The sequence below is a fragment of the Chenopodium album genome, chromosome 17 (genome assembly GCF_948465745.1).
Source record: "Chenopodium album chromosome 17, dcCheAlbu1.1, whole genome shotgun sequence".
Taxonomy (NCBI): Eukaryota; Viridiplantae; Streptophyta; class Magnoliopsida; order Caryophyllales; family Amaranthaceae; genus Chenopodium; species Chenopodium album.
This window is the reverse complement of record NC_137850.1, coordinates 38,105,250-38,224,029: the sequence shown is the minus strand read 5'-3', so window position 1 is coordinate 38,224,029 and position 118,780 is coordinate 38,105,250. Positions and strand designations below refer to the sequence as shown.

General features: G+C 35.7%; 2 protein-coding genes and 2 long non-coding RNA genes across 4 annotated transcripts; 2 read left to right on the top strand and 2 right to left on the bottom strand.

Moving 5' to 3' along the window:
* Window positions 1-3,540: 3,540 nt before the first annotated feature.
* Window positions 3,541-8,525, top strand: LOC145587913 (uncharacterized). Its single transcript, XR_014101489.1, has 2 exons — window positions 3,541-3,743; window positions 8,277-8,525. It is a non-coding gene; the product is annotated as an uncharacterized LOC145587913 (long non-coding RNA).
* Window positions 8,526-19,080: 10,555 nt separating this feature from the next.
* LOC145588929 (putative LRR receptor-like serine/threonine-protein kinase At1g05700) lies at window positions 19,081-42,969 on the bottom strand. The gene is made up of 14 exons (XM_081645515.1): window positions 42,710-42,969; window positions 26,794-27,355; window positions 25,777-26,253; window positions 25,672-25,703; window positions 25,492-25,630; window positions 24,912-24,983; window positions 24,318-24,389; window positions 24,150-24,230; window positions 23,342-23,490; window positions 22,352-22,569; window positions 21,011-21,137; window positions 20,219-20,281; window positions 19,884-20,076; window positions 19,081-19,745 (listed from the first exon to the last, which is right to left on the bottom strand). Exons 1-14 carry the CDS (start codon window positions 42,834-42,836, stop codon window positions 19,310-19,312), a joined length of 2,748 nt encoding a protein of 915 aa, XP_081501641.1. The 5' UTR covers window positions 42,837-42,969; the 3' UTR covers window positions 19,081-19,309.
* A 1,924-nt stretch (window positions 42,970-44,893) lies between these two features.
* Window positions 44,894-52,683, bottom strand: LOC145588928 (putative LRR receptor-like serine/threonine-protein kinase At1g07560). Its single transcript, XM_081645513.1, has 13 exons — window positions 52,539-52,683; window positions 51,841-52,399; window positions 48,183-48,676; window positions 47,920-48,055; window positions 47,758-47,829; window positions 47,555-47,626; window positions 47,392-47,472; window positions 47,138-47,289; window positions 46,413-46,618; window positions 46,188-46,314; window positions 46,004-46,066; window positions 45,680-45,872; window positions 44,894-45,487 (listed from the first exon to the last, which is right to left on the bottom strand). Exons 1-13 carry the CDS (start codon window positions 52,681-52,683, stop codon window positions 45,061-45,063), a joined length of 2,727 nt encoding a protein of 908 aa, XP_081501639.1. The 3' UTR covers window positions 44,894-45,060.
* Window positions 52,684-64,937: 12,254 nt separating this feature from the next.
* LOC145587912 (uncharacterized) lies at window positions 64,938-67,235 on the top strand. The gene is made up of 3 exons (XR_014101488.1): window positions 64,938-64,990; window positions 65,776-66,343; window positions 66,765-67,235. It is a non-coding gene; the product is annotated as an uncharacterized LOC145587912 (long non-coding RNA).
* The last annotated feature ends 51,545 nt before the right edge of the window (window positions 67,236-118,780 follow it).

Genomic DNA, 118,780 nt, shown 5'->3' with positions numbered 1-118,780 from the left:
TTTACAAAGCCAAGGAATCTAAGAAGAGGGGTCCTTTCAACATTGTGGTTTTTTTATCATGTCACTTGCCTCAACTGGGTTCCTTATCTTTGCAATGTCCCGAACACTCATATTGTTTGTTGGAATGTTCAGGGAATTGCTAGGAACTCGTTCTCTGAGAATTTCGAGTTGATGCATGCTGCTTACAACCCATCCGTGGTTGTTCTTTTGGAGACAAGGCATCTTGATGAAAATGTCAATAAGGTGGTGAGTAATTTTCCATGGCGATTCATAGTCAGGACCTCGTTAATTAACTCATGCTCTGGTGGTACCGCAATACTTTACAAGGAGGAGCTAATCAAGTTGGTTGGAAATCTCATTTACTCAACATGTGCTATACAAGATGTTGTTATTCAGGTAATGTTTTATTTATGCATACAGTGTTATACTTAAAAGATAAATACAATTAAAATTCTAATCATTTATATATTTTTAAACATATGTAGGGTAGGAAGGCAAGTCCGGGTAAGCTAATGTCCTTTGCTTGCAAGAAATTCAAGGGTGAGTGCTCCAAGTAGGTTTTCGGAGACATGTGGGCATGTGGATGGTGTTGGATATGACTACACCTAAAATGCATATTTGAAATTGGCGGATATGGTTATGTGATAGTCTATCGTAGTTTATGTTGTTAGTATTTAAATCATATTTCTCAAATTAAGGAATCTATTTTGCTAAACTGTGACATCTTTTGTAGCCTTTGAATTGAAGTGTTAATCAGATCGGATATTATTCTGTGATGTAGTTGGGATTATTGTCATTATGTAGTACTAATTTAAATAGTGGAAATTGACATGGTGTTGATTAGCAGTGTAATTCCAAGTAATTTTAATTTTATAATTATTAAGACAATTAATTGGTTCCTTCAAAAGAATGCCAATTGTCACAAATTTATTTGATTATTCCTTCGTCGTTGGTGTAATTGTTCTCTTGGAGGAGCTGATTATTTATTTAATAATTATAAACTTATTGGTAAAATTTTAATGGATATTAAAGAATAATAATAAAGAATATTCCAAATAAATGTTGGTATGTAGTAGAAAAATGATTAGTTTATTAACAAATGAAAAATAAATTGTTTTTAATAAATATGCTATAATGTTTTTGTTGACTTAGAAATTTGTGTACATTATATAAATCTGTATTTCAGGGAAAATTTGATCATCATTTGAAAATAAATTACCAAGGTTTTTATACAAACAGTAATTAAAGTTGTATACTCCGGAACGTTTCTTTTGTTATTGTTCGAAAACAGAAAAATAATAGATTGTGATTCCGAATTTATAAAACTTTACAATTAAAATTTATACTTTGTTTCAGTAGCTACCATGTAACAAAATTGTTTGCTATATCTTTATGTTTTAATTTTATTAAATTTGGTTTCACTACAGAAATATTGTGGAAGGTTCATAAACCCTAACCCTAAAAACCATTGGTCTAAAGGGGGCAAAGTTTTAGGTGTTATTTCATGTGTAGATGATGTACTTCCTTTTTGGATTTGGCTCCCTTTTATGGCGCCCAAAGTATCAGCCCCTGCCTTTTTTCATTTGGGATATATATATGTGTGTGTGTGTGTGTGTGTGTGTGTGTGTGTGTGTGTGTTTGATTTGTGTAATTTTTCATACCTCAAAAAGATATTCATTGTTTTAATACCTCAATCAATACCAACATGAGCCCCCCCATTCAATCTTACCAAAAGAATAAAAAAAAAGCAAATATCCAATAAAAAAAGGAATATGGAATTTGCCTTACCAGCCATGCTGATAACACCTCATGTTCTAAAATCTATACAAAGAACATCCCCATAAAATAAACCGTCTAAAGGAATTATGGCCTTTGTGAAGACTTCTGTTTTAAATAGTAAAGGAGAAGTGACAATAAAAGTTGTGCATGCTGATTTAGCAGCAAAGACTATAGCTAGGGGTTCGAAGTTGGGTGGTGATGTAGTAGTTATTCATGCGAACAATAAGGTCACACCGGGGCATTTGCCCGATTTATCTAATCTTGCTATTTGGCCAAAAGCTTATAAGGTGGCTGTACAATGGATTCTCCTCAACCATGGAGGTGCAGGTGGTGCTGGCAGTGAAACATTATCCCAGATTCACTAGCATGCTTACTAGGAGGGTCAGCCACTCCAAGGTCTCCAATTGTACTTTTGACTATTCTTTGTCATGAAGAACATAAGATAAACATAAACAGTTTTAGCGATTATCTTCATATGTTTGTAACTACTGGGCCTTTAGCAATACATGAAATTACATGTGAGTCCGAATTTCATTCTAGCAACTTGTTAGATGGAAAAGCAATTCGCCTCACCTTCAAAATTGGTAAGGTCACGCCAGTAAAAAGTCAACAAAAACACATGTTCTGGAACTGTAAAAGCATGTGTAGGAAAAACTTCTTAGTTGAATTATGACAACTATTTGAATTAAACATGCTAGATGTGATCATCCTAACAGAAAATAGGGTGTCTATACACATGGCACGGTTGATTTGCCACTATATTCACCCATATGCAGTGTACGGATCTTCATGCACTACCTGTGATGGGGGCATGGCTATCCTAGTCTTCGACAAAAATAACTCTTACGGGTTAATTGAAAGTCTTAGAAACTCAAAGAAGTGGATTCTAGTAAACTAAAAATAATATGCAATCTATTGGGTTTCATTTTATGTTGTGCAATGATAGTAAGTGTACTGATTCATGAAAAAAATTGGTTAATGGACCTTATGAATGTATAGCTATGGTGGGTTCAGTGTGTAGTGTTTGGTATGGGCTTAAATGTAAGCAAATGTGTTACTGAAGCTGGGCCTGTAATGAATAAGTACTAGTATGCCTCTTTGGGTAGTGGTGGAGCCTTTTAATAGTATGCACTGAAGTTAATACTGTTGATGTAATTGGGCCATTTAGGAATATGAATGTTAGGCATTTTAAAAAAATGGGCTAAGATATCAAATTATTACTAAATTTGGGCCTTTAATTTATCACCCCAGGTTTTATATCTGAACTTGGATTTTGTTCTTGTTTTTAGGTATGAAGAATCTAATGTAATTGTACATGACCAATCAAATAACTGTGTTACAAACGACATATGGCGGGTGGGCTGGCCTTATTGTATGGACCTGGGCCGACAAGTAATTCAGTTATAATCAAGAAACCTCAATGACAATTCGTGTCCACTAACATCATGTTCCTCGAAAGTTTGCAATCACACAGACCCTTGAGGCAGTATTGGAAAATGTCATCTTGAACTTGTTCCGAAGTCATAAGTTGCAGGATAACAATACCTATTACCAAATGATAAAATTGTATATTGTGGGGGGGGGGGATTTGTATTTGCAAGGGGGGATTTGTACTCATACTTAATTTTCATTTAATTAATTTTTTTACAAGCGTTTAATTTTTATTGAAGGTAGTGTCGGAAACATAAGTATGTGTTTTCCCCTTAACTTCAAGTAGTTTGCTAAAAAAAAAAACACTTCAAGTAGTTATTGCTGAAACTAAACAAAAAAACAAAAAAAAAAAAAAAAACTCAAACTTTTTATTGTTTTTGCACTTTCGCTCCAACTGCTCGCGAGAGGTGAGATTCCTTCTTCCTCCTATGGTTTCTCCTTCACGTACTACTCTTCATTCTCCTTCACTGCAACTCACTTCACTGCTCCTCCAACTACGGTTTTTCGAGTTTTGAAAATATCAAGGTTTTGAGGTATGTAATTTTTCGAATTAGGGTTCTACTTTCGAATTAGTGATTTTGCATGTAAATTCAAATTGAATGTTGTTGTTGTCAAATACTTGATTAATTTTAAATCAAATTGATTTATTAAAAACCAAGAAAATTAGGTTTTGATGAATAATTTCGATTTATTAAAAACCAAGAAAATTAGGTTTTGATGAATAATTTCGATTTAATATAATCGGAGATGTGTTCGTTGGGTGAATTGTCGACCTTGTAAAGTGTTGTAATTGTTAAAGTTTGCTCTTCCAGCTTTCCCTTTTTTTTAGGCTGCATTCAATGAAGTTTCCTGTTGCTAAGTTATATTAAATGTACCAATTTGTTTGTTCATTCTCAACTAACTTCTTTGGGCAGGATGTATCATTAATTAGACCAACTTGTTTTTATTAAGCTCAAAATTAGCATGATTTTGGTGGTTTTGCTTCTTTAATTTTTTTTTGTTCAGCAATTTTTGTAACATTTAATATCACCTCAATTATTAAATATTGCAGAGTATGATTTCTGTTGTTAGCACGTGTGTATTTTTGGAGCTAGTGTTGTTGTATTAAGAATAGGTTGGGTAGAGTTGCATTTTTTTCTTTTGTATATTTTCATGTTGTTCCTAACTGGAGAATGTTAGAAGCAGTTTGAGTGCATGGCAAGTGCTAGGGGATCTCAAAATATGTTGTTCCCGTCCTAGATCTTCTTAAAGCACTTGGATTTAGGTGGTGGTGTGTACAATTTCTTTCCCCCCTCTCTTATGTTAAGGGGATTAATTCTTATTGTAGACCTCACTTAGATGTGTTATTTTACAACAACAACAATACTTTCAATAATATTTTACATAAACTTATTTGAAGTTTGCCTGGAGTATAATAGTGATCATAATCAACTCTAAACTCCCAAAATAGAAGCCCCTGTACTATCAATACCTCATCTCTAGTGATCATAATCAACTCTCAACTCCCAAAATAGAAGCCCCTGTACTATCAATACCTCATCTCTAGTGATCATAATCAACTCTCAACTCCCAAAATAGAAGCCCCTGTACTATCAATACCTCATCTCTAGTGATCATAATCAACTCTCAACTCCCAAAATAGAAGCCCCTGTACTATCAATACCTCATCTCTAGTGATCATAATCAACTCTCAACTCCCAAAATAGAAGCCCCTGTACTATCAATACCTCATCTCTAGTGATCATAATCAACTCTCAACTCCCAAAATAGAAGCCCCTGTACTATCAATACCTCATCTCTAGTGATCATAATCAACTCTCAACTCCCAAAATAGAAGCCCCTGTACTATCAATACCTCATCTCTAGTGATCATAATCAACTCTCAACTCCCAAAATAGAAGCCCCTGTACTATCAGATGTTGTCCCTTATTGTTCAATTCTCTGTAATGCAAATAGCATTTGCATTGTCCCTAAAAGCAATATGTCAAATAATCAATACTAGCATAATTGATTAAGTAAAGCTCAAAAGGTTAATAAAGAGGAGAGGGAATGAGAGCTTAAATACAGAACTGAAATCAGAGCTGAATTTTAGAACTGATTTCAAAGCTGAATTCAGAACTCAAAATCAGAACTGAAATTATAGCTGAATTTCAGCACTAATTTCAGAGCTGAATTTCAGAACTAAATTCAGAATTGAAATTATAGCTGAATTTCAGAACTAATTTCAGAGCTGAATTTCAAAACTGAATTCAAAGCTGAATTTCAAAACTGAATTCAAAGCTGAATTTCAGAACTGAATTTAGAGCTAAAAATCATATCTGAAGTTTAGAACTGAAAATCAGAAATGAAATCAGAGCTGAAATTCAAGACTGAAACTCAGAACATTATGACAAAGCCTAAACTTCAAAATTCGTTCTATATCGTTGTTCAAAGGTATGTAATTTTTCAAATTAGGGTTAATCTAATTTTCCCTTTCTTAATTCTAAAATTACGTCCTAATATTGGAATTGAATTTTGTTTTTCATTAAAGTCGAATACCCTAAGATTTTGTATGAATTTGATATACTCTAGAATTGTATTTGCTGCTAGGTCTGCTATTTCTTTATTTGATCTGATTTCAGTTTCAAGGAAGGACTTATGTCTTCTGGTGTGATTTTATTTTGATTGAGGTTTAATAGATAAAGGTTCTAATTGGGGTACATTAGCCAAGTATGTCAGGCTGCTGTTTTTCTCTTTGAAGCGTGTGTAAATTTGTGTGTGCAAGCTAAGTTAATTGAGATGTATATATCGATTGTGAATAACAATTTTCAACATAGTGCTATAGATGTTTCCGGGAATTCACCTAGGAACTTAGAGGTTTATGTGCTCTTGGAATCGCTTATTTTTTTATAGCTTACACATTTCTTTCTTGTAATGCTGGTGTTGTCTATTTACAGGACCACATCAATTAATTCATTATTTTACTTGCCTATTTGTATATGATAGACTGAACATTCATTTGACTCATCCTTACCTTTCTTGGTTCTTTTGATACATTATGGTAAATGACTTCTATATTTTAATGTACGCGAGGAGCTGGAAGATCGGTCTTCGGTGTCTGAGTTATCTGATTCTGAATTCCTTGCTGATCTTTTGAGCTCAGGGAATTTTATCGATTCTTGATGTATAAAATTATATATTGAGTATTCATAAAGCTATTGTGTATTACGGAATTGAATGAAGCTATCATACTAAACAAACAAGCGACTGATTCTAACTATTATTAGTATAAGTTTTATAGCTAGTTGCTGACATGCTAAAGCTGTTGCTGACACTAATACCTTGCTATTGCTGAATTTGTTACACCTGCTGCTACCTATAAGTACTAAGACTTGTAACAAACTAACAACCATCACTAGATCACTATCCTTGGGAAGATGTGCCTATAGTTCGTATCCGGGTACCGGTTAGCACGGTTTATTTAGCATCAAAGCTACTATTAGTGCTTACTGCTCACAATTTAGGTATTAATATGTGTATTATGGTGATAAATCTTTTCCTCGTTTATTAGAAGTAAACCTTCATTTGACTGAGATTGAACTCTTAATTATTATCACATGAGATGAATGCAAAATTGATAATCAAACTGAATTCAAAGCCGAATTTCAGAACTGGATGCAAAATTGATAATCAAAACTGAATTCAAAGCCGAAAATTAGAACTGAAATCAAAACTTAAAATCAGAACTGAATTCAGAGCCGACTTTCAGGATTGAAAATCAGACCTGAATTCAGAACAGAAAATCAGACCTGAATTCAGAACAGAAAATCAGACCTGAATTCAGAACTGAAAATCATAATTGAATTCAGAACTGAAAATCAGACCTGAATTCAGAGATGATTTTTAGAACTGAATATCAGAACTGGCTGAATTCAGAACTGAGTTAGGCTAGATAGTTTGTTCAGCGTTGTTTAGTCTTCTTAGTTTTAAGTTTGCGGAGTTGGTTGATATTGTTTGTAGAATTTGCTGTTGGAGTGGTAATATACAAGTAGATAAATTAAACAATTTGCAATTAGTTTATTATCATACAAAAAGTCAAAGAACAATTGTGTTAGAATTCTCTCATAAATGGAATTGTTGTGTATTTGTTTGGTAAAGTCTCAATCACATATCAGAAGATCTCTTCTTGAGATAAGAATTAAGGTAGGATATTGAGGGCTCAATCTATTAACCTTAGTCAGCATTGTAGCAAAGCTGACCAGATATACGGTGCTTGATTAGCATTGAAGATTGGTTATTTTTCCTTGTAGAATAGTTTGCAAAGGTGTTGTATGTAGTTTATGAACCTTGCTTGGCTGAAGGCTTGATCTAGGTGCTGGAAAGTAGCTCGAGCTTTGCTATACTATTATGAGTTTTGCTATTTAACACCTTTTGTTGGCAATCATTATTTCTTGAAAGAAGCTGCTGGATCATGTTTGTGGTCATTGGCTAGAAGCGAAGCATTTTATGCATCCATGTTGAACTTATAAGGTTATAGCTGAACCCTAGTTGTGATTTGTGGGAAGACTTGTAGTTTATTGATCTATGATTGGTTTTAGACAGTTGTAGTTGACTTGTAACTTTCCATAAATTTTTTAACTTTCCATGATACTTTTTGGGTGCTGGTGGACCTTTAGACTACAGGCCCAGCAAGTTGACAAGTTATGGCTACTTGGATGCCCAAATTTAGTTGAAAAATTCTAAATAGTAGGTGTTGGACCTAAAAGTCTCATTTACCTTGGGCCTATGCTGATTTTCTTTCACTGGCTGCGGCACTTTAATAATCAAATTCACTCCTTTTCATTTCTACATGTGACACCTATATAGAATCTTACCTGCTTTTGCTCTACGAATCTTACCTGTCAGTGCTCAACAATGTGGTGGTACCGAATGTGCTTATTATGTGATGAGATATATGTATGCGATATTATCTTTCCATAGAGATTGCAAGTGTAATTTGAAAGAGGTTAGTGTTGAGATATATTACGAGTTTTGGTTGATGTTTTATTTTTATAAAGTATAATATATATACACGTATTTTTTTTCAGGAGTATTTGGCAAGACTTGCAGCCTACAGCGATGTAGAATTGGATGAGATTCGAGAACAATGGGATAAGGTTTTTAGGCTTAATTTTTTGTTGAAAGACTAGCTATCTTATTAATCGATGATATGATTAATCACATTTAGCTTAATAAAATAATATAATACATTTTTATATATCTACTTTAATTTTATTTAGCCTATTGGTTATTGTTATTACATTTCTAAATTATAAATCAATGCCTTTTTAATTCAAGTTTTAACTGTTTTTTGGAAATTTAAGTATAATTAATTTTTTTGTATTGTATGGTTGTGGATGAATAATTCGAGTTATGTGGAACTATTTAGAGTGTTTGTATTGTATGTTGTGGGTGAATTTAAGTTATATGGAAGTGTTCATAGTACGTGTTTTGTTGGTTGACTTGTAACAGTTTATAACCCATTTGACGATGGGTCGTTTGGTAGGGTATACTAACATTTTTGTATTCAAATAAAATATTAAAAAAAAGGTTATTTATTAGTAACTGGCATAATCTAGTGCTAGTTACTAATATTATTTTTTTTTTAAAAAAAAATATATTCGTAACCGGCATTATGATTTGCCAGTTACTAATAATACCCTATTGTAATCGACGTAACTTAATGCCAGTTACAAATAGTGTGATTCTTTATTTGGAAAATAGACTTTTTGTAACTGGCATTAGGTTATGCCAGTTACGAATAATACCCTTATTGTAACCGACGTAACTTAATGCCAGTTACAAATAGTGTGATTTATTACTTGGAAAATAGACTTTTTGTAACTGGCGTTGGGTTATGCCAGTTACAACTAATACATTATTTGTAACTAACATTAGCCAGTTACGAATAATTTTCACTAGTTGTAACGGTGGCATTTGCAACCAACAATGCCATTTACAAAAAGTCAATTTCGCCAGTTATAAATAGCACTTTTCCTACTAGTGAGTATTATCATAAGCGCGAATCCCTTGAGTAGAGGGAGTCAGTTCTTCATTCTTTACGCCCAACTTCTTTGCAGTGCGGAGTGGGTATACATTGATTGCAGAGCCATTATCAACCAGGCTCATAGGAACATTCATCTGCCTACTCACCACAGTGAGGTGTAAGGCCTTGTTATGTTGGTCCCCTTCCGGGGGCAGATCCATGTCAGAAAAAGAAATCAAATTGCTAGTACTTGGCAATTCAGTTGTGAGAAAATTGACCAGTCCTTGAGGAGACATATCATCATCAACTCCTATTTTCACCAAAGCATTCATCACAACCTTTCGATGCTCGTGAGAGGTGGCCAAAAGCTTCCATACATTCATTTCCACCTTGGTTTTTTGTAATTGTTTGACCACATCATTGTTCACAAGGTCGATGGGATCAACTACCGGTTGTGATTAAGGTGGAGGTGGAGGTGGACTAGGCTTTTGCAACCGTCCACTTCTGGTGAGAACTTTGACCTCAAGGTTTCCCCAAATATCTTCACTTGTGCTAAGAGATGAACATGTTATATCCTTGAGATAGACGTCTTCATCGTCACTATCCCAAATTCCATTCACTTCTTCATAGCTCGAGACAAATACAACTTCCGGCAAAGGTTCATTCACAGGTTGAATGAGTATTGACGGATCAAAGGAGACTTCATCTCCCATGATAGCCAAAGCATCAGAAAGAGAACTTGTTTGAATGTTAGGCTTCTTGCCCCCTGGAGGGACAGGAATTTGATTAGCATCAATTAGGTCTTGGATCGCATTCTTCAACCTCCAACACTTCTCAGTATTATGACCCTTGCCTTGATGAAACTTGCAATAAGCATTGGGGTCATAGCTAGCGGTTCTATTCTCTAGTCGAGGTTCTGGAAACGGTCCAATTGGCATAATCAGTCCTTGACCATGCAAACGGTCAAAAGTAGCATCATAAGTCATTTCTAAAGACGTGTAGACCCTCCTTTGCCTTTGGAATCTTTAAGGAGGAGCATTAAGGGCCAGCACATCATTGATATTGATATTGTTGGTAGCATTATTGGGCTTGGAATACGAAGAAGAAGGAGTGTCGTTCTTCTTGTTTTTCCAAGTGTTGCTATTATTGTTCCTACCAGCAGTCTTCATCAGTTCATCCTCGATATTGATTCCAATATCGTATACAGCTTCGAAGGTACTTAGAGGCAGAAACTTCAAGTGTTGCTTGTACTTATGAGTCAAATTGGCAATGAACAAGCGGACCATCTCTTTTTCCTTGGGGGGATCCAACAAGAGCGTAGCTGTTTCCCTCCACCTGCTTAAGTAAGTGGTGAAGCCTTCATTCTCTTTCTGTTTGAGAATGGAGAGTTCACGTTCAGAAGTCTTGGCCTGAATGTTACACTTGTAACGATTCATGAAACTTTCAGCAACATCCTCCCAGGTCGCAACATGTTTGGATTCCAGAGAGTAGAACCATTGTTGATAGGCGTGCTCTAAGGAAAGAGGGAACACCGTAGGGAAGAGTGTCACATCTACTCCCTTAAGAGCCATGGTCGTAGAAAAGGCCTTCAAATGGAAAAGTGGATTATCAGTAGGGGCTTGAACTTGGGAATGTTAGCAGTGGAAAACTTCTCAGGAAGCTTGTCAATTATGGATGAAGAGACGACAGGTTGCTCCACATAATTGAATTCTTCAGATTTCTTACTCATCTGTTCCTTAATCTTGTCCATTGTAGCAGCAGTGACATTGTTATGATTGTCTTGCTCTACCGTGTTGACTCTAGTGGTGAGTGTTTGCATCATGTTAGAAAACATTTCAATTGTCCTACTGATGTTCTTGATATCTTCCTTAGTAGCCATTGGTTGAAAGTAGACTGGAGATGGATCTTGTGGAGATGATTGTGGTGGTTTCATTGTACGCCTCTTTGGTATAAGAGGTTGTTGAGGTATTGACTCGAACCTTAACAATCTACCCCTGCTTCTTGACCAAGTGATGTGACACCGAAACAAACACACCTTTAATGACCAAATTTAACCTTAACCAATCCGGAAAAAATAATAAAAAATTTTGAATTTTGAAATTCTATAATTTTGAAATTCAATTTATTTTTTGTTAAAAAACATATGGGAGGATACCGTCCGACTTACTCCGAAAAAAAACGACACAAAAAAAACGACAAAAGTCTACCCTAAAATACGGTCATGAAATGGTGCACGACTAACGAAATAAAGTGTGTGAACACAACATGTGAATGATTAAGTGAGGTTATGGACACGTGTTATGATCGTACAGCTAGACATGACACCAAACTGGACACATAAACCACATCGTACGCACAAAAACCAAAAAAGACTGACGGGACACTTCTCCTGAGCACCGTGTCACGGTGCTGACTGTCATGACATGATGCAGTCTACCGTCAGAGGGTAGAAAGCGCCGTGTCACGGCACTGTTCACCGTGGCGCGGCAGGACCTTCCGTGACACGGTGCCCAGTTCCAAGTCTTTTTTGTGAGTTTTTCCATATTTTAGTCGATTTTAGGTCTGTACTAATTACTATGTGGAAATAAAAACCCTCGGTCACGAGTTACAAAAAAAAAAAGCAAACACATGAGGGTTAGCACCAAAAAAACCATGTAGCATTTAGTCACGATGATGTAAAAAAAGTTCGCAGCCTAGGGTCAAGATCTATGTTCAACTATTGGTCAAGCTTTGGGTGTCAAAAGGGTACCATGGTTAAGAGTTTGGACGCGTTAGCAAGGCAGCCTCCCTTGGGGTGTATGCCAACGGGCGGCTCCGCGAGTTCGTGATGAAATCGAACTTGACTCCATGGTTTGGGTCGATTTAATAACTCGGATGAACCCTTATTGCCATGAGCGTTTTTGGGTCGATAGAGCTTAAATCCCCCGGGGCTAAGACGCATGTAGAACACACACGTTTTTTTCAGAAAAATCGAAGGAAGTTGACTGTGAGAAGAGAAAACAAGCCACCAGACTAATTTTAGGACTACCAAGACATGACAGAGATTCCCGTGCCACGGTACTGCACACCGTCAGACGGTGTACTGCACCGTGACACGGCAGATTCTGCCGTGGCACGACAGTCAGAAAGTCTGACTGGTGCCCTGTTTTCCTTCGTACTTAATCAAGTTATTCAATTTTTCCTACGGGACAGACCTAAATGAAACGTCTATGCTTATGCAAAAATGCCAAATTAATCACAGGAATATTTTTCAAGAATCTTTCAAGTCTCATCCACTCATCTTAATTAAATACCGATCACTCAAATAGATAAATAACCAAGAATCCTCCCCAGTGAGTCGCCAAATTGTAGGCGTCGCTCGAAGTGCGCCTACGTTAAAGCATGTGTGAATATGCTTGGCACTCATAGGAAGTGGGAATTGACATATACGATTAGGGACAAGGAAAGTAGGGAGCCGCTAACAAGTTTTTAAGGAACTTGTAAACCGTTCACGGATCATAAAAAGGCAACCACGATAAGGGACAACGATAGGCCCAACGATTGACCCGTGAAGGTTACACCCCATTCATAATCCATGAGATTACTAACTCCATATGGTTCGCAACCACGAAAGGAGGATCGGGGATGATGGTACGAAATGAGTCATGGAGTCACATTCACCCGTATTGGCCTCTACTCGATTCTTATAGTGAAAAGTGATTCCTGCGATCTCAAAGGCATACAAACAAAATATTCAATTCACTCCAAATTTGATTCTATTTGCTTGCAACTTTCACGCCTTGGCTTAAGGATAGAACCACGAGTAAAGTATGGACTCCTTGGAGTGCTTGAAGAAGGAATTTTGAAAGAAGAAGGGTAGACTAGTGTTTAGGCTAGAGCATAGAAGAGAGAAAAATAGAGAATTAATTGATGCCCCGTACATTAGAAATGAAGGGGGTATTTATAGAAAAAATGTGCTAAGGGAACACACGGAACCCTAAAATGATAAAAACCCTAAAAAAGTATACCACGACACGGCAAAGTGTACCGTGACACGAGAAATCCCACCGTCTGACGGGAAACATTCCCGTGACACGGTGTACTTTTGTGTGACGCGGGAAATATTTAGTGAACGGGGGAGAAAACGCGTTAAGGGTTTACGCGGAAAGGACACGGAAACCCCCGTGTCACAGCAGGTGTCCCGTGACACGGGGAACCCCACCGTCAGACGGGACAGTTTCCCGTGACACGGTGGACTGTTGCCGTGACGCGAGAGTTTTCAGTCCGCTTTTCCGTCTAAATTCATTTTTAGCCCTAATTTCGTTCAGCATTTTAAGTGCCGATTGATAATTTTGGGCCATTTCTAATATATTATGGGCTAAAATAAGAAAATAAGTAAATAAAATAAATAAAAAGTTTGGGCCAAAATAAATAATAAAACAATAAAATAAAAAAGGTTTGGGCTAAAATTAAATAATAAAACAATAAAAAAGGTTTGGGCTGAAATTAAAAAAAAAAACCTATGCTTTGACCAAACATCCATCAAGACTGATCTATGGACTATTCAAAAATTGAATTTAATTAACTACGATTTTTTTAAGCACTCTCGGGATTAAATACTGAACCCGACCAATAGAGACGGTGAAAGATGGTTCATCATCGGGTTTGGTTTTGGGGAGACATTTTTAGGTGTCTACACCTATCAAGTTTCTTAGCCCGAGAATGCCAATGCCGAATCTTCCCAACATGAATACACTAGTGTTTCATGGCCCGAGACATATGATAAACTACCTATTAGCAATCTTCCTGAGGTATTATAACTATCATTTACTACTACTACTACTACTACTACTACTACTACTACTACTACTACTACATAATAATTACATCATTTTATAAAGTTGTCTAAATTGCCGATGCATTAAACTAACCTGAGATGTGTTTCATACTTGCATTATCCTGCAATAAATTAGAAGAAACAAGTTTGTATTGGTTTTTTAAATTGCACCCAAAGTAATAGACAATATTTACATTAAATGAAATTTATTTTGTTTCTTGGCGATACCTTTGACATAGCTAACATATCTCTATACTAAATGATATACATGTATGTAAATAACAAGGGTATGCATGATTGCTGCTTGGCGATTGATGAAAACAAAGGAATCCAGATTGTTGCAATTGGGCAAGTGTACATACCAGGGTCAACATTAGTGGTTCGTTAAAATTCATTTTTTTGATTTGACCACTGGTAATCATCGAGTCTCTATACTAGAAGATCTTGTGCCAACTGCATTACTTCCTTATCCTATTTAGGATTTCAGGTTTGTATGTCAAGCAAAGGAATCATTTGTTCCGTGGCCAAATCGATTAATTTTCCCAAAGAAAAAGGTATTCTTATTTAGTTTTTGCCAGTGAAGTCATTTTTTTTACTTACTAAAAACACAACAAGTGTGTTTGCATATGATTGTAAAAATCTAATTTATAACATTTCATCTAATTTACTTGTTTACTTTGTTGCACAAAACTCTTAAGGTTGATAGTCAGGTTAAAGATATGGAAAAAACCCCTATCTTTGAATTTCCATCCACACAAGTATCATCCAAAAAAAATATAACATCACTAATGAAGATTGTGCCATGGTGACCTCTGGTTTATTATTAGAAGTTTTCAAGAAGGAAGCTATGGGAATGAGACATAGAAATGAGACCATATTTTTAACAATCCCATTTAGTGTGTTTCACAACGAGATTGTAGTTCATCTTGATTACAAAGAGATGTTTGATTGGTGCTTCCAAAGAGAGGTTGGAGCATGTCATATGTCGATTTTCATGAGGTATGTGCCTAGATAATTAACATTAGTTTTTCTTTCATATTTATTTTTATGAGGTATGTGCCTGTATAATTGAAATCTATACATTTTATATGCAAGGTACTTGAGCGAAGGGTGTAAAAAAGAGAGTATATCAAGGGTGTATGGTTGTTGCGACGTTAATTTTATTTCTCCGCTAACCCCGACAGAAGAAGGAGCTCGATCTGAATATCTATGTAATATTTTTGGGTGCAATGGTGGCAAGAATATTAACCAACTTTTTTTGCTCCGTACCATGATCAGTGAGTGATGTTTAACCCCTTTTTTCTTATACTTTTTTGTATATCAATCTTTGGATAAACTAATGAGCTATATATATATATATAGTCGACATTGGAGGTTAGCTATCATAAGTATATGGCGTGGAACTGTATTCTGGCTTGATCCAGCCGGAGCTGAAAATGACATTCCCGAATTCGCTCGTCAAACCATTAACGAGTATGTATATTTCGTTTACAAATATATCTTATGTATAGTATCATCTGTCATCTAATATTTTTGTGAAAATTGTGTAGCGGACTTGTGAAATTTAGCATTATTCATCGAAAGGAAATTAAGAAAATGAAAAAAAAAACCCGGTAACTTTGTGGCTTCAACCAAAAGTATGTGATCTACACTTCACAATTTTTTAAGCACACTATGATCAATATGCTCCGAACAATCAGATTTTATAACTCAATATTTTTTTTATGTTTCACTATGATATAGTGTCCACAACTAACAATATCAAGACACTAAAGATTGTGGATATTATTTATGCCGCTATATGCAAGAGATAATATCAAGGAGACAACAAGTGGTTCCAGAAAAGGTATCTTTTATTATTCACATTAATTTTGTGTATACGCCTAATTTAGTACGGCTAAAATATGGAATTTCTTTTATTTTGCACAATCTTTGATTAGTTTATCAATTAAAAGATGTAAAAGCACTAACTACAAGTGGAAAATGATTGACCTAATAGAAGTTCAATGCCTCAATTAATGTTTTCTTATTACCATATACCAAGCACTTAAATATCAGAAGCAAAACTTCTAAGTAGTCACTTTACAAGACTTTCTGCTGAATTTTGTATTAGAGATATATATAAGCTTTTATTTCAATAATTATTTTTGTTGCATGAAATCCAGCTTAAGTAAAAGCAAGAACACACAACTTGAGCTTCTTTTCATGCCCTTGTGAAGTTGTGGGTTTCAGTTTTGCATGTTTTATCCTAGTTGTATGTTGTTGTGAATGTAGGTGCAGCTTTATTTAATTATTTAGAAGACTAATGCTTATAGCAAGAATATAATACATTGCCTTATATTTTAATCATGCACACATGGAGTTGTACCAAGATTAATGATAATATGACCATCCAACTAAGCATGTACTTTATACTTGTATATGTTTTAATGACATGTACTGCATAGCATAATCTCTAAAAATATTTAAATATTCTTGATATGTTTCTAATTTCATTTATATGACTAATCTAAAAATAATTCATGTTTTGCAGTACTTTCCCCTAGTTCCCGCTACTTACAATCAAGAAATGATTGATGAGATACGCGATATGTTGGTTACCTACGTTTTAAAGCATAAACAAGTCAACATTGATGGTATGGCTGCTGATCGTCAGTCATTATAATACATATTGGACCATCATATATTTTGGGAATCCTGCTTATATCTCATATATGGAGGTGGTAAAATGGGATAGAGCTCAAACTTCGGAGTATTGTGAAGCTTTTTTTTTTTTTTTTTTTTTGCATTGAAAAAACAGATAGCTAGTAAGTTTAGTGAATATTTTTCTTTTTTGAACTTGCTTATAGTAAGTTAGTAAAAACAAATTTGTATATAAAGTTTGTTATTAATTATATTTGTTGGAATATTAAATTTGTGAGCCAAATTTTGGATAATTTTACATTAAATTTGATTTCATGTTGTATCAAGTACATAAACAAGTTGGCAGGTTGCAACAATTGTAACGTAAATTATTATGGGCATTTGTATAGCAGGTACAATCCGCATTTGTATATTTTAATTTTTTTATATTAAAGAAAATTAACCAAAGAAACCGGATTTCTTACAGTTGCGGTTCCCTACATTGCTATCTAAGAAACCATATTTAACACTTATACGGTGCCTTAACAATAACTAAGAAACCGGTTACCTAAAATATACAGTTCCTTATCACTAATATGAAGCAGTTTATGGATCAACATAGGAAACCGGTTGTATGTAGTAACAGGTTCCTTTGACTCATCTAAGAAACCGGAAATATATTGCAGTCTCTTAGGCTAAGAGACCTATTACCTAGGGACCATGACTTTTCCGGTTTCTTAGGCCAATTTTGCCCGGTCTCCTAGCCTATTTTTGTAGTAGTGAACAAAGATCTAAAATTTGCAAATATAATTAACATTAAAAGATGGGTACTTGAAGAAACTCATACCCAAGAAAAAAAACCAAAACCCAAAAAATCAAAGCAAAAACGAGATAAGAGGCGACACCAACGAAGCCAAAGAACGGAACAATTTCTTCGCCATTAAGACAACAATAAACATGGTAGATTGATCGAATTAACAGAGAAAGGTGATTAGAACTGAGATATAAAGGTATAACAATGGCAATAAACCCTAGAAAATGATTGATAGGGTAAACGGCGGCTAGAGGAGAGAGAACGAAAAGAAAAGGAGAGATAAAATTTGTGAGTGGCGATGGTTGTAGATGAAGTTGTGGCTGCGGCGGTGCTTGCCTTCATGTTTGAGGAGAGTTTGAGAGGAGAGAGAACAGAGGAGAGTGAACGATATTATTATTATTACTAAAAAAACAAACATAATGGGTTTTCAAAAAAAAAAAAAAAACAAACATAATGGGAATAAAAAAAAATTGAACTTCCCTAAAATTTTAATGTACCGCCAAGTTGCTAATCCTGAAATTTTATTGTACCGCCAAATCTGAAATGTGCTAATTGGCTTTAGTATCAGAAAGATATGCTACAAAAAGTGTCTATTTGTAACAAAATTATACTCGATAGTAATAGGATTATTAGTATCGGAATGTATCTGATACTAATATTTCATTTGTATCGGATAATAAAATTTTCGGCACTATAGTTAAGTCTAATACTTAGTTTGTATAAACAACTAGAAAGTAGTGTCAGAAAAAAATTACCCGATACTATTTGACTTTTACAGTATCAGAAATATTTTCTGATACTAAAACCCCGATTTCTAGTAGTGCAGAAAAGAGGAGGAAGAAGAAACAATTTTGGGTGGGCCCCACATCTTAACCCAAGGTACTCAATTGTTTGGGCTGATTTAATTTTTTTGCCGGAAAATGGGTTTGAGTACCCAAACGGTGAAGAAAAAAAAATTCAGTACCAAACGGTGAAATTTTGTAGAATTAAGGGCCCAAATTTGATCTTAACTCAAAGTATGTTGTGTTAATTGATGAGGGAGAAAAATGATGCCATGGTTTCAAGGTCTGCAAGAAACAGCTAGTGTTGCCTAAGCCATCTGCTATACTAGACAAGAGGGTGGTTAAGAGCGATAATTTTACCGATGATTTTAACGGACAGTCAGAAATTTCTACATATTTTGTCTAGTTGTTGAGTTACAGCCTTGGATAATTGGCCTAACTTGTCTCAAAATTCTCAATATTCCATTTACCTATCCACTACGAGTAGTAAATTTATATTAAAGAAAAAAAAACATGCAACACCCTAAGTTTTTTTTAAAAAAAACTGAGATGTCATATTAATGGAAACTCATACTTCTTTTGTTCTATTAATATTGCAACAAGGATGAAATTACGTATCCTAAAGCACATTTTATATGCTAATTATTTATAATTGTGTAAGAGTAAAAATTATAAAAAGTTGATAGTGTGAAAGTATTTTATGAGATGAATCCAATAAGATCACACATGACTATATTTTGCTTAACGTATAAATCATATTATATGGTCAAACAAGAATAATAAAAGTGTAAAAAGTCCATTGTTACAATATTAATAGAACAAAGGAAGTATATTTTTGACAAGAAAATAAAGAGATTTCATTAAAAAAATATAGACAAACGGTACAAAAATAATACATAGGGTTGAGATTCAACGAGGATGAGAAGATGAAACATAGTACTACAAAAATATACGAGTATATAGTAGTACAACTGTACAAGGATAATGATAGTATGTTTCAATACAAGAATAACTATTCCATTCTAAAGAGCAAAGTGATATTCCAGCGTCATTTTTGGTAATTACCTTGCAGTTGGACCCATTTCAATAGATGTATCAGCAATGGCATTGTCAAGGTCGGTGTCAATACTAGGGTAGCCATGTCCATGGTTATCTATCTCTCTAGTTCTTCCTTGGGATATTTCGATGGCTAAACAATCATTCAGATCAACCAACACTTGGTTCATGGTTGGCCTTTGAATTGCAGTAGATGGTACACACATCATAGCGATCTCTAAGGCTTTCCATGCAGAGTTTGTAGTGAAATGTCCTTCCAATTTCTTATCGACAATTTCATGAATATCTCCACTCTCAAGCTTAGGAACAGTCCAAGCTATTATGTGAATAGGTTGGGCACTATATTTTATTATTGAAGGTTTGCCTGTGATGAGCTCCAATAAAACAACCCCAAAACTAAACACATCGCTCTTCTTATTTGGCCTTCTTGTACTATAATATCTGCAAAACAAATTTAATGTAAAAATAGATAAATAAATAAATTAAAACAAAGATCTATCTTATATCCCTACTCTTAAACTAACAAGTCAACCATGAGTACTTGTTGAAATTTGGAACTGAGGAACTATTAGAACTTACTCTGGATCAACGTAACCATGTGTGCCTACTACATCAGTAGACAAACCACTCTCAGTATTCTCAGTAGAAAACGTCCGAGATATGCCAAAATCTGAAATCTTGGCGTTCAAATTTTCGTCTAAGAGAATATTAGAAGTTTTCATGTCTCTGTGGACTATAGGAGGTTTACAACCATTGTGCAAATACTCCAATCCTACAATAAAATTTACGTTCAACATCATATTGTGTGTAGTGTTTTGAAGTACATTATAAGGATAATTTGAATAGATCTCATTGAATTGAGACATTACAAATTAAAAGTAAACAAATTATAAACAATTGGCCACATGACAGACCTTGTGCAGCATCTATAGCAATTTGTAGTCTCTGTTTCCAGGATAAGACCTTGCCATTTTTCTCTGCATGTAAATAGAATTAATTAATCCATTGAAAATATACTCACTACATGCAAACTAGAAATTAAAGTAATTAAAATAACTAGCAGCAACTGGATCAATCTTTGTTGGCTGGCTTGCTTTGTCCGCTATCCTTCATCCCATCCGTCTTGTCCAGGCTGGTAAGGAGAGAAAGGGGTGCCCGGGGGGGGATGAAGTAGAATCAATTGAAGTGGATGTTTCAGGAGTTCATTCAAGCATAGGGGTAGGGCTTCGCGTACGGACTTTATTCGACTTTTGTTTAGTGAGTCGATTCTGTTGTGGATGAATGCGCTTAAGCAATAATAGTGGTAGGACTTAGCCTAGCTCTGTTCTTGATCGGTCGAATCGATTCGATCGCCATGTTTCCCTCCTCCCCGTATTATTGTCACATTATCCCAACATCTTACTATTACTCTTGGGGCTTTAATGAGAATTTACTACAAAATATTTTATAATTAATATATAATTTAATAGTTGTTTAAAATTTGGAAATCTAACCTTAACTCAATTATTCAATGAAAGAAATGTGTCAATGGTTTTGTTATCTGAGCATCCCAGATTAGTATCTATGCGACTATGCATGTGTATTTTTTCCAAACAAAGAAGTAAAAAATAAAAGTTCATAGCGGATGTACCACATGTAAAACCATCATTATTGTGAATTTATAAACCCAAACACAAGTTATACAACAATAAACTAATAGCATTTACCTGATAAATGTTGTTGTAGGTTACCATTAATTACATGTTCGTAAATGAGTGCCATGGTTGTCCCTTCCTCATAATAACCTATGAGTGAAACAAGGTTTCTGTGATGAACTCTTGTTAAGAGTTGAGCCTGTAACTCAAAAACCAAAGTTGAATGTTACTACAGGATAGTGGACACAACCAATGAAAATAATATAGTGCACCCGGGTGCACCATGCGCATGGTGCACCCGAAAAGAACATTAGGCTTATTTTAAAGAACATGAGAAAAAAAAAAGAACATACGAGTGTTTGAAAAAGAACATGCTAGTATTTGAAAAAGAACATGCATAATAGTGTTCAACACAAGAACATGTTTGTGTTTGACAAAGAACATGGCCTCCGAAAAGAACATTAGGCATATTTTAAAGAACATGGAATAAAAAGAACATGTTAGTGTTTGAAAAAGAACAAGCCAGTGTTTGAAAAAGAACATGCTAGTATTTGAAAAAGAACATGCATAATAGTGTTCATTAAAAGAACATGTTTGTGTTTGACAAAGAACATGACCTCCGAAAAGAACATTAGGCATATTTTAAAGAACATGGAATAAAAAGAACATGTTAGTGTTTGAAAAAGAACAAGCTAGTGTTTGAAAAATTAACCTTGCTTGGTTATCTTCCAGTTGGCTTCAATTCATTACTATTCTTCTTTCTCCTCTAATTGTTCTTTTTTGAACAACTTGTACTTTATAGCTTTAATTAATTTTTTTTAAAAAAAAACCCCAAATTCACAAAATTAAACACTTTAACTTTAAAATTATTGAAGAAAAACAATTTGCACGTACAAAATTTATACTTACATTTTACTTGAATCCACCATTTGTTTAAGTTTGAAGGTTGAATTGTTGAAATAAGTTCAATTTTTTTCTTGGGTTTCACTTTGAAGATGAACAATTTTGCTATTTTGAATTTTTTTTGAAAAATAGAAAAAGATAGAGAGAAAAGTTATGGAGAGAGAAAATGAGTACTTTGGAAATGATTTTTACCCAAATTCATTGAAATTCTTAAATGAAAACGATGGTGTAAAGGAGAGTAAAAATTGGCAGCAAGAAAGAGAGTGATAGGAAGGGAAAGAGGAGTGAGAAATTGCAGGAGAAGAGAGTGATGGATTTGCAGTTGCAAGAAAATAAAAACATGTTCATTTTTTACCCATGTTCTTTTAAATATACTAAATGTTCTTTTGGGTGCACCATGCGCATGGTGCACCCGGGTGCACCAACCACAAATTACACAACCAAAAGTATTTTTTACAAATTACAAAAACTAATAATAATAATGAATGAATTCCAAATATCTTATATTACCTCAGTGCGAAACAACTTCAAACTAAGTTTTGAGGACGGGGTTAACATTTTAACAGCCACGGGAGTACCATCCTGTAAGCAGCCATGATAAACTATTCCAGATCCTCCTTTGCCAATGACTTTTTGGAAATTATTGGTCATTTTTAGCACTTCAAAGTATGAAAAAGCCCGACTCTCATACTGTATTGATGAACTTACAACATTTTTAGCTGTAACACCTACCTAGTGGAAAGGCACAATGTTAATTTCTTACACATCATTCTGTCAGTTGATTACACGCACTTCAGTAATTTTGATTAATCTATCATAGCATGACATATTAGAGCCTTAGAGGTCAAGTCACCACACAACACCTAATGTGGACTACGACTAGCTGAGAACCCAAGAAGGATTCGGGGCTCAATAAACAACCTTACCTCACCCAAATACTTTACAACATTGTCTCATATTCAATTTTAGGATATTCAATTGAGTGTGACTCATACCGTAAATGGAGTAAGGGATGACCATACTTTACCTTCACATACAATACATTGATCCCACTAATTTTATATCTCTCATCAATTTTACTTAGTTAAAACCTAAAAAAGTAACAATTTAACTATTGGGCAAATCCAATGGGGTTGATCAGAGGGGGTACATCTTTAAACAACCGACAATCAGTATTTCATTGTTAAATTTTTTTATTTTTTATTTTTTTTTACGGGAAAAGAACGGAACTTATATAGGCATTAGTAATCTTAATTTAAGACAGTCCAAGCTTCGTAGTCATGTTGTTTAGTATGGTTCTAGCTAGTGAATATAAATTGCTTGTACTACTACAAAATTTGAGGATATAGGTGTTAAGCTCAGGCTATAAGAACCAACAAGTTAATGTGATGTCTACGTTGGAAACACGTCATCCTCTATAAAGTTCAAAATACAATAAAGTTACAATATCGAGGGTACGTACAAAAATAAAATAAAATAAAAAAATAATTGGATATATACCTTGTTTCTTTTGTTTATATTTGTAGAATACTCCTATAGCAACGAAGATGAAAATAAGAGATACTGCAACTAATAAAATAACGACGATCTTCTTTGAATTTTTCTTCTTGCATGAGTTCGATGAACAAAGACCTGGATTTCCCTCCAAACTAGAAATGAAGATTTGGAAGGGGGAACAGTAGTTAGGTACTTTTGAAAAGTTGTGCCTCAAGGGTTTGTGCACTACACGCTTTTACAATTAAAGGATTTTTTTGTAAAAAAATACCCAATAAAACCCAATATTTGTGAGAAACTACCTAATATAAAAAATGTTGTAAGAAATTACCTAATAAAAGGTAAAATGTTGTAAAGGATTACCTCTAGTGTGAATTCCACTACTGTTAACCAATTTTCTCAGCGTTGACTCACCACAAAACACCTCCTAAACTGCCTACTTTAGGGTTGGTGCGAGGGTGGTTTCGGCTTGGTGGAGAAAACTTCAAGTGGGTTGGGTTGGTTTTGGGTATGAAAGCGGGTGGTTTTGGCCTTTGGGAGTGATTTGTGGTGGGTCAACATTGAAAATTAGGTCAACGATGGAAATCCAGCCAAAAATAGTCTTTTACAACATTTTACCTTATAATAGGTAGTTTCTTGCATCATTTGATAGGTAGTTTCTCACAAATTATGGGTTATGTAGTTTTTGACCCAAAAAAAATCCAAAATTAAATTGATATTAGAAATCTCTCAAACTACTGTATGTCAAGAGTTACGATTTATAGATCAGATTAATACATTACAAATTTACATGTAGCTTAGAAATACACCTAACCTCAAATTTAATGAGCCATCCTCTATCTTTTTGCTGAGTGCTTTTGGAACTCGGCCAACAAGATTGTTACTTGTTAAATCTCTGATATAATTGGAGTAAACAGGTTAACTACATATCTTACATTCACAGAGCAACTTCAATTTGATATTCAACTTTTCAAGAACTTACATTGTGCGCAGAGATGGAAACTCAGCCAGAAAATCAGGTATGACCCCTGTCAAGCCATTATGTGAAAGATTCCTGAATGAACCGCAAACACAATGACCAAGAGTTTACCATAGAATATGAGTACTAAGAAAGTAAACAATGAGTTATACTACCTCCGTTAATATTTACTTGCAACTTTGGAATATTTTATGTCTCTCAAATAATACCCCAAAGTTGCAATGGTGCACAAGAATGACCACTAGAATAACTGAATAAGCTTTCGAGGATATCAATGGTGCACAAGAATTATATATCACATCAGTATCTTAAGTAATGTGTTCCAAATATTATTCACACTTACATGGCCTGATCACAAGCTAATGTTCCCTCAATTCCATGTAGAAAATTCTAGTAGTTAGTTTGACTTAACATTTGGCAGCCAAAAAGAAATCATGTTTTGACAACAAGAGATTGGAGGAAAGTGAAGGATCTCTAAAAAATATGCAACTTGGTTTAATTCGTTACATAACATATCAATTATCAAATCTTATATTATGCAGTATTTATTTTCTACTTCTAATAATCTCAAGTGTGAAAAAGGTAGTATATACTCACAAGTAGACTAAAGATGTTAGTGCTGACAATGAATGAGGTATATCTCCAGTCAAACCGCTGAGAGCCAAATTCCTGTAATTTATTTGTGTCAACTTAATAAGGAAAACTTCTATGCTATCAAATTTATATTGATTCAAAAACAATATTTTCTCTATTTCATAATAATCGCAACATTTTGACTACTAACACATATGTCGTCTAGGGAAATTCCCTGTTTCTCATGGTGAGAAACAAATTTGTTTCTCATAATGGCATTTTCGTGAATAAACAAACAACTTTTTCATCATTGTGGGTTCCACAATTGAATAAAGTTGTTGGTTTATTTACGAAAATGTCATGTACCATGAGAAACTGGGACATCCTCGTGTTGTCTATGCACAAATTTTCCCTTTAATATGTGTAATTACATATTACTATTTAGAAGTACTCCGTATAAAAGAGTAACTATAATGAATACATTTACAGGCCTACTTATGTTTTAGATATTGGTAAAAAGTATATTCAAAGTAAGCATATAAATAATACTAAAGTCTAATTGTTGCAATTATTATGAAACAAATGTAGTAAAATTTAGACTCACAAAGAAACTATTCGTGGGGGGTGATTGTCAACACTGTTGCTGCAATTTAAACCATCCCAGGGAGCAATAGGAAGACAAGGATCTCCTTGCCAGTCTTTTGGCAAAGTGTAATTCATCTTCATATTCAGAATAGCATCCACTGGTATAACAGAAGAAGAAAATATCCGGTTAGGGATTAACACATGCAGAGATCAGATAACATAAATATCATACTAGGGTTTTTTCATATGTATGTTATTTATGAAAAGATCAACGTAATAAACTAATAATAAATTGTAAATGTACCATCCTTTGGGTATGTCGCCGTCGTAGGGAGGTACACCATATATTTCTAGAGCATTGAGAATCGGAGGGAGTGTAGACTTTGAAGTCTTCCTAATAGTAAAATGTAGATGAGATTCATTAAACTTTGTAAGCGGAGAAACAACAGTTATGGGTCGTCCATAATCAGGGCTAATCTTTCCTGATTCAAAATTTCCAGTCATGGATATTGTAAATTCTCTTGAATCATTGATTGCCAGCTTTTGAATTTCAGCAAAGTGCCAGTAAACTTGGAATGATCCAGTTAATGTATAATTGTAATCAAACATTAGGGAACCACCACCATGCTTAGGTATGGCTGCTTTCTTTAAAATTGAAGGTGGCAATTCATAAGCGTCCGTGAATGAGAAATTCATGGATGCATTAGAGCTCAAAGAGTCCCAAGATGTTATCGACTTTTTAACCGGTACCCATTGGCGATCATACGGATCATCTTTGAAACTGAATTTCCACAGAGAGAGATTATAAGTTATTAGAATGATTAAAAAAAAAGAAAAAAAAAAGATGACTATCAAACTAGGACAGTCAAAACTTCGTAATATTAAAGGCTATGCATAATTAATGAGGATGCCCCATTTTCTCATGGTGAAAAACAAATTTTGTTTCTCATATGACATTTTCGTAAATAAACCAATAACTTTATTCAACAGCGGAGCCCACAATAATGAAAAAGTTGTAGATTTTTTCACAAAAAATGCCCCCATGAGAAACAGGAAATTTTCATAATTATGGTAAAGAGCACCATGATACCGTGAATTAATTATAAACTGTCATAATCCAAGTGAAATTCCATTCTTGAAATAATTGGCAATAGGAGGAGTAGCTCACTTAGATTTTAAACAAGAAAAATTTTAGCTTGTTTTTAGGACATATGCCACTTGTATCATACCAATAATTTATTACCTAAATTCCAATCTTGCCATATATTACGGAGTACTACATAATGTGTATAGTTTAGCATGAAATGATTCAAGAAAATACCTGTAATAATGAATATCTGCATCTGTAGTGACTAAAAAGCCAGCACTCAAGTGTGTAGAAAGCCATAGTGCCCCTGTAGCGGATTTGTATATTGAGTTGTTCAGAGGCCTCAACTCCAACCCTGAAATAAAAGGTGTCCCTGATCCAGTGTTCACTAAACATACATATATCAGATCTTCTGGGGGGGCATATATAATCTCATAAAAGAACTTCTTATTAACACTGGTAGGTTGTACTGTCACCCAATGATTAACTCCAATATACAAATCAAACTGCGGGATTCTATTCAGGCCATCGTAATTTCCATATTGGAAAAGAGCTCTTATCAAGTAATGAGATTTCTTTCCCTGTGAAGGTCTTGATCTCAAAGTGTAACAATTTCTACTACCATCTGGAAAACTCCTAACCGCATTATACATTGACCAATGACTAAACTGGTACTCCATTTGTACATCCATGCTTTTTCCAGTGTTTATGAATCCTATATCTGAACTATAATATAAGCCATTGTCTTTGTAGTATTGTGGACCTCCCACCATTCCACAACCAATGTTGATGAAACCTTCATAATTAAATTCGAATAAAACCCGTTAGCATATGTATAACTTAGTTAAATAGAGAAAATTTGAAAAATACCACCAACTATTATTCACGTTTTAGTTATTACCAGCTTAAGTATTTTATTTTTTATGTTACCACCCACTTTTCTTAAAAATAGGAAAAAAAAACTTCCACGCACTTTTCACAAACCCCCATAAATGACGTTACTATTGTGAGCCCCATTACCAATCGTACCTCTCTTTTCCAACGATTCTTACCTCTGTTCTTCCTTCTTCTTCCTAGGGAAACCTTTTGTCTGATTTTAAAATCAATTAGACGTTATTTAGGGTAAAATTGTTCTTCAAGCCAAACGACAATGCAAAGTTGAGGGCAAAATCATGTTATAGAGAGTTTTGTTTAATTAGGGTTTATAAAATCAATTTGGGGGGTTTTTCAATTGAAATTAGGGTTTATAAACTAAACTTAGAGAGTTCATTCTAGGGTTAATTAGTTGCAAAATTGGTTAAATAGGAAGAAGACGGAAGAAAAAACGTGAAAATAGAAGGAAGAGAGAAGAAAATTGGCAGTGAGGCCTATTACGTTGTAATTTAGGAGGGTTCGAGAAAAGAGGTGTGAGATTTTTTTTATGTTTTTTAAAAAAGTAGGTGGTAATTTACAAAATAAAAACTTGAGGTGATAGTTACTAAGTTGATGGTATTTTTCAAATTTTCAAATAGATAAACTTTAATTACACTAGCTTAGATCCCGTGCCACGCACGGTTCTGACAAAAATTTTATATGGATTACAACTTTTAGTTAGTTTTTTTTTTTTTTTTTACTGAAGTTGTGTATATGGAAAAATTTTCCTTATCACCAGTGATTTTTTTAAAAAGAAACTGCATCACATATACATAAATTATAATATCTTTGATAGATTAGTTAAAATTATATATTGCATTATATTTACAAAAAGAAATGCAGTCATAATAAGGTAAGATAACTGCAATCTCATGTATTTATTTCGTATTGAAATTTTTGATGGGTTTGTTATAAAAAAAAAACATATGCATATTAGATGAAAAAGAATAATTTTAAAAAAGAAATATATATATATATATATATATATATATATATATATATATATATATATATATATTAGTCTTAATTTTTTAAATACAAAATAAATTGATGAAAAATTTGTGCACTAAATTTCGACACATTAATGCTAATTATTTTGACTTTAAATTGTTGGAATATACATCTTTTATCTTTCCTCTTGTCCTTACTTTTCTCTCTTCTCTTTCCTCAACTGATTTCTTGTCACCGGCATGGGGTTGGGGTATTGATATGGACTTTTTTATCGCCGGCGTGGAGGTGCGGTGTTCTCTATGGTTATTTAGGTAAAGTTCGCCTATGAAAACTCTAGATTTAGGGTTTTCATGGTTGAATTTGGCCATATTAAACCAATTTGAAGTGACATTCAAAGCAAAATTCGATTTTAAAATATATGTTTTCTTGTTTTTAATTTTTTTTAAAATTGTTTTGTTTATTTTTGGATTGAAGGTCTGATTATGGGCGGTCATGGTGGGTGGTTTTTGGTGGGTAGTTGGTCGGAATATGTATGATTAGGGTGGTAGATCTGGGTTTTGTTTGGGTGGATTTAGGGTTGTAAATTTGGGTTTTGTTTGGGTGGGTTTAGGTGATAGATATGGGTTAGTTGGGTGGTTTAAGGTGGGTGGGTTCGGATTAGGTGGGTTTATGAGATAGATCTAGGTTAGTTGGATGATTTTAGGTGGGTTAAGGTTAGGTTGGTTAAGGTGGTCGGTCTGGTGGTTGGGTTTGGGTTAGGGTGGTATTTGTAGTTTGATGGTTTGTTTTGCTTACTATTTTCCGGATAATAGTGTTATTTTTTTAAGTCGTAATACCCGTTTAAAAAACTTTATTGCACTCCCTAAGTCCATAAGTTTCTCTAGTAAGGTTTTCAAAGAATGCTTAGGTCAATTTAAATAGAGGACAAAGTTTTTGAATGTGTTAGTTGGTTTGCATAAATGAATAGGAGTTTGTGATAACATATTTATAAGCCTCCAAGTCTCTCTATTGCTAAAATCTTTCTATTCTAGAAACTTTCTAACATCCTCTAATGGAGAGTTCTACACACTTATTCTTCCTTTTTTTTAATTGCACCACTTTCTTTTTGAAAAGTTGCATATTAATTGCATCATTGTCTTGTATGTCCCCCCCCCCCCCCAACCCCACCCCACCCCACCCCACCCCACCCCTACTTTTTAGTTTTTTTTTACAAACAAAATTGGATCATTGGTTTGGTTGAGTATTAGATTAGGCCCCGTGCCATGCACGATAATTTAACTATTAAAATACTATTAGTATATTTTACAATAAGTAGTAGATGTCATCTTTTAAAAAAAAACAATTAGAGGAAAAAACAGTTGCAGGAAGTGACACAAGTCATTTATAGAATCTGTTAGTTCTTCCTAGTGTATGGTTTAATATTACGATATAGATGCAAAAGTATAGATATAAAATAAAAAAAGATATGGAAAATACATGATTCACAATATATTTTTTTTTTTTAGGAAAGTGAATCACAATTTAATGATTTAAAGAATATATATAAAGTATAAATTAAAATAAAAAGTAAAAAAAAAAAAGGATTTTTTAAAATAAGAAGTAAAAAAAAAGAGATTTTGGAGAGAAAAAACCGAACCAGGAAGTGACACGAGTCATAGTATTACTAGGTTAGATCCCATGCCATGCATGGTTTTTCAATCTTTGTCACAAAGTATCAATTTAAGTATTTTTTTTAATCTCAAATTAAGCTACTTAAAATATTTTATATCTTTTTTGAATACAAATTATACTGCTTTCTTCCATTTTGAACATTTTTTTATTTCAAATATGATAATTTTTAATTCACCAACTATGTTAAGTTGAAAAATATATATTCATAATTTTCTTTACTATAAATAATCATTATACATCAAAGAGTAATTACTAATATAGGAGTTTATTTATACAAAGATATAATAAAATATTTAAGTTTATAAATATATTATTCTACGTACGACTATTTTCCATGGAAGTAAATATTTTGCATATATTTTCTATCAATTTTTTAATAGTTTTACTTTAATATATATAACTATATATATATATATATATATATATTAAAGACACACCAGAAGATGACATGTGTCATTGTTGGTGTGTCTTTTAGTATATTGTTATTGATAGCAATTTTTTAATCATACAATTTATCGCGCTTAATGCAAACAAAAGCTAAGAACACCAGAAATTCTACTGTTAGCTACAAAACATATACTCCCTCCGTTTCATAATGTTGGTCTCATATACTATTTTGGGCGTTTCAAAAAAATCTATCCGTATTGAATATATTTCTTTTATAACTTGATTTTTTTTAATTAATTAGTTGTGAATTGATGACATGACTCTAAATAAGGAAATATTTACCTTAAATTATGCAATACTAACTTGTGCTTTCCTAATTATAAAAATTAAAAAAAAGTTAAATAAGGTAAACTAATTATGAATTATGTTGTAATTTAATGTTAGATTCCAAATATATTTCTTTTTTTATTTTATGTGATTGATTCCATATGGGACTAACAATATGAAACGGATGAAGTATTATCATGAGGAATATTCTTAGCTGTCAGGGAATGAAGTACTACAAGTCTACTACATAATTTTAATTTCTTTGCGAATTCCGAAACAAGAGAACAATAACTTTCCACATAGCAAGCAATCAACCAAACTATTATGAACTCGGTAACATCATTACATCTCTCCGTTATCTATTATGGAAATTTTGTATATTATCGATTTATCGATAGGGGTGTCAATCGGGACATCGAGTGTACGGTTCGATTTTGGGTTCGGTTAATCAGTTTTTAGTTTGTAACAGGTTGGTTTATAACGGGGAATAATTATTGGGTTAGTTTGGGTCGGTTTTAAATAATTACGGGTTGGTTCAGTTTGGTATTTTTTATTACAGTTTTTTTTCAGGTCGGATTCTAATCAGGTTGGGTTGTAACTGGTTCGGTTAATAATCGGTTCGGGTTTAACTCGGTTGGTTTTAAAACAGGTTTTGTCAGTTTAAGGCGGGTTTTGGGTCAAAACATATCGGATCCTAATCGGGTCGGGTTGTAATCGGTTCAGGCCATAATCGGTTCGAGGTGAGCTCGGTCGATTTGAAAACGGGTTTTAGTAGTTTAAAATGGGTTTCGGGTTAAAATCAATAGGATCCTTATAGGGTTGGGTTGTAATCGGTTCATATCATTATCGATTCGGATATAACTCGATTGATTTAAATATGAGTTTGACTCAAAACAAATCGGGTAAAATCGGTTCATGTCAGAAATAATTAATAAAGACTTAAACAAGTTATATTGATCAAGTAATGAATTAGAACGAACCAAATTGTTAACTTGTAATTGGTCGGGTCATAAACACATTAGAGACTTATAGTAATAATTATCACTTTATTAGTTCGTTGTATGCTTATATTTACATTTTGTTATAACAAGCAAGTTACTAATAACAGTAAGCAAGTTACTTAGTTATAATTTCTTTATTATTACTTGTAGTTTATAAATTAAAATGTAACTATAAATTATAAACTATTAAGTTATAAGTTTTAGTAGTCGCTCAATAAAAACACATGTCACAATCCAAACCCCTCAACAAAATACCCTCACAACCAGGATTGATTAAACCTATCTTTAATTCAATGCCTCTCATAAATCTCCCCAAAATCACTAAAACCTAATTAAAATCGGACCAAGCCAAATTCAAACCCTAAAATCCCCATCTCTCATTCCTCACGCTAACCCGTACTGCTTTAGGCAACACAGTTTATCTCTTTGAATTTTCCTTGATAACGGGTTATGGACTTACAGGTTATAAACGGTTCGTTCATTACCTGTTACGGGTTGTAAACGGTTCGGTCATAACTAAGTACGGGATATAAACGGTTAGATGCTAATTAACCAGTTACGGGTTGTAAACGATTTGGGTTTATCGGGTTCTTTTCGGGTTTAAACGGTTTTTTTACAATGGATCGGGTTTCTATCCAGTTCGGAAGTACTCGGTTTGGGTTGTTCTCGGTTTCGGGTTGTATCGGTTCGACTTGATAACAGGTACGATTCATTAATGGTTCTGAAACATTCGGATTGGTTCAGTTTCAAGTTTTAAAAAACGAGTTAGATTAGTTTACGGTTATAAAATAACAGGTTTTTAGCGGTTCAGTTCCTTTTCGGAACGGTTCGGATTCCCCAGTTTGGGTTGGTTTTTGACAGCTCTAATTATCGTACCTTAAAACACTAAATTTAGATTGAGAAGGTATTGGGTGTGGACGGACGCACGACTTGTTTGGTGCGGGAGACTTGACTGTTATATTTTACGTGTTGGCTGATATGTTTCATTTGTCAGCTGATATGGTTTATTGAGTTGGCTAAAATATTCCTTTTGTTGGCTGATATGTTTTTTTTTTCCTTTTGTTGGCTGATATCAGACATCATTTAGCTTATACGTTTCTTTAGTTGGCTGATATATTTATTTTGTTGGTTGATATGTATATTTTAATTGTTGGCTTATATGTTTCATTTTGTTGGCTGATAAATGTTTATTTTGTTGGCTTACATGTTACTTTTGTTTGCTGATTTCATCCTTTTATTGGCTAATATGCATCCTTTGTTGGCTGATATGTTCCTTTTGTTGGCATGATAAGTACCTGTTTTTTTACTGATATACTCATCTTGTTGGATGATATGCATCTTTTGTTGGATGATATATTTCTTATGTTGACTGATACGTTTTTATTAATGTTAGATATATCTCCAATGTTAACTAATATCATCAATTGACTGATATATATATTCATTTTAATGACTGATATGCGTCATTTGTTGGCTAATATAATTAACAACATAGAATATATTTTAATTTCCTTCTCTCCCCTCTTGGCTGATGTGCTCTTTAACAACAAAAAATAAAGTACAAAGTATAAGCTATCACAGAAACATATTAGTCATTCACTTCAGCACTTTCTCTCTCCTCCCCTTTAATGGAGGGTTCACCAAAACCCCCCTCACCAATCCTCACGCCACTTTCTCTCTCCTTCCCTTCAATGGAGGGTTCACCAAAACCTCAATTGTATACTCACACACTCCCTCACTCTTCATCACCCCCAAACTCACACCATCGCACTTCGCAGCAACCAATCACCAACCCACCGACCACCTCCAAACTCACACCACCGCAGCCAACCACCAACCCACCGATCCCAGCACGACCCCTCCTCTGCTGCTGCCCTGCTACGAGCCATGCCCAACCACACAAACTGGCACTCGGAGTTGCTTCAAATCTAGGGTTTGAATCGTCATCATCGTCATCGTCATCGTCGTCTTCGAAAATCGGGCGCACAAACACTTGGGTGCAGGTGCCCGCACCCAATAGTTTGTGATTTAGATTTAGCCACCCATTCTTTCGTTTATTATATTTAACCTCCTATAACAGCACAAGAAAATTAATTTCACCACCCCTAAACATTGATTTTCATGCGTAAAACTTACTATTAAAGTTTCAACTATTTCACCAAATGTCACTTAGCACTTTAATTATTCACCAAATGCCATCAAGGTTTTTGAATTTCACCAAATGCCACTAACTTTTTAAAAAATTCACCGAGTTCCATTAATAATGGGTTTAAGCATGACACTTGTCACAATATGATTGGTTCATTTTAATCATTTCTTTAAATTAATAAAATAACATTTTTTTCTCAATTTTCTTGACGAAAATTGTTCGAGTAAAGTTTTGGTGGTTATTTTAACCCTTTACGAATCCAAATTAAGTTCAGAATTGGCAAAAAAATAGCATAAATGCCCCGTTTTGTGTGTCAAAAATATCTCGATTATCGAGTCATTTTTTTACTATAAAAATTAATCGGGTAAGGTTTTGGAGGTTATTTTGACCCTTTTATGGGTTTAAATTATGCTTGGAATTGGCAAAAAAACGTAAATGCTTCGTTTTGTGTGTCAAGAAATATCTCGATTAGCGTTTCGTTCTTTTTAACCGTGTAAATTGTCAAGGTAAGTTTTTTGCGGTCATTTTGGGCCTTTTATGTGTCCAAAAATAAGCTCGGAATCGGCAAAAAATATTGTAAATGTCTTGTTTTGTGTGTTAAGATCATAATATTTTTACCTTAAAAATTGCAAAATGGGGCATTTACGTTAATTTTTTTGCAAAATATGAGCTTAAATTAGATCCTTAAAGGATCAAAATGACCTCTAAAACCTTAACCGGTCAATTTAATTGTTAAAAAAATACCACGCTAATCGTGATATTTCTTGACATACAAAATAGGGAAATTACGTTTTTTTTTTTGTTAATTCCGAACTTAATTTGAAACCATTAAGGGTCAAAAAAATTTCAAAATAACGTAAATGCTCCGTTTTGTGTGTCAAAAAATAACATAAATGACTCTCGCTAATTGAGATATGTTTTGACACACAAAACAGGCCATTTACGTTATTTTATTTTTGCCAATTCTTAGCTTAATTTGAACCCATAAAAGATCAAAATAACCCCAAAAACATTGCCTGAACAATTTTTGTCACATAAATCGAGGAATTTTTTATTTTTATTAATTAAAACAAATAATTAAAATGAAGTAATCATATCATGACATATGTCATGATTAAACTCTAATAACTGACGGAGTTAACAGCTGTTAGTAATTAATGGCACTCGGTGAATTTTTGTTTAAAACTCGGTGGCATTTGGTGAATTTTGAAAAACTTAATGGCATTTGGTGAATTATTAAAGAGCTTATGGCATTTGGTGAAATAGCCGATTAAAGTTTTTGGGGGTAACTTTGGCTCTTTGAGATCCAATTTTAGGTCAATATTGAAGAAAAAAAAGTAATTGAAAATGTCTTGTTTTGTGTGCTAAGAAAAATCGTGGTTTGTAGACACACACAAAATAAGGCATTTTTAATACTTTTTTCGTTGTTCTGACCTTAATTCGGATGTTGAAGGACCCAAATAACCTTCCAAAGCTTGAAAATTTTATCGCAGCCTTTGAGAAGTGAATAACACAGGTAGAGGTGGCCAGTTGGCCACCATGTGGGCCGTGCGAGCTGAATTAGTGTTAGGTGGGTTGCAGGTTAAGGTTTCATTACACACACATGACGACCTGTGTTGGGTAGGGTAAAAAGCCAAATCATGGGCTTGTTTAGAGAAAGTAGGGTTGAGTTCGTGGGTTAGACGGGTCATATATGGGCGGGTCAAGCAAGGTTTATTGTGGGTTTGACAGGTCGTATTTAGGTCGAACTGGGTTTGTGGGTTGGAGGGTGGGTCAAGCTGGGTTCGCTAGTTAGGAATAGGGCTGTGCAAAACTATCCGAAAGTTCGATCCGTGACTTGAAAATCGGGGTACCCAATCCGATAACCATAACGGTTCAAGTACTAGATCCAATAATTTGTTATCATGTATGGTTATTAGTTATCATTTAAAAATTAACGGTCACCCAATCCAATCAAATCCAATCCAATCCCATAAACAATTTTTGTTATTTTTAATACTTAAATCTATTTATCAAAAATCTAAACTCTTATTTTACTTCATAATCACTCTATAATATGAATGCATGATTAGTAATATTATTAATAATTTGGTCAAGATCATGTGGTATTGTTGTTAATTAGTGTTGAATGATATCATAATAACTACTCCATCTGTCCATTTATTTATGCCCCATTGTCATTTTTGGGGTCAAACTTTGAAAGCTTTGGTCATAGATTATTGTTAGAATATTTTAAATTTTAACACCACAAAAAAAAAAAAAAATGGTTTTTAACAATACAAAAAAAAAAAAAAAAAAAAAAAAAACTTTTAGTTTAACACCACCAAAAACCTTAAAAATTTTCTTTTACCGCCACTTAACGAATTTTAGGATGAAATCCGTTAAGTGGGGCTACAATGCCACGTGCCTTCATATAGTTGGCTAAAAAAAAGAAGAAAAATAGAAAAAAAGAAAAAAAATATATTAAAATTTTTTAAAACCCCAGCCACCCAACCACCACCACCATAGACACCCTTTCCCCCACATGACCAGCCCACGGTCCCACCTCTGGCGAAACCCCTCCCTAGGTCGACACCAAAAACCTCCCCCCGACCCTATTTCGCAACCCCTAGCCTCACCAACACACCTACAACCCACCCAAAACGGCCGGCTTTTCACTGAAAGAGGCCACAAAGTTGGCCACTAATGGCCAAAATCGCTCGGTTTAGGGTCAAATCCGACCACTTAGCCCTAAAACCAGCCCTTTTCGACCGTTGGTGGCTGATTTCATGACCGTTTTGGGGTAGGGCTACCTTTTTGGGGTTACACTGGGTGTCGGTCTAGCTGCGGGAGGTGGTTCCCGATGTGCGTAGGTAATAAGGGGGCGGAGGCTGCACAAGTGGCGTAGGAAGAGATTTTTGGTGGTTGTGGGTGATATGAAATAACCAAGAAAACCAAGAAAAAGGGGGAGGAATCAAGTAACAACAATTTCAAATCAACAAAACAAGATAAACCTATCTCAATAATCACCAAGATATATGAAATAGGGGTTCTTAATCAAAGCTAACACAAAGTAAAGATAGGATTAAGGTGTAGCCACAAAGATTACAAAGTAGCAATCACAAAGAAAGCAAATAATCACAAAGATTATGGGTAGAGAGACAAAATCTCATTGGTTTCAAAATTAAGCAAAGTTGATCCTAAAAGAAAGCTTAGCCCTATTTAAAGACTTTATAAATAAACCCTAAAGTTCTTAATTTACACCCCTTGGATTACAAATGAAAGGCCAAGATTAAAAGATAGTTAAAAGAAGCACAAAAGAAAAGAAGTTGTTCGCTCAAAACAAGGTTTCGGGAGCAGCCGCTCTAAAGGGTAGGAGCGGGCGCTCCTTGCGACTGTCTGGACAACTCAACTTCAAACATTCATAACTTCTTCGTTTCTTGCTCAAATTTGGCATGTGACATGTCGTTGGAAATCTCTTGAACACTAATTTCACCTCCAACTTGAATCACCTCAAAATTCCTTGTAACGAAGGAGATATGGCTGAATGAAGTAGATGCATCATACATTGATAAGTTTCTTTCTTGGCTAACACAAGGAATCCTTGGAGCTTTATTCTAAGAAAACAGAACTTACTCAAGTTTGATGATAGTCAACCCGAGGGGTGACCATCAAGGAGTTTAGCTCGACTACGTGTCACAACACGTAGCACGTTTTCAACTTCCTCCACCAAGTTCCATGCACCCGCGTCAGTGGGTGTCGGTGGTGGTTTATTGTTGGTGGTGGTCAGGTTTTGGTGGTGGTGGTGGTGGTTGGGTGGTTGTCAGGGGCGAAGCCAGGAATTTAGGAACCGGGGGGCCGATTCTTATATAGATTTTTTTTAAGAAAAAAAAATATTAAAAGCTATTAGGAAAAAAATGCAATTATTAGAAATTTTAAATACCAATGTCAAATCTTGATCATCTTATATGTATATAGATTTTTTAAGAAAAAAAAATACTAAAAAAAATGATATTATAATAAAAGTTAGTTAGAAAAATAGGAAAGAAATGGCTTTGAGAAGAAGTAGAAGAGATCACATTATTTTCACATGTGTATAATTTTATTTTATTTTTTTTAAAAAAAACCTTAAAATCAAAATATATACATTTAAAATGATAGAAAGTAAAAAAAGTCAAAAATAAAACTATAGATGAAGGATTGATCATGCCAACAAAACATTATCATACCCTCATCAAACCAACTAAGCAGCCCAACTTTTCTTTTATTTTGAGCTAACATTTACATTTATCATAAAACTTATGGGTGCCAACAATTAAAAAAACTAGGCTGCCAATATGGATCGGGGAGGCCGGACCTCCACCGGCCCCTCCCGTACCTCCGCCCATGGTGGTTGTATTAGTTTTAGGGTTTTTTTTAATAGAAAATTCTTTTTTTTTTCATCCAACAAAGTCATGACACGTGTACTTTATAGGGCCCACTTAACGGATTTCATCCAAAGATCTGTTAAGTGGTGGTAATATCCAATTTGTGTTTTTTTTGTGGTGTTTAAATACATTTTTTTTTCTTTTTTTTGTACTGTTAAAAACCATTTTTATGATTTTTTAATTTGTGGTGGTACACAAAAGTTCCTTACTGTTAATATATGAAAGATAATTTAGTCATGAGTGGTCTTGTTAGATTTGTCTCGTTGTATTTTTTTTTTTATTATTAATATCATGTTTTTATAATTTTTACTTGTATGGAAATAAAGATATATACATTTTAATACACGTTTTGGAGACCGTGCACAGACAAATGGAGAAAATAATGGGGATGCCACAGTTTCTCATAGTGAGAAACAAAATTTGTTTCTCACGTGGCATTTTCATAAATAAACCAACAACTTTATTCAACTTTATTCAATTGTGGAGCTCATAATAATGAAAAAGTTGTTGATTTATTCACGAAAATGCCCCCATGAGAAACAAATTTCGTTTCTTAATATGAGAAACATGGAATTTTCGAAAAATAAATTAGGGACAAAGGGAGTACAATGTTAGGTTTAATTGTCATTATTGGATATCTTATTGGATACCGATAATCGATCCGAAAATCAAGTTATCGGCAGTCCGAGTACCCGAACTTATCGTTTAAGTTTATGGATAGGTTATCGGTTACCGAACAGTTAGTGTTAACGGTACAGGTACCCGACCCATGCTCACCCATAATTAGGAGTTGGTGGGTGGGTCAAGCTGGGTTCGTGGGTTAGGGTCGGGTGTGTCAAATAGGTATATGGGTTGTGTGGGTCATATATCCAAGTTTTTTTAAAAAAAATAGTTTTAAACATTGAATTAGTTATTTTAAGGTCAAATATATAAGAAAAAAGTGATTTAGTGAGTTTGAAATAATTTTCTACAAAAAAAAAAGTAAGTTTGAAATAATATTACTCCTTCCGTTTTTTTTAAGTGTTACAGTTTGACTTTTTTTACTATTCACATAATGGTTCAAATGTTAGGCCCTGTTCACTTCACCTTAAAAAATTAATATTAAGTAAAAATAATTTCACTTCAGTAAAAATAAGTTCAATTCAGTAAAATTAATTTCAGTTTGGTAAAAATAATTTCAGTTAAGTAAAAATAAGTTCAGCAAAATTCAGTTTTCTTAAAGAAGAATTATAATTTATTTATTTTCTTTTATTCTTACTATAAAATTATAAAAATGACTCGGTAACATGATTAAATCTCTCCATTATATATTATGGAAATTTTGTATATTATCGCTAGGGGTGTCAATCGGGAGTACGGTTCGATTTTGGGTTCGGTTAAAAAACTTGCTATTAAAGTTTCGGCTATTATTTCACCAAATGCCATTTAGCACTTTAATTATTCACCAAATGCCATCAAGGTTTTTAAAATTCACCAAATGCCATTGACTTTTTAAAAAATTCACCAAATGGGTTTAAGCATGACACTTGTCACGATATGATTGGTTCATTTTAATCATTTATTTAAATTAATAAAATAACATTTTTTTCGATTTTCTTGACGAAATTTGTTCGAGTAATGTTTTGGTGGTTATTTTAACCTTTTACGAATCCAAATCAAGTTCGGAATTGGCAAAAAAATAGCGTAAATGCCCCGTTTTGTGTGTCAAAAAATATCTCTATTAACGAGTCAATTTTTTACTTTAAAAATCAGTAAAAATAATTTCATTTCAGCAAAATCAATTTAAATTCAGTAAAAGTACGTAATTTAAGTTCAGTAAAAATAATTTAAGTTCAGCAAATATAATTTTGTTTCAGCTAAAATAATTTTAGTTCAGTAAAAATAAGGTGAAGTGAATGGGGCCTTATTGTATAATACGTTATTGGATTCGTCATAATGTATACTTTCATTATATAAAATTCGCTATAATTTTACTAACATATAATTAAATAAATTAGTGGTCAAAATTGTGTCTCAACATGCGTATTTGGTCAAACTATAACACTTACAAAAACACAGAGGGAGTATGTACATATTTATTTTTTAAAAAAATAAATATAAATAAGGTTGTTTTAATTTTTACAAAATTCATAATTTTATGGCTTGCTTTCAATTATGATGCATATCCTTATATCACAAATAAGGAATCAAGAATAGGAGTGATCTATAAATGATTAGAAATTTACTAAAATAAGTGTGCCATTTACGTTTCATGCTATACAAAACAGGATGAAGTTTATCAGTGAGCTTGTGAATTATATATATATATATATATATATATATATATATATATATATATATATATATATATATATATATATATATATATATATATTACTTCCATAAATTATTATGTACAACAAAGGGGTATTATTTGTAAAAAATAAAATATTCCTTTATTGCACATAATAATTAACAAAAGTAGTATATAAGAAAAAATATGACTGAAATGATCAAAAGATTTCAAAACATCATGAACAAAAGAGGCATTAGTCCAATGACTTTCGGTAGTTAACTCACTTAGATTAACACGAGTTTCATTGTTAAGTTGGGTTAAAATGTCACCATACTTTATAGCATCATTCAACCAATCGTAAGTAGAATTGATAAGAATAGGGGTATCAATAGACCATTGTTTTTATCTTAAGACCTCTTTCTTTGCACATAGCTATGTACTTCCTTCTACTGACACAATGAATATATCTTGTCTCACAACACAAAAGAGCCTTTTTTTTTTAAAAACAAAATATTACGTCAAGCACAACGCTATTTAATTTCTTCATCTCCAAAGATGTGTTATAGTGGAGGAAGTCCACTCACATACTCCCCAAAAAAATTCACATACACATATATAATACGTAGTGTACCAACCCCAAAAAAATAAAAAAAAATTAAAGAGTATTCATATTGCATAGCGGAAGCAAAATTTTGAATCCCACCGGTGGGTTTAACTTTTTAACCCACTGGCAGGGGGGGGGGAATTATGTGAGCGGTCCAAAGATTTAATCTGCTCTTGATACCATGCTAAATTAGAGAGAATATTTTAAATTGAACAATCTCAATTGCTTGATTATTATTCATCAATAGGTTGAGTATTTATACAATACCTATGCTAATAAGATAGGAAACAATCTTCCCAAACGATATACCATATATCCTAATGATATATTCACTAAATAATATCTTAACATAAAATAAACCTAAATATATTATTCTCTTAAATGATATCTACGGAAAATATATCACACATATATTTTTCGATATTTCATATGTCTAACACTTATTTATTCTATAACAGTTCTTTGCACACATAGCCGTGTTGCTTATTACTTTTTTTATTGGCTCAAAATGAGTACTAAATAAATAATGTCATGTTATGCTACTAGTTGGGAATCATATCCAAGGTTAAAATGCAATATTTGAACTTTTACAGTATTTAGATACTTTAGGTTAACTAGCTTTAATTTGTTATTTAATAGTTAAGAAAAAATATAGTCCTGTGCGTAAGATCTAGTTGAATTCGTCTCGATTTATGGTTTATTGATATCAAATTTTTATAATTTTTCCATATTAGCAATAAAAGATAATAGTGATTGAAATCATGCATTGAAAACAGCATTTAAAAGAGAATAGATGAATTAAAATATATATGTAAGCATACAAAAACCTAATCCTTCTCATCATCTCTTTGATGGTGGTAAGCCCTAAATTTGTCATTAATTTTTTAGTTTTATTGCTTTAGTCAATAATAATCCTACTCTCTCTTTATGAGAGTTTTCTACCCAATGTTTGGGTTCTTTCTCTCCTTTGATGGGAGTTTGGGGTCTTGTCTTCTTCTCTTTCCTCCTGGGAGATTAGATATTTGTAACTATAGCTTGGTTGAAAGGATTCAATTCGTTGGTGATTCATCATATTACTTTACAATCGCTGTTAAATTTCTAGATGCGATCCACCAGGTTATATACTATTTTTTTATTTCAAAACTATGTATAGACTATCTCACACAAGGCTGCATGATCCAGCGAACACACATGATATGAGATGGGTTGCATTATTAGATTTGGTTCACCGTCAACATAGTATTTTTGCCAAAGAATGTTATTTGATTTGGTTGGATTGTATTTCAAATTTTCTTAAATACCTATTGTAGATGCTGTATGGTGTTTAATGAAGTTATATTTCCCCTAAAAAAAAAAAAAAATTTGAAACATACGAAGTACAAATTTAGATAGTATTTGCAATAATTAAAGCTTCATAGTAACTAATTGAATGTATAAGCAAGTTAGTAATTAGGAGATTAATTATACCTGCAGTATCTCTTTTGAAGGCTAGGGAAGTCAAATTTGCAGCATCATCAGCAGCCAAGGAGAAAATTAATCCATGATTGTAAATCAACAAGTATGATATAAGTATATTGATGGTGTTAAAGGCCATTACCCAAACGGCCAAACCCACTGTTGTTTTTTTTTGTTTTTTTTTTCTTTTTTAAATAACAATTTTTGGGACTGAAGAATTTCTTATGAATATTCAGGCACGCATTGAGCTACATATATACTCAATACTCTTAAACAAGTGTTATACGTTGATAGGCATATGATACATAACAAGCTTATAATCTCTATCAGCATGGTCCGTAGACTTGTATGTATGTGTTGACTTTAAACTTTCATTCACCACTCGATCCTAGGATTTTATCTTGTTAATTTGTCTGAGAATTTGGTAATCTCTGTCTTTTCTTGCAATTTCGAGTTACCTTATAATACACGGTATATTTGTTGATTTACAACCACATTTTACAATTCAGTTGTATTTTTCTCGTTTGGGGCGTCAAGTCGTGAGAACTATGCATTGACTCGTACAATTTGGGTTTCGAAATGTAAATTTGTACAACAAAGACACAAATGCCCACATGCAAGACTGCAAGAGTACGTGCACTTACAATAAGAGCTTTCAAGCTTTACTCGTGTGGGCTCTACTCTAAGGGTGCAGAAACAGTGTTTATATCTAACCCCTATTAAACGCCCGAAAGTCAGTGAGTAACTCTTGTCGCATAGTATCTATTCAAATAGAATGGCTAAGTCGTAAATATTAACATGAATATTTATGGCGGTACCATCAAATAGGTAAATAGTACCAATAAATGTTCTAGTGATGTACGGAGTAACATATAAATATTCTTTTTAATGATACAATTAAGTGTGTAAATTGTACATCAAATATTATACTACTGTGAGATATAGTAGTATTTAAGACAATCTATAATCTAATAATATAGTTTACATGCATAATAATAGTACACAAAAAATATAATCATAGAAAATACCTTTATAAATGTCAAATTATATTTTACCCTTCTATTTGGAAAGAGAAAATATAGGCATTATGCCCCTGGATGGACTCAAAGCCAATACTTTGTTATTGGTAAATAAGACCGTGTTAAATGGGCACATCTGAGTTAAAGTTATTTATGCATAAAGTGTTTGATTATTAGAAATAGACAGAGTATCTGAGTATTAAATAAAATGATATTGTACTTCCTGCTTTATTTTTCCACATTGCAAAGTTTATGCTTTAGCACTATAATAAATTATAATTAGAGTAAAGAGAGAAAAAGGCGTGATGTTTGATCGAATTGTCGCTCTCTAGCTAGCTTGATCAGTATACTCCACGGGTAAGTTGTGGCCTATCACGTTTGCCCACAGATGAGTTGTAGAGTAGACTTTTTGCATGTTAAGATTCATTCAATGAGCGTATTGACTTTATCCTCTTCCTCTTCCTTAGTAACTCCAATCTTAGTTGTTTATGGTGATCAAGTCTCCCTCTTTATTCTGATTTAATCACGTATTGAGGGTTACAATTACCCTATAATCTTTCTTATGTGGAGTAACATATTAGTTAGATTTTATTTATTAAATCAATAATAATAATAATAATAAGTGTAGATAAGTTCAATTCAGATAAATTATGGTCTATTAAGGTGAAGAGAACATAACCTATTTTTCACCCGGACCCGAATATAACCTGACCTTTTACTAACCCGACCTAAACTCGACCCAAACCCGATAAGATGTATGACCCGACTCAAGCATGACCCGACCCGAACCCGACTCGCATATGTTATGACATTAACCCGTATTGACCCGACCCGACCCGAGATGACCCGACTTTCACTAACCCGACTCAAACCTAACCCGTTTACCCGAATTGACAGCTTTACCTATATGAATTATGGATGAGTAAACGAAAAAATGAGATTATATTGTAGTATATATATAAGTTCAATTAAAAATTTAGAATTTATGAACATAAATTTTTTTGTGAGGAAACATTGATGTCTGTTTTAATATGACATAACCCTACATCATTTATCAAGTTATGAGTCATGACGACACGTGGCAAAACTTATGACACGTGGCATGATTACTATTCTTCCCATGACTGTATTATTATCTTAAGTCTCAACATAAATTTTGACAATTCAACTATTGAAGTAAAACTTAAACGAAGTATCACAATACTGGGAACTTATTTAGGAAATTATACACAACAATTTAAATTACATAAAAACATAGTTGTATATGGATACTGATAATATGTTTCAATAGAAAGTTCTCCTCTTTTACAGATCAAAGTGATTTTCCGGCATCATTTCAGATAATTACCTTGCTGTTGGACCCATTTCAACTGATATATCGGCAATGGCAATGTCAACAGTAGGACAACCATATTCATGGTTGTCCATGTCTCTATTCCTTCCTTGGGACATCTCGATCGCTAAACAATCATTCAAATCACTCAACACTTGATTCATGGTTGGCCTTTGGATTGAAGTAGATGATACACACATCATAGCAATCTCCAAGGCTTTCCATGCAGAGTTGGTGGTGAAATGTCCTTCCAATCTGTTATCGACAATGAGTTCTATATCCCCACTCTCAAGCTTAGGAGTAGTCCATGCAATTATGTGTATGGGTTCAGCATTATTGCTTCTCACAATTGGTGATTTCCCTGTGATGAGCTCCAATAAAACAACCCCGAAACTAAACACATCGCTCTTCTTATTAAGTCTTTGAGTGCTATAGTATCTGTAACACAAGACATTATGATAATCACTTGTCAGACTAAGAAATATAATTCAATAGTCTAGTATTTCTTTTACAGGCTTATAAATTAAACTGCATAATATGAAAGCATCATAACTCTTTTAATTAGAAAGAAGATAGCATTCAAATGATCCATTGAACAATTAAAATCAAGTATGAGAATTGTAAACTTACTCTGGATCAACATAGCCATGTGTTCCCATAACGTTAGTATTCAGACCACTCTCAGTACTTTCAATAGAGAAACTTTTGGAGATGCCGAAATCTGAAATCTTGGCATGCATGTTCTCGTCTAATAGAATGTTGGAACTTTTCATGTCTCTGTGTACTATAGGAGGTTTACACCCACTGTGCATATACTCCAAACCTATAGTTACAATATTGTTATCATTAGTGCAAGTTAACCTTGTACAACATATAATTAAACAATATCAAACAATGCAACATTTTCTCATATGAAATTGTAGTGTTGCATAGAATATAATACAATCAACTGACCTTGTGCAGCGTCTATGGCAATTTGTAGTCTCTCTTTCCAACATAAAACCTTAACATTTTTATCTACAACAAGAAAATCAATATAAAACCAATTATACATATTTAGTACTAAATAATTTAATGTCATGGTCACAATACAACTTTATACTTCTTACACCTTTAAGTATTTTAGTAGTTTGTTTACCTGAAATATGTTGTTGCAGGTTACCCTTAGTTACATGTTCATAGATGAGTGCCATGGTTGTGCCTTCCTCGCAATAACCTATGAGCGAAACAAGGCTTCTATGATGAACTCTTGTTAACAACTCAGCCTGTAAAAGAAAACAGAATAGAGTTGTCATATATTTTGTCACAGTATAGATATCAAATTTCAGATAGTGTATGTATACTAGAATGAAGAATATTATACCTCAGTACGAAACAACTTTAAACTCAAAGTGGATGGGTTTAACATTTTAACTGCCACAGGAGTATTATCTTCTAAGGAGCCATGATAAACTGCTGCAGATCCTCCTTTGCCAATTATTGTTTGGAAATTATTGGTCATATTCATCACTTCAACGTATGTGAAACTCCGACTCTCCAGCTTTAATGATGCATTTTTTATGTATCTTGCTAAAAAAAATGATAAAACATAGCGTAAGCTACCACTACAACTATAAACAAACCAAAGAAAAAGCATAGTACTAAAACTAGACCTTTCTTATTAATTTTCACATAAAAATCCAAAATAGGATTTTGCAGTCTTTCCTTCAAATTTGATATATAAGCAGCATGCATTTTCTACTGCTCAAGAGTCAAGAATGAAATCAATTTTGAGAAAACTATAGAATTGATATATAACTTGAATGTCACATTGTATAAGTTTTTTTAAGGCTAATCATTATATCTTTCTAAGCCTCCATCTTGCAGTGCAATTTCAATATTACTAGACTTAAATGTTGTTATATATTAGCTAGATCACTACTTCGATCTAGAGCTACTCATGATTTCAAGGCTTTAATTGTGAATGATTTCAAGCCACATTATTTAAGGTGAATCTCTAATAATTTAGGAAATTCAATTTGTATGGTATGATGTCTTTAATTTTAATAATTTATACCCTTAGAATAAGTACCGAAAACTTTAATATACCTGCTTTCTTCCTTTTAAGTACACAAATACATATTGCTATCGAAATAATGATGAATGCTATAGAAGTTGTTGATGACAATATAGCCACCATCTTCTTTGAATTCTTTTTCTTACACGGATTTGACATACACACGTCTGGATTGCCTTCCAATCTGGGATTGAAAAGGATGCAAAGGAGGGAGGTGGAATAATGTTAAAACTTCAAATATGAGATATAACTACACGTGATTAGCATGGGATATAACTTAACCTACCTCAAAATTATAGAGCCATCTTCCACCTTCTTGCTAAGTGCTATCGGAATTGGACCTATGAGCATATTACTTCTCAAATCTCTGTTATAAGAGGATTAGACAAGGTCAACGTCATGCACATCTCAAGTCTTAAGAAGTTGGTTAAAGCAACTAATAAACTTACATAGTATGCAGAGATGGCATCTTAGCTAGAAAATCAGGTATTACCCCTGTAAGATCATTATATGAAAGATTCCTAAAGCAACATGTAAAAGGTCAAGATTTTCATATAACAAACATATACATATTAAATTAAATTTCACAGATCTAACACATCTCGTCAAACTTGATCGAATAACATACTTAATGTATATAATATCAACTTACAAGTAGGTTAAAGATGTAAGAGCAGACAATGAAAGGGGTATATCTCCGGCCAATCCACTGAAAGTCAAATTCCTGGCATTCAATTCATTTTGATTATAGATACTAATATATTTATCAAGTCAAATCATTGCGTTACTTTAAAAAAGATATGTATAGACTTACAAAGAAGTTATTCTTGGGGGATTATGATCATTGTTGCTGCATTCTAAACCATCCCAAGGAACATAAGGCAGACAAGGATCCCCTTGCCAACTCCCCGGCACTGTGTAGTTCATTTTGATCTTCATAATGGCATTTACTGATAATAATAACAAGAGCAATAGTATTATTATTTATTTTAATTGAAAAAAATACTCATTTATGAAATGGAAATTCGCTATTACAAGAATTGTCTCTCTTCCTTTTTTCTATAAGCCTTAGCTTACCATCATTCTGGTCTGTTGGTAATGCTGAGAGGTCCACTACTTCGTATATCTCAAAAGCGTTGAGAATGGGAGGGAGTTGCGAATTATTTGTCTTCGTAATGTGAAACTCAACGACAGATCCATTAATCTTTGTTATGGCAGGAGAAACAATAGTTAACGGTTGCAAATATTTGGGACTTATCATTTCTGACTGATATTTTGTAGGTATTGAAATAGTAAACTCTCTTGACTTATTGCTTTCCAAATTCTGAATTTCTGCAAAGTGCCAGTAAACACATACTAATCCAGTATTAAAGGATTCGATATTCCATGATAAATTTAAGGAGATATTGCCAGGCACAGGAACGGCAACTGTCTTCAAAATTGAAGGTGGTAACTCATAGCGATCGATGAACGTGGAATCCATTGATTGGTTAGTTTTTAAAGATCCCCAATACTGCTTAAAATTAGCTGGATCTCCGCTCCATAGTCGATCATATGGATCATCAGGTACACTAAAAATTAAACATAGTAGTGTGTATAAGATTCAAACATTATGTTAGCCATGATGATCACAATAGAGACACTAATAGAACCTGGAACGCAAAAGTATGTATTTCTAGAAGGAAAATGTGTTGAAAACCAGCTTATAAAAACCAAAATTTGTTTAAAAAGCATCTTATAGTTTTTTTTTTTTTCAAAAGTTTGTCAAAGCACACCTGTTTTATCTTTTTTTTTGTTAAGTCCAACTATTTCCTCGGGTTCCGACTAATTACTTATATTTTCGGCGTAAACTAATATGTGCAATTCACGTGACCCACTTAACTCAACTTTTATTTTATTTTTCCGCCCTTTCCCTCATTCATTTCCCTCTTCATCATAATTGGTTTTTATAGTCTTTTATACAATTGCACTGAAATGTAAGTGATCACCAAGGGTAAATGAATGGAGGGAAAAAGGGGAAAAATAATAGAAAAGTGGAGTTAAGTAAGTCACGTGAGGTGCACATGCTAATTAACGCTGGAAATGTCAATCAAAAGTCGAAACCCAAAAAGTGGTGGGATTCAACATAAAAAATTTTAAAACAGGTGTGCTTTGACAAAATAAAATTTATAAGATGGTTTTAAACAAAATTTGGTTTTTATAAGATGGTTTTTAACAAATTTTCCTTTCTAGAATCTTAATAAAATTGTAGTACAATCTTTTTTTTTATCAAATTTTTTTTATGCTTTGATTTAGAATACGGAATACAAGGGAATCTTTCGAATTTTTTCGAACTTTTCACCAAAACAAATCTTCCAAGTCATTAATCCTCAATTTTCTTCCTTTCAGGTTTTCCCGTAACTTCTAAGTTCTAATGGATATTTCTTTTATCTAATTTTTTCTACCGTCAAGAAAATTGTTAAATCTATCGGTTTTAATGCGCAAAATTTTTTTTTTTTATAAGTTTTAAAACAATACTAAATAAACATTATGCATATTTGATTTATAAACATTATGCATATTCAAAGTTAAATTCAGTCAAGAAAATATGCACATAGTCAAAAAATATTATTAACCTAACATTTCTAGACTAGTATATTTGTTAGACACTGGATTGCATTGGATTAAGAATTATATGGTATATACATGATATTCTAGAAAAACAAATATTATGCACATCGAATTCGAGTTTTTTTTTTCACATATTCTTCAAAATATATGCACGTTTAGTACAAAGTATATGCACATAAAATCCTTATCATCATTCGCATTATAAGAAGCTTCTCATTATAAGAACATCTATGTGAGTAATAATTTAGAACATCTTATTTAAGAATTAGAACATGTGAGTAAAAATTTAGAACATCATACTTATTTTTTTGTAGCATAGCGTTTATAACAAAATGCCTAGAAATTTAGAACCTAGACTCAATGATTCTTCACATATGTAATAGTTTTTAGAGGAATAAACTTAGCATTTCAAAATATAGTTTTAATTGGAACATGATACTCAAATTTTAAGACCTTGAACTCAAAAAAAACTGAACATATATGCAATATTTCTTAGAACATATGCAATATTTTTAGAACATATGCAACATATTTTAGAACATATGTAACAGTTTTAAAAACATATTTAAATGTTTTAGAACATAATTCGTTAATATAGAACACGAATTGAAATTTGATTTTTATAACGAATTGATTTGAAATTAGTTTATTCTTGATTTACAAGGTAACAAAAACATATGAATTGTTGTTTAGTTTCTTATATTCAATTAAAATTCCTTGAAATTTCAAACTCTATAATTTGCCCAATTTGATTGATTTGGATGAAAAAAAATTTTGATTTCACATATTAAATTGTCGATTAAGCTTGGTTTACCTTTGATTAAGCTTCACAACTTGAATTCTTGACTACAATTGTTCAAAAGTTGATACAAAACACATGAAAATCTTGAGCATGGTGGTGATGGTGGTCGTCGTGGAGAGGAGAGAGGGTATAGTCCATGATGTCGGGGAGAAGAGAAAGAGTGATGGTGGTGGAGGTGACGGCATAAAGGATATGGAACAGGCGGTGGTGGTGATAGAGGAACTGGCTAGAGATTGGATATTGTTGGTGAGGATAGAAGAGAAAATGTTGAGGTTGAAGATGATGGGTTAAATTTATTTTCAGAACATCTACCTTAACATATTAGAACATAGATGTGTTCTCACATGAGTATATATATATATATATATATATATATATATATATATATATATAATAGGAACTAAGAACCAATCTCAGCCATTGATCGCACTCAATCTGATGGCTCACGTTTCACCCGCATTCATTAATGGCATTTTCGTAATTATTCGGTTTTTGCAACTTTTTTCCAGTTTTTAAACTTTTAAGGCAATTTCGTTTACTTTATGTCTGATTTCATTTACATATACTAACTTTTTATTTACTTTTTAGAAATAAAACTGGAAAGAAAAACACTTTACAAATTGAAATATTACGAAAATGCCATTAATGACACGAGAATCATGTGAGCCATCCGATTAACAGGATTTAAAGGCCTAGATTAGTTCCTAGTTCTTATTATAGCTTTAGTTCTCATTATATATATATATATATATATATATATATATATATATATATACACGAAGTATATACTTCCTCTGTTTTTTTATTGCACCATGAAAGATTTCACGCTTGCCAATACATTACTTTAGCTATTAATATCTTCAATTATACTTTTGTAAAAATTATAAAAAATTGATAAAAGTAGATTTTGAGACGAATCTAAACTAGATCTCACATGACTATGTTTTTCCTAATTGATAAATCACCAATGATGGTCAAAGAAGAATAAGTGAATAGTGTAAAAGTCCTAATGGTGCAATAAAATAAAAACGGAGGAAGTATATATATATATATATATATATATATATATATATATATATATATATATAATTTGACAATAACTTTTTGGCTAACACCTTAGGTTGCGAATTTTGTACAATCCAACACATAAAATGAAAGACTTGAATGAGTAGAGTGTCACATGCACCTAAAATTGTTTTAAAATGCCCTTTAACATAATATATATATATATTTAATATAAGCATTAGACATAAATTTATATCTTCATAAGTTGTGGTGTACGTAATTTGATTGAAGTAGAAATAAAGAAACAAACACAAATACCTCGTATAGCCGTTAAAATAGAAGCCAGGATCCATGCCAGCGTCCATGCGCTTAAGTAGCCTTAGTGCACCATCACTGGAATTGTATATAGAGTCGTTTAACGCCCTCAACTCTAATGTAGTAATAAAAGGTGTGGTTGAACCAGTTTTCACCAAACATACGTTTATCAAATTTTCTGGGGGAGTGTAAATAAGTTCCAAAAACTTATTGTCGTTTACGCCTTTTAAATAAATTGTTGACCAAAAATGAACTCCAATGTATACATCAAATTCTGGTATGATATCGAGGCCATCATAATTTCCATAGTAGAACATAGCTCTGATTAAATAGTATCGATTTTTGCCTTGTAAAGGTTTCAAGGTGTAACAATTTCTAATTCCATCTGGGAAACTTCTAAGTGTGTTGTATATTTTCCCACCATCATCATAATATGTGTAGTTGCTGTCGACTTCCATGTTTATTCCAGTGTTGATGAATTCGGAATCTGAAACATAATATAACCCTCTCGTATTGTCATATCGTGATTGTGTCGTCATTCCACAGTCAATGCTGATGAAGCCTTCAAATTTTATTGTGAGGAAACCACCAAAAATAAAAACAACCACATCCATTAGCAATGATCATGAAGCAATTATTTAAAGCTTCATATTAACTAATTGAATGTACGTATAAGCAAGTTACTAGAAGAATAATTATACCTGCAGCAACTCTTTTATTGGCTAATGAAGTCAAATTTGCAGCATCATCAGCAGCCAATGAGAAAATTAATCCATAATTGTAAAACAACAAGCATGGTATTAGTATATTGATGGTCTTCAAGGCCATAACCCAAATCCACGGCATTTTATTTTTTTTAATCAATAAATTTTTTGGACTAAAGAATTTCTTATGTATATGCAGGCAATCAGATACATATACTGATATACTTATATACTAGGATTAACATGGACTTGTAAGAGTCGACTCCAGGCCACTACTTTTCTATAGACTTGACTTTGAAGTTTGAACAATGAACCTTCTTTCTCACCACTCAATCCTATCTAGGATTTTTATCTGGTTAATTTGCTATTTAGTAATCTTTGTCTGATCTTTAAATTTTGAGTTATACCTCACAAGCTAAGGGGTACACGCATAAAAAAAAATAATAATAACCAAAAAAAAAAAAAAAGAAAAAATCAAGAGTAGTTTTACTTTTTATAGGGAGTAAGAACATTTAAAGATATACTTTGTATACATTTATGTGAAAGAAGTTGAACAATTATTATAGGGTAGTTATGACAGGTTTTTTTTTTTTTTTTTTTTTTTTTGGTTTATGTTTATGGGAATGGTAATTATGATAACTTGATAAGATAGTTTTTTTTTTTAAAAAAAAAATAATTTTTAATTGTGAGTAAATAATGTAATTTTTAAAAAGTAGAGGGATATTTTAAGAAAAGCAAAATTTATCGACGAAGAAATCCTTTCGCTTTATATAGAACTATAGATAATACACGCTATATTTTTTTAAGGAAACTAGAGTGTACCCGTGCAAAATGCACGGGATATATTTTATATTAGAAAAGAAATAAATATATAATATAAGAAAAAATTATATCAAATAAGGAAATTGATTTGATGTAGTAACTTAGGCCATGCTTTTTTTTTAGAGTTGTTGTATTTTGATTTGCTTTACAATGCTCTGTTCAAATCTGCTTTATTAAGTATTTTTAGTAATCTGCCGACACCTATTATGCTCTGCTGAAATATGATATTCAATGTTTTGCCCAGAAATTCAAAAAAAAAAAAAAAAAACAGGGTCGACTCTTATACGTGGTTGGCCACAAAATGTGCCCAACTATTATGAGGGCTAATTTGTTAAATCTATAGAGGTTACTCATTCTGTGTTATAGGGGATACTTAGTTAGTAGCTTTTCGGTGAGGTCAGTCATACAAATAGCGTGTTGTACATTTTATTATTATTATTATTATTATTATTATTATTATTATTATTATTATTATTATTATTATTAGTTATTGGTTTGTAAAAAAATAAAATTAAAAAAAAAAAAGAACTCAAATGCATGAGATTTGAGTTTTGGAGATTTGGAGGGCTGTGGTGAATTGGCTTTGCAATTATATTATAGATTATTTTTTTATTTTTATTTTATTTAGAAGATTTGTGTCAGTTAATCCATGTTAAATGTGTATTTGTAATTAATGTCATTGTGTTTATTTGGAATACTTAATGATTATATGTTTATGTTTTGTCTTAAGTTAATTTAATTTTTATTTTTAATTACAGAGAGATTGCGTTCATGCCCCGCTAACTTTGTACAATTTCTTCCAAAATTAATTGAAAGAAAGGTTTACGCCATTGGATACTTTTCAATCCTTACAAATAAAAAGCAATATCGCACACATTGTTAGTGACACCAAAATAATGATTTAAATTTTCAAAATACTATTGTTAGGGCGATTGGGGACGATGAAAAATTCCAATGTATAGATTTGATAGATTTTGTACAATTAAAATTTTTAGATCAATTTCACAACAATTATTCACTTCTCGGTAAATATATATATGGATTTAATTTATACGACTATAAAGATTAATTTTATATAAACTAGATGAAGCCCGTGCAATGCACGGTTTGTTAGTATTTTTTTAAAAAAAATATTTTTCATATTTATGTGATTTTTGTTACTACGTATTATATTAGCTTTAAAATATTAGATAAAATTTCTAATCTCAAAAGATAATATTTTATATTTAATTAATTTAAACTTTAAAATTTCATTCGTCAATTTTGCTAACGTGGCATTTGAATTATTTAATTGTAAAATAAATTAATAATCTCTTATTTAATTGGCTACAACTTAAATTCATAATCCAACATAGCGCGCTAAGAAAAATAAATCCTACGTGGCTCTCTAAAAACTCGGGGAAAAACTCCCTTATATATATATATATATATATATATATATATATATATATATATATATATATATATATATATATATATATATATATATATATATATATATATTAGATTTAATTTTTGCTAACATGTTTTATTTATCCATTTTGATTAGTTGGAAGAGATATGGGTGTGAACGAAGTTAGTGATTATCGAAATAGAAGATAAATAGTATACATGTTTTTATTATTTTTTATATTTTTATTTTTTAAAAAACAACGAATAATGATTTAGGATTTAAATCATTAAATCATTAAAAAAAATATATATATCTTTTCACATTAAAGATTTTATCATAAAATATCATATTTACAATTTTTTTGGAAGATATCATATTAATTAACAATCACAATGTGTTTTTTGTAATAGGCAATAGCACTTTAATTAAAATAACAATAATAAATAAAGTCACATTATAAATTACATTAAAAAAATATACTTTTTGTAATAGGCAATAGCACTTTAATTAAAATAAAATGTATGTATTTTTTGTCTGAAATTATTAAATATTAAAATAAATCAAATAATTTTAAAAAATAACTTAGAATCTCTATGAAAATATATTTTCTTGAGATTTTTATATGAATAAACCGTGCATCGTACGGGGTTTCATCTAGTAAATAATATATTAGGAATGTGGGATGGGTAGTTATTGGTGTTGTAACGGATGTGAGAAAGAACAAATTAATGAATGCAAAACAAATAAATAGCACACACACATTTACGTGGTTCACCAACAATGTGTTGGCTACGTCCACGGACAGGCGAGAGAAAAGCTTTATTGATCTTGAGGAAATTCCATATTACAGATTGATAATTTCAATTATCAATAATAGACTAAGCTATGAATAAACCCTAACTAGGAATATATATAGCTTCCCCAAATAAGATAGATAAGTGCATAAAAACGGCCCATGAAACCCTAATAAATCGTGTGGGTTCCACCGTGCACAAACGGAGAGCTCTCGCTCACCATCGAGCGAGCTATCGCTCGGACCCCAGTCGAGCTATCGCTCATGGTCGAGCAAGCTATCGCTCGGCCCCTATCTCACCTTCGACCTTCGCGAGCTACCGAGCGAGCTATCGCTCGGCCTAGTCGAACCAATATGTCTTCGTGAGCTATAGCTCACTCGCATAGGAGCTCTAGCTCCAATTTCGTCGCAACTCCATATGCTTCCGAAACTACCGAGCTACCTCTCGAGCTATAGCTCGCTGCTCCTAAACCCAAATTCAAGGCATATTTCAACAATCTCCACCTTGACTTGAATCCTCTCACAAAAACAGATAACCAGACGCATTGATCACAATGCCCAGACTCTCCCTGCAACCAGACTTGTCCCGAAAGACAACCAGACCAGATCAGCCCCGTAGGACTCCAGATTAGCCCCGTAGAGCTCCAGATTAGCCCCGTAGGGCTACTAACAGCTTCAAATAATTTGTAAGTCCAAGCAACCTTGGGACTTACTCTGCGGAACTAGATTTGAACAAACGGCTTGACAATGCTTCTTCCTAGCACGAGCAACACCTCCCTTGGGCGGCTCAGATATATCCACTTCTCCAACAGATAGTGCAAAAGCCACCTTGTCTTCCTGACCTTTCCTTTGGGGAGAGTTCCCAAATATTACTTGCCGACCAAGAGCCAAACTAGACTGACCCGATTTCAACGGCGAAGACTGTGATGCTTCAAATTCAGACTCAGACTCAGATTGTGAGTGTTGACTGATCTTTCCCGGACGTGGACCACCACCCCCACCTAGAGTGACTCTATGCTCCACCTGTTTCTCAACACTAACAGATGATGTGATAACACCAGACTCAAAAACAGATAACGTAGACCCTTGCAAAACATACAATGTCTCCCGTTTAACACCTTTCAGAACTACCTTTGAACCCTTGTAGACATACAATCCTCCACCTTCACCTTTGAAACTGAACCCTTTTCTGTCTAGAAGACTAAGTGAAATCAAATTCCTCATGATCTGTGGAACATGCCTAACATTGTTCAACATACATAATTTACCATCATGTGTTCGAATTCTAATGGACCCTATACCAACTATTTTGCAGACTTTGTTGTTGGCCATAGTAACACCTCCATCAACCTGTTCGTAGTTCGTAAACCACTCCCTACGTGAACACATATGATAAGACGCCCCCGAATCTAGAATCCACACATCAGATTGATGCGCACGCTCATAAGCAATCAAGATATAATCCTCTTCTGAACGGGTGTCTCCATCTGCAATATCTGCAGAATCTGAATTTTCCTGTTGTCTCATCTTCTTGGGACATTCAGATTTCCAATGCCCCTTCTCCTTACAATAATTACAGATATCATTAGGTTTAGGACCCCTAGAATACAGTTTCCTCGATTTTCTCCCCGAATTCCCCTGCCCATTACCTTCACTGGCTACTAATCCGGCAGCCTGATCATCTGTACCTGTACCAGACGCCTTATAGCGCAACTCTCTAGTATGGAGAGCAGATCTAACCTCCTCTAAAGACACTGTCTCTTTACCAATAATACAAGACTGCACAAAATTCTCATATGACACTGGTAAAGACACTAACAAAATTAAGGCAGCATCCTTATCCTCAACCTTAACATCAATATTACGCAATTCTAACAAAATCGTATTCAATTGATCTAAGTGTTCTCTAAGGGATGTACCTTCAAACATTCGCAGACCGAACAGACGTTGCTTCAATAGCAACTTGTTGGTTAAAGACTTTGTCATGTATAGACTCTCCAGTTTCAACCATAGACCCGATGCGGTTTCCTCCTCCGCAACCTCAGTGATAACATCGTCTGCCAGACACAACATGATTGTTGAATGTGCCTTCTCCTCCAGAATGGCCATCTCAGCGGTATCCGGACCCGGTGACTTCTTTGTCGATGGTGTCTCAGCGTCATCTAGACTCGATGACTTCTTTGCCAACGGCGCCCATAGCCCTTGCTGCTTCAACAAAGCCCGCATCTTGATCTGCCACAGACTAAAACTATTCTTCCCCGTGAATTTATCAATTGTAACATTCATCCCAGACATCTCTCCCACTCAAATCGAACCTAAGCTCTGATACCAATTGTTGTAACGGATGTGAGAAAGAACAAATTAATGAATGCAAAACAAATAAATAGCACACACAGTTTTACGTGGTTCACCAACAATGTGTTGGCTACGTCCACGGATAGGCGAGAGAAAAACTTTATTGATCTTGAGGAAATTCCAGATTACAGATTGATAATTTCAATTATCAATAATAGACTAAGCTATGAATAAACCCTAACTAGGAATATATATAGCTTCCCCAAATAAGATAGATAAGTGCATAAAAACGGCCCATGACACCCTAATAAATCGTGTGGGTTCCACCGTGCACAAACGGAGAGCTCTCGCTCACCATCGAGCGAGCTATCGCTCGGACCCCAGTCGAGCTATCGCTCGACCCCTATTTCACCTTCGACCTTCGCGAGCTACCACGCGAGCTATCGAGCGAGCTATCGCTCGACCTAATCGAACCAATATGTCTTCGTGAGCTATAGCTCACTCGCATAGGAGCTCTAGCTCCAATTTCGTCGCAACTCCATATGCTTCCAAAACTACCGAGCTACCTCTCGAGCTATAGCTCGCTGCTCCAAAACCCAAATTCAAGGCATATTTCAACAATTGGTTTGAAAAAAAATATATAAAATAAAATAAAAATGAAAAAAAAAAAAAAAAAAACTCAAATACATGAGATTTGAGTTTTGGGGATTTGGAGGGTTGTGGTGAATTGACTCTGCAATTATATTATAGATTTTGTGAAAAACTACCTATTATAGTCTAGAATTTGCGAGAAACTATCTATTAAAAAAATATTGTAATTGACTACCTAGCTTTTGAAAAATGTTGTAATTTACTACCTTACGCCGGATTATGAAGTTTGACCAAAATTTTCCGGCGTTGACTTGGTCACGTGATACTTAGTGACCATCAAGTGGGAAAATTGTGAGAAAATTTTGGGAAAGAAAAGGTTATTAAGTGTCACGTGATCAAGTCAACGGCGGAGAATTTTGGTCAAACTCCTTCATAATCCGGCGTAAGGTAGTAAATTACAATATTTTTCAAAAATTAGATAGTCAATTACAACTTTTTTTTAATAGGTAGTTTCTCGCAAATTCTGGAATATAATAGGTACTTTTTCACAAAATTTCCATTTTTTTATTTACAACCTCAGTTTACAATTCAGTTATATTCATTCTTGTTTTTGTGCGTCAAGTCATGAGAACTATGCGTTGACTCGTACAATGACGACTTGTTAATGTTAATACGTACAACAAAGACACTAAATGTATGCCCACATGCAAGAGTACGTACTCTTACCATAAGAGCTTTCAGTCTTTAGTTTTTAGTTTTTAGTTTTTAGCGTGGGATCTACTCTAAGGGTGCAGAAACCGTGTATATATCAAACCCCAAGTAAACGCCCAAAAGCGTACTTTTTTCTTGGTAAACAAGACCGTGTTAAATGGGCACCTCTCAGGCTCCAACATGTTAGACCCAGAAAGCAAGAGCAAGAGATTATACAAGGTTTTTTATCACTCTAAAACTTAAATAAATCAATAACTTTTTATTAAATTTGAATTTCACAAATATCGATATAATTACGAAAATGTCATACTGACTAGTCATTTTCGTTAATTTATTATGATTTTGTCAATTGATAAACAAAATCAGTTTATAAAGGTAATAAAGTGGGGCTCCCTCCAAGAATAATGAAGCCAGCGGGAATTAAGACTCCAGGGGGGCAAAACTTATAAATCCTTTTGTTTTATAACAATTGCAACACTTTGAGTACTTTTGCAATATTCATAAGCTTACTTTAACTAAAAATTTTACTAATAAATAAAAGTATATGCATACCATATAAATTATTTTTGGATTAGTCTTAAGGTATATTTTCACTATATTAACCTTTTATATTTCATAATAACCTTTTATAGTTTTTCTCACGGGTGAGTTGTAGAGTAGACTTTTTTCGTATCTAGATTTATTCAACAACATGTCGATCTATTGACTTTCCCATCTTCCTCTTCCTCTTCCTCTTCCTTTGTAACCTCTTTTAAACTCTCTTCAACTATGTAGTTGTTAATGGTGATTAAGTCTCCCTCTTTATTAGGATTTAATCATGTGTTGAGGGTTGCAGTCAGTGTCGAGCTAAACTTGCAAATTATTTTTGGGCCCTGTTCAACTTTTCAAAATGGGGTCTTCTTCATAAATTTAATACCTAATTTTTACTTTAAAATGAGGATTTCTTTTATATATATAAAATTGAAAAACCGAGTAAAATGCATATATAGAAAATTTTGGGGGATTAACAATTGTTTAATAATTAACTAGTGTATATCCCGGGTGTAAGGAGGGTGATCCCATCGTAAGGGGTACTCTCCTTAAATGCCCTTAGCCACTTAAAAGCCTAGGACTTTACACTTGTTAAGGTGTAGTAGGATTTGAATTCCTGATTGTTTGGGGGACCTTGAATTAGGATTGATTCTATCATCACGCTTATTTGTAAGAAACAAGTAAGAGTCGCCCATGACTTTTAGGAAAAACTCATAAACCTCGTTCATGCCTTTCTTCCATGTGGAGTTCATGGAATAATTAGCACAAATCATAAGTTTACCCATTCCCAAATTGGTCTATAAGCCAGAAATGAGTTCGGGAGCAAGGGTACTAAGATAACGTTTCTTTTAGAGGGGGATCGTCATCCTATCCCTAGTACGACCTCTACAAGCTCTTCCTTTTTCACAATTTCATCACCAAACAATATATGCAACGCGATACCTAAAACTATGTTAGTTGATTTTATGTACAAGCATTAATTAACGTAAGAATTACATCGCAAAGTCGTTATTCTTATTTAATAATATTCGTGAAAGAACAATAAATAAACAAGATTCGCCTTGGCTTAGGTGATCAACCTACAATTATTTAATTCAATTCTAGTCTTTATTTAACGCAAGATGCTATGTGGAATTGATTAATTAATTATTTTAAAAGTGGTCAAACAACACTAATTAATTAATTAATTAAAATCCTTTTAATCAAGAAAATAATGGTGGTTTAACTAAGTGCTCGAGAATTTACCACTTCTCTTTGCTAGATCTCCGTTTAGAACAGTTATGGACACCTTCTTGTTGGGGAGCCTCCACCGTAGTAACAAAGTATCGAAAGGGTGAGTGTTTAGGACAAGAGGGCTAGGTTGCACAAGTTCACAAGTTATTTCGCCAGAGTTTTTATATTAATTTCTGTCTGTTGAAGCCTCAGTTTAAGCTCGTATTTATAGAGAAGGATTAGGTTTAGGGTTTCGAGCAATCTGCAGCAGCAGGTGTCGCGCGCAATAGATGAAGTTACGCGCGGCAACCCAGCGCAAGTTATAGAGTTGCGCTGCTATGTGCAGCGCAACTCTTGGTCTTGCGCCCAGCTTTTATGGTAAGATTCGATTTTATATTTTCCGTATAATTTCCGAATAATTACAAATCTTCTGCGGAAGTTGCGCTGGGTGTCGCACGCAACTGAAATAGTTTCGCGCGGCAGCCCAGCGCGACTTTCTGAGATGCACGCGGCTTTTTCTGCGGCAGCACTAAGTTTTAACCTAGGCGCTCCTAAATCCGTTATTATTAGGGTTTAAGCACGGGCTTAAGCTTAATTATGATCGGGTTTAGTTAATTGGACCTTTGTTTTGGCTTTTCTTTAATTTGGGCTAGTCTTTTGTGTTTTGTGGCTTAACCAGTTATCCATAAGTTTTCTTCACTTTGATCCAACACGAAGATGGCTTTATTTATCGTCATTGCACTTCCTGTAGGGACAGAAGTCCAAAAGTAGATGTCTATAGTTAACCCCCACTTTGATCGAGTCTAGAATAGACGATGATCAAAGTAGTCAAGGAAATAAATGCGAGACTCATTCTGCGAAGTTCTCTAAGGATAGAGAATCTTTCAGTAATGTTTAAGGATGTCGAAACGATCCTTGGTTCGTTAAGTGTTTAAAACAAGTAGTTATTAAGGCTAGAAAAATTCCTTCCTAGTCTTAACGCGCTAAAGAATCTAGATTGATCCTTTACAATTGTAGAATGCTCTTACAAGTAAAAGTATTCCGGGTGATGTCAGGTCATGAAAAGAAATCGGTTTTAAAAGAATAAAAGAGGAGGATTTCCTCTCAATCGTGTCATCGTTGGTATAAAGTCCCTCGATATGTCATTAAAACTTTAGCCTGACTTTAACAAAGTAAAGGATGAAAAAGGGGGTTTTCAGTATTCGAGCCGAAATGGTCCGGCATTCGAGCCGGATGTCCACAAGATAGAAATACATGTCTCAAGACTGGAGGCATACATCCAAATTTAGTGAGAGGGAAGAAAGTCAGCAACTCTCTCATCAGTTTTGTCCATAAGATGAGTACACGTGTCTCAGGTGTGGGGGCACGTGACTACATAGGCGCGACAGGGGCGGATTTGACACCCTAACTGTCCGATAAGTTAGTAGGCACACTAACTACCGTATTTGCTCCCATTCGAGAAGTGCTTGTTCCTGAAGGTTCGGCGCACCTGTCGACTAGTTAAGCTGACGCCTACTGTAATTCTCTACCTATTAGTTCCGAGAGGTAGATCTCGCAAAGCTTAGGCTGAGTGAAATTTTACGCATCACCTACGCCGTATAATTTTGCGCCGTACGATACGCAATTTGCATTTTTACGCTGCATGAAAACGCCTTCCTTTTTGCTTCGGACGTGAAAAAAGAAGAAAACCCGAACATTTATCACGTCAGTATAGTAAAATGACAAACCTTTCTATGGATGCTTTTACGTAAAGCACCACCACGGAACGTCTTAAGGCACTCTTACGAAAAACGTTCAAAACGTATGCTTGGGGAAGGCACAAAGCACGGTGTGCATGCAATATGATGCAAAAAACTAACAAAAAAAACTGCAATATGCAAAGCAATTAAAAAGATTTTGATGATTTGCGCGCCATTACGTCTAATAACGAGCAAAAACCGTTCACAAAATGATCAAACGGATCAAAATCAAACATCCGGTCTTTTAGTGACCAGTATCCGCGCGCAACTCAAAAGGTCGCGCTGGCCAAGCGCGCGCACATCTGTCTGAGTTGCGCTGGTATATATGTCACGCGCAACATCTTAAGTTGCACTCGACATTTATCTCAGTAAAATGAAAATCGCAAGCGCGAATTTTCATTTCGCCATTTTTCCCTTCCTTCGCCATTTTTCGACTCTTTATTTCTCTAAAAAGCTTGGTTTTTTGCAATTTTTGAGGCTAAAGGAAGCTAATCTCGTTCTCAATTCATATTTTTCGTAATCCGATGTAAGTTTTTTGCTAAAACTTGCTCTTTTTTTGGCTGAATTCGAACGATTTTTGAGTCGTTAAACCCCAAATTTCATATTTGGGGGTTTTCGATTCGGCTTATTTTTCTTGAAATTGTTTGCTCTATGTTGTTAAATTATGCTATGTTTAAGGAGTGTTTTGCGACAAATTTCATGAAAATAGTTAAGTATTGAACCTTGTATGAGCATTTCTTGTTTCGAGTTCGTTCTTGCTTCTTTTTTCGAATTTTTGCTTGATTTTCTGTTATTTTGTTTGCTCATTTCGGTTATACTTGTTAATTATGCAACAATTGTAGTATTGGAACTAGTTTTTCTTCCATAATTAACATTTTGAAAATTTTAAATCCAAAAAAATGGCTCGAAGTGTATACTTAGCCTATTTTCACCATATTCGAACTTCAAATTTGTTTGGTAGACAATAATCATGTTTATATTACTGTTATTCGTCTAGAATTAGTTGATTCTCTAAGATTTTAGAAGATAATCTCTTGAATGCTTAGTTGAAACTGGTATAGGATGGCTTTTGTGGGTGTTAAAAGCCCCCATTTACTGAGTTTAATTGCAGGTATCGTAGCCCCCAAGTATGGGTGGCTTTCGATTTTCGTGTTTTGCCCTATTGGTAGTCGTTATGCTGCCGAAATGGGTCTGGAATACGTATATTAGTTTAGTTTAGGAAATAAAATAAACTAATTAAGGAAGTTTTATCCGTCATAGCATGGACTCGCCTCCGTTTGTCGATGCCGAGGAGGTTCTTGTTGGTCTGGACGAGGCGGTTCGTCCTCGGAAGAGGGTAACCCGTCCTCGAGAGGAGGTTCGAGAGCGACGCGTCGCAGCCGATCGACGTCGCCAAGAGGAGGTGGTTTGGGAGGCTCCTCCAAACTGGGACTCTAGGGTCCTTAACTGGGACCTAGACCACCACATTTCGATCCGAGGGTGGCGCGGCATCGTGAGGTTTCCGCGCCTTTGTCTCTTTATTTTTTTTCCTTTGTTTCTTTTCCTTTTTAAACCATAATCGTTTTTTTTATTTTTAGAGTGAGCCTGGCATGCGTTTGTACGGCTCTGGTGACCTGCGAGCCCGTTTTGAGCGTTTGCCCGAGGTGGCAAAGGAGATTGTAGCACTTTCTGGGATTGACACTAGTACAAAGTTGACTTTATGTAACACATTTTGGTAACACTTTTTATAATAAAAAGTTACTAGATTTATAAGTAACACTTTGGTAACATTCTTTTAGTATGTAACACTCGAAGTTACACTTTTACCATAGGTAACATTTTAAGGTAACAATTTTAACATAGGTAACATTTTGTGGTAACACTAAGAGGTGTTACTTATTTCTTTAAGATATCTATATTATCTATGAATCTATCTATCCGTATAATTCCTTCCTAATAACCTATAAAAGTCAGATAAATGAAAATAAGGATTTCCATTAACAAGTAATCCTTATATGCCTTTTCCACAAAAATAAATAAATAAATAAATAAATAAAACTCTTATTTACAATGTTTGGACTAATTTGCCCCTATAAAAAGATCCATTTATTTTTTGCCCCTTCCTTCTATTTTTCTAGATTGGTTTTTTTAAACCATTTTTCTAGATTGGTTTGATTTGACTATTGTTGTATCCTCCCCAAATTATCATATAAACCCTAAAGTACTAAGATCGATTTTTGAATCTAGATGGTCGTTGAGGTTTCCTTTTCTTCAACCATTCCGGTTGCATCAATTCGCCGACGGCTGACTAAAGTGTCCCCTGAACCGCGCGAACTTCACCTCGTAATGGATGAGCGAATTATTAGGTTCGGATTGAAAGTAGGTCTGTTTTCTTTTACATTTAGGCTTATAAATTTGAAATTTGTGAAACTATCTTTTAATTTCATCTATTAATTATTTTAGCTTGAAACTGTAAGTGGGTTATTTGATTTTAAATTGAGCTTAAATAATTTGATAAGAATGTCTTATCTTCACCAGTTTTATGAATTAGGTTCTGTTTACGGTATCTTGCATTACTTATAGGCTGAAATCAATCATGAATATTAGTGTATATTGTTGTATTGTTGCAAAATTCGATGACATTTGTTGAATAATGACTTGATCAAGAAATTGAAATGAAAAGATCGTGGGTTGGAATTTAACTGTTGATTGGCTGAGTTTTGAACTGAATTTTCTAATTATGGATATTAGCTTATTTGATTGTAGTGAAATTATGTATACTCTATTTAAGGATGGATTTGAGTGAGAAATTGAACTATATCTCTCATGTGGGTGTTTTTATCAATGTGAGTTACAAATCATGTCAAATTGAATATATCTCCTTAATTTTTGCAATTTTTCCTAACTAATTGGTGATATGTGGACTTTATTTTCGGAATGTATATTAAGGTAGTATTTTTAAGTGAAATGTGAGAGTTTTCAGAATGTTATACGGAGTATGATATTTGGTTGACTTTAAATTGAAATACAATGAAAAGATGAGGCTAACATGTAAAATATGAGTATTGAAGAAATAAAAAGGAATAGGCTAGCTGTGCCATGTCGTTGATGATATTTCATTGTATGTATATTTGTATCTATCTTTAATGGTTTGAAGGTTGTAACCAGGCTGGAAAAGGTTGATGATATTAATGCATGACGACTCCTATATCTGAGACATTGGCATTCAATCTATTTCAAGTTTAACAAGAACTAATTTTGCCAAGAAAAAAATGCTCTGCTAGCCCGGGTAAGTTAATTGTTTTAGGTGTTTTCACAATTTTTTCTCTTGTGTGCAAAGTAGTTGACTTTGAGATTTTCTAATCTAATTAGAACTTTGTTAAAATAGAAGGTGGGTAAATTAATTGAGCATTATTATTGAAGAATGTGCTTAGTATATTTGTAAAAATTGGAATCGAATAGAACTGATGGTTTGTGAGAAATCAATGATCTGTATTTGATACATGTCTAAATGATGCCACCTTGCTCCAAATTTTTTTTCATTTATATTTACAGCTAAATAACTTTAAATTATGAGTTATAGTCCTTACATTATATATTATGATCAATTTCATTTTTAGCGAAGTGGGTTACATATGCTACGAGGAAAGATACCAAGAACTTAGTTTCTTTTTCAGATCTCATGGACAAAGTGGAAGGCACATGTTCAAGATTGGAACTTAAAGCTGGTCTTAAGGTAAGAATTATTGATTTTGCCCTGGGAATTACTTTCAAAAGATGTTAGGCATCTAAGTAAACGTTATTCATGTTCTTTTCAAGATTAGAAGCTCATTTGAATTGTGTGATTTACTGACTTCTTTTATGTAATTTGGTAATTTATTGCCTTTTCTTTATAGTGAGACATGTTATGATGGTTATTGAAATTACTTTTGTGGACCTAATGGCATTTGTAAATAAAGGAATATTGGTAAAATATCCTTGGATCAGACCTAATTTGGCCGGGTCTTGAGTATGTTTACCCCTTTCTAATTGAGACTGGTTCTAATAAATCTGAAAAAGGCACAGGGGAAACTATGACATGATTTGCTCTTTCATGTTTACAAAACAATGAATAATGGGTAGATAGATTATTGATTTTCTTTTGGTTATGTGTGCAGGAACTTAACATGGCCAAAAATAGGGTAAATAAAGAACATATGTAACTCGCTTATATGAGATTGCATTGGTGGATGAAATTGTGTCTTCTTTCCATGACGCCTCGTCTAAAGCAAGGAGCTGTCTGCTGCCATTATTGATGTTGTTGACGTCAAGTTATTGATGACTGCTGCTATTGTTATTGCTGTTGTAGCTGATGTCTACTGCTTCTGCTGAGCTGCACGCTGCTGCTGTCTTCGCTTACTACTGATGTTTGTTTGCAACTATGCTGATTGTGATTAAACTTATTCTGTTTGGAATTTGGTGGTCTAAGAGATCGAAATTGACTTTTTTTTTATTTATTATTATTAGATTATTTAGCGAAATAAAAAAAAATTTGGTGTTTATGGTTTTTTTGTTGTAAGGATATATGAAGTTTTATCAGTTCAAATTAATGTTTATCGTATATGTTGATTTCACATTCGTGTAGTGGTTGTACATTTTAAATAGTATTTTTATATTTTTAATTATTTTTTTGCATATACATAATAATCACAGTATTAATAGGAGTAGTAGATGTAAATTTCCTCAATAATAAATGCTACCTACTAATTAATAAAGTGTTACAATAGTTTGGAAAAAGTGATACATAATGTCGAATAAAGTACTACAATATGTCAAAAGATGATTGAAAAATGTTACCTAATAATCAACAAGGTGCTACATTATATTGAAAAAGTGATACATAAGGCCGGATAAAGTGTTACTATATAATTGAAAATGTTACTAAAGATAATTAAGTGTTACCCAAGAAATAATAGGTAACACTTTAAAAATGATACTAACAATATAAAAAAGTGTTACATAAGAGGGTTTAAAGTAACACTTTTAAAAGTGTTACCATACATTATCCAAATTGTTACATAAGACCTTAGGTAACATGGGCGGAAGTATCACCCACTAAAGTGTTACCTATTGTCTATAATAACACATTTACCACATTATGTAACATTTTTTGGGTGTTACTTAAGGTTAGTTTTGTACTAGTGTGACTCCCAGCTGGCGACTCTTCGGGATTTATCGAGCCAGTCTGCATCGTCAGCTTTCTTCCGTGGATTGTTGGAGTTTTGGTGGGATTCCACCAACACTTTCCACTTTCCATGGGGAGAGATGACGGTTACCCCTTTTGATTTCTCTATGATTACGGGTTTTCCTTTCGGAGGCGAGCCTGTAGCTACAGAGCTCGTAATGGGGTCAGACGAGAGATTGCGCGACCTTGTGGGGGACCGTCTTGCGTCGGCCCTTCACGTGTACGCGCAATATTATCCGTACTCGGTTCTTGCCGACGAGTTGTTGGCTGATGAGCTTGATCGACAGTGTACACCTGAGCAACTGGCTCGAATAAACATTGCCCACGTTCTTTCCGTCACCATCTTGAGTGATCGAGGAGAGTGTTTCGCTATTAGGTTACTTATTTGACTCAGCGATTTGGGGCAAGTAGGTAACCTGAGTTGGGCGGAGGTGTCGTATGCCCGTATGCTTACGGTTATGGGCAAGGCGACCTGGGTCATGGATTCCGCGGCAGCTACTGAAGTGCCTCGGATCTCGCTTACATGGCATGGTCGTATCCTTGAGGTACGTGTTTTAAGCTTTTCCGGTTATTTATTTTCGTTTTTTCCTTTAGGCTTATCTTTTCTCGATTTCAGGCTTAGGGATACTCGTACCTGCCTTTCTTAGCCCAGGGTGCTTGGGGCTACTCGTTTCCCTATCCGCCATTGATTGGTCGAGATTAAGAGGAGACGAGTTACTTCTGCCGGCGACTTTTGCCATAGGATTCTTTCGGCGACTCGTGCGTCGGTGAGTTTTCCAAACTACATGTTCTCTCTTCGTTTTTTTTATTTTACTCATTTTCTAACGATTTTTCATGTGGTTGTGTTTTATAGATCGATCTCCGTCCTTGGAGTTTGATCGTCGGAGTCCCTGAGGCTATCCGGTCTGGCATGGTTCGTTGCTGTTTCCGGGCCCTCTATACGGGACTCTCAATGTTCCAGAGGACTGACGCTTGGTTTTTAGGCGAGCATGTTCTCTGGCAGCTTTCAACCGAGGAGCCTTTGGTTCCTGCGGATCCCTCGATCCGGATGCTGCGTCCGGACCTGCTGTCTACCGAGGACCAAGCTCAAGCGATCCTTGGTTATCCAGCGGAGCAGCTGGTGCTGCCAGATGCTTCTTATCCGGCTTTTATAGCATCCAGGCTGACTCCTTTTCCGGCCTTTGTTCCGGTTAGTTTCCTAACTCTTTTTTTTCGTGTTTCTATTTATTTTTCGGAATTTTTACCCTTTTTATCGTTTTTTTTGTCTCATGTATTTTTAGTGGGTCGAGCTAGGTGGTTGGGTGCCTCCTACAGTGGAGATCACGTATACTGATGCTGTCGGATCGGTAATTCGTGAGACCCTTCCAGCGGGCAAGGATGATGAGGGGATACCGTTCGTACATGAGACGGTTGAGTCGGTATGCCTTTTATGTATATGTAATTAAATATTTTTATTTTTTTGTTTCATATACATTTGTTTACTAATTGTCCTTGTATTCTTGGAACAGGTTCCGCGAGAGACCGTGAACGGCATGGTGAGGAATTTACGCGCTTTCCGAGATGCTTATCGAAGAGCCCTCGTGACTTTGTCATGCCGTGATCATCGGATGATCGCGGTAAGTTTTATTATTTTAATTTATTTTTTCTCTTTGCAACGAAGTTATTACATTCCATGTATTAATCTTTGTTTTGGATTTTGCAGGATGTGCAGCAACCGTCTAGTAGTCGCCGATCACCCTGATTCCTCTTGTACACATTTATATATTTTTTAGGAAACTTATGTATATATATTTTTTGTATTATTTTTTTTCTTTGTTTACATGTGTACATTAATGCGAAAATTTTTTTGAGGGAGGGTAAGGGTTCCCGACTTACCCCCCTCGAAAAAAATAATAAACAAACTCCAAAAAGAAGGCAAAAAGAAGGAAAAAGAAAAATATAAAAGTAGGAAAATAATAGAAAAAAAAAAAAGTAGGAAAACAATGGAAAAAAGAAAAATAAAAGAAAACAAGAAAATAATAAAAGAAAATAAAAAAGTAGGCAAGAAAAGGGACACAATGTAACACCCTAGAAATTCCTTTCTTTAAATACTCATTCTACTCTTTTAAAAATACGATTTAGGAATAACTAAGACATTACCGCCACCGTGAAAACGGCTAAGGCAATTACCAAAGATACACAGCGGAAGACTCAAAATTAAAAACCGATTAAACAAGTCAACCCAAAGTCAACCAAACGAAATAAAGTTTAAAACCAAACGAAATAGTCAAATAAAATCAAATTACAACTTGGAACCATTAGAGGCCCTTATTCAAAAACCGTTCCCAAATCAAACCTTTATGTTAGTCCACACATAATATATCATAAACAAATAAAGCATAAAACACATTGTAATCTAATGAAAGCTAATAGGATTCACTCTTCACTCATGCCCCATCATGATCATGCTTCAATACCTGAAAAGTTTATCTCTACTTGCTTCCACTACTCTCCATTAAAAATGGGTCATCATAGGGCCAAGGTAAAGACATGGCCAAAAACACAAACACACACAATCAGCAAAGCTGAGTACATAAGCGTAAAATAGCCACACCAACATGCTTTCACCTATCAACACACACTTACCTCATTGCACCTGTTCACAAACACCAATCAACACAATACAATGACTAGACCCTAATTAATTCATTTTGCATTGATTACGCATCGAACGGGTTTCCACCTATTAACCTCCCCCAAATAAATTTGAGGTTAACTGGCACGGGAGCTATTCGTGCCAGCGACAAAACCACACAAAGGTGGCGAAATTCCTGCGCATAATAAATAACAAAAAGGAATATACAGCGTCCTGTACTCAATTGGAAGTTATGGTTAAATATAAAACCCCATAACCCCCCTATTGTTCATACTCAAGGTATATACGTTCCAAGAGTTTTGGTGCGTAATCTCTTTCACTTTACATTATTTACATATTATTAGACTTGGTGATGACTCTCAAAGCATAATAATTCAATCAACAATAATTATTCAATCAAACAACCATACCAATTTAATTCTTGAATAATTTGTGACCACATATTATTTAATTTTGAACCCTTTTTAATTCTACCTCAGTGTCAAAGACACCTTAAACGCATAATGCGCCAAAAATCCTATCCCTCGGTGTTAAAAACACCTTAAGTGCATAGAGGCACCAACATACAATTTATTCCTTGTGTACCTAGACACTTATATAGCTCCTTCCTCATGCTTAAAGCATCAATAAAAATTATCTGAATCATAATAAAATTCCTTTTCAATATTCCAAACATAATTAAACATGTAGTTTAATTAATCATGTCTTCTAACATGCCATAATTAAAAATGTGGTTCAAACACAACATGCCAAAAATACAATTTTCCAATCCATAAACCATCACAAATAATTCAGGCTTCACCGTTCAATCACAAACACCATAAACTCACAATTCCATACATAAACCTTAGCATGATTCTACTTATAATCAATTACAAACAAACCTAGCATGATTCTACATCACCAAATTATGCTAAGTACCAGGGGCGGATCTAGGGGGGGTTCAAGGGGGTTCATTGAACCCACAGATTTTTTGGAAAAAAATTATAAGTTTTAATTTTTTTTTTTTTTTAAAAAAAAAAAAAAAAGGTTTAAAAGAAATTTTTGTGAGAATAATTATCATACAGGTAAGTTTGGTGCATTAGTAATTCTCTGAATAATAGAGCAGTGCGCCCCTTCAATTCCTTAGGTCTTAGGTTTGACTCCTACTGCCCTCTTTTTTTGTACTTTTTTTTTTTACTCCTTACATTCAGATTTCAATATTTCATATTTCAGAAATCAAACATCAGACATTTTTCCCCAAATTCCCAAACACCAAAACCCTAACCTTGACGACTTGACACCCTATGACCCTAGCCAGTAGCCACTAGCCGCCGCAGCACCGCACACCGAGACACCGACCGGCGACCACCTTACGTCCTCACGGAGTGACGGAGACACGGACGAGTGGACGAGGGACGACTCACGACTGTTCTGTCTTCTACTCTTCTGAGTTCAGATTTCGAGTTCTTCTAGTTCTACAATTGTGAGTCCTCTTAATCTCTTATTCCTCTACTAGTCTACTCCTATTAATTCTTAATCTTGGTTTGCTTGTTTTATTTTTTAAATTGGTTTATGGTTTTGATATATTGTTGAATTCTTGAATAGTTGAGAAATTGAATTGTAGAAAGTTAGAAGTTAGAAACTTAGAATTATAAATTTTTACTTGTTCTGTTAATTGAAATTTGATAATTAGAAGAAGTTTATATTGTCAAATTTGTGTTTATTGGGGACTTGTGATTTTAATTGATAATTAATTGTGTATTTTGTGTATTATTGTAGATTGTAGAGCTTTTGTTACTATGATTTTAATTGATAATTAATTAGAAGAAGTTTTATTTATTTTTTTATTTATTTTTTTTATTGTGTAATCCATCCATTTGTAATAAAAAATTGAATTTATGTATTGAATTTTTAATCAATATATGATCATCGTTTTTTTTTAAGATTTCGAACCCACAGTTCGGAATTCCTGGATACGCCACTGCTAAGTACGCGTACGTACCTTAAGTACGTTATTAAAACTGCCACGACTAGTAGAAATCGCTTACTTCAAAGTCTCCTACACATTAAATCCATAATAGAGTATTAATATCCACTCTAAACAAATTTCCAGCAATATATACTATTTTAAAACCCTTCAAAATTTAATTAGAATAAGCTGAAATTATATTTAAAACACCATAAATTAAGTCCCAATTAATGGGTAGTTAAAATTTCTTCAAGAAACCTAATATCAAGTGTTCTACATAAAATTCCAGCACTTTATTATACTTAAAACTTGTTGTAATTTGGTTTTAAAACACTTAAAACAAAGGCCTACCCTATTATACATCATAATCTTTCAATAAATCATGAAACAAGAACCTAGGGTTTCAAAAATTGGGGCTTTTTAATTAAAAACCAAATCTGAAAATTAATTCACACAATTACAATAACCAAACATCAAAATTAAACCTCCAAACTCATAGTTTATAATTAGACTATATCATAGATTAGTTTTAGGTAATAAAGATTTGATTTTTAAACAAGAAAACCTTTTTTTTTTTTTCAAAAAGAGGCTGCCGACAGCAGGGGGGCCGGCGCCACCTGCCGGTGGTCACCGCTGCTGCTGGCTGGTGCTGGTGGCCGGCGGCCCACCGGTGGTGGTGGTGGCTGCCGGTGGTGGTGTGCACGGCAAGAGGGGAAGGGAAGGAGAGAGAAAGAAAAAAAAAAGAAAGAGAAAAATAAAGAGAAAATGGAGAGAAGTTTACCTTGGGTTTTCTCCACTCTGGGCAACGTTGAATTGTCTCATAAGAGGGATATTTATACCCCTTCTCTATCTCCCCCTTTACCCTAAACTTTCCTCCTTTAGTTTTTCCTAATCCCTTCCCTACTAAAACTTGTTAAAAGTCATAATTTCCTAAAATAAAGCCCCAACTTCTATTAATTAATTAATTAAACGACTTTTCCTTTTGTAAAATATTCCCAATTTACATGGGATAATTAATTGAAACATCATAATTAAAATGCTAGAGTTATTTAAATACCCTTATAAAATATACATATTAAATAAAATACGTATAAAATGTATATATATTAAATAAAATACGTATAAAAAATACGGGGTATTACACACAAAGTGTTAGAAGGCAAATGTATGATTCGTCTTAAGATTTCGTGAAGATTTCGTCATTATATGAGCCAAAATACGGAAATTAACCATAATTACATGCCGCGTCAGGGGAGTCGCGCGCAACTTCGTGAGTTGCGCGCAGCTGTCGCGCGCATGTAATTTTGTTGCGCGCGGGTGTTGCGTGCAACTCAGGAGTTACGCGCGCCACCTGTTAGTGAACTTTCCTTTAAGCCGAATTTGCCGAAAATTTTCCACTCTTGTGTCTATTTAAACGTGGTTTTGTGTAGGCTTTTGATCATCTCGCATTCATTCTCTTAGTAACATAAGAAATTAAAAGGAACTAATCTCTCTAAAATCTTATTCTCTCTCTTTTTTTTTTGAACAATGGTGAAGACCTTTGAACAACGTTTGAAGCAATGGGTCACCTCTCTTTCAACCGAGGATAAACTAGCTTTTAAAATTTACCACTTAGACCCTTTATTGAATTACATGCAACTAGTGGTTAACTTTGCTTTTCTTCGTGCCGCCGTCAACCATTGGGACTCTAACCACCATCTTTTCTTGTTTAGAGGGGATGAAAATTTCCTCCTTCCTGGTGAGTTCAAAGTCTTGCTAGGTTTCCATACAAACACTCTCCCCGTGACTTATTCGCCTACCGTGTCGGATCCCAAACCTATATTCCAAAGATTTTTTTGTTTGTCCGATAAAGATATGACCAACATAGGAACTGAAGAAGGCATGAACTTAATTCTATTTATTGAACACTTCATCACCCCTCGTGACAACATGACTAAAGAACGCTTTAAAATTCGTGTTTATGTTATTGTCTTGTTGTTAATTGTTTACTTAGGACAGGCAAAGAATACGGAGATTATTCAATGGTGTCCATAGTAGAGCAAATAGAGGGATTTCATTCACCTTCTCCTTTGGTTTTGGCGGAAACCGTGTTGTGCTTGAATCGCCATAGAGAAGATCCTAACGAAAACGGTTTCACCGGAAGTCCACTCCTATTACACGTATGTTTTTTTTCGGCGTTTATCAGCGCAAGCAAAGAAGTTGCGCTGGCATGACCAGCGCAATCTTCTGAGTTGTGCGCGGAGGGTGCGCGCAACTAATTTAGTTGCGCATGCCACCTGCAGACCTGCTCGTATAATAAATCGCAAAATAATTTTATTTTTTTTTTGTCTTTTTCAGATTTAGCTCATGGAGCATTTGCGAATTGTTGATCAGCCTCAAAACCTTGAGGCTAATGGAGTAAAGATCTTCCCTGGACGTCGAATCCTTTATAAACATAAGAATGAAGAGGAATGGACGTCGTTTTTCTGTCATGGAGTTCTTAACATACGATTTGTGATTCCTTGGTGGAACATAAATAGTATGATTGGGAATAGTCTCAATTGCCCTTACATTAGGCTTTTAGGCCTATCTAGTACTACTTATATTTTTCCTTGTAGGGTGATGAGACAATACGGGATGAGGCAATATATTCCTCCGCAAGATTGTGATGCCCCTAAAGATGTGACTTTTAAACCCGAAAGGATTGCTCGTTGGATGGAATATTTGTCAAGTCTTCCTAAATGGGTAAGACAAAATCCTCCTGCGAGTATCACATTATCTTCCTTTTATAAGCTAAGGCTTGGATGAATGCGGCGGATAAGGGTGAGTTAAACAAGGCTCGATCTCAACTTCAAGCCGCCACCGCTCGCAATCTACCTAAACCTTTGATGCATTCAACCACTACTACTCCTCCTAGTGGTCAAAACAAAGGAGTGAGAAGAAAGTTAGACTTCTCATCCCCTAAGGCTCGTTCGAAGGAAATAAAAAGAAAGGCTCCTTCCAAACCCAAGCAACAAGGTGTAAAAATTAAAGAACCTTCACCAAATACTCACAAGAAAGCTCCAATAGTCAAAGGGAAAGGAAAACAGGTTGCAAAGGCCCCAATCCCAAAATTGAAAACAATGTTTGGGTGAAAAAGAAGAGTGTAGGGGAAAGCTCCAAGGTTTCTGAAAATGCTGCAATGGAAACTAATTCTCCATCATCTGTGACAATCGAGGACATAGTAAAACCTTAGAGTACAGTGTTACACAATTTTACCATTAGTTTTTTTTTTCGAATAAAGTGTAATCACTACTATTTTTTTTTGTTTACTACCTAGTTCAATAATATCTCTCTTTTGAATTTTGAATGAAATAAAATAAGATTCATATTTTTATATTTTGATATGACCGAATCTTAAAGATTGCCTACGTATTCGCTTTGCAAAATCAGGTCTTTGCGTAGTTCTAATTTTTTTTTATATTATTATGAATTTATTTATTTATTTATTTATTTTCTTTAATCTCTTAGGTAGAAATTAAATAAAAAAAATTAATCAAACCTTGTTTAAAAGAATTAAATCAAAGTTTAATTTTATTTTCCGAGCATATGTTATATTTAAGAAACACACTCTTTTTATCATAAGTAGAAATCGTACAACATTCAAACGCAAAAAATCGGGTTCGCAGTTCATCATCAGGTGGCGCGCGCAACTTTTGATGTTGCGCGAGCCTATCGCGCACAACGTAATTAGTTGCGCGTGACATCCGCGCGCAAATATTCTAGTTGCGCGCGACACCTGTGCTACGAATGTCTCAAAAAAATTTATTTTAAAAAAAAATTAGTATTATTACCCCCCAAGTGTGAAGATTTTTTTGTAATGTTTCAAAAAATTTGAACACTTAGAACGGTTTATTATTTGTAAATTACCCCCCCCCAAGTTTTATGTAGTTTACCGTGTTATTCGGTAAAATGCATAACACTTAGAATCTTTCAATCGAATGCTAATTAAAGTTGGTTGTATGAGTGAACGAGTTTTATCCGGATTTCATATGTAATATTTCTTAAGGTGATCAATGTTTATTAATTGGCGAATTTCATCTCCTCCAATATCCACTAATCTGACGGCTCCTCCTTATAGGATTTCAATTACGCGGTAGGGACCTATCCAATTAGGTTTGAATTTCCCTCTTGGATCGGTTGGTGGACCCCTAACCTCCTTTAGTACAAAGTCACCTTCTTTTATATTTCTAGGCTTTACCCTTTTATTAAAATGACGCGTAATGCAACTTTGGTAGACTTGTACATGATGCAAAGCTCTTAATCGTCGCTCATCGAGGAATAAAAGCTCTTCATACCTCGCTCTTACCCATTCAACTTCCGGTAGCTTACTTTTGAGTACGATGCATAGGGATGGTATTTCCAGTTCGGCTGGTTGAACTGCGTCCATTCCCAAAACTAAGGAGTATGGAGTTACCCCTATTGATGTTCGTATAGACGTTCTATAACCCCATAATGCGAAGTGTAGTTTATTTGGCCAGTCTTTGTAATTTTCTACCATTTTCTTAATGATAACTGTTATATTTTTATTTGCCGACTCTACAGCTCCATTCATTTGAGGTCTGTATGGGGATGAGTGATGATGTTTTACTTTATAACGAGTTAAGAGGGTCTCGACTTCAGCTTTGAACTGAGATCCCTGATCACTAATTAGTTCATGTGGAACTCCATATCTACAAAAGATGTTTCGTTCGAGAAACTTTGCGACATGTTTAGAAGTGATATTCACGTAAGAAGCAACATCAATCCACTTAGTAAAGTAATAAATGGCAACTAATACCTACTTGTGCCCTCCTGATCCTGTTGGAGAGACTTTTCCAATTATGTCAATTCCCCAAGTTGAAAAAGGCCAAGGGGAAGTGAGATTGTATAGTTCGAATGGTGGAAGGTGTTGTAAATTAGCGAACATTTGGCACTGTGGAAATTTAATAACATATTGTGTGCAATCATGTTCCATAGTGGACCAATAGTACCCTTGCCATGAAATTATTTTTGAAAGCATTATACCATTCATGTGAGGTCCACAAACACCTTTGTGAGTATATTCCATAAGGCGTGTGGCTTCCGGTTGGCCTATACATAGTAAGCTTTGACCATTAGGTCCTTTTTTGCATAATTGACCATTTATTAGACCATATTGGGCCGCAAGTGTTCGTAAGGCTCATTGGTCTTTCGATGAAGTATTTTTGGGATATGTGCTATGAGTAATATATTGGAGGATATGATCATACCAAGAATTGTCTCCTTCAATGTAATTTATTTCCTCTATTGCGTTACAATACGCTGGTTCTTCTCTTCTGTCAACGCATAATGGAATCATATTTAAGTGATCTGGAATGTTGATCATTGAGGCTAATTTTGCTAGCGCATCGGCAAATTGATTGTCATCCCTTGGGAGATATTTAAAATCAATATGTTCAAAATGCTCAATGAGTTGCTCTAGGTGTGCTTGGTATAATATCATTGTGGAGTTTTTTATTTTCCATTTTTTAACATATGATTTATAATCAAACTGGAGTCTCCATATACCTCTAAATTTTGCACACCTATGCTAGCTCCTGCTTCGAATCCAATAATGCACGCTTCATATTCTGCGACATTATTAGTAACCTCAAAGTCTAATTTAACAGAGATTGGAGTATGTGCTCCCTCTGGACTTATGAGTAACACTCCTGCGCCACATCCTTTTTGATTGGACGCACCGTCGAAGTACATTACCCATTTGTCGTCTTGTGTCATGAGAATCACTTCATCCGGAAGATGAGTAGTTTCTGCATGACTTGTTTGAATTGGATGTTGTGCCAAGAAGTTGGAAATTACTTTTCCTTTCATTGATTTTTCAGGAATATATTTTAGCTCAAATTCGGCTAACATCACGAACCACTTATCCTTCCTTGTATGGGTGGTTGTTCAAACAGATACTTTATCGGATATTGTTGAGAAATCACATGAGTAGTGTGTGGTAACATATAATGTCGTAACTTTTTGGTTGCCCACACTAATGCTAGGCCTGTCTTTTCCAAAGTGCTATATTTTGTTATGTATTGGATGAATTTTTTTCTTATATAATATATTGCACGTTCGACTTTTCTACCTCTTGTGCTAACATGGTGCCTGTGGCTGTGTCTGTAACTGTAATGTATAGCCTAAGAGGTAGTTTGGGTACTGGTGGTGCTAAAATTGGTGGACTTTTGAGATAATCTTTGATTTTCTCAAAGGCCTTTTGGCATTGATCGTCCCATTCATGTTTCTCCTCTTTTATCAATTTTTTAAATATTGGCTCACAAGTCATAGTCAATTTGCTGATAAATCGACTAATATATTGTAACTTGCCAAGGAATCCCCTAATTTCTTTTTCTGTTTGAGGGGGCGGCATGTCAACAATTGTCTTTATTTTAGAGGGATCGATCTTGATGCCACGTGTGCTTACTACGTATCCGAGTAACTTACCAGAAGTGACTCCGAAGGCGGATTTTTGTGGATTCAATCGCATTTTATATTCTTTTATGCAAGTGAAAAATTAGCGTAAAGCTTTTATATGTCCCTGTCTATCTTTATACTTCACAATCATATTATCCACATACACTTCTATTTCTTTATGCATCATATCATGCAAGAGAGTCGTAGCCGTTCTTTGGTACGTAGCTCCTGCATTTTTTAAACCAAATGGCATAACCGTGTAGCAATATGTACCACAAGGGGTAATAAAGCATGTCTTTTCTTCATCTTCTTTGGCCATTAAAATTTGGTTGTAACCTGCGTATCCATCCATAAAGGATAACATCGTATGTTCAGCCGTGTTATCTACCAATATATCAATATGTGGTAGAGGAAAATCGTCTTTAGGGCTAGCTTTATTAAGATCTCTAAAGTCGACACACATACAAACTCGTCCATCCTTTTTAGGGACTGGAACGATGTTCGCTACCCATCTGGGTAATTACATACGCGAATGAAACCGGCGTCCAACAGTTTTTGTACTTCTTTTATTTTTAATGCGACGTCAGGTTTCATTCGTCGAAGTTTTTATTTTACTGGTTTAGAAGTAGGGTTCAAGGGAATGGTATGTTCCGCAATTTTCCTATCTATTCCAGGCATGTCCTTGTATGACTAAGCGAACACGTCTTCGAATTCTTTGAGCATCGATATGAGGGTCGATCGCTCTTCCGGATTTAGAGTTAAGCCAATTTTGACTTCTCTCTTATTTTCGTTAGTTCCTATATTAACTATTTCAGTTTCTTCAACAATAGGGTTCTTTTGTTCTCGTTCATTCATTAATTCAACCAATTTATTAATGTTATCATCTTCATTAGATTGATTGTTAGAGCATTCGAAAGATTCAAGAGAGGGCATATACTCGGAAATAGAGCTCATATTATTAAAATCAAAAGAGAGTACATCAAGAGAAGAATCCTTTTTGGGATCTTCGTCCTTAGAACTAGAAAATAAAGACTCAGTAATGGCCACAAGGCCTAGATTTTCAGCTTCCCTAGAGTCTACAATGGATTCATCGTCCGATTCTTCAAACATATTCCCTTCGCCTGTGACGATCTCCAGTTTTTCGCCTTTGTGATTAATCCATTTGAAATATTTCCTCCATCCATGCTCAAAAGTTTCGTTTGAAGGGTGATCAATAAGGTTGGTGTAGACACCTAAAAATGTCTCCCCAAAACCCAAACCCGATGATGAACCACCTTTCACCGCCACTGTTGGTTGGGTTCAGTATTTAATCCCAAGAGTGCTTAAAAAATCGTATTTGATTAAATTCGTATTTTTGAACAGTCCATGGATTAGTCTTGATGTTTGGTAAAAGCATAGTTTTAATTTTAGCCCAAACTTATTATTTAATCTTAGCCCAAACCTTTTTTTTATTTTATTGTTTTATTATTTATTTTTGGACCAAACCTTTTATTTATTTTATTTGCTTATTTGCTTATTTTAGCCTGTAGACACCTAAAAATGTCTCCTCAAAACCAAACTCGATGATGAACAACCTTTCACTGCCATTATTGGTCGGGTTTAGTATTTAATCTTTGGAGTGCTTAAATCCATATTCAAATCCATATTTTCATTTCATAAACCAACCCAATTCCTAGCCCATTCCCCCAAAATATAACTTATTTTCCTCTTTTCGTGCCTTTAAACCCAAAATAATTCATTTCGTGTCCTTTAAAATCATTCATTTCGTGTCCTTTTTATAAAAACGTTTAATCCAGTTTATTTTGGTCCATAATATGAGTCCAATGATTAAATAGTTGGTTGGGGATTTAAAAGATCTTTCCAACGATATATTATAAGCCCAAATCCGAGTTATAACGAATAAGTTATGGCCAAAATATTAAACTGAGCCCAAACCGAACCTAAACCCACCTTGCCTACGACCCAATGATCATGTGGAGGGTCCAAATTATTTAATCCCATTCCTAAAACAATTAGGATTAATTAGAAGCTTCTATAAGTTTCTAAAAGATCTTAATTATCCTTTTTTAAAAGATAAGATTAAAGAATTTGAAATTGAATAAAATATTTCTTTTTGAAAATCCTAATTTTATCCGAATTGAAAGACGTTCAAAGTTAGACAGATATTATTTTAATACCTCATAGTTTTTATCCAAATTTTATATGGTTGGATAGCCCTGGAAATTATCTTTCCAATGATATATTATAATATCAATTCCGAGCTATAACGGAAAAGATATGAATGAAATGTCAAACTCTATCCAAAGCTGACACTGTCTCACTATTTCGGCCATATCTTTTATTCTATAAAATATTTTAATCTGATTCTAATTGGTTTGGAAAGTAGACTTCAAGAGCTTTCCAACGATATCTTATTCATCTTATTCTGATTTCTGGATCAAAAGATATGATAAAAACAAAAACCGCAAAAACTGCTGTCTATCGAGTTTTATTCCGATTTAATTCGGATCTTATCTTAATTCTTCGACCCCTCTTTTTTCTCTATAAATAGAGGTCATATCACCCCTTTTTCAAGAATCAACAAGCTTGATCATCAAATCCTTCTCTCTTTCTCTCTTTAACACCAAAAATCATTCTCTTCTCTCTCTCCCGTATTCTAAGCCTTAAACCTGTATTCCTAATTACACCATTCTTCCCTTAAGCACTCCAAGGAGTCTATACTAAACCCGAGGTTCCATCCTTAAACCAAGGTGTGAAAGGTATAAATAACTGAGGGTTTGGACCAAATCAAATCTATATTTAATTAATTTAAATTTCATTTGCTTTATATTTTTAATTGAAGTTACTAACAATTTATTCATGATGTAGCAATTTAAAGGAACGTGCGGAATGTGAGTAATTAATTAAATTAATTACTCTTATTTTATTTTATATTGCTAGTATCATGATTAGATTCATTTATTATTTGATTTGACTAACAATTTATTGTTAAATTGCTTCCAATATTAATGTTTATTCTATTATTTTTATTGATCACTATATTGCATGTTTAAAGGGAATATGTAATTGAAAATCACGCCTAATAAGATAATTTGGAAAACCGGTTTAGGTTCCTTTTTAATCTTATTGTATAATCAAGTGGTCACGATATTTGAGAATTATATGTTGCATTAATATTCAACCAATTTAGCCTAATAATAGTTTGGAGCAAATTGAATATTTTGTTTGTGTGCCTTTGAGATCGCAAGAATAATTTTTTCGCTATAAGAATCGAGTAGAGGCCAATACGGGCGAATGTGACTCCATGACTCACTTCGTACCATCATCCCCGATCCTCCTTTCGTGGTTCCGAACCATATGGAGTTAGTAATCTCATGGATTATGAATGGGGTGTAACCTTCACGGGTCAATCGTTGTTGCCTATCGTTGTCCCTTAATCTTGGTTGCCTTTTATGATCCGTGAACGGTTTACAAGTTCCTTAAAAACTTGTTGGCGGCTCCCTACTTTATTTGTCCCTAATCGTTGTCCCTAATCGTAATGTCAATTCCCACTTCCTATGAGTGCCAAGCATATTCACACATGCTTTTAACGTAGGCGCACTTCGAACGACATCTACATAGCCCAAATAATAATAAATCAGAAAAAGGCCCGAAATTATCAATCGGCACTTAAAATGCTGAACAAAATTAGGGTTTAAAAATGTATTTAGACGGAAAAGCGGACTGAAAATTCCCGCGCCACGGCAGGAATCCACCGTGTCACGGGAATCTTTCCCGTCTGACGGTGGGATTTCCCGTGACACGGGAATTTCCGTGTCCTTTCCGCGTAAACCCTTAATGCGTTTTCTTCCCCATTTACTAAAAATTTCCCGCGCCACTCAAAAATTGCACCGTGTCACGGGAATGTTTCCCGTCTGACGGTGGGACTTCCCGTGTCACGGTACAGTTTTCCGTGTTACGGGATACTTTTTTAGGGTTTTTATCATTTTAGGGTTCCGTGTGCTCCCTCAACACATTTTCTCTATAAATACCCCCTCATTTCTGTTGTACGGGGCATCAATTAATTCTGTAGTTTTTTCTCTCTTCTATGCTCTAGCCTAAACACTAGCCTACCCCTTATTCTTTCAAAATTTCTTCTTCAAGCACTCCCAGGAGTCCATACTTTACTCGTGGTTCTGTCCTTAAGCCAAGGCGTGAAAGGTAGAAATGTTTGAGGGTTTGGCCCCAAATCAACTCTACTTTATTTAGTTTAATTTAATTATTGTTTTATTATTATTTCCTTGAAGTTACTAACTCGTTTATTATTTTGTAGTTGCAAACAAACATAATCAAAGTAAGAATCATGTTCCTTTTATTTCTATTATTTTTCTAACAATTGATGGAATTATTGTTAAATTGCTTCCAATATTAATTTTTTATTCTATTGTTATTATTGATCACTATATTGCATGTTTAAAGGGAATATGTAATTGAAAATCACGCCTAATAAGATAATTTGGACAAGCGGTTTAGGTTCCTTTTTAATCTTGTTATTAAATCAAGTGATCACTAATATTTTAGAATTATGTGTTGCATTAATATTAAACCAATTTAGCTTAATAATAGTTTGGAGCAAATTGAATATTTTGTTTGCATGCCTTTAAGATCGTAAGAATCACTTTTCACTATAAGAATCGAGTAGAGGCCGATACGGGCGAATGTGACTCCATGACTCACTTCGTACCATCATCCCCAATCCTCCTTTCGTGGTTCCGAACCATATGGAGTTAGTAATCTCATGGATTATGAATGGGGTGTAACCTTCACGGGTCAATCGTTGTTGCCTATCGTTGTCCCTTATCGTGGTTGCCTTTTTATGATCCGTGAACGGTTTACAAGTTCCTTAAAAACTTGTTGGAGGCTCCCTATTTTATTTGTCCCTAATCGTATTATGTCAAATCCCACTTCCTATGAGTGCCAAGCATATTCACACATGCTTTTAACGTAGGCGCACTTTGAACGACGCCTACAATTTGGCGACTCCACTGGGGAGAATTCTTGGTTATTTATCGATTTGAGTGATCGGTATTTAATTAAGATGAGTGGATGAGACTTGAAAGATTCTTGAAAAATATTCCTGTGATTAATTCGGCATTTTTTACATATGCATAGACGTTTTAACGTCGCATTTAGGTCTGTCCCGTAGGAAAAATTGAATAACTTGATTGCGTACGAAGGAAAACAGGGCACCAGTCAGATTTTCTGACAGCCGTGCCACGGCAAAATCTGCCGTGTCACTGTACAGTGCACTGTCTGACGGTGTGCAGTACCGTGGCACAAGAATTTTTGTCGTGTCACGGCAGTCCTAAAATCAATCCGGTGGCTTATTTTCTCTTCTCACAGTCAACTTCCTTCAATTTTTCTGAAAAAAAAACGTGTGTGTTCTACATGCGTCTTAGCCTCGGGGGATTTAAGCTTTATCAACCCAAAAACGCTCATGGCAATAAGGGTTCATCCGAGTTATTAAATCCACCCAAACTATGGTGTCGAGTTCGATTTCATCACAAACTCGCGGAGCCGCTCGTTGGCATACACCCTCAAGGGAGGCTGCCTTGCTAACGCGTCCAAACTCTTAACCATGGTACCCTTTTGACACTCAAAGCTTGACCAATAGTTGAACATATATTTTTACTCTAGGTTGCAAACTTTTTTTACATCATCGTGACTAAGTGCTACATGGCTGTTTGGTGCTAACCTTCATGTGTTTACTCTTTTTTGTTTAACCCATGACCGAGGGTTTTATTTCCACATAGTAATTAGTACGGACCTAAAATCGATTAAAATCTGGAAAAATCACAAAACAGACCTTGAATTGTGCACCGTGTCACGGCATGTTCTGCCGCGCCACGGTGAACAGTGCCGTGACACGGCGCTTTCTACCGTCTAACGGTAGACTGCACCGTGTCACGACAGTCAGCACCGTGAGACGGTGCCCAGGAAAAGTGTCTCGTTAGTCTTTTTTCGGTTTTTGTGCGTACGTATGTAGTTTATATGTCCAGTTTGGTGTCATGTCTAGTTGTACGGTCAAAACACGCGTCCATAACCTCACTTAATCACTCACATATCGTGTTCACACACTTTTTTCTTTAGTCGTGCACTACTTTTTTACTGTATTTTAGGGTAGTCTTTTTTTGTGTCGTTTTTTTTCGGAGTAAGTCGGATGGTATCCTCCCATATTTTTATTTTTTTTAAAAATAAAAAAAATGAGTAAATAAGTAGAATTTATAAGTTATGGATTTTTAAAATTCAAATTTTTTTTATTATTTATTTTTCCGAATGGGTTAAGGTCAAGTTCAGTCATTAAAGGTGTATTTGTTTCGGTGTCACAACACTTGGTCAAGAAGCAGGGGTAGATTGTTACGGTTTGAGTCAATACCTCAACAACATCTTATACCAAAGAGGCGTACAAGGAAACCACCACAATCATCTCCACAAGATCCATCTCCAGTCTACTTTCAACCAATGGCTACTAAGGAAGATATCGAGAACATCAACAAGACAATTGAAATGTTATCTAACATGACGCAGACACTCACCACTAGAGTCAACACGGTAAAACAAGACAATCAAAACAATGTCACTACCGCTGCAATGGACAAGATTAAGGAACAGATGAGTAAGATTTCTGAAGAATTTACTTATGTGGAACAACCTGTCACCTCTTCGTCCATAAGGGACAAGCTTCCTGAGAAGTTTTCCACTGCTGATATTCCCAAATTCAAGCCTACTGATAATCCGCTTTTCCATTTGAAGGCTTTTTCTGCGACCATGGCTCTTAAGGGAGTAGATGTGACACTCTTCCCTACAGTGTTCCCTCTTTCCTTGGAGCATGCCTGTCAACAGTGGTTCTACTCTTTGGAATCCAAACATGTCGCGACCTGGGAGGATGTGGCTGAAAGCTTTATGAATCGTTACAAGTGTAACATCCAGGCCAAGACTTCTGAACGTGAACTCTCCATTCTCAAACAGAAAGAGAATGAAGGGTTCACCACTTACTTAAGCAGGTGGAGGGAAACAACCGCGCTCTTGGTGGATCCCCCCAAGGAAAAAGAGATGGTTCGCTTGTTCATTGCCAATCTGACTCATAAGTACAAGCAACACCTGAAGTTTCTGCCTCTGAGTACCTTAGAAGCTGTATACGATATTGGGATCAATATCGAGGATGAACTGATGAAGACTGCTGGTAGCAACAATAATAACATCACTTGGAAAAACAAGAAGAACGACACTCCTTCTTCTTCGTCTTCCAAGCCCAATAACGCTACCAATAATATCAATATCAATGATGTGCTGGCCCTTAATGCTCCTCCTTAAAGATTCCAAAGGCAAAGAAGGGTTTACAAGCCTTTAGGAATGACTTATGATGCTGCTTTTGACCGTTTGCATGGTCAAGGACTGATTATGCCAATTGGACCATTTCTAGAACCTCGACCAGAGAATAGGACCGCTAGCTATGACCCCAATGCTTATTGCAAGTTTCATCAAGGCAAGGGTCATAATACTGAGAAGTGTTGGTGGTTGAAGGATGCGATCCAAGACCTAATTGATGCTAATCAACTTCCTGTCCCTCCAGGGGGCAAGAAGCCTAACATTCAAACAGGTCCTCTTTCCGATGCCTTGGCTATCATGGGAGATGAAGTCTCCTTTGATCCGTCAATACTCATTCAACCTGTGAATGAACCTCTGCCGGAAGTTGTATTTGTCTCGAGTTCTGAAGAAGTGAATGGAATTTGGGATAGTGATGATGAAGACGTCTATCTCAAGGATATAGCCTATTCATCCTTGGCACAAGTGAAGATTTTTGGGGAGACCTTGAGGTCAAGGTTCTCACCAGAAGTGGACGGTTGCAACAACCTAGTCCACCTCCACCTCCACCACAATCACATCCGATAGTTGATCCCATCGACCCTGTGAACAACGATGTGGTCAAAAAATTGCAAAAGACCAAGGTGGAGATGAATGTATGGAAGCTTTTGGCCACCTCCCACGAGCATCAAAAGGCTGTGATGAATGCTCTGGTGAAAATAGGAGTTGATGATGATATGACTCCTCAAGGACCGGTCAACTTTCTCACTACTGAATTGCCAAGTACTAGCAATCTGATTTCGTTTTCTGACAAGGATCTGCCCCCGGAAGGGGACCAACATAATAAGGTCTTACACCTCACTGTGGTGTGTAGGCAGATGAATGTTCCTATGAGCCTGGTTGATAATGGCTCTGCAATCAATGTATGCCCACTCTACACTGCAAAGAAGTTGGGCATAAAAAATGAAGAAATGATAATACTCGTCGTCAAGCCGTGGGTACTATCACACTAAACATAACTACTGGGGCCATTGAACGTCGCACCAAGTTTCAGGTGGTAGACATTAAGGCCTCTTTCAATCTGTTGTTAGGACGCCCTTGGCTTCATGAGCTAAAGGCGATTCCATCATCGTTGCACCAGAAGGTGAAAGCCATAGTTGGAGGGGTTCCAATTACCATTGATGCTTCTCCCATGCGCATTCAAGTTATTAACACTCCTATCGTCCATGCATGTCGAACATGACGAAGAAGACGAAGATCTTTGGGGGTTTTCACTCGATGATGTTCTCGTGATCGAAGAAGAGGAGAAGTGTCATCTCGACTTGGATCCTGTAGGGAATATTTTCAAGATTTAATCCCACTAGCTTGAACCCCACTTTGATCATACACTAAAGTACGGTGGCGTCCAAAAGGGAAGAATATAGAGCAAAAGAGTCGTCAACAAGTTTTAGGAACTTGTAAACCGTTCACGAGGTGAAGGTTACACCCCTTAACGATCCAAGAGATCGTCAACTCCATAAGGTCTAGAACCAAATAAGGGTTCGGGGATGAAGGTACAAATCCAACCTAAAAGAGATTGAACCTGCCCTAATAATAGGCCTCTACTTTATTTTGATCGTATTCATGTGCGCTTTCTAATTAACCTACAATCAATAGGTTTAACCCTAAACCTGTTTATTTATGTTGGTTGAATTTAATGCACAAATAAACTATTATTGGCGATCACTTGAAATTATAATCATATTAACCCTAACAAGATTATTAAATATCTTATTAAGCGTGATTACAAGTATAGATTCCCTTTAAACATGCATAAAAGGTGTGATCAAGCAATAACAATAAAAATCAAGCAACATAATAATAAATAAATAAATAATAAAAATATAATCATCATCAAAATAATAATAATCATAATATTCATAATCATTATAAATTATAATCATTATAATCATAATCATATTCATGTTAATATTAAAGCATAATAAAAATAGCAAGATCCTAGGCATGATACTAACAAGATTAATAACAAACCCTAGCATGTCACTAAGCAATAAAAATCAAGTCTTTAACCCTAACATGATACTAACAATCATAAACATTAGGAAGAGAATAAAAGGCATCATAGCAATCATATTTAATATTAAAAATACCCTAGACATGATACTAGGAATATCATAATAACAATATAAACATGATGTCTACAGCATAACATCAATAAATCAATTAAAGTACTTACTTTGATGCCTCGTACCTCTTTCTAATAACAAAATACACACGTTAGTAACTTCAAGGAAAATAATAAACAAACAATTAAATTAAATAATTGAAATAGAGATTTAGGACCAAACCCTCAGAAATTAAAACCTTTCACGTCTAGGGCGAAGGCAACTTCGAATATGGCTAGGTGTTTCTAGATCTTGCGAATGCGGAATTTTGTATTTGAGAAAAGGCTAGTTTAGAAAAAGAGAGAGAGAACGAGAATAATCAGAAAATCTTGATGAGAGTTCGTGAGAATTGATGAATGAAAACGGAGTTTTTAATACGTTATTTATAGAGAAAATCAGCCAAAAAGATAAAATATCAAAACAGAGCACTTGGCGCACGTAAAACGAGGTTGGCGCACGCAAAACAAAGCTGGCGCCAGAACTAGCTAATTGGCGCCAGGCGCCAATGGTTAGCACCAGGCGCTGATTTCAGAAATTCATACGGTTTTGTTTTTATCATATCTTTTGATCCGAAAGTCCAAATAAGGCATATAATATGTCGTTGGAAACATCTTAAAGTCTACTTTCCAACCCAATTAGAATCAGATTAAAATATTTTGTAGATAAAAATATATGGCCAAAATAGTGGAAGGGTGTCAGTTTTGGATAAAGTTTCATGTCTCATTCATATCTTTTTCGTTATAACTCGGATTTAATATTATAATATATAATTGGAAAGATAATTTCAAGATCTATCCAACCATATAAAATTTGGATAAATATTATGAGGCACAAAAATAAAATCTGAATATATTCCACTTCGTACAAAACAAGGATTCTTAAAAGGAGTAGTTTTATTCAATTTCAAACTCTTTAAAACATAATTATCAATCCGAACTCCATTAGGATTTAAAAGAACCTTATAGAGTATTCTAAAAGACTATAATCAATCCTAATAGCTTTAGGAATGATAATTAATAATAGGCCCTCCTCTAGATCATTGGGCCGCATATAAAAACCAAATCAGGCCCATTTTAGTATTTTGGCCATAACTTCCTCGATAGTCATCGGAATTGGGCTTATAATATATCGTTGGAAAGGTTTTTGCAAGCCCCGTCCATCTACACTATTATTGGACCCATATCATGGACCAAACAAAGTGGATTGGCTATTTTATTAAAATAAGTTTTCAAAAACAATGAGAAGAGAAAAGAATTAAAACTATCTGCAACACTAAACTTTCCACACTTTCACTTCATTCGATTATGATTCGACATGAAAGGTACTCATCACTGGGTTTGGTTTTTGGGAGACACAAATGGGTGTCTACAGAAGCCCCCACTTTGACTGAGTTTGGAGAAACGCAAGTTTCGAAAACGAAAGTCAAAGTATCGATAGGGACGGAGAATGACTCAGAACGTTCTGCGATCCTAAATCACTCTTGTAACGTCGATACCTGCAAAACTAGCATTAGTTAAACAGATAAAAGAGTTAAGAAACGCGTATCTTGCACCGTCGAGCACACGTTTCTAAAAGTAACCGATTTGTTTTGATGACCTCCTACAAGCTAGAGAATGCCATCCCGCTTGAAAACCGCTACGCCTGTAACTGCTTCCAAATTAGAAGATTGCTTCGCCTGAAACGATCCTCCTTCGCATTGATAATATTCCACGTCCAAGGGAATACTTATCGAAGATTGCTTCTCTTGAAACAAATCCTCATACGTACTGATAATATTCCACGTCCAAGGGAATACTATCGAAGATTGTTTCTCTTGAAACAATCCTCATTCGCATTGATAATATTCCACATCCAAGGGAATACTATCGAAGATTGCTTCTCTTGAAACAATCCTCATCCGCATGTATAATATTCCACATCCAAGGGAATACTATCGAAGATTGCTTCTCTTGAAACAATCCTCAGTTGCTTTTTGAAAACTTTCCACAATCTATGGAACGCCATCTTGCTGCTTGTTTTGACGATCTTCCGCAATCTAGGGAACGCCGTCGATCAATGTTGCTACATCTTGAGCCTTTTCTTGAGTCATAGTGACAGCCTTTCCAATCATAGCAAAAGTCATCGAAGACCGCCCATCTCGTGCTATCTTCTCAAATTCTGGCGACAACCTCCACAATCTTAGTGAATACCGTCGAAGACCGCCCATCTCGTGCTATATTCTCAAATCTTTAGTGACAACCTCCACAATCTTAGCGATTGCTGTCGAAAATAACTTGAAGTCATCCTCAGTTGTTGCGATAATATTCCGAAGAAAATTACCAAAGACCAACACTTGTCGATCCTTAAAGCTTTGCTTGAACTTTCCTTCCGCTAAAACCAGTATGTCGGCGCTTTCGTTGCTTTGAACCTATACGTCGGTTCCTTTTCTGCTTTGAGCCAATGCTTAGGCGCTTTAAGCTAAGTGAGACGATCTTTCATCAGGTCGATCACTTATTTGCTGTTGTAATCAAACCAACTACTTAATCATATCAAATTGCTCATAGGGGCTAACTGGCGAACCAAGGAACCCGAAATCGTTGTTCTATCGCTGCTGGAATATCTCTGGAGTAGGGTCTTCCCTATTCTGCTGCACCTGTATTTATTTCGACTACAGAACTTTGCCAATCTTTTTAATCATCTTAGGGTTGACCTAAGGTTTAGTGTTTCTTGACTCATCGACTTGACACGACTCAAGGTATAAACTTGACTCTCTGTGATTGACTGACTCGAGGTTGACTCGACTCAAACTGTTTGACACATGTGTTAGACTCAAATCAAAGTGACATGACACGTGTGACTCATGACCCGTGTGTGCATAGTGTTGACTCAATGTAACTAAAAAATGCAAAAAGCAAAAATTTTCCGTCATTTTGTGGAGGGTACCGACTTTCTCCCGAAACAGAAAGACGTGAAAAAAGAATCGAAGTGTAAAGGTGCATGTTGAATGAGCTTAGTCAAATGTCGTTTGATACTATCTCTCAAGGTGCAAGGATTAATCCATCCTAGGCTATCTCAACTGTTGACTCAATGATGAAAGCATTTAGGTAACTTAGGCATGGAGGCTAAGCACTTCATACTTCGTGATGCAATGACGATTATGATTGATGAGTGATGTTGATATGATAAGACATGCTTCAGCGTTGTGTTAAGATTCCATGACAAAGGGTTCCTAAGGGAAGTATATTTGGTCATGTATCTGTGCAGTGTGTGATAGTGACACTAAAGCTAGGCCGCAAGAGCTAAGTGTGTGGGAAAATATTATTTTTAGAAGAGTCAAATGATGGTGACTCTTAGGCTAGGTAAGCTAATGATGTAGGTATCAAGCCCCCAAGTCTAGCTCTACATGAATAGGGATGAGCATAGGAGATCCCTTGATATGACCATGGTGTGTGAATGTGAATATGAATGCATTTTTATTACGGCCGCACCTCGATGTGAGGTTGCCTACGTATCCGTTAGGAATCAGGCCGAACATAGCTCTAGCCGAACCTCACACAAGTGTGTGTATACTTCAAAAAGGTCTTTTTAAGGGTTGTAACGTGGTTAGGCTAAAGGTTATAGAAGAAGGGGATAAAGGCTCAAGACCCTAGATAAGCCCCCAAGGTGTGCAACCTCGCTTTTGAATCTTTGTATTTTCATGCTTGAGTTTCTACTCTTTTTTAGATCTCTTTTATCTTTTGCTTTAGCATCTATTTTATTTTATAAGCGTGGGCAATCCCGATCATGCGGTCTATCACTCACTTGGCATTCATGTTTCTCAGGCACGGTACCGAGCACTCGATAAGAGACGCAATCTGAGACGTGTTCTTATCGAAGATATTTTCATATCAAAGACATTGGAACACTTGCCCTTTTGTACACTTTTATTTTATTTTATTTTTTTTTTGCTTATTTTTGATATCTTTTGTATTACTCAAGCCTTTTAGAATTGCATAAGTAACACACCATCCCATCCCAAGGTTAGGTAGTTGTAGGTTGAAAAAAGAAAGGTCTATCGTTAGACGAAGCTCAAAGTGGTTTATGAAGAAAAGATTGTAAATTTGAAAGGTGAAAGGAGATATGATGTGGCTACAAGGGGTGCCTCAAATCATCGATATACCTTGAGCTTAACTCGACATGGATTTTTTTTTTTTGCAATGTAATGAAATGATCATATGCAAGGAAATAAGTGCTCATTTTATTAAAGGAAAATATATAATGATCCTACAAAATAAATCTAAGGGAAAAGAAAGGTGCTATGCTAGACTTATTGGGGAAAGGAAAAAATGAAAAAGAAATAGTAAAAGAGGTCATGAAATCTTGTCGTTGAAGCTCGCCTCTTGTCTTGTGTTGTTTGCTTTATCATCACTCGCTCTTCTTGTTAACTGGAGGCATGGGAAGCTTGTTGTTATCAATCAAATGTTGGATAGCCTCCTTTAGCTTCCAACAACTCTCTGTAGTATGACCCCTACCTTGATGGTAGTTGCAGTGTTTGTCTGGATTCCAACTAGGCAATCTCTTTTCAGGTGCGGGATCTTGAATAGGTCCAATGGGAGTAATGAGTCCTTTGGCATGGAGTCGATCGAAGGCAGTATCGTAGCTCGTCCCAATGGGGGTGAAGTCTTTCCTTAGGTTCTTCTTAGATCCTTGGTTATCTATGGCTAAAACTTCACTGAGATCAAAGGTACTAACATTGTTACTAGAGTGGGCGTTTTCAGAAGAAAAAGGATTGTCGTTCTTCTTTCCTTTCCAGCCACCGTGGTTACTATTGTTAGTAGCTTTTTGCTTTGCGAGGTCATCTTCGATTTCAATTCCGATGTCATAAACGGCCTTGAAAGTATTCAAGTTGTGTTGATATTTTAAGTGCTTTGAATACTTTTCTTGGAGATTCTTGATAAACATCCTCACAGACTCCTTTTCGGTGGGGACCTCAATCATCTTAGCGGAAGTTTCCCTCCACTTATTAAAGAAAGAAGTAAAGCCTTCATTCTCTTTTTGTTTTAGCATCTCAAGTTGTCTATGGTCGGTTTCAACTTGGATATTGCACTTGTACCTATCAACGAAAGCGTTTACTATCGATTCCCAGGTAGAGGTTTTCTCCTTGTCAAGGGAGAAGTACCATTGTTGGCAAACGGTTTCAAGAGATAGTGAGAACAGAGAGGGGAAAACCTTCTTATCAATACCCTTGATACTCATGATTTTTCAAATGCTCTTAAATGAAAGTAAGGGTTGTCAATTGCTCTGAATTTTGGGATGTCGTTGGCGCTGAACTTCTGCGGAAGAAGCTCTTTGTCCACCGAGACCCCTTGTGATGTAAGCTCTTGAAACTTGTAGTCGCTAGACAACTTGCTTAAACTCTCTTGCATGAGGTCCATCTATTGTTGCTTCACGGGATCATCAATCTTGAGTGCGAGAAGCTTCAGTGTCTCAGTCACAGTAGCCAGTTGGTTCTTAAGATCATTGACTTCTTCTTGAGTTGCCATTATCTTTTAGCCTTCCTCTTTTGACGAATCGGTTTATCGAAAAGTGAAACTTGAACAAAGAGGTTGTCCTTGATTAATCGCCCTTGTCTCCTCGACTAAGTACTGTGGAAAAGGAATTTGGGGATATTCATTGTTAATTATTTAACTCAAACTCTATTCAACATGCAATGTAAGGAGGATGTGAAGAAAAATGGACGAATGTGAAGAAAAATGATGGAGATGGAGGGATATGAAGAATTAGGAATAGAATGTACCCCCCAACTCAAATGACGGAAAAGACCGACTCATGCATGAACCTAAGACATGGTCATGGTGTGAAAAGAGTATGTACAAAGTGTGTTCTAAGACTAGTGAGTGTAGGTGACATGTTAAGACTCTTGTCATGACCATGTGGCTAGACTATGTAACTAGACTCAAGCAAAGACTAAGTTAAGAGTTAAGACTTCACGTATATGCATTAAACTGGACAGACTGTGGTATTTTAGTCATAACTTTTGATCTGTGACTCTGATTTGGATAAAACCAACGCCAAATTAAAGATAAAACTCGGGGCTACAGATCCATATGTTGTAAGACTCGTAGTTCTTCCTAGAACTCCGGTTATGAACCAAACAAATTGACATTTATGCAGTATACGGGAATAAAAATCCCGGTTGACTTAAAGGAACTATGACTCGATTTTATGTTTATTTATCAGCTCAAATTAATCAATTAATTAATTAAACAAAGTCCTTTAGTCATTAATCAGTTTATTTAGTCTTAACACAAGTCAAACAAACGGTTAGGAAAAATCACATAGAGTATGCACAACAAATAATGCACAATTAGTCAAGTAGGCACAATATGATGCAATGAGTTTGCAACCTAACCATGGCTCTAGTTCTCTAAAGTTCGGGATATGGTTTAATCAATAGAGGGTCCATGGTTAATTGTCCAGATGCACCGCGCGGAAGCCTAACCGTGAAGGGTTGGCGCGAGTGGATGGGACACCGTGAGTTTTAGAAAAAACTCGCTTCCATGGTTTGGTGAATTCAACAATCTCGGATGTACCCTTTGTTGCACGGAGCGTTCAATCGGGTAGATGGAGCATGAATTCCCAGAGGGTTATGTCCATATGTAGAACACATATGGGTTTCAGAAAAGTGAGAAAAAATTCAATCAGGAAGTAGGATTGAGCAAACAATACGAAAAACCGGTCGAAATTAGAATGTTTATTTCTAGCTCGGTATTGGGGGAAATTGGCGCCAGCAAACAGAGACTGGCGCCAGCTTTTAACTGTAGCGCCTGGCGCCAATACTGGCGTCTGGCGCTACAACTAAAATACTGGCGCCAAGGTCTAGCCCCTGACGCTACTTCCCACATGCCTTAGCAGCTTTTTGTGCTCGATAAAATTTTCCAGTTTCGCGCGGTGTTATTTCAGTCCTAGTTGTGAAAGATATTTCTCAAATTTCCTACGTGTAAAATCCTATGTTTTTAACTCATTATGGATGGTCTTTCCAATGAGATCTTTTTTATGCATATGGCAATAATGTTAATCAAAATTACGCACATGAAATACTTAGAACTTTTCGAGTCTCATCCACTCATTCTAAATCATTGCCGAAACAAATTCAGGAATTAAAATAGAAATCCTCCCCAGCGGAGTCGTCATAAACTGTAGGGAATATTTTCAAGCTTTAATCCCACTAGCTTGAAACCCACTGTGATCATACACTAAAGTACGGTGGCATCCAAAAGGGAAGAAGATAGAGCAAAAGAGTCGCCAACAAGTTTTAGGAACTTGTAAACCGTTCACGAGGTGAAGGTTACACCCCTTAACGATCCAAGAGATCATCAACTCCATAAGGTCTAGAACCAAATAAGGGTTCGGGGATGAAGGTACAAATCCAACCTAAAAGAGATTGAACCTGCCCTAATAATAGGCCTCTACTTTATTCTGATCGTATTCATGTGCGCTTTCTAGTTAACATACAATCAATAGGTTTTACCCTAAACCTGTTTATTTATGTTGGTTGAATTTAATGCACAAATAAACTATTATTGGCGATCACTTGAAATTATAATCATATTAACCCTAACAAGATTATTAAATATCTTATTAAGCGTGATTACAAGTATAGATTCCCTTTAAACATGCATAAAAGGTGTGATCAAGCAATAACAATAAAAATCAAGCAACATAATAATAAATAAATCAATCAATCAATCAATCAAAGCCTTAATCCCAAAAGTGGGGTCGGCTAACATGAACCAAATTTGATTATTCCGTGTAGTCATCAACATAAATCTTTCTCCTCCATCCCTTACGATCCAAAACTTCATCCTCACGTAAATCCATGCACTTCATATCCTTCCTCACTCCTTCCAACCAAGTCATCTTTGGTCTCCCTCTTCCTCGTTTAATCCCTCCATGGTCCCACTCTTCCACTCTTCGCACCGGTGCACCCTCGGGTCTCCGTCTTACATGTCCAAACCAACGCAGACGATTTTCCCTTAATTTATCTACAATGCCCGCCACACCTACTTTCTTGCGAATAACCTCATTTCTGATTCTATCTCTTAAAGTGTTTCCACACATCCACCTTAACATGCGCATTTCCGTAACCTCCATCTTTTTAATATGCTCTTTCTTAGAAGCCCAACATTCTGTACCATAGAGCAACACTGGTCTTATGGCAGTCCTGTAGAATTTTCCCTTCAACTTTAAGGGAATGCTGCGGTCGCATAACACTCCCGTGGCCGCTCTCCATTTAAGCCACCCTGACTTAATCCTGTGGGTCACGTCTTGATCAATGTCACCATTCTTCTGGATGATCGACCCTAGGTACTTAAAACATTCACTCATGGTCAAATCCTTTCCATCCAAACTCACCACTTCATTGCTTGTCCCCCTCTGAGTGCCAAAACGACATACCAAATATTCAGTCTTACTCCGACTTAGCTTAAACCCTCTAGATTCCAACCTTTGCCTCCATTGCTCCAACTTGACATTAACCCCATCCTTAGTCTCATCCACCAAAACGATATCATCTGCGAACAACATACACCATGGAACCTCATCTTGAATTGGTCTAGTTACTTCATCTAGAACCGTTGCAAAAAGAAAAGGGCTTAATGCAGACCCTTGATGCAATCCGATTGTAATAGGGAAATCTTTTGTCAACCCTCCGCATGTCCTCACATTTGTTGACACATCCCGATACATATCCTTAACTAGGTCTACATACCTTCGTGGGATACCTTTCTTCAACATTGCCCACCAAAGTATCTCTCTTGGCACCTTGTCATATGCCTTCTCTAAATCAATAAAGACCATATGAAGATCTTTCTTCTTTACCCTATAAAACTCCATCATTTGTCTTATCAAATGGATTGCCTCCATAGTAGATCTCCCAGGCATAAAACCAAATTGGTTATCTGAAATGCTTGTGCATGCCCTCAACCTTTGTTCAATCACCCTTTCCCACAACTTCATAGTAAAATCAAATCATAATATTCATAGTAAAATCAACTTCATAATAATAAATAAATAAATAATAAAAATATAATCATCATCAAAATAATAATAATCATAATATTCATAATCATTATAAATTATAATCATTATAATCATAATCATATTCATGTTAATATTAAAGCATAATAAAAATAGCAAGATCCTATGCATGATACTAACAAGATTAATAACAAACCCTAGCATGTCACTAAGCAATAAAAATCAAATCTTTAACCCTAACATGATACTAACAATCATAAACATTAGGAATAGAATAAAAGGCATCATAGCAATCATATTTAATATTAAAAATACCCTAGACATGATACTAGGAATATCATAATAACAATATAAACATGATGTCTACATCATAACATCAATAAATCAATTAAAGTACTTACTTTGATGCCTCGTACCTCTTTCTAATAACAAAATACACACGTTAGTAACTTCAAGGAAAATAATAAACAAACAATTAAATTAAATAATTGAAATAGAGATTTGGGACCAAACCCTCAGAAATTAAAACCTTTCACGTCTAGGGCGAAGGCAACTTCGAATATGGCTAGGTGTTTCTAGATCTTGCGAATGCGGAATTTTGTATCTGAGAAAAGGCTAGTTTAGAAAAAGAGAGAGAGAAAGAGAATAATCAAGAAAATCTTGATGAGAGTTCGTGAGAATTGATGAATGAAAACGAAGTTTTTAATAAGTTATTTATAGAGAAAATCAGCCAAAAAGATAAAATATAAAACAGAGCACTTAGCGCACACAAAACGAGGTTAGCGCACGCAAAACAAAGCTGGCGCCAGAACTAGCGTATTAGCGCCAAGCGCCAATGGCTAGCACCAGGCGCCAATGGTTGGCGCCAGGCGCCAGGCCTGGTTCCAGGCGCTGATTTCAGAAATTCACGCGTTTTTGTTTTTATCATATCTTTTGATTCAAAAGTCCAAATAAAGCATATAATATGTCGTTGGAAAGCTCTTAAAGTCTACTTTCTAACCCAATTAGAATCAGATTAAAATATTTTGTAGATAAAAATATATGGCCAAAATAGTGGAAGGGTGTCAGTTTTGGATAAAGTTTCATGTCTCATTCATATCTTTTTCGTTATAACTCGGATTTAATATTATAATATATCATTGGAAAGATAATTTCAAGATATATCCAACCATATAAAATTTGGATAAATATTATGTGGCACGAAATTAAAATCTGAATATATTCCACTTCGTACAAAACAAGGATTCTTAAAAGGAGTAGTTTTATTCAATTTCAAACTCTTTAAAACATAATTATCAATCCGAACTCCATTAAGATTTAAAAGAACCTTCTAGAGTATTCTAAAAGACTATAATCAATCCTAATAGCTTTAGGAATTATAATTAATAATAGGCCCTCCTCTAGATCATTGGGCCGCATATAAAAACCAAATCGGGCCCAGTTTAGTATTTTGGCCATAACTTCCTCGATATTCATCGGAATTGGGCTTATAATATATCGTTGGAAAGGTCTTTGCAAGCCCCATCCAACTACACTAATATTGGATCCATATCATGGACCAACCAAACTGGATTGGCTGTTTTCTTAAAATAAGTTTTCAAAAACAGAGAGAAGAGAAAAGAATTAAAACTATCCGCAACACTAAACTTTCCACACTTTCACTTCATTCGATTATGATTTGACGTGAAAGGTACTCATCACTGGGTTTGGTTTTGGGGAGACACAAATGGGTGTCTACAGATCCCTATTCAAACACCAAAATTAATGCGATTATGAAGAAGCAAGGGCATTTCCCTAGAATGACCCTCGGACTAAAAAAGAAAATGGCTGAACTTTGGGGTCATCCTGGTTCACTCAAGAAGGATACTTTTGGCTTGGGATTCAAGCCGACAAAAGAAGATGTGAGACAAGCCCTCTTGAAGATGAAGGCTTGCAATAACGCTCGAATCATGAAGACGGAAATGGCCATGGATCCATATCCATTCATTCTCAATGGCCAGTACATCAAAGAAGGGGAAGACTTCCCATTCTATGAATTCCCTGAGCCATTCGTCCACGATGGGAAGCGTGAACCAGGATTCGAGATGTTCCTCGATTGCGACTTTGTTGATGAAGACAAAGATCTCTTCACAACTGAGAAACCAGCTAGCCCAAGCTCTGATGATCTAGGCATTAACCTTCTTTTTGGAATGGAGAAGAATGAATCTAAGCCCGTCTGCAATGATAATTCCGAGCTCGTTCAAGCTGTTATGGCAAACAAGGATTTTGACCCCTCTAATTTAATCGTCCAAGCTGATAATATTTCAAAGGAATGGCGCAAGACATTGAGGATCACTACGTCAAGTGGAGAGAAGCTGGAGATAACCGCTGGCGAAGGTCCTATGTTTGATGAGTCTGAGTCGTCAGGGTCCGAGTCTGAGTCTAAGTCTGTAGACGAGTCCCTAGAGTTTGAGGCCGACCCTCTTTTTGCTATAGAGTCCAATACTGAGTCTCTTGTTGAGTCTTCTCTTTCCAGTGAGGTCGCATCTGACCTTGCCTCTCTTGATGTATTCACCAATGAATTCAATAAAATGAGTATATTTGCTTACGATGCGTGTCATTCCCCTAGCCCTGATAAATATTTCTTTGCTAATGATAAAAGTTACAAAGAAATAATAAAAGCAATGGAAGAACACGAAAATAAAACGGCAGTTATCGAAGATACAGAAACAGTTAATATTTCCAATGATACGACTGTTAAAGAAGTAAAAATTGGATTAACACTAAGTCAAGATGAACGCAAAGAGCTAATTAACTTGCTTAGTGAATTTATTGATGTATTTGCTTGGTCATACCAAGATATGCCAGGAATTGACAGGGATATAGCTCAGCATACGATACCACTCATTCCAGGTATGAAGCCTGTCAAACAAAAGCTACGCCGTATGAAACCGGATGTAGCTCTCAAAATCAAAGAAGAAATCAGAAAGCAGTTGGCCGCAGGTTTCATCAAAGTATCCAAGTATCCAGAATGGATAGCAAATGTGGTTCCAGTTCCAAAGAAGGATGGAAGGGTCAGAATGTGTGTTGATTACAGGAACCTCAATAAAGCAAGCCCGAAAGACGGGTTCCCTCTACCTCACATTGACATTCTGGTCGATAACACAGCAAACCATGCACTCCTATCATTCATGGACGGCTACGCCGGATATAATCAAGTATTGATGGCTAAAAAAGATATGGAGAAAACCACATTCATCACACGATAGGGTACATATTGCTATACGGTAATGCCATTCGGGTTGAAAAACGCGGGTGCCACCTACCAAAGAGCAGCTACAGCATTGTTACATGATATGATGCACAAAGAGGTGGAGGTCTATGTCGATGTTATGATCGTTAAGTCTAAAGATCGCCCAGTCCACATCATTGCACTTCGCAAGTTCTTTGAAAGACTCCGCAAGTACAACATGAGATTAAATCCAGCAAAGTGTGCATTCGGAGTCACATCAGGCAAATTACTTGGATATGTGATCAGTTCTCGAGGGATTGAAATAGATCCTACAAAAGTAAAAGCGATCATGGCCATGCCACCGCCCAAGAATGAGAAGGAGATTCGAGGTTTCATTGGAGGGCTGGAGTATATAAGTAGGTTCATATTAAAACTCACAGCGATATGTGAACCTATATTCAAGAAGCTTAAGAAAAATGTTCCAGTCACATGGGATGACGATTGCCAAAAATCTTTCGACAAAATCAAAGAGTACCTGGCAAACCCACCCGTGCTAGCGCCAGCAATACCTGACTTTCCTCTTCGACTCTACCTTACGGTCACAAGAGAAACGATGGGGGCAATGCTAGCACAAGAAATCAAAAGCAAGGAGAATGCAATTTACTACATGAGCAAGAAGCTTCAAGGATACGAGACACGATACACACCACTTGAAAAGTTATGTCTCGCACTTGTGTGGGTTGCGCAGAAACTAAGACATTACATGCTCACTCATACAGTGCATGTCGTGTCTAAGATGGATCCTCTCAAATACTTGTTCAAAAAAGCAACACTGAATGGCAAATTATCAAGGTGGATAGTCAATCTTGCTCAGTTTGACTTAAAATTTGTACCACAAAAAGACATCAAAGGTTCTGCGGTTTCTGACTTCTTAGCAGACTTTCCGCTAGAAGAAGTTGAGAAAGAAGAAGATGAGTATGATTTCCCTGACGAAGATTTACTCATGACCGAAGATGATAGCTGGACGCTTTATTTCAATGGAGCTTCAAACCAAAAAGGTTGTGGTGTAGGAGTCTTGCTCGTATCACCCAATGAAGAACATATTCCAATTTCCATGAAGCTCGACTTTGATGTCACCAACAATGCCGCAGAATATGAAGCATGTATTTTGGGGTTAGAAACAGTTGTTGCCTTGGGAATTAAGAAGCTCAGAATTTACGGTGATTCTTCACTAATCATTAACCAAATCTCCAAGAAATTGAAGATGAGAAGTGAAAGTCTCGCTACGTATCAAGCTCATCTGGAAACTCTCACGGAGCAACTAGATGAAGTGGAATATACGTATTTGCCGAGAGAAGAAAACCAGTTCACCGACGCACTAGCTAAATTAGCATCAATGGTGCGAATTCCAACGGATACAATCAGAATGTCGTTGACCATAGAAAGAAGATATGAACCAGCTTATGTTCACGCACTCGACGATGAACAAGAATCACAGGAAGAAGATGAAGAGCCATGGTATACAGATATCCTTAATTATGTGACGAGAGGAGAATACCCTCCTAATACTAATAAAAGGGCACACCGTGCTTTGAGGCTCCTGGCCTCACAGTATGTGCTCATCAGGGGAGAACTCCACAAGAGGACTGCAATGGGGAGAAATCTCTTATGCATAGCCAAGAAAGAAGCACACAGAACCATGGAAAACCTTCATACCGGTATATGTGGAACACACATGAATGCGAAGATGTTAGTCCAAAAAATTCAACGACAAGGTTATTATTGGACTACTATGGAGAGAGATTGTCACGAATACGTCAAGAAATTTATGAAGTGTCAAGTCTACGCAAATTTACAGCATGTTCCACCGTCGCTTCTCTACACATATACTTCTCCATGACCTTTCTCCACTTGGGGCATCGACATCATTGGAAAAATAACGCCACCAGGACAAGGGGGGCATGAATTCATCCTCGTAGCGATCGACTATTTCACCAAATAGGTCGAAGCTGCCTCATATGCTAAGCTAACGGCAAAACACGTAGCTCAATTCATTGAGAAAAATATCATATGCCGCTATGGGGTACCTCATGAGATGATCAGCGATAATGGAATGTATTTCCAAGCCGAATGCGCGGAATTATTACAGAAATATCATATCAAGCATCACAAATCATCACCTTACAGACCACAAACAAATGGTGCGGTCGAATCGGCCAACAAAAATGTGAAAACTATCATCGAAAAGATGACAAAAAATTACAAGGATTGGCCAAGTAAGCTACATTTCGCCCTTTGGTGTTATCGAACCTCTGTTCGTACATCAACGGGGGCCACCCCTTTCTCTTTGGTCTATGGAGTTGAAGTTGTACAACCAATAGAACTTGAAATCCCTTCTCTCCGAATCGCGTTGGAAAGCCAACTAGATGAAGTCGACTAGATTAGAGCAAGATATGATGAACTAGTCTTACTTGATGAAAAACGCTTGCCAGCTTTGCATCATGTCCAAACCTACCAACACCGTATGGTGTGACATTTCAATAAAAAGGTCAAGACTAGGAAAATCAAAGAAGGTGACCTGGTGCTTAAGGCACTCCGCAAAAATGTGTTGGATCCAAGAGGAAAATTCAGACCAAATTGGTCAGGCCCGTATATTGTTAAAGCCATCTTGTCTGGCGGAGCGCACAATTGGTAGACATGGAAAATAACGGTTTCCACAATTTAACCAACTTGGATCAACTCAAGAAATTCTATGCCTAGTCGCATTGGTTCATGACCCAATAGAGCTACGTTTGGCCTGATTCCTTTTTAAGGATACGTAGGCAACCCCTCAAGGGGGCCCGGCCACTTTAAAAAATAAAATCCTCCCTCCGATGATCAAGTATACGCGCCATTTTAGCATTGCGTCACAACAAAAAAAAAAGGAGTTTTGCCGCGACACGGGACTTTCCACCGTGTCACGACAAAGTCCACCGTGGCACGGTGGAGCTGAGCACAAAAAAAAAAGGAGATTTTCCGCGACACGGGACTTTCCACCGTGTCACGGCACAGTCCACCGTGGCACGGTGGACCTGAGCAAAAAAAAATTAAAAAAAAAATAAAAGGGAGATTTGCCGCGACACGGGATTTTCCACTGTGTCACGGCATAGTCCACCGTGGCACGGTGGAACTGAAAAAAAAAAATAAAAAAATAAAAATAAAAGGGAGATTTGCCGCGACACGAGATTTTCCACCGTGGCACGGTAGAACTGAAAAAAAAAAAGTGCCGTGACGTAGGAATTTTCAACATGTCACGGACTTTTTCACCGTGGCACGGTGGAATTTCAGATTTTCCGATTTTTTTTTAGTGACGCAGTCTTTGCGAATTCAGTTATTTGTTCGATGATTTTTTATTTTCATTCTTCCATTGCGTCCGACTCCTTGACTCGGATATTAAAAAAAAAATTGTAATTTTTCATTTAAGGCGAAAATAAATATGCTATTATTATTGAAATAAATATGACTACAATTATTGGCATCATACGCCTTATTTTAAAAAAATTATAATTCATAAAAGCAAAGCAATACTGATCTATTCCCTCTTCACGTTAGGAACCTCCTTCTCTTTTTCAACTAGGTCGGCCTTCACCATTAATGTGTCTTTTGTAGCCCGAACCGTCACACCTCTAGTCGAACTTTCACCCCTTTCACCTTTCTTAAAATTCTTTGGTTGTTTCTCTCTATAAACCATCTTCTCCTTACCCTTCCCTTTCACATAATTCTTCCTTTTCGGAATTGTAGGAGTCTTAAACTCAATCCCTTGCGTTCTTGGACCTAGACGATCTTTAGGAGGTGTTTTCTTATTTCCATGAAAGACGGCTCTTCACATCAGATTTGCGTGATCCAACTCGTTCCCTCCTACTTCTAGGATTCAACCATGCCTTGTATGCACTAGATAAGGGAGGAGGAGCTTGGTTACTTGCAAAAACGATCCACAAAGGTCTTCCAATCCAATAAGTCTCGTATTTGTGAACGTTACTTTTATGCAACGATACTTCACGAGGACTATCGTTATAGCGTGGAACTACTTGTTCAAGTCCATACTGTTGCATCAGTCGAGAGGGACAATAAAAAGTCAGTCTTCAGATACTAGGAACACGGCAATACGGAGTATCATTCGTACCAACCATCCTAGTAAGCCTCCACCAAGGCACCACCCAACGAATGGAGAATTCTCTCTTTGCAAAGAAATTTATACAGTCTTCATACGACATGTTCACAGAGTAATTCTTCTTCCTGCTGACTAGATCGTTAGGGCCATATTTTTCAATATCGTCGGGGGCTTCAAATAGTTCTAAACGCTCCATCAACCAAATCTGAAAAAAAAAATAAAATAAAAAAAATTGCAGATTCCACCGTGACACGGTAGAGTTCACCGTGACACGGTGCCTGTTTTGTGTCACGGGGGTTACTCGGAGCGTATTTTTACCTGCAGCAGTACTAGAGAGCCCTTCCTGATGGCTTTTCGGTCAGCTTTTGTTTCGTCAAGGCCACGAAATGTTTCTCCAAGGTACGTAGGCATAGGAGATCTCCCAGATTCAACATGTTCAAGCGCATACGCTAGAGAAGCATGTCCTACCCTACCGTTTGCAAATAAAAGCTTGCTAAACATGCAAAAAATATATGCCCTTCTACGGTATACATGATAAGACTCGGAGATAGGGTAATTGAAATATAAATTTGCAAGTTTTTCCAAGTCTACCTCATTACCACAAACAATTCTATTTAAATCTAGATCTGTTAGATTTAGATGGCGTTCAAAATCTTGGTAATAATACTCCCGTAGGGTAGGCATGACAATAAGATTTCTGACAGGAAATCCAAAGATGGCACCGAATTCCTCCGGCAGGGAACAAATTTCATCGTAATTAAATTTAAAACAATGAGTTTCTGGACTCCAATAGTCTAATGCTGCCCTAAGAAAATCATGTTCAATCGCTACATGCCTCAGGGCTAGTAAACCCCTGACATGAAACAATTCTAACTCTCTTTTGTCAGCATTGGTCAAAGAATAAGACTAGTCGCGTAATGTATTATCAAAATTCTGAGACATTATTATTGAAATATGAAATTCAAATTATTTTGTGTTTCATAATTATGCATATCACGAATATACTGGTCCTATTTTATAGCAAAAGCGCTCGGAACTACTCAGAAATTATTTTTTTGTACGCGTAAACCACACCGCTGTAGAATACGCGCACCGTGACACGGAAAGTTCCCCCGTGTCACGGGAATTTGTGCCGCGACACGGCAGATTTTGCCGTGACACTGTGTACAGTGCCGTGTCGCGGCGCCCACGCGTTTTCTTTTTTTTTTTAATCTTTTCCTGTATCTATCCGGATTTTTTTTAGTATTTTATCTTCACCGTTTATTTTTCTGTTTTTCGAGAGTTTCACTCCTAATAAAATTCTCAATTTTTTTAACATTTTTATTTTTTTTATTTTATTTTTATTTATTTATTTTTTAACTTATTATTTTTTTATTTTATTCATCGCTATTATTTATCATTTTCTTTCTATTTTTATTTGAGGAAGTTATAAACTTCGTCCCATTTCAAAACATATTTATTGTGGGAGTAGTTGTACAACTTATTCAGCTTTTCCTTTCTTTTTATTTCTTTTTCTTTTGGGGAAGGTCGGTACCCTCCACTTACTCCACCTTTGTTTTTTTTGTCGTGTCATTAATAAATACACAACCACACACAATGAGTCTCAAGCACACACTAACACACACTAATAAATACATAAACTGTGAATAATGTACAAAATGAGTCATAATAAATAAGTAGCGTCAAGTGTCATCACAGTATGTACAAATAAAGACCCTCGGTTAAAAATCTGCAGAACTAGAAGAGTTAGGATCGGTATCATCTCCAGCCTGTGAATATGGGAGCGGTGAGCCAAATAGTCTTGCCATCATCCGAGTACGAGGAGTAGTATCCCTACTAGTCCCTGTAACTCCAGCAGGAGTCAAACTCAAAGCAGGACCCGTCCAACCGGCAAACGGTGTAAACTGACTCAAAGAAATGGGAATCGTCGGTGGAGGCATCGTCCCATACACCGGAACTGAAAACAAGCCCGACACCGGTGGAGGAATCCCAGACGACGGAGCAGAAAATAAGCCAGGATCCACGGGAGTCAAAACTGGCCAAAACTCAGGCTGTGAAGGCTGTGAAAACAACTGTCGCTGCCTCTAACCCTGACCCTAAAAGCGCTGGGAAGACTGAGGCTGCTGAAACAGCTGAGAAATCTGAGGATCCCGCGGAGACTGAGAATGTCGATGAACCTCAGGAGATCGTCTACCACGACTAGGCTCCCCCTCGTCCGAGCCTCTATGCCTCGAGCGCGAGCGGGACCTCTGTTGCTCCAGAAGGATACAAAATCAAAAGACGTCAACAATGCAAAATAAAACAAATGGTAGAAATGGAAGAAAGTGAATATACCTCAAAAACATTGCCAAAACTGCTCCGACAACTAGCACCACGTCGAAGCTTGATGATGCAGTACTTCAGAGCATCAACCAGCTTCATGAATCCCATCATCTCTGGGCGGTTAGGCTGAGAACAAAACAAAGAAAAATCAGTCTCAAGCGGTGTTAAATTAAGAGGGATGAATAATGCATCAAAAGCTTATCGGCTCAAAAACCTCAGGCAGAGACTCATATGCCTGTCTGAAACCCTATGGCGCGTCAGCAATATGGTCCTCAGTAATACCAATCGGCCCTGGGTAGCGGACAGATTGAGGCGGAATCTCAATCCTCCCCACGGGGCGAACAGTCATCTGAAAATACGATCGAATAATCAAGTTATTCGACTATTTAAACAGAGACTAACGACAAAAATCCTCAAAAGAATTCATACCTCAGGAAGGCGGGGTGGAGGAGCCAGAGAGGGAAGCAAGTCCTGCGCATAATCACCCTCCATGTGCACAAGCTCCTGCCAAGGAAAAGTGTAGCGCTCTCCCCTGTTTATCAACTCCCTAAGCAAGCGCGAGTCCAGCATCGACTCTGGTGGAGATATGGGCACCACAAAGCGATCACCACTGTGCTGACGAATGACACGCTCCCCTAAATACCAGACAAAGCGTCCGGTACAAACCAAAACAGTGCGGTACGCTGAAAGCTGCAAGGCCTCGGGAAGATTAGTCATCCCAGCCCAAGGACGATACAAGACATCAATAGCAACCTGAAAACCATAAAAAATTGCAATGAAGCACCGGAAATAACGTCAAGAGAGAAAATAACAGGCTACAAAAGTAATTCTTACGCCAACAGAAGAGGTGCCTCAGCGTAACAGCCCGCGCAGCGCAGAGACAGACTCCACCCGTGACTCTCCTCGGTCACGCCAACTGGCCCCGACAGGGAAGTCATGAACCGCTCCACGATGCCGTTGAGGAGCCAATCCTAGGAAGTACTCGTAGAACCATAACTGCAATGAAAAGTAATCTTTGAGCACATGAGTCGAACAAATTAAAGTAAAACAAAAAGAGGAAAGAATCGTCACCTCTACGACTCTCCATAAACCGTAGACAGTGACAGGGGACTCGTCGTTCAGCTGCCTACAGCCATGACGTAACGACAAGAGAAGGTCGGCATTTCCAAGGCTGGCCCAGCTGAAGGATCCTATCTCACTGATCGTGACTAAAGAAGGGAGGTAGCAAAGGAGTGCACGCGAACTCCTATCAGGAGAAAGAGTCATGGAAATGAGAATCAAAATGAAGATCCGCACTCGCTGCTCAGCTGATGTCTACTCCGTGTCAAAACCACGGGCTAGAACCGAAGCCAACTCTGATCGCCCGCTCCTAAGACCACCTCGAGACACTGGCTGGGTCCTGATATGCTGAACGATCGAACCTAACAAATCAGTTGCCTCAGCCGCTCCCCAAGAAAGATCAGACATCTGTGCTACGGCCCGGTCAGTGAAGCATAAATCGCTAATCATGCTAAAGTCCAGAGGGATCACTGTCATCTTCCCCAAAGTAAAGTGAAAGGTGTTGGTAGTATCCCAAAAATACTCCAACAATGCGCGAACGACTGTCGCACCACAACCCCGGGGGCTGCGAAACCCTACGATCGCTGAATAAAAGTCCACTAAACCAGCTGATTCCCATAAGGCGTTCGTAGCAGGATCCCTCGTGATAATTCGATGAAGTCGAGGAATCAAATCTCCGACTCCAGAACCGTGGTGGCGAAGCGTGCCGTCAACTACGCCGGCAAGTGGGCGATGAGAAACGTGGTTCTTACGACAGAAAACCAACTGGTCGTTGGTCCACGGGGGTGGAACCCACCTACCTCTACCTGTAGAGGCCCGAGGCTCAGACTCTAAGGCGTCGTCATCCATACCCTCGGGAATCGTGGGAGTGTCCTCCCGGAAAGCCTGACGCTGGCCATGGGTACAAAGATCGCGATCCCATCGTCTAGGCATGCTATTATAAAAATAAAAATCTAAATGCTTAGCATCATTTCCGAAGACATTTAGTTATTTATATCGAGTTGCATTTTTATAAAAAAATCTAAATACTTAGCATCACTTCCTAAGTTATTTAGTTATTTATTGCATTATACGCTAAATTTTTACCTCAAGGCTAAAAATTGGCAAAATAATGGAATTATATATAGTATTTAGTTTCTCCATGACGAACTAATACTATGTTCTCCTAATTGCATGATACTATGTTCTCCATGACAATGTAGTACATATACAATACAAAACATGTCTCAAAAATAATAGATCGACGCGTCATAGCATATTTTACAAGATCTACAACCAACATGTCATCATTTCAAGTGCAAAAGAACAACATGAACAACAAGGAACACCATTTACCACAAGTAGTACCAAAAATGGTGATTTGCTCAATTCTTCACCAAATCTTGCAATTTTTGTCTCAAATCGCTCACAAACACACATACACACATATGCAATTTTTAAGGGTTTTTACATGAAATTATTCGTTTGAAGCAAATTTGAGACAAAAATCAAAGGAAACTTACATGGATCCTTGTAGAGAATCGAAAATGAGGAAAGTAGCAAAAAATTAAAGCAAAATTGATGAAGATTTGAGCTCCAAAAGCTCGAACAACCGTTAAGACCGGCCAGTGTCACGGTGAGCTTGGGTTGTAGCGGAACTCCGGCAGTAGCAGCGGCAACCTCAGGCGACGGCGACAACAAACGCAGAAACGAGCAGCAGCAAAATTTCAGCGAAGAAAAAAAGAAACGGAAATACGAACCAGCAGAATCGCCGCGCCACGGAAGAGAACTTCGTCTGACGAGAAAAAACTCCGAGCGCCGGTGATCCTTGCCGTGGCTCGGTAATTTGAGCAGAAGAAAAAAAGAAAATGGAGAAGAGTAAGTGCGAAAATAGCAAGAAAATGGCAGAGAGCAGCTTGAATTCAAAGCTAAAAAAGCATCTCGTTACATCCCATTTCCCGTGCGACGGCTTCCGTTACCATGTAACGATAACATATTGACATGGCACACGTGGTTTGGACTGGGGATCCCTGCCGTGTCACGGAAATCCTTTTTCGTGACACGGTGGTCCTGCGTCTGCCCTGCATATTCCTTAAAGCTATCAGCGAATATTCCTGGCATTTTGACCAAAATTGCACGGTTTTCCGCACAAATTGGACAGTTAATTTTTCAGTAAAATTATGCGGAAAATTCTAACTGACGTTTGGAGGGTACCAAAATTACTATATTGCCCCTAGAAGCATTAAAGTCAATTTTTGTCGATATTTTAAGCACCTAATATGGTCAGATATTCGACTTGAAGGTGTGAATCATCTGTGGCCCACGTTCGGGGATAATCGAACCATCATACACTTGCATGGAAAGCGTTATCGGTGGATTTTTCTTCAAGTATAGAAAAACCGCCAAGTCGGCTTTCCTCAAGCATGGAAAGCGTTATCGGTGGATTTTTCTTCAAGTATAGAAAAACCGCCAAGTCGGCTTTCCTCAAGCTTGGAAAGCGTTATCGATGGATTTTTCTTCAAGTATCGAAAACCGCCAAGTCGGCTTTCCTCAAGCTTGGAAAGCGTTATCGGTGGATTTTTCTTCAAGTATAGAAAACCGCCAAGTCGGCTTTCCTCAAGCATGGAAAGCGTTATCGGTGGATTTTTCTTCAAGTATAGAAAACCGCCAAATTCCTTTGTCGGCTTTCCTCAAGCATGGAAAGCATCATCAGTGGATTTCTTCAAGCATAGAATGACACCAAATTCATACGTCGACTTTCCTCGTGCATGGAAAGTATCATCCGGTAGGTTTCTTCAGGCTTAGAAAACTACCAAACTCCTCAGTCGGCTTTCCTCAGGCATGGAAAGCGTTTCAACAAACGTCATCCGGTGGATTCCTTCAAGCATAGGAAGTTGCCAAACTCATTTGTCACCGATACACTGGTGCCAGATACGTATTCTATCCTTTTACCCTTTTATCCGTGGAATTAACATTTTTCTGCAGGTATCGGCGTATATAGAGTGATTTAGGATCGCAGAACGTCTTAAATCATTCTCTATCCCTATCAATTACTTTGACTATCGTTTTCGAAACTGACGTTTCTACAAACTCAGTCAAAGTGGGGGCTTCTGTAGACACCTAAAAATGTCTCACCAAAACCCAAACCCGATGATGAACAACCTTTCACCGCCACTATTGGTCGGGTTCAGTATTTAATCCCGAGAGTGCTTAAAAAATCGTATTTGATTAAATTCGTATTTTTGAACAATCCATGGATTAGTCTTGATGTTTGGTAAAAGCATAGTTTTAATTTTAGCCCAAACTTATTATTTAATCTTAGCCCAAACCTTTTTTAATTTTATTGTTTTATTATTTATTTTTGGCCCAAACCTTTTATTTATTTTATTTGCTTATTTTCTTATTTTAGCCCAAATAATAATAAATCAGAAAAAGGCCCGAAATTATCAATCGCCATTTAAAATGTTGAACGAAATTAGGGTTAAAAATGTATTTAGACGGAAAAGCGGACTAAAAATTCCCGCGCCACGACAGGAATCCACCGTGTCGCGGGAATCTTTCCCGTCTAACGGTGGGATTTCCCGTGACACGGGAATTTCTGTGTCCTTTTCGCGTAAACCCTTAACGCGTTTTCTTCCCCGTTTACTAAAAATTTTCCGCGTCACTCGAAAATTGCACCGTGTCACGGGAATGTTTCCCATCTGACGGTGGGACTTCCCGTGTCATGGTACAGTTTGTCGTGTCACGGGATACTTTTTTAGGGTTTTTATGATTTTAGGGTTCTGTGTGCTCCCTCAGCACATTTTCTCTATAAATACCCCCTCATTTCTAATGTACGGGGCATCAATTAATTCTCTAGTTTTTTCTCTCTTCTATGCTCTAGCCTAAACACTAGTCTACCCCTTATTCTTTCAAAATTCCTTCTTCAACCACTCTCAGGAGTCCATACTTTACTCGTGGTTCTGTCCTTAAGCCAAGGCGTGAAAGGTAGAACTGTTTGAGGGTTTGGCCCCAAATTAACTCTACTTTATTTAGTTTAATTTAATTATTGTTTTATTATTATTTCCTTGAAGTTACTAACTCGTTTATTATTTTGTACTTGCAAACAAACATAATCAAAGTAAGAATCATGTTCCTTTTATTTCTATTATTTTTCTAACGATTGTTGGAATTATTGTTAAATTGCTTCCAATATTAATGTTTATTCTATTGTTATTATTAATCACTATATTGCATGTTTAAAGGGAATATGTAATTGAAAATCACGCCTAATAAGATAATTTGGACAACCGGTTTAGGTTCCTTTTTAATCTTGTTATTAAATCAAGTGATCACTAATATTTTAGAATTATGTGTTGCATTAATATTAAATCAATTTAGCTTAATAATAGTTTGGAGCAAATTGAATATTTTGTTTGCATGCCTTTGAGATCGCAAGAATCACTTTTCACAATAAGAATCGAGTAGAGGCCAATACGAGCGAATGTGACTCCATGACTCACTTCGTACCATCATCCCCGATCCTCCTTTCGTGGTTCGGAACCATATGGAGTTAGTAATCTCATGGATTATGAATGGGGTGTAACCTTCACGGGTCAATCGTTGTTGCATATCGTTGTCCCTTATCGTGGTTGCCTTTTTATGATCCGTGAACGGTTTACATGTTCCTTAAAAACTTGTTGGCGGCTCCCTACTTTATTTGTCCCTAATCGTATTATGTCAAATCCCACTTCCTATGAATTTCAAGCATATTCACACATGCTTTTAACGTAGGCGCATTTCGAACAACGCCTACAGTTGGGTCAAAGGCTTCATCTTGAATGGCGTTTTGATTGGTCATTATTGCGACATGATTTTGCTCTAGTCCAAATAGCAAGTTAAATGCTTGCCCATCATAGCACCCTAGAGTTGGGTGTTTTGATTTAACGACTAAGATCGTCATCCAAGAAGTAGCAATTATGAAATATCTCAAATTCAGGCTTCTTGATTCCTTCCAAAACTAATGGTTCTGGAAAGTCGTAGCATGGGTAATCTTCTCCCTCCCTAATGAATTGTCCTTTAAGGGTTCGTTGATAGGATGGGAGTAAAGTGATTATCCATTTCTTATTATTGTTTCTACGTGCTTTGTTTTTGGCATCGTGAGACTCCAATTCTTCTTTGGTTGGTTTATATCCTTATCCGAAGGAGAAGCTTTTCTTTGGGATAGGAAGTAAGAGAGATTTCTTCATTCCTATTCCCAAAGGCATCCTAGGAAGTAACTACTCTTGAGTAAGATATTATTTACTATCCGAGTGGAATATGGATCAAGCTTGAATGGTTCTTCCAAGTCTTCTTCCATTTCAATTGTGAATATTGGCTCCACGGCAAATCCTCACATGTCCTCTTCATCATTATCATGGTTTATTTCTAAGAGTGATTGATCATTTATTGCTATTTTGAGTGGAGAAGCATGTATAGTCATAGGAAGCCCTTGATAGTTCAACCTAATCATTTGATGAAGTGAGGATGGTATTGCACCAAGCTCGTGTATCCAAGGACGTCCAAGTAAAAGGTTGAATGTAGGTTTTATGTCCATAACATGAAATTCAACCATCTTTTGAATTGGCCTGTGGTAATTGGTAGCTTAACAATTACACACACCGATCTTCTCGAATTGTCATAGGACCTTATGCTTTGTTTTGTTGATTGGAATTTTTTTTTATTTAGGCCTAAGTATTTTGTCATTCGTAATGGGCATATGTTTACAGCCGACCCATTGTCTACCAAAGTTATAGGGATGTTGTATCCCTTGCATCTCACAGTTAAGTATAACGCATTGTTGTGGGTAATGTCCTTTAAAGGCAAATCATCATTAGTGAAAACGATTGACTTGTCGGATTTTTCGCTAGTAAGAAAGCTAACGAGATCCTGAGGGGTTGTGTCTGTACTTACAGACAAAGCGGTTAGAGCATTCATGAGAGAATTCCTATGTTCTTTAGAAATACTTAGGAGTTCCCAAATGCTAACATTCGCCTTGGATTGGCTAAGTTATTTGACCAATGGATCTTCTACCTCAAGTGGAGGTGGTATTGTATTTTGTGTTTGACCTTGAGTTTGATTTTTTGTGGTCGAAGGTCCATTTGGTGGTGGTGCTTGGTAGACTTGCCCAGAACGAGTTAAATGATCTATCTCATTTTGGTTAGTCATAGGACTCATAAACCAACTTTCTTCTAGAGGCTTAGGATGTGCCTTCATTTCAAGATGCTCCATGAGTTGTGCTTGATGCCATTGTTCATCCAAGGAGAGATTCGATGAATCTTGCGATTTCCCCAAGAAATGATCCCAATCAAGCGCTCCATTTGTTTCATTTTGCAAACAAGATGGAGGTGGGACGGCGGCATACTTAGAGACATATAAGTCTTGAAAGTCGTCGTCCCATAGTCCACATACTTCATTAGTTGCCCCTATGAGTATTGTGGATAGATGTTCTCCTATGGGTGTGATATAGTCTAAAGGATTGAACGTGTCACTTCCCATATGGTCTTCCTCGATGTGAAACAACCCTAAGGGGGTTGCATTATTGTTAGGTTTAGGCGTGGGAATTCTCTCGTCGTCTACTAAATCTTGTATTTTGTGCTTTAAAACATAGCAACGCTCAGTATCGTGTCCAACGCCTCTATGATAAGCATAATAAGCACTACCATTCCATTGAGGAAATTTTTTTCTGGTGGAGTGAGTGGTGTTGGCCCTGTTGGGGCAAGTAAGCCTTTTTCATTTAGTTTTTCTAGCAATTCTTTATAGCTTATAGGAAATGGAGTAAATTTTCTCTCTTTTGTCCATATTTTCCTAGGATCATCATATCGATTAGTGTTACTGTTGTGGGGAATATTTCAAGCATTACCCCTAACTTGAACCCCACTGTGATCATACACTAAAGTACGATGGCGTCCAAAGGGAAAGAAGATAGAGCAAAAGAGTCGCCAACAAGTTTTAGGAACTTCTAAACCGTTCACGAGGTGAAGGTTACACCCCTTAACGATCCAGGAGATCGTCAACTCCAATAAGTCTTGAACCATGACTGGTAGTTCGGGGATGAAGGTACAAATCCAACCTAAAAGAGATTGAACCTGCCCTAATAATAGGCCTCTACTTTATTTTGATCGTATTCATGTGCGCTTTCTGACTAACATACAATCAATAGGATTAACCTAAACCTGTTTAATCTATGTTGGTTGAATTTAATGCAAAAATAAAACTATTATTGGTGATCACTTGAATTATAATCAAATTAACCCTAAATAAGATTATTAATTATCTTATTAAGCGTGATTACAAGTACAAATTCCCTTTAAACAAGCATAAAAGGCGTGATCAAGCAATAACAATAAATATATCAAGCAACATGATATTAATCATAATAATTATAAAAATAATCATAATAATCATGTTAACAATAAAGCATAATGATAGCAAGATCCTAGGCATGATACTAACAAGATTAATAACAAACCCTAGCATGTCACTAAACAATAAAAATCAAAGCTTTAACCCTAACATGATACTAACAATCATAAATATTAGGAAGAAAATAAAAGGCATCATACTTTTAATCATACTTGATATTAGAGTTACCCTAGACATGATACTAGGAATTTATTGTTGTCGCCCTAAACATCAAATTAAGGAAAACATCCTAACATGATACTAGGAATTAAAATAACAATCTAAGCATGATTTATATATCATAAAATCAATTAAACCATTAAAGTACTTACTTGGATGCCTCGTACCTCTTTCTAATAACAAAATACACACATTAGTAACTTCAAGGAAAATAATAAACTAAACAATTAAATTAAATAATTGAAAGAGAGATTTGGGACCAAACCCTCAGAAATTAAAACCTTTCACGTCTAGGGCGAAGGCAACTTCGAACTTGGCTAGGTGTATCTAAGTCTAATGAATACGGAATTTTGTATTTGAGAGAAGGCTAGTTTAGAAAAGAGAGAGAGAGAGAGAGAGAGTAATCAAGAGAATCTTGATGAGAGTTGGTGAGAATTAGAAAGAATAAGAATTGATGATTTAAAACGGAGTTTTTAGAAGGCTATTTATAGAGAAAATCAACCAAAAAGATAAAAAATCGAAACAGAGTTCTTACGCAAATAAAACTTGATTAGAGCCAACGCTGGCAATTAGCGCAAGGCGCTGAAGGTTAGCGCCAGGCGCCAAGCCTTAGCGTCAGGCGCTAATGCTTAGCGTCAGGAGCTAATAATCAATTTCACACGTTTTCGTTTTTATCATATCTTTTGATCCGGAAGTCCAAATAAGGCATATAATATGTCGTTGGAAAGCTCTTGAAGTCTAATTTCCAACCCAATTAGAATAAGATTAAAGTATTTTGTTGATTAAAATATATGACCGAAAAAGTGGAAGGGTATCAGTTTTGGATAGAGTTTCATGTCTCATTCATATCTTTTTCGTTATAGCTTGGATTTAATATTATAATATATCATTGGAAAGAAAATTTCAATATCTATCCAACCATATAAAATTCAGATAAAGATTATGAGGCACTAAATTAAATCTTAATATATTCCACTTCGTACAAAATAAGGATTCTAAAAAGGGGTAGTTTTATTCAATTTCAAACTCTTTAAAACATAATTATCAATCCTAACTCCATTAGGATTTAAAAGAATCTTCTAGAATATTCTAGAAGACTATAATCAATCCTAATAGAGCTTTAGGAATGATAATTAATAATAGGCCCTCCTCTAGATCATTGGGCCGCATATAAAAACCAAATCGGGCCTAATTTAGTATTTTGGCCATAACTTCCTCATTATTCATCCGAATTGGGCTTATAATATATCGTTGGAAAGGTCTTTTCAAACCCCATACAACTACACCATTATTGGACCCTTATTATGGTCCAAACTAAACTAGAATGCACGTTTTTCAAAAATAAGGTAAGAAAAGAAATATTTTCAAAAACGGAAAGAAAAGATATTTTAATAAAAACATTCTCATCACTAAACTTTTCACACTTTCTCTTTGTTTGAAAATAAAATGACATGAAAGGTACTCATCACTGGGTTTGGTTTTGGGGAGACACATTTGGGTGTCTACAACTGTATTGCATGGAGGTTGCAAATACGTCAATTAAGGATGATGCATTATCATTCCCCTTCTTGTAGTTACTCTTAGGTTGATGATGATAATGAGGTTTGTTTGCTTTTTCCTTAGCAAGATCATCTTCAATCCTAGTAGCTAGCCACAGAATAGAGCTTTTGAAAAGTATCTATACCAAGGTAACGTAGATGTTTGTTGTAATTTTCATGATAATTGTCAATGAATTTTTGTACTAACTCGAGTTCAGGAGGCCTTTGGGCAAGGTGGGACGCCTTTTCTCGACATCTACCATAGAAAGCAAGGAAACCTTCATTGTCTCCTTGCTTAAACATCTCGAGTTCACGTAAAGTTGACTTGAACTCTATGTTACTTTCGTATTGGGTGATGAAAGCCGAAACTACATCTTCCCTTTTTGCTTTGAATTTTGGATCTAGCCCATAGTACCATTCTCTCGCGGTTGAGTCTAGTGATAAAAAGAAAGTCAAAGCATAGAGCTTAGGATCAACTCCCTTCAGTGCCATAGTGCCAGTAAAACACATTAAGTGATTTTGTGGATTATTGGTCACTTTAAATATTGGCAAGTCCGTAGCTACGAACTTTTCTAGTAAAGCAAGTCTTGGGGGAGGAGCAAACTTTTCCGTGTCAAAGTACTTGTTCCCCATTGTAGAACGAAGAACTAGTTTCTCTAACGACTTTTCTTTGATGGATAGTTGCTTCATCTTTTCTTGTAAGGCTAATGCTTCAACTTTTTTCTTTTCAGCATTTTCCATCTTCTTAATTCTCCTCTCCTCGACCTCTTGAGCCTTTTCCTCTCTCATACGAAGAATCTTTTGTTGAAGTTCTTCGACGGTTGTCATTGTTGTTGGACTAGGATTAGTTGTTGAAGGAAAGTGGTTTGAAAGGGGTTGATCTTTGGGTGGTAAACGTAGAATGCGAGTGCCCGGGGGTCCTCTTTCCCAAGCTTGAAAACCGGCCCTAAAGGAGTATGAAAGGATAAGTAAATCAATACGCTTGCTTTTGAAAGGAAAAAGAAAAAAAAGACGCAAAATATACTCAAACGGATAACATCGCCCTTAACAATTCTTCAATGAAGATATTGTTCGGACGAGTCAATCTATTTTTTGAGAAATCAAAACTGACTCGTCCAGTGGGCGCGCGCAAGTTACTAAGTTGTGCGCAGCTGTCGCGCGCAACAAAATAACTTGCGTTGGGAGGGGTCGCGCAATGCTCGTAGTATTTTTTTTTTTAATTCGAGCATTTTTTTTAATCGAATTTTTTATTTGACCCCTTTTTTTCTTTGTTTTTTGTTATCCTTTGAATATGACGCTAAATCACGAAGAGACAACTTTGTAATTGGGAACCTAGACCAAAGTAAAAAAAAAAGAAAAAAAAGATTATCCTAACACGTTGCACATAGTCACATAATCACATAAGCATGTTATAAGTCAAGATTCACGCAATGTCATTCTAAGGTCAAAATAGACTTGGGTGTCCAAAGGTACCACACCTTAAGAAACGATGCATAAATCAATCACTCAACGTGTTGACCCATGACATCGCCCTCCCAACATTTTGTTGGTGATATGG

Coding starts and splice junctions, on each gene's coding strand:
- LOC145588929 (XM_081645515.1), bottom strand. CDS start 42,836: ATGGCCTTTAACACCATCAATATACTTATATCATACTTGTTGATTTAC. Junction 27,356..42,709: donor CTTCAAAAGAGATACTGCAG/GTATAATTAATC, acceptor TTAATTATGAAG/GTTTCATCAACATTGGTTGT. Junction 24,984..25,491: donor CCCCCACGAATAGTTTCTTT/GTGAGTCTAAAT, acceptor AATAAATTACAG/GAATTTGGCTCTCAGCGGTT.
- LOC145588928 (XM_081645513.1), bottom strand. CDS start 52,683: ATGCCGTGGATTTGGGTTATGGCCTTGAAGACCATCAATATACTAATA. Junction 47,830..47,919: donor CCCCCAAGAATAACTTCTTT/GTAAGTCTATAC, acceptor ATTGAATGCCAG/GAATTTGACTTTCAGTGGAT. Junction 47,627..47,757: donor CTTACATCTTTAACCTACTT/GTAAGTTGATAT, acceptor ATGTTGCTTTAG/GAATCTTTCATATAATGATC.